General features: G+C 48.9%; 1 protein-coding gene across 1 annotated transcript; it reads right to left on the reverse strand.

The window, feature by feature from the left end:
- Positions 1 to 4,878: 4,878 nt before the first annotated feature.
- Positions 4,879 to 106,031, reverse strand: SARDH (sarcosine dehydrogenase). The gene is made up of 21 exons (XM_048823258.2): positions 105,893 to 106,031; positions 102,940 to 103,267; positions 101,756 to 101,934; positions 99,096 to 99,275; positions 97,799 to 97,922; positions 97,348 to 97,448; positions 92,117 to 92,221; positions 90,451 to 90,580; positions 83,597 to 83,683; positions 83,244 to 83,334; positions 71,730 to 71,871; positions 66,427 to 66,510; positions 65,871 to 65,984; positions 64,506 to 64,644; positions 63,151 to 63,264; positions 57,601 to 57,748; positions 52,030 to 52,123; positions 16,105 to 16,267; positions 13,083 to 13,251; positions 12,314 to 12,449; positions 4,879 to 5,303 (listed from the first exon to the last, which is right to left on the reverse strand). Exons 2-21 carry the CDS (start codon positions 103,259 to 103,261, stop codon positions 5,178 to 5,180), a joined length of 2,748 nt encoding a protein of 915 aa, XP_048679215.1. The 5' UTR covers positions 103,262 to 103,267; positions 105,893 to 106,031; the 3' UTR covers positions 4,879 to 5,177.
- Between the last annotated feature and the right edge of the window lie 673 nt (positions 106,032 to 106,704).

Consider the following 106,704-nt stretch of genomic DNA (forward strand, 5'->3'; position numbering starts at 1 on the left):
AGGCAAAGAGAGGGTATTTCTGATCATGCTGACACCAGCTAACTCATTCAGCACCTAGGCCTCTCTTGGCTTGACTGAGCTCTGATGAGGGGGAACAGGGAGGTGGTGCCAAAAGCACCTCCCCTCAAGCTGCTGTTTAGCTACCTTAATTAAGGTTGTGAGTCACCGCCAGGGGAGAAGGCAGCTTCTCCCTCTTCCTACTCCCAGAGAACATCTCCTCCCTGGAGGGAGGCTGAGGGTTTCTGAGAAGCCCAAGTGCAAGACGTGAGTATTTTCTCCCCTCTCTCTCTAGAAGTCTGGATTCACTTCAGTCAGCTGCATCCTGGGAGGACGTGAGGTGCTGGGAGGCCATACAGCTCTCTGGTCTTCCAGAAAGCTCCACACAACAGTGCCAGAAAGAGATGGAGCTTTAGCTCCTGGCCCCCTGGGTCAGGGTTTTACAAAAGGTTCCCCCCGTTAGACAGCTGCAGCAGCTACCATGACAATTGCCACTCATTTGGGGGTCAGGGGAGAGCCCATTCCCCACGCATGCTCTGCGACACACAGGTCAGGCTAATGCCCTCGCAAGCCACCACTGAGCCCCTAGCCCTCTCCAGCAACAGGTGTGGCTGGGCTGACTTCATGGCCTGCTGGCAGACTGGAATCACACCAGTTTTAAGGCCAGCCATGCATTGGTTTCAAGATGCACAAGGGCAGGAAGGTACAAGCACTAAGTCAAACACTTTGATCAGACCCTGTCATGGGGTCCACTCACCGCTAGCGGCATCTCCTACTGGCCATCCTGGGAATTAGCTCCGCCAGGTGCTGAGATCCCTCTCCAGCAGTGTCTTTCACCATGCCATCGAACACTGCGGCCTCTCTCGCTCCAGGGACTGCGGTCTCCTCTTTGTGGCTTGGCCCACCCCTTCCCGGGAATTCAAAGTCCTTCCAGACCTGCTGTGTGGCTGGCACCTACAACAGCCTTCCCACTTGCTGGTAGGAGAACCTGGGCCCACCCTTCACACTGGGTTACAGCCCAGGGACCCTATAACAAGCAGCCAAGACCTGTGTACAGTTCCAGCGTTTGCTGCTGTTCCCCTGGGTTTTTTCTACATATCTGACTTGCCCCCTCTCTGGATTTGCCAGCCTCCAATTCTCTCCACTCAGGGAGTAACTGCAGCCCCCTTGCTGCTCACTGTCCTGGGCTTTATACTGACTCCTGCCTGTTCTTGCCCAGCTGAGCCTACTTCTAATCAGTGGCCTACTCCCTGGCTCCTCCTCCAGGTGCACCTGATGAACGTAATTGGCCTGCCTCACCACCTTAATCCCTTTCAACCCTGTGTGAGGCGGACACCACATCATAGACCCTCCCCCCGCCTTTTTTAAAGCCATATGTTCCTCCTTTGCAAAGCAGGTGCAAACTGCAACTTTGACCAGGACAAAGTGGGGGGGGTGCATAAGTGAAGCCACTCCCAGCCTGGATGCTATGAGTGCAGGAAGAATGGGCTAGGCGGGCACCTGGCAAAAATCCCACTGGCTTCTGCGGGAGCAGAAATGGGTTCATGATGAGATGGCGAGTCACGAGAGGTCAATGCCTGGCAGTTCTAGCGCACGTTACATCTGAGGGTCTCAAAGCACTTTGCAATGGCCTGTCGATATCCGTATTCCCATTGAGGGAGGACAGGGAGTCAAAGAGAAAGGATGTGACTTGCCCAGGGTCACACAGCTCATTGTACCCAAGCCACAAGACCACAGCCACCCCCAGGAGACCACAGTTTGGATCATAAAGAGGAAAGGGGCCATTTGTAAAGGCGGGGTGGGACTTTCAAAGGAGACCAAGGGTGCAGCTAGGTACTCCGCTCCCACCAAAATGTAATAGTTTGCTGCCTGTTGCCCGTACGCTCCAAACCCCAGCCTCTGTGTTTCAAAAAACGGGGGTTAAATCTAAGGTCTTCACAAGTGGATCAGAAACGTGCTACTCTGAGCTGGGACTTAGAGCAAAACGTTCATTGTTTGGACAGTATGTGAGTCTGTGCAAAGGGCATGCAGCACACAATCAATAGCCTGTCTATGGCCAAGCTCAGAGCTGATCGGCACCTTATTCTGGGATGGTCTCGTTCACAGATCAAGAGTAGCACGAAGTGATGGTGTATGTTTTATGGGTTCTGCCATAGCACAGATCTTGCTGTGTGAACGTGGCAGGCGTCTGAAAGGCGCATTATTTATCCCATATGAAATGCATACAAAGCTAAATGGGGATTAAGCTCATATGAAGTTGCTTTGTAAATGAGTGAAGCTGTTAGGGAGAGAGGGCTGGACTCATCTAACCTTTCCCCTGAACAATAAACAATCCACCTGCTGTGCGTCTGCAATGAAAATTGTACCAGGTCGCTCCAAAATAAGCCCTGCGTTCCTGAAGTCTGCTCCTGCTGTTGTCTGTCATCTCGCGGGTTAGATGCCGGATGACTGACCATATTGGCTACTCATTGGGGGAAACAAAGGGAGACTTCAAAGTGATCTCCTAGAATGCTTCAGCAGAGAGACTGATAAAGATTATGTTTGTAAAATGGGTCCCAGACTTAAACTATCCCTGCATAGGTATTTGCAAAAAACAAGCTATCCCCAGCCTGCGTCCAGTTAAGAATTGAAGGCCTGACGCAAAGCCCACTGAAATCAATGGGAGTCTTCCCAGTGACTCCAGTGGGCTTTGTGCCCTGCGTATCCTGCTATGGCCTCGGAGAAGCCATTGGTATGGACAGTTTTGTGAGTGAACTCTCTTCTGAAGAGCTCTGTGAGCCACCCTCCTGGCATGTGGCTTTCTTTATTTTACAGTTGGGGTTCTGGCTCAAGCTGGCAGTTTGTAACTGTTTCTCCATTTCAGCAAATGCCTCTCCATTCCCAGAGTCCACCCCCTTCAAAGATGAAATGCAGCTCTTCTTTTGGTACCCCCGGCATTGCTAAGCCAGGCTACATGGTGGATGACCACCAGAACCTGCCGATGAAGGACGGTCCCCCACGGTCCTCTGGCTGGAGAAGGCTCCTCTAACAGGATTCTGCCCTCTGCTGGGACAAGAGCAGCAGCATTCCTTAGTAGCCAACACCCTGGTAATGGCCCCACGACTCTGCTGGAGACAGAAGAGATTCAGGTGCACGCCAAGCGAGAGGACTGGGCCTCCTCACAAGGACAAGGGAGGATGTTATTTTTACTGTCTGCCATCAACAGTGGAAGGAATGGGGAGTGTTTGCTCAGGCCCCCCACTCAGCAAACGCCTAACCACATGCTTAACCCCTGAATGACACTAATGGGAGTGAAGCATGTGCTCCAAGTTGAGCCGGTGGTTAAGTGCTGTGCTGATTTCGGGACCTGAAGACACTAGAGTGATTAGGGGTGGGAGGAGGGTGGCTAGACCAACAGATCCCCTTGAAACAAGTTTTCTAATGCAATCAATACAAGGTCCTACAAGGATTCCCTAAATGTATCCATGCTGCAAAACGCTCTGATAACTTCTCTGGTGCCGCGTGGACATTCAGAGCACATCTAGAACCAGAAAAGGGTGACACCATATGGCCCTGTGGGTATAAACAGAGCAGCCTCGTGGTCCAATGAAAATCCACAGCAAGCAACACATCAAAGCTCACAGCTCTACAAAGGGCTACAACATGCAACACTGAAGGAGTGAACTCTACACCGTTCTCTTGCTTTCTTTCAGCAGATTTGCCATTGCTTACCTGCCAAAACCTTTTCAAAGTAACGAGGGAAGATATACCCAAATCCCCGCTAGATGCACGAGAGCGCACCTTGGATAAATGTAACACAGATCCCGAGCTGTCAGCTCATCTTTCCCCAGCATATTTCCACCTGTCTATGTGAGGCACATCTGTGACTTTCTGGCAATTCGCTTAGGGCAGCGTGGGAGAGTCCAAGCTTCCAAGCCAGCCTTCTGCCTTTGTTACTTTCAGTGCGTGCTTTCCCTCGACATTTTTATATATACGATATCTTCTTGCCCTCGTAGTTTTGGAGACGGTAGATCATGTGTGTCCATCCCTAACTATCATCAAAGGAAAGGAGTACTTGTGGCACCTTAGAGACTAACCAATTTATTTGAGCATGAGCTTTCGTGAGCTACAGCTCACTTCATCGGATGCATACCGTGGAAACTGCAGCAGACTTTATATACACACAGAGATCATAAAACAATACCTCCTCCCACCCCACTGTCCTGCTGGTAATAGCTTATCTAAAGTGATCATCAAGTTGGGCCATTTCCAGCACAAATCCAGGTTTTCTCACCCTCCACCACCCCCCCCCCCACCCACAAACTCACTCTCCTCCTGGTAATAGCCCATCCCCTACATGGGCTATTACCAGGAGGAGAGTGAGTTTGTGGGTGGGGGGGGGGTGGTGGAGGGTGAGAAAACCTGGATTTGTGCTGGAAATGGCCCAACTTGATGATCACTTTAGATAAGCTATTACCAGCAGGACAGTGGGGTGGGAGGAGGTATTGTTTTATGATCTCTGTGTGTATATAAAGTCTGCTGCAGTTTCCACGGTATGCATCCGATGAAGTGAGCTGTAGCTCACGAAAGCTCATGCTCAAATAAATTGGTTAGTCTCTAAGGTGCCACAAGTACTCCTTTTCTTTTTGTGAATACAGACTAACATGGCTGTTACTCTGAAACCTATCATCAAAGGGAAAATGCTTACAAGAGCCCTGGGGGCTGTGAGGTGCATCGAGGGTTGGGGAGATGCTATAGATAAAAGGGTAAAGAAGGAGAGCAAAATCTTCTCCTCTCCATCAAAACCATTTATTTCCGTGGGTAGCGTATGTGGCCTAGGTATGCCATACGCGTCCCAGTAGAGGAGATCTGTAAATAGTTAGTCGAGTCCCCAATACCATGTTTTTCAGCACCCCATGAGCTTTATTGTTTCCAATACAATGAAAAGAGCTGAGTCCCCAGGACAGAGCCAGAGAGAACGTGCAGTATTCTTCAGGGTCTGAGCAGACACCATGGTGTGGTCCTATAGTGAAGATAGATTTTGGAGCTTTGGAAGATGCCAAGTCATCACTGTAGCAGGGAGGTTTTACCTTCATGAGTCTGGATAGTCAGCTGTTAATATCCACCTCTGTCCCTCAGCCTGTCACCAGCACAGGTGCATGGTTCACTCTCCAACCACAGTCCCGAGTGCTCACTCTCTCTCAATAGATCCCCTTCACTCTCTTGTTCTCTGGATCGAATGGTGACTTGGTATGGGCTGTGGCAGGATAGGTAGCTCCCATCCTCTCCAGCATGTATTCACCACTCTTCACAAACTCCAGGGAGACCTGCAGTGGGGACAGGACAGAGACATTGATATATGGGCTCCCCCACATTTCTCTCTCACTTAAACAAGCGAGGCAGCGTTTCACGGTCATGCCCCAGAACATTGCTGTGCTGCGATAGTGTGTTTGGAGGCTTGCTATCAACTCCTGTGTGGAAGGCCAGGAGTGCTAAGAGGATTGGGCTGTGCCATCTTTTGCTTCTAAGTTGCTGGTTCAACTCCAGTCTGGATTGATAATGTCCAAAAGCCATTATTGTCTCTCACCTGTTAGGTGGTAAGAGTTGGTGATCTCAACCCAGGTCTCCATGCCAGAACTGCTGGTTGTCTGCCTAGCAGTTACAGCAGAAGGGTCAGGGAGCCATGGGGAACGGACACTCCTCTCAAGGCATAGTGTGGAAGAAGCTGGAAGTGCCTAGGCTACGGACACAGGACTAGAGGAGTGATTTCTTTTGCCAGGTCCGGTGCTGCTCGCATTCCTTCCCAGAGAGCTCCAAAAGGGAAGGAATGTAGATTTTAAAAGCACCGGGTCTTTTTTCCCCACAGAATCTAAAGCAAAGTGAATTTACAACCAGGCAAAACAATGAAAGTCAAATTGAGTTCCACTCCAGAGCAGCTGGGTAACCACAGAGCATATTATGGGTATAACCTCCTGGAGACAAACCTATTAGAAAAGCAGGTTCCCCAGCTGCTCCCCACCTGGCTGGATTGCATTGAACACGAGGAGAGAACATGCATAACCCCCGCACTGGAGATCCTGGTGTGGACGAGGGCCACTCGCCTGGCCCGGCACTGGCTGATGTAACGAGACACTTGTGTTATGTTTGTTGTATCTGTTCGGAAGCATTTCCTGATGGGTTTGAAAATCCCTGGCGGTGGTGTGCACTAGCCAACCAAAGGGCAACAGACCCCGCAGTGCACATTACTTTACCTAGGGGCGCTTAGTCCTGCTAGCTCAGAGAACACTCCAGTGTTCGAGAGTTACAGCTGTAGTGCCTGGGCTGCGGCCTTGCCCTGCTGTTCACCTCCTCTGCCTCTGCAACCCCATCCGCAGTGGTGGGGTTGTCACATGAGGGTGCAGGGGGAGCCTTGATTCTCAGGTGAAGAGCTTCCGACACAAGGAAGGACACAGAGACACAGCCAGCCACTCACTGGGTTCCATTCCTAGCATTGCTGCAGGCTCATTGTGCCGCTATGAGCTGGTCATTTCCCCTCGCTGTGCCCCAGTTTACTCATCTGTAAGACGAAGGGAACAATACTCCCTGGCAGGGAGGTATTCACAAAGCACTTTGAGATCTTTGGATGAAAAGGTGCTATGGAGCTGCAAATTACAAATATTACATACAGACGTATAGCTGTAAATAAAGCTGGAAGATACTGGCTTGTGTGTGTACACCGCTGCCCTCCACTGGATAGAATCAGACCTGCTCCAATTTGTGTCATATGCCCTATACTGCTACAAGCTAATGGAGAGCTTGTGCTAATGGAATAGCTTGCCCATTTGGAGCCAGAAGATATGGATTGTATCCTCCCTTGCATCCATGGTGTGCAGCATTGTAGCCATCGTGAAAATTCAAAGAGGCTATGGGTTTATTCCAGTACACCCTGCAAATCACAGGTGCGCACAAGAGCCAGCAACACTGCCTTGTAAACTGGAACTGTTAGCACTATGCAATGCCTACAGGTTTAACAGCATCACTAGTAGGCTGAACGAGTGGCCAGGGCAGGATGGGGCTAATGGAGTCCTAGCGACAATGACCAAGAAAAGAGAGTTTCTAGTATACATTTCCAGCTCTCGATTGGCTGGGGCAGTGCTGGAGGGGTCTTAGGTTTGCCCGGTGATCTGGGGAGGACATTGGCACGGCAGGGCCAGGAGTTATTTTTTCTCTCCTGCAGATGCCAGTCTCTAGAGGGCACACTGAGAATGGGTGTGATGGCTGGGGCTGAGGAGATGAGGAGAGCTCGCATGCTATCAAGTCTGCAGTGCCTCCAGGAGGAAGAAACTTGGACCCAGCATAGAACGCACAGCCACACCTCGCTGGTCCCAGAGCTGCAGCATGGAAAGAATCCAGCTGAAAGGTCTCCTGCCGTCCTGCTTGAGGGCAGCTGATCTGCGCTGGCATCCATCAACGTGTCACACTGCACAGCGCGCACATGCAAAACTCCCCGCTTCCTCCTGCAGTGGCAATTACCATGGAAATCAGGCAGGAGTTATCCTACCGAGCAGAGGGATAAAAGCTATACGTTAACATCTGCTCAGTGAACTATGCCTTTCTGCAGGAGGCCTTCGAGCTGGTGCCCCCGACTGAAGTCAGCGCTTGCCGCACAATGGAAACTGACAAGGTTGGGGGCCTGTAAAGAGAGACCACCTGTATGAAGTGCCTTGCTGATTGCCAGGCCTGATCGCTTTAATTGGGGGTTAATGTCACCTGAAAAGGCCCTCGAGGAGAAGAGGGGGCAGGAGTCTTTTTGAAAATGACTTTGCTGGTGCTGCCAAATGAAACGATTCTTTATGGTGTGTGGTTGAATGGGGAGAGCGGACCAACCGGGTTGCCTGGTGGGTTCTAGCTCAATGCTTGTTTGTCTCTCCAGGTCTTTATGCACAGGAGGGGCCAGTCCTCTCCTCACATACACCCTGGCCACCTCGTGGGCTTCACTAAAGATCCCTACTTTAGTTTCAGGGAGGAATGAGAAGGCTCATGGTGATGGTGGGAAGAGAAGAGGAGTGAGAAGTTACAGGCAGGAGAAAACCAAATGAAAGAGGAAGAAAAGGAAGCCAAGTTAAGTGAACAGAGCATTTATTGTAGAGATGGGCCAAAGTGGAATCATTTATCAGAATCCCAGCGGCTGAATGCCGTCTGGATCCGAACCGTGGCTAGCTTAGATTCTGGCTGCATGTGCACTTCCCAAGGCGCTTGAGCGGTTAACTCAACAGCACTGGGCAAAGTGGCTCCGAGCTCTGGCATGCAGATGTACTCTGCTTTCTCTTCCACTCACTTTTCCCTGCACTAGGAGGAGAACTGGCTGTTAAAGGGAAAACAACTTGCCCAAAGACTAATTTCTCCCTACTGTTACTCACACCTTCTTGTCAACTGTGAGCTGTAGCTCACGAAAGCTCATGCTCAAATAAATTGGTTAGTCTCTAAGGTGCCACAAGTACTCCTTTTCTTTTTGTGAATACAGACTAACACGGCTGTTACTCTGAAACCTGTCTATAATGAGCCACTCTCTTACCACTTCAAAAGTTATTTTTCCTCCCTTGGTATCCTGCTGTTAATTGATTTATCTCGTTACACTGACCTCACACTTGGTAAAGCAACCTCCCATCCTTTCATGTATTTATACCTGCTCCTGTATTTTCACTCCTTGCATCTGGTGAAGTGGATTCTAACCCATGAAAGCTTATGTCCAAATAAATTTGTTAGTCTCTAAGGTGCTACAAGGACTCCTCGTTATTTTTGCTGACACAGACTAACACGGCTACCACTCTGAAACTTGCCCAAGGCAGCTCTCCTGGAAGCCTGCACAGTCTCAAGACCTGACAAAGAGGCAGCGATACATCACTTCTACGAGAAAAAAGCAGCTCCTGAGACTCTTACCAGCTTCAAACCTGAGGCTTAACTCACACCCACTTGAGAGTTTAGCACAAGCTTTATCGACTTTGGCCTCAGAAAACTGATATTTTCCTACGATGTTTATTGTTGGTGCTGTAATAATTTGCAACTTCTGCCTGGGGTGAAAAGTCCCCCCATTGCCAGCAGCAATGGTGAAAATTAGCACCAGACGAACTGATGAGTTTTTGCAAAAATTCTTGTATAGTCACCAGAGCCTATTTCTCAGGCTCCTTCCCCGCTGTACCAACAGCTGCTGCTAAGTGAGTTTGTTTGACCAGACATATTTAGGCATTGTGAGAGCTTGTCATAATATGATGTGTCGAAATATCACCGTGTGGCATCGAAGTGTCATCATGTCATGATGCCTGGAAGCAAGGAGAACGGGTTGGAGGCCTATTACTACATTTTCATTATAACAGGCTGAAAAGTAGAATGGCCCAGTGGGCAGATTGTTTGCTATGACTCAGGAGACATGGGTTCAATTCCCTTCTCCACCAAAGAATTGCTGTACGACCATAGGCAAGTTTACTAGCCTCTTTGTGTCTCAGGTTCCCATCTGTAAAATGGGGATAATAGCACTGCCATGCCTGACAGGGTGATGTGAGGATAACTGCATTAAAGGTGTGAGGTGTGAACTACAATAGCAGGGGCTGTATAAGCCTTTCCTTACATATATACTAACGAGAAAAAAAGGGGAGTCAAATTCTGTTCTCACCAACATAGCTAACACTGGCAAGTGATGACGCATTGTTGCAACTCACATTGTAGCTTGCACCTGACTTCAACAGGGTGCTGGAATGTAACGGAGAGCAGCTTGATATTTTTTAGAATAATTTTCATTTCACTAATGGGCCCCTTCTTGAAAAGTGCAAGTCTTTGGGAATCCTTTATCTCAACCGAGGCTTAGTTTGGCTTCCTTAAACACAACTCAAGCAGATGTTTTTGTTCCATATTTCTTCCACAGTCAGCTCTGTCCCTAAGTGCCTGGCTGGAATACCCAATGTGGCACTTTTCCCCATTCTCCACTACAGTTGCTCTGCCTGTCTGCCCAGAATTGTGCAATATGGTTTCACACCAACATTGCAGACTCCAATATAATGAGATAAAAAGCAAACAAACGCCTTCTGGGGCAGCTTTCTAATCTCTGATTCACCACTTCTGGTCCCTCTCTCTGTTGGAAGCATTCACACTCCTTTTAATGCTGCCTCTCTGTCAAGGTCAACAGTGTCTGGGTGGGAGGAAGGAGCAGACCTGAACAGCAGCAATGTGTATTAACTCTACACATCTCCCACCACTAAGCCACTCCCTCTGTTTGCCCCATCTACACTGTATTCATTTTAAAGCTACAGCCCAGGGCCTTTAAAATTCCACCTCTGCTACAGGGGATTTGGCTGGAGAACATTGAGTTCCTGTGTAAAAGAAACTTCCTTTCCACAGAATAGGTGGAATGCAAAGACTTGAGGAATGTATTTTTACTCTGGGCTTCTAGCAGGTACCTGGGACCATGTTCCTAAGTTTTTTCCCCCCCTACTTTCTCCTCTACTAGTGGCAACCCAGCAAAAGGCAATGCCTCATCAGGATCCCCCTCTAATTCACAGGGAACACAATGACTGCAAAGGGCAGAGCACACTGAGAGAACGGAGCTGTGATTTTTCCATAGAGATATGATCCCACATTATTTGCGCTCTCTCTCTCTCTCTCTCACACACACACACACACAGAGTCATCAGCCCGTGGGGCTCAACCATCAGGCATGAAGCAGAGTGTCAGAATTCTTTTCCCCTAACCCTTTTGATGTCAAGGCTCCATCTGCTCCAGGTGCCTGTCACATTATGAGATGCCGGGAGAGTGAATGGATGGGGCTGGAAAACTCCCTGTCATCAGCAACAGGAGTCTGTTCACTGCACCAGGCTGCCCTCTTCTAGGCTCAGGAGGGAAGGAAGGAAGGATACTCCTTGATGAGAAACAATAGGCAGGGGAAAGATATTGTTTTGGGAATAGGAAAGCAACTAACTGGACCATAAAAATCGCATGGCTCAGGAGCCCAGCACTGTTGTTGCCACAGGATGAAAAATCAAGGTGATCTAAAACCAACCAGCAATTTATGAGCTTTTTTTTTTTGCCTGCTCTGTGTATGAGGTTAAGTTGGTTCCTGGGGATTTTATTTTTAGTCCTCCCACCCCAAAACGCCCTCATATAAGTGTAATTATCTCTCTGTCTATAGCACATGGGTTAATTAGAGTCCCCCTCCCCCATGAGGCTATTCAGGTTAAGTGCCTGATGTGTTCCTATTAGACACAAGTTCCTAGGATCAAATTAGAGCGAATACATTGTTGCAGTTAACGTTCTAGCTTGCACCTGTGACTGAGTCTGGAGACGGAGCTGTGCAAAAGAACAGCATGGGAGTCACTAGAGAGAAAGCTGTTCGTTGCTAAACTGCTGCAATCTCTCACTCTTTGGAATCTCTTCGCTGTGGTTATACAAGATAAGAACTTTGTGAAGAGACAGAGGGGACCTTGCAATCCTTCAGTCCCCAGATTAGTGTTTGCGCTCTCTCTTTAAAGATTAGTGTGTGTGAGGTTTTAAATAAAATCAATGTTACGCTCTCTCCCCCTGCAAATCTTCTGACTCAGAGAATGAAACACAGCATTCTCCACACATGGATGTGAATTCTCCCTGCATAATTCTGCCCCTCTCTGTCGTTGTGTCTTTCTGCTTCTCCTCCCTGCATCCTGCACTCTTCCAGCACTGTCAACCTCAACACACCGTTTGTCCGAGTCTCAAGGACTCCTCCTTCCAAGCTGCTCCATACACCCAAAACATGTTTCTTGAGCTAGGTTACTACTCTCTCTCTATTCATGCGCCCCCTGAAGTCCCATCTCTCCCCAGACACTGAGAACTAGAGCAGTGCCAATAACAGATATTTTGGATCACTGACCCTTCCAAAAAATGTAAAATCATTTCAATTCAACCTGCCATGGACATTTTCTGTAATTTTCAGTGAACCAGAAAGGTTGGAAAAAAATAGTAATTCGGGTCAAATGAAACATTTTGTTTCTTTCTTTCTTTCTTTTAAACTTTAAACATGTTTTAAAAATAAAACTGAAGTAAACGTTGAAAAGAAAAGTGATTTCAAATCAAAATATTGAAATGTTTTGTTTTGAAATGGTCAGAATGATGCATTTAGATTTTTGGGAGGGGATTTATTTTCTAATGAGACAACTTGGTGACTTTGCAACTAATTCCTAGAGTCACAGAATCATAAGGCTAGAAGGGACTGCAAGCTCAGCCACCCTGCAGCCATTTGGATGTAGTTCTAGGTATAGCGATGTGTAATTTGGGGCTGCTAACACAGCTTGACATGACATGGGGGCCCGGGAGGCACCATGTTCCCTATACTCACTGGTCCTCCATCAGGGTTCCGGATGTACCCGTAGGCAATGGTTTTGTTGATGGCAAAGCCAAAATCTGCCCTCCGGATGTGCCCGACTACTTTGCCGTTTCTCCAGATGGCCTCCAGTCCAAACATAGGCACCTTCCTGCAGGACCAGAGCAGAGCAGACCTTTAGCAAACAGCAGCCCAGCAGGGCAGTTCCCTGCCACTCTTGGGGTTTTACCCAGCGGAGTTGCTAGAGAAAATCAAGGAGTTAAAGGTGCTGACCACAGGAACACATTGTGCAGGTAGGCAGGCTCTGTGCTAGCTTCCTAAACAGTACTCTGCCAATAATCTCCCACCCCCTGTTATTCCAGTCCTGGGCTTCCACACAAAGCCTTGCACCAGTCTCTAACCTCTGGCACTCCACTATTCCAGGCTGTAACCTACACAGCTCTGCCAGTGCATGTTAACCCTGACATGTTACCCCAAGGATTACATTCCTCGGCCACACACACAGCTCTGACAGTGTGCCTCAGTCCTGACTTGCAATATCCCCTGCTATTTTGGTTGGAACCAGATAACCCCACCCATTTTCACACGGTAGAAGTTTGATCAGATAAAACAAGAGCGGAGGAAATGGCAGAGGGAGTTTGTGGCTGAGCTCCGAGTTGGTGTGTGGGGCAGAATCTTCTTTCTGGTTAAAGTTGGATCACAAGGACCAGGGTGACTGTTGTATTTAATACACCCAGGCAGAGCTCACCGATGCACAGCCCAGCCCAGGGGCGGTCATACTTACTCATCAATGGTGAAGCAGACCAGGCGCCGGCGGACTCCCGATGCTTTCTGTGTCTCCAGAGCTTCCCGTCCAAGGAAGGGAATGCTGGACTTGAGTTTACAAGTGAAGGCCAGGCCTGCTTCTAGGGGGGTGTCGTCAGGACGCAGATCCGCATGCCAGTGCCTGTACCCTGCAGAGAAAGACAGACCCATCATGGGTCTCCCCGTCTGTTCCCGCCTTTCTCCCCAGATACAACAAGGCCTGGGAGAGCCAGGGTGAGGAGAACGAAGCACTTGAACCCCCAAGTGCTCGGTCCGGCCCTGCTCCACCCTTGGCTAGTTCAGGGCCAGTGAGATGAAAAGCAGCTCCTCTGTCACACTCCTCTCTTGCTGCAGCATTCCCCCCTGCAGCTTCAGGAGAAGGCAGCAGCCCGTCGGTCCCAATCCTCTGGTGCTCCATTCCTGCACTGGCCCTGGGAATGGAGGAGGAACAGCCAAAGGTGGCTTGAGACATCTCTGGCCTCACTGAATTCTTGGAGCCTGCCTGGACCCCGGAGTAAGTTAGAGCAACCACTGGGTTGCTCCAAGTTACAGTCACGCTGCTGATGGCTCCCTGATGGCTGTGAGCAGCTGGGAATAGCTGGAACTCAGTGTGCTCCAACCACGTTCTCACTTCTTCGAAGAGTGCCCCAGAACACCCCCCCATCCACCTCCACTCAGGAACTGCAGGGTTATTTACATGTGGTTATTTACACTCTTCTCCCCCATGAAAAACATCTCCCACCCACCACAAACCCTGCCTTCCCCCCCCACAGAGTACTTCCTAGACCCCACCTCCCTCTGGAGTATTTTACCCCCTCACATTCACCAGCCCCCCTCAGGAGTACCTCACCCCTCCTGTGGAGCACCTCGTCTCCATCAGCCCTAAAAGAAACACAAGGCTCTAGTAGAACTGGTTGAAATGTTTCCATCAAGAAGTGATGTGGGGGGGAGGGGGGTAGAAACATCTTTTTTGTCAAAATAGACATTTCCACAGGACATTGCCATTTTCCACAATTATTTTTATGGGGTGGGTGTTGATTTTCCAGCTCAAACCTGACATTTTTTAACAAGACAAAACTGTTTGGTTTTTTTTTTAACACAAAAACTAAACATGTGGGTAAATTCCCCATTTCTTGAGCACCTCTAGGCACTAGGTCACTCATCAAGGGCAATGGATGAATCTACAGGTTGGCAGGCCCAGGATGGAAAAGCCCTTGGAGCTCGACGTGTTTCTCTGAATTCTTTGGCCATCTGCAAAGCTGGGCCGGAAGTCTCCTAGGTGGGGGCTTGCTCTGGAGATTTTAGCTACTTACTGCTTTCCATTTGGCCAGAAAATGGCCTCTGGTGGGTATTTTGGTGCCTCTGGTCCGCGGCCTGGGGCAGAGGCAGAAAAACGATGCGGGATGGGGAAGGAAACTGGAACATCCCTCTGATTTTATTCAGATGGGCTCCTCCAACCCTACAGCCAGCCTTGGTTTTAGCTCTCGGAGTCAAGCAGGGACACTTTGTGCCACTCAAACAGCCACAGGAGAAATGAGCTGCAGGGGAGGACGTTGGGAACAAAACTGGAGCGCTCAGGGGAAAGCAGAGAAAACAACTCCATTCCAGTGGAGGGTCATGAATAAACACACCGAACAAACTGGCTATCAGGGACCAGCAAAGCAAGAAACATCAATATCCTCTGTGTGTGGGTGTAGGGTTGTGTGTGGGTGTGGGTGTTCACGTGCGTGAAGGGAGGCTGGAGGTTTGAGCCACCGAAAAGACACCTGAGCATGAGGTGGAAATACAGGATAGGCTTATTAGCCTGGGCGCCCTATTCCTCACTGCTGGCGGGATGTTGGAGGCGCTGAGGGGTAAGGTAGAGGTCTGGGACTCCGAAGAACGGAGTTCAATAGCTAGCTCTGCTACAGGTTGTGTGTGCGCCACCCTGGGTGCGACACTTCCTCTCTCTGCGCCTCTGCTCTGGGACATGGCGTGGCTCTCTCCCTCCCGGGCAAGGGGGCAGGGAGGCTAAATCCATCAACGTCTAGGAGGACTTGGGGACTGGGGCGAGGAGGGAGGTACAAGGAGCTGGAGATGAGTGACCCGTACAGAGTCAATGGGCGTTGCTTGTTTCCTGTGAGGGAAGAATGGCCCACTTGAGTTTTTCATGTTCCTTTTTCCTGGTGTAAATCCCCAAAGTCTAACAGGTTTTTAACCCATTTTGGAGGTGGCCAGGGAGCTAGAACTCTATGGAACTTAATCCTGACTCAGATTAAAGTTCTCCTGAAGGCAGATGACCCCTCCTCAGAGGTTTCCCCTTTCCCAAAGCCTCACTTTGTGCCAGGAGATTTTTAGTGGACTCACCTAAGGAGGGTTCAATCCATCTAGGAGCATCAATCTCTCAAAGTGACTCATTCTAACAATCCTTTCCCTCAGGCCCTTTCTGTTTTAACGGCTAAATGCTAAGAGAAGAGGCCACTGAAATAACCCCACACATCCCTCCTCCCTTTGTTTTTGGTTCTTAACTGATGACAGGCCAGTAAGCTTAGTTAAAACATACACCCTTAATACAAGACCAATGTTTAGGGAGAACTCAGTGAGGAGCTGGGTCACCCGAGCTGCATGGTCCACCCCTAGTTATCAACCCTTTACAGTGGGGTGCACTGCCCTGTCCCTGAAGCTGGAAAACCCCTGGCCATGGATGGGGGAATAAAGTTACCTGGCTTCTCCCTGGATCACTGTGCAAAGTGTTGGGGGCAGCTGGATCTCCCTGAAGGAGACGGGTGTGATGGGGTTGGGGAGTTTGGAAGGAGTTCCGGCTATGCATCTGAATTCCTGGGGGTGTTATTTGAACCAAGCCCAAACTCAAACTTTCCAAGACCTGCCCAAGACAAAGGCAGAGGGACAGATGGCAGGAAGTCCACCATCTTTCTTTGCTTGCCTCATGTGCATTGTCCCCACCAGGTGACAGCAGAGCAACACATGCTAGTACAGGTGAAAAGCAAGTTCGCCTGAGAAACCTTTCTCAATGCTGAGGGAGTCGATGGCTCTGTACCCGGCGTTGGTAATGCCGTGCCCGGCACCTGCCTTCATCACAGCCCGGTAAACCCGCACACAGTCCTGCTTGGGCACATGGAGCTCCCAGCCCATCTCACCCACAAACGACAGTCTCATGGCTCGTACCTGTGAAACACAAAAGATCAAAATCATTGGCCTTGTTGTTTCCTTTTATTCAAGGACTCTAGAGTGGGGCAGTGTGGTCCAGGGGATAGGTCCAGGGCTGGGAATCATAGAATCATAGAATCATAGAATATCAGGGTTGGAAGGGACCCCAGAAGGTCATCTAGTCCAACCCCCTGCTCGAAGCAGGACCAATTCCCAGTTAAATCATCCCAGCCAGGGCTTTGTCAAGCCTGACCTTAAAAACCTCTAAGGAAGGAGATTCTACCACCTCCCTAGGTAACGCATTCCAGTGTTTCACCACCCTCTTAGTGAAAAAGTTTTTCCTAATATCCAATCTAAACCTCCCCCACTGCAGCTTGAGACCATTACTCCTCGTTCTGTCATCTGCTACCATTGAGAACAGTCTAGAGCCATCCTCTTTGGAACCCCCTTTCAGGTAGTTGAAAGCAGCTATCAAATCCCCCCTCATTCTTCTCTTCTGCAGGCTAAACAATCCCAGCTCCCTCAGCCTCTCCTCATAACTCATGTGTTCCAGACCCCTAATCATTTTTGTTGCCCTTCGCTGGACTCTCTCCAATTTATCCACATCCTTCTTGAAGTGTGGGGCCCAAAACTGGACACAGTACTCCAGATGAGGCCTCACCAATGTCGAATAGAGGGGAACGATCACGTCCCTCGATCTGCTCGCTGTGCCCCTACTTATACATCCCAAAATGCCATTGGCCTTCTTGGCAACAAGGGCACACTGCTGACTCATATCCAGCTTCTCGTCCACTGTCACCCCTAGGTCCTTTTCCGCAGAACTGCTGCCTAGCCATTCGGTCCCTAGTCTGTAGCTGTGCATTGGGTTCTTCCGTCCTAAGTGCAGGACCCTTCACTTATCCTTATTGAACCTCATCAGATTTCTTTTGGCCCAATCCTCCAATTTGTCTAGGTCCTTCTGTATCCTATCCCTCCCCTCCAGCGTATCTACCACTCCTCCCAGTTTAGTATCATCCGCAAATTTGCTGAGGGTGCAATCCACACCATCCTCCAGATCATTTATGAAGATATTGAACAAAACCGGCCCCAGGACCGACCCTTGGGGCACTCCACTTGATACCGGCTGCCAACTAGACATGGAGCCATTGATAACTACCCGTTGAGCCCGACAATCTAGCCAGCTTTCTACCCACCTTGTAGTGCATTCATCCAGCCCATACTTCCTTAACTTGCTGACAAGAATACTGTGGGAGACCGTGTCAAAAGCTTTGCTAAAGTCAAGAAACAATACATCCACTGCTTTCCCTTCATCCACAGAACCAGTAATCTCATCATAAAAGGCGATTAGATTAGTCAGGCATGACCTTCCCTTGGTGAATCCATGCTGGCTGTTCCTGATCACTTTCCTCTCATGCAAGTGCTTCAGGATTGATTCTTTGAGGACCTGCTCCATGATTTTTCCAGGGACTGAAGTGAGGCTGACTGGCCTGTAGTTCCCAGGAATCAGAATACCTGGTTCTATTTGCAGCTCTGCCAGTGACCTGCTGTGTATGTGGATGAGTCATTTACTATTCTGTGCCTCAGTTGTCTCATCTGTGCAATGTCACTTACCCTCCTTTGAGATGGCCAGGTGAAAAGAGCTAAGTAGTGTACTGATCACTTCTTGTGAAAGTCTTTGGACAGCACTCTCTTGGGATCAGTCCTATTTATATAAAACCTGTTTCCTCTCATCTCTTTATTCTTCCTAGTTCTTTATTACTGGAGACATTTGGGTGAAACAGGTATCTTTCTTTCTATATCTTTTGTTCATCAGCTCCTAATGCTTATTGTTCCTGGAAGACACAATCTTTGGATCATGAGGCCACAACTGACCACTGAATAAATGATGAGCTCAGACCTTAAACCTTTCGTTGTATTCCCTCCAAACCAGTTAATCTACAACACACAAAGCATATTCATCAAATGACAGATTTGCTATTACAATCAAAACATTTTCTGCTGTATCACCTTTGGCTGTTGACCAAATCCTATTCTATAAGCTAAGCAAGGCTGGGTCTGTCCTGTTGGATAGGAATATTCATCAACAAACAGTTCTGTTGTAGCCTTCAGTGTGGGGCTTTGTGCCCATCTAATGGCTAATCTATATAACAAAAAAGAGCCTACTACAGCTGCCAGCTGAGGGAGTCACTCCTTAAATGCTAGAGCAGGGGTGGGCAAACTATGGCCCGGGGTCACATCCGGCCCCTCAGACGTTTTAATCAAGCCCTCAAGCTCCTGCTGGGGAGCAGGGTCAGGGGCTTGCCCCGCTCCGCGCAGCTCCTAGAATCAGCAACACATCCCCACTCTGGCTCCTACATGTGGGGGCAGCCAAAGGGCTCTGCACATTGCCCCCGCCCCAAGCACTGCCCCTGCAGCTCCCATTTGCCAGCAAATGGGACCAATGGGAGCTGCAGGGGCGACGCCTGGGGAAGGGGACAGTGTGCAGAGCTGCCTGGCCGCACCTCCGTGTAGGAGGCAGAGGGGGGGACTCATAGACTCATAGACATTAAGGTCAGAAGGGACCATTATGATCATCTAGTCTGACCTCCTGCACAAGACATGCTGCTGCTTCCAAAAGATGCTTGAAATAAGCGCTGCCTGGAGTCTGCACCCTTCACCCCTTCCCACGCCCCAACCCCTTGCCCCAGCCCTAATTCCCCTCCTGCCCTCCAAACCCCTTGGTCCCACCCTTCTTCATCCCAGAGCCCGCACCCCCAGCCAGAGCCCTCACCCGCCCCCACCCGCACCCCTGCCCCAGCCTGGAGCCCCCTCCTGCACTCTGAACTCCTCATTTCTGGCCCCACCCCAGAACCTGCACCCCCATCTGGAGCCCTCACCCACCACCTGTATCTCAACCTCCAATTTCACGAGCATTCATGGCCCACAATACAATTTCCATACCCAGATGTGGCCCTTGGGCCAAAAGGTTTGCCCACCCGTGCTAGAGGCTTATAGTGAAGTCCTAGTTTCAAATCCTACTGGTGTGCTGGCTATTCAGTATTGGAGGCACTTCTCCACACTGAGGAAGTCCTGAAGCAACCATCCAGCGAGGTCTTTGGGGAAGCCGTGCTTCTGGAGGAACCATGTAGCAGAGGAGCTGTAAAAGTAAAGTTCTCCTGGCCCCTACAAACTCCATGGCTCTCCATGCCAGATGAAACCAGAAGAAAGGTGCTGAGAAATGTAAGTCATATGCATGTGTCCAAACAGTCTGGACACGTTTTCGGTGCTACGAAACAAGGTTTATTTTGGTCCGGGATCTGTTGCTTTGCAGGCAGGATGGGGGAGTTTCCTTTCATCACTTTCAGCGCCACAAGCAATTTAGAGAGAAATGTCAGGCGGATCCTGGCACCAAGCCTTGCATGGAGAATCAATTTAACGTAAGATCGGTCACCTAACAGTGCTCCTTCTTGAGGAGGGAGTGTGCATTTGGTGCAGGGACTCAAGGGTAGCCAAGGTAATTCCCCCTGCAGGTCAGGAACACGGTAACCGAGGCAACCAAGATTATTCAGAAAGGTTAATTTTTAGGCCAGTTTTGCTGTCAAATTAGTTTGACTGCCTCTCCCTTTTTTTGGCTCATGCATTTCAAAGGGCATTTCTGTTATTTATGTGTAGCCCTGGGGACAGTGCATGGAAAGGGCAGCCTTTGAACAAGCCTTATCTTTTCTAACAGCTATTTGTTTTCCACATGTTCCCCACTCTGTACAAGCTCCTTAATCAGCCACCCAGAAAGAGATTAAAGCCTGATGCATGCAGCTGCATGACAACTAAGGTCTAGTGCACCAGGCACAGGGCTTTGAGTCAGAACCCTTAGGTTCAATTTGCCACTGGACAAGTTGTACCGCCTCTCCGTGCCTCAGTTTACCCATCTGTATAATTGGGCTGATTATTCCTTACTTACCAATTTGTAATGTGATTTGTGACCTGTGGCGGAAAAGCATTGGACAAGCATAAAGGGACCAGCAAATCGACAAAGCTCCATGCTACCCCCATTTTACAGATGGGTAAACTGAGGCATAGAGAACTGAACTGCTCTGCCCACGGACAAACAGTGAGCTTGTGGGACTGTGATGAATTGAACCCAGGAGTCCTGACTCCTAGCCCTATCCTTCTATGGACCTACATCCATTTACACTAGCTGATGATCAGTCTTGAAGCATTATTTTTGTTGCCAAAATTAGCTCGATGAGAGGAAATGCTGTGACTTCACCAGAACTATGCAAAGAAAAACAGCAAAGATGTTTACTAAGTTACACTGGTGAATGTAGGAGGTGGTTCGTCTTTTCCTTCCCCTTTCCTCCCGCCTCCTCCCCATTTTGTGCAAAACATGAAACAGGCAGATCCTGCTCTCTCCATATCCAGCTCACAGCCGGGGTTTATTAGCTTGGGTTCTCTCTGTCTCAGAGGTGCTGGAACTTGGTTCTACATGTGCAGGGCTGTAAGAACGGCCCCTGTCTCCAGCCCAGCTGCACTTCCCCCTTAGGACTGAGATGGGCTTGCATGTGACTCTCAACAATATCCCACTTACTGGCTGTTGAGCCCTCAGACAGCTTGTTAGGCTGTGTTCCCAAAACTTTCCAGGGTGGCTGTGGCCAGACCCAGCCTGGACACCTTCCCCCAGTCTTTCCCCTTTAATCTTAGCTGTGTTGCTCTTCAGTTACTAAATTTCGTTTCAATCCTTTCTTCCAGCAGGCATCCCACTATGTACTCCACCCCCACCTGCCCAGGAGGCTGAGCCAATGCAGATTCATTCTTTGTCCTGCATGGTCTTTGTTTCACCCAGCCATTCTAAGGGCACCTGACTAGCCCTAAAGCCCCTCTGCTGGGAGACCAGGCCTATGCATGGCCTGCCCTGCATGATGGCAGGCTGGCTAGTGTGCTCCCATAGGGCTGAGGCCAATGTCACCCCATCAGCTGGCCTCAAGGGGCCTGAACCAACTCCTATTAAAATCAACGGCAAGACCCCCTCTTGACTTCATCCTCCCCACTAATGCATCCTCACTGAATCTCCAGAGAGTCTATGGACCAGCTCTCCATTCTCTGCGGCGTTCTTTTATTCAACGGGACATGCCAGAGCTGTAAGATTTTGTCCCAGATCCAAACCGCACCAAAGTTCTGATGCATTTGGATCCATGGCTCATGCTCTTGTAACAAGTTGCCCATCGTACGAGTGGGCAGGCAGCCCTGTGCTCAGAACAGTGTGCTCCTTGCGTCTCCTCTAAGGGGCTGGGGATGGATAATGTGCTGATTTTGTTTTCCACCTTTCTGACCCACTTTGCAACCCTAATGGAAGTGAAAATGTATTATTCCATTTCAGAGACCTCAGCGAGCGAAAGGATCCCAGCAAAGACAGGGAGGGAGAAGCAAACAGAATGATGGTGGGGAAATGCAAACACAAAACCAAATGTGCTGCCAGAATGATGAGGGCTTGATTCCTTTAAGAAATACTCATTGACGGGGGCTAACTCAAAGGCCCCTGAAGTTAAGGATAAGTTCAAGGGCCTGTGTGCTTTAAAATGAGCTGGAGCCCTGTGGACTGCTCCCTAAGAACATCTTCTCTGTGGGAATCTCCAACTGCTTTGCAGCACCCCTGGGGAGTCAGGATGTGCTATCTCCATTGTGCAGATGAAAATACAGAGGTCAGGCGACTTCCCCAAAGTTACATGGTGACTAGCACTAGAATATGGAACTTCTAGGCACTAAGCAACCATAGATCATTGAAATGTAGGGCTAGAAGGGGCCACAAGAAGTCACCAAGTCCAGGCCCCTGCGCTGAGGCAGGACCAAGTATACCTAGACCATGCCTGACAGGTGTTTAGTTAACTTGGTCTTAAAAAGGATAGGGATTCCACAACCTGTTCCCATACTTAATGACCCTTAGAGTTAGAAAGTTTTTGCTAATATCCAACCTAACTCTCTCTTGCTGCAAAATAAGCAGCTCTGAGAGCAGACACCTGGTTTCCTTTCACTGGCCTCTGCTCCCATGCTCTTTCGTAAGGCTGGATACTGTTCCAATGGACACTTGTTTACCCTTGGTGCTTAGATACACCTGCAACCCTTAAACAGCATTTGCCAGCTGCCTAAGTTGATGGGAAAACATGACTTCAGCAGTTGCAGCAGAGGGAAGACTGAATGCTGAGGAAACGTCACCTAAATTTCTCGGGTGAGACTGGAATGTTTTGCGGCAATCACTGTCCCATGGTGACAGATGAATCCTAGAAATAGGATTATACAGACGGACATGCATGGGACTAGACCGACACACACACACACAGATGTGTATGAGGCCAGACAGGCACGCAGACGTGTCTGGGGCTAGACAGACAGACAACTTAAAGTAACCCTGGGAAAGTCAGCATCAAGGGAACACATCAGGATGCTAGGTTTCAGAGTAACAGCCGTGTTAGTCTGTATTCGCAAAAAGAAAAGGAGTACTTGTGGCACCTTAGAGACTAACCAATTTATTTGAGCATGAGCTTTCGTGAGCTACAGCTCACTTCATTAGGATGCTGCGTCAAGAACAACCAAGGGAGAACTGTACTGTACTTCTGCAGTGAAGCAAGCACAGCTATGCTGCATAGGGAGGGACTTGTAGACACTCAGAGCCTGATTGCAGGGAAAGCTTTGGGGCCTCACAGAAGACACTGATCTTGCCGTGGGTGCCACCCGGTGTTGCCCAGTCCTCTTAGCCTATCAGGCTCAGGACTAGCCTAGATCCCCTTTCAACTCCTTTTATTAAAACGCCTGGAATAAGCACACAGCTGCCTGATTTCTCTTTCATCTGCTGGGTATGAAACACTCACAGCCCTCCCTAGACGCTCCACAATGGTGCAGAGAAGTAAAGCTTTCTGGTGAGCAGTTCCTCTGCCCGCCCAGTCCCCTGGGTTCTACACCAGACCGCATCAGCACTCTGCAAACTTTACTGAAGTCTCCTTAATCATTAACAGCAGCATGAGCCTCTGGCTGTGCTCCAGCATCTGGATAGGTTTGGCCCACGGTGCAGACTTGAGCTAAAAGCATCTCAGGCCAAATGCAGGGAGAAGTTCATGCATTGGAAGGGAAGAGCCTGCCACAGAGGGGGTGAGGGTAGTTTTTGTAGTCATGCAGTGGATTTGGGGGAAAGGGAGTTCAAAAGCCCATGGGCACTAGAGGAAACTTGGATTTTGGACCAGGAGACTTAGCCATGCATAGGGACTGATTCTGCACTCACTGGGAGACTTACCATCCAATGTACTGGGAGGAAGAAAAGGCCCCTGAAAAGGACATTAAGGGTGAGTAGGGAGGTTGAGCCATATCTCTATCAGAATGCAGTGCCCGGCCGCTGTTTTCCTTATTGATTTTAAAGGAGAACAAGATAGAGCGAGGGGTTCTGTAGAGGTCAACCAGCAGGCTCCTGCCCTGTGAGCTGCCTCAGCTCCCCGAATACTCTGCTAGATCATGAAGGGAAGAGGTGGGGAGGGAGACTATGACAACAGAGACACACCTATGGAGGTGAAGGTCAGTGGGAGGGCAAACAGAGGAGATTTAGACAATTCCATCCACCCTTCAGTTTCATCAAGATAGGGGAGCCATCATCACTTCCTGTCATAAACAGCTGCATAATGTTGTGGCGAGCTCTTGCTTCCGCCCCAGAGATAAAGGTAATTGAAATGCAGCTATTTCCCCAGGGTCTGAACCTAAGAGGTTTCTAGATCTTGTTGACTTCAACGCCTGTCGACTTCAGCATGAGCTTAAGGCATTTGCTGAGCACCTCCCAGGGGAAGCTCAGCATCTGGCATGATCCATCCCAAAGCACATTGGGAACCTGCTGTATTAATGCAAGATATTATGAATACTACACAAAGTACATCAGAACAGCTGAAATCAGAGCGAATACCACTGGAAAGCCGCCTGGAGAGCAGAAAGGGCAGCGTCTTTAAAAAGCCATGTCTGTCTAGGCCCAAACTTTTGAATATAACAGACAAAGAGATGCAAAAATGGAGGCTGTGCAGAGACTCCTAAAAATCAGATGCATTGTAGCTAGACATTGTTTTAATTCACAGAGCTCCATAATACCGTTTGTAAATCACCCTGGATTAACTTAGAACTCTTCCAGCCTGCTTCCTTTTACAGACTCCGAAACACTCCACTGCCTGGGTACAGCACCTTCCAAAGAACTCCTAAAGCACCTGGTGGCATGTTGTGCCAAAGTAGATCTTGCACCCGAGCAGGAGAACAATTATTCATGGTCCAGCAGCTTCTGCTGTGTGCTCCGTTTCACACTTGTGTTCTTACTCACAGACTTTTACCTACTCAGTGTTGTCAACAGAACTTGTCTTAATAAGGAATTAAATGGATTAAACTCGACACAGGGCCCTGTATTCTTAGAAAAGTATGCTTCTCGAACTAAAATGGTACACCACCACTATGTAATTCACTAGCTAGTCAGCAGAGCATGGAGACCTGGGGTCAAATACAATTTAAATTCTTGAAGAGGAAAAATGATCTAGTGGTTAAGGTGATGGGTAGGACTCAGAAGATCTGGGTTCAAGTTTTAGTTAAGAACATAAGAACAGCCATAGTGGGTCAGACCAAAGGTCCATCTAGCCCAGTATCCTGTCTTCTGACAGTGGCCAATGCCAGGTGCCCCAGAGGGAATGAACAGAACAGAGGATCATTAAGTGATCCATCCCCTGCCACCCATTCCCAGCTTCTGGCAAACAGAGGCTAGGGACACCATTCCTGCCTATCCTAGCTAATAGCCATTGATAGTTCTTTTTTGAACCCTCCCTGTATGATCTTGGGCAAGTCACCCCAGCTCTCTGTGCCTCAGATCCCCAAACATAAATTGAGGACAGTTGTTCTGCAATGTAGACTGTAAGCTCTTTCAATCGCGGACCATCTCTTCCTATTTATATGTACAGCACCTAAAACAACAGGCCCTCAATCTTAGTTAGTGCCTCTACCTGCTATTGCAATAGAAATAATAATAAATTAAGGTTTCAGAGTAGCAGCCATGTTAGTCTGTATCCGCAAAAAGAAAAGGAGGACTTGTGGCACCTTAGAGACTAACAGATTTATTTGAGCATAAGCTTTCGTGAGCTTCATGCATCCGATGAAGTGAGCTGTAACTCACGAAAGCTTATGCTCAAATAAATTTGTTAGTCTCTAAGGGGCCACAAGTCCTCCTTTTCTTTTTATAATAAATTAAGTTACTGTGAGTTTTTCATCTTCTTAACCCAGTCCCTAGTGATCTCTTACTTACATCACAAAAGCACTGTGCAGTTGGACCCTACTCAGCCTAACCAGCAGGTGTCGCTCCAAACCAAGCTCAGGATCAGAACAGGATCAGAACAGTGGGAGGTGCAGTGCATCATGACAGAGGTGCATGGGCAGAGTTGGATGGGAAATCCAGGAGAAGGGTAGAAGTGCAGTGGAGAAGCAGAGCTGACTGGGAGCTCAGTACTGGGATAGTAGCGGTGTTTCCCTGGCCAGAGAGAAGGTCAACAGGCAGAGCTGTTGAGGGACCCAGGCCTGGTGGAACTGTCACAGGTCAAGATAGAGGACAATTTGGCACGTGTCCTGAGGTCCTTCAGGGTGCTCTGAAGGTCAAGATGAAGGCATGCTGGCATATCTGTGAAGGGTTGGAATGACAGCCTCCGCTGTGCCTGATCGCAGCTGGTGCTACTTGGTTGCATGAGCGCTAAAATTTACCATACAACACTGTGACACCCTGGCCCCCCAATATTCACCACTGCCATGAGGATATGTTTTGTAAAAAGGATGCCTTGTGAAGTACCATTCTAAAAGTCTTGATCTGCTAGACAGTCATATCTCGTGGAATTGTCGGTGCTATCATCATCTGTGAAGTTTGGCTCTGTGTGTGCTACTGAAACCTGTCATGAGGTTGAAAACACCCACAAGCAGCCTTTCAGGTAGAACAGTAAAAAGGCCAAACAATGTGAATGGCTCATTGAGGAAATGCACACAAGCACCAGGATTACCCCAGGAACTCTGTACAACAGAAACCTCTCAGAGATAGCACTACACCATGGGAACTGTTGGATTGGATCCAGGTCACAGTAAAAGAGAGGTCACAGCAAAAGAGCTTTCCAGCAAGTGGGAAGAAGATATAAAAGGGGGACAATGACATCATGATGGTACCTGACTCTCCCTCCAACTACACGCCTGGAAACACCTTTGGGGCAAGGATGGAACTGTGGGAAGTGATGGTCCCAGGCTAGAAGGATTTTTAACCTGTTTATGAAAACCTGGGAAAGCCAAGGCAACTTGTGCCTTAAGAATCTGCCAGCCTGTTTATCACTCAGAGTGAGAATTTGCTAATTCATATCCTGCCTATTTAGTGGGTTAAGCTCAGTTTGCGGGTTTGTTTATTTACTAAGGTAATCTGCTTTGATCTGTTTGCTATCACTTATAACCACTTAAAATCTATCTTTTGAACTTAATACACTTGTTTTGTTTTCTCTAAAACCAGTTTGTGGAATTCATAACTGCGCGGGGAGGGAGGGGCAAAAGCTGTGCATATCGTCCTCCATTTTGAGGGAGGGGGAGAATTTGATGAGCTTATGCTGTAGAGTTCCCTGTGCGGCGCAAGACAGTATAATTTTGGGGTTACACTACAGCGGGGAGTGCGTGCCTTAGCAACTGGGAGGTGCCTTAGCTGAGCCATCCCATGCAGAGTTGATCTCAGCAGCTGTGTGAAGCTGCAGCTGGGTGTGTCCCTATCGGTGTGTATGCTGGTGAAAGAGCAAGCTTGGAGAGCTTGGCAATTTCACATAGCACCACAGGGTGAAAGGGAGCCCAGGCTGGTGGGTCAGGCAGGCTCAGTGGTACCCCAGTTCCAAGTGGCACCCTGGGGGGAACCCATCACAAACACATTTAAAAAATACCAGGCAGAGGCCTTCTAAACTTCAGATTATTCACAGCCTCGAGTCCCATCAAACCTCTGGAATACGACACACTTACAATTAGCAACACAATGGGGCATTTTACTAATACATGCAGCATGACAACCCTTCATGATGGCTTCAAGGAAAGGAGCTGTCAGTGGCGCGCACCTGAGCTGGTTCTGGAGATGACAATTTAACATGACGCATGTGGTAATCTAGATTAAGATGATGAAATATTCATGGGTCGTAAGGGAGACCAATTATTCAAATGCAGCTTTTGAGGGGGGAAGCGATATCGAGGTGGGGAGAGGTGGTTACCAGCTTCCCCTGAATGATGTGCCCAACTACAGAGTCCCCAGGCACTGTATGGACGAACTGTAACAGTACTAATGACTTTAAAAACTAACTAACAATCCCCTAAAACTCCTCTCACGTTCCCCCAAATAACACTTCAACCAGCCAAAGCTCCAGCAAACACCTGGGATAAGCCAGACGTGAAAGAAGAAGAAGAGGCTCTGTGTAGCTCAAAAGCTTGTCTCTTTCACCAACAGAAGTTGGTCCAATAAATGATATTACTTCACCCGTCTTGTCCCATCAGGCTGTGCACCATGCCCTGAAAAGTCAACTGGGTCTGTCTACACTGCAACCAGAGGTGCGACTGCAGCCAATGTAGACACAGCTGAGCTAGCTTTGATCTAGCTAGCTCCAAAAACTGTAGCAGTGCAGCCAGGGCAGCATGCATTAGCCGCTTGAGTATATACCCGGGCGGGCGAGTATATGCAGTATATACATTGAGGGTCCCGGGTGGGCGAGTTTGTACGGCCCATGCTGCCGCAACTTCACTGCTCAAGTACCTGAGCTAGCCAGATCAAAGCTAACTCGGGTATGTCTATGAATCCCGCAGGCACATCTCCGATTGCAGTGTAGACACACCCGTTACGTTGGATCAGCAGAGAAAGGGAATTTGAGTCCCCTCTGCTGAGACCATTCTGGACCCCTGGCCTTCGGCATTTAAATCTAGATACTGTACTGTTTCCTCTTCTGCAACAATGGCCATGGGCCCGGCAGTATAGCCAGGAGTCAAGCCAAAGACTCTCTGGTAAGAATACTAAATGAAGGGCATCAGCATTAACAGGTTTTAACCAGCAAACTACGGCCATGTCTCTGCTGTTCGCACAGCTCCGGAGTGCCAAAAGCAAAGCACCACTTTCAAGAGATCCAGTGTTGTACGCATCTTGCTTCGCATTGACTCAGCCAAAATTAGCACAAAATTAAACATAGTGTGAGGAAGCCTTTTGTTATGCAGACCTGCTCCAGCCAGCAAAGGTGTCACGGTCACTGCCAAATGTGGCTTTTGAGGGCGGAAGCGATGTTGAGGCGGGGAAGCGATATTGATATCCGTTTACCAGCTGCATCATCACTCAGGAGGAGTGAAAATACCAGCTTTTCCTCTTGTGGTCCCCAATGAGACAAGTGAAATTTCCTAATTCTGCTCAGGCACAATGGTAGGATGCATGTTTGCACGGGATGAGCATTAACCAGACGCCTAAAGGAGCTTTCTGCTTTTCATTTTTTGCTTCCTCGTTTCAAACTAACTTCACTTTAGGAGGTTTGGAGTGTCAGTACCTTTGTAAAACGTTGGATACCTTTGTTACCTTAAGGGGAGGACTGACTGGAACAGAACCATCCCTGCAGCAGGGATGAATTTGGCATATTTTGCAAAGCTCTATTTTGTGAGTTTGATAGTGAGTTAAAGATGCCCTGGGATGCTGCGCTTTTAGTTTTTTGTTGAAAGCTTTTGTAGGAACAAAAAAAATCATTTCCCAACCAGCTCTACTTAAAAGAAATGAAGGAGAATCGATGCATTCATCCTGAATATATTCTGCCATTCCTCTAAGACTTACGCAGCAATTGGGAGCCGCCTTGCAGCAAAATCTATTGCAGGTGCAGATTTCATACAGGTTGGACACAGAGGTGAACTATAGGTACAAACTGTATCATTTTCATAAGAGATTAACTCACTTTCCTGCAAGATGGTGGGTCGCAGCTTTGAAAAAGAAACAAAACACTATTTCAGACAGGAGGATGTGTCTGCAACAGTGAGATCTGCTTGAAATGATTGAAGATTCTCTCACCCTTTGTGTCTTGTCTATGTAGATTATACCGGGCAGAGGCTGTCTCTTGCTGTGCGTTTGCACAGCACCTAGTACAATGGGGCCCTGATCTCAAATGGGGCCTTTACCCACTGCCGCAAAACAGTAATAATAGTTATCCAGAACAGGCGAGGATAAGCGAGTGAGACCTTGGGTCTTGAGCACTCTACATGCAGCATTACAATTCCAAGCATGACGTGGTTGAAAGGTCTCCTGACGACATGAAAGGGCATTTAGAAAAGAACTGGTCAACTTTGGGACATCCCCATTGGCTTGGGTGGAATGGCCCTAAAGGAAATGAAAGCAGAATTTGACCCACAGTCTATTATAAGAATACATTGTTGCCATTCCCCTAATTATGATGTTTACTCCTTCCTTAATTTTACATTCCCTGTGGCCACATCAGGGAAGGCAGGGAGAAGAGCAAAGGGTACCTGAATACCTACTGCACTTTTCCTGTTTTAACTCATAAACCTGTTGGCTAAATATTGTGATGAATCTATGCAATCTACAGAGAGTTTGCACCAGTGGGCTAGGTGGTGGGCAAAGCAAAGCATCTGGCTAGTCCTATAGAAATGCTGCAAAGGGGAATGAGTGTACTCTGCATCTCATTCGGGGCTCAGAGGACCCCCGGCTTTATACTCCTCAGCCCTGGTGCTTGGGTCACCCAGGGGAGAGTTAATCAGTTATCAGAATTTGCCAGGAAAACTGACTTCTCCTGCCCCTTAATTATGCCAATTAAGATCAATTGCATTTAGATCTTGATAAAAACCCGTTGATATTTTACTAATTCACCTCAGGACACTTAATTATTACTTCAAACACTACAGCCACTATTACTCGCTAAACCCAACACATTACGGCTGCCAAACTTCCACGGCTGCTGAATGGAGAAGACCCAAGTTTGAAGAACCTGGATGGCTGGACTGTTTAATGATGAAATCTAGGCGCAGTCCCACTTAAAGGAAACGTTCAGATTCCTTTACAGAGCCTGTCTGTTCTCTCCCCAGCTCACATATCCTGAGAGGGTAAGGCCTTGTCTACACTGGCAAGTTTCTGCAGTATAACTCCCAAGGTGTGCACACCGCCAAGCCACTTAGCGCACAGAAATTGCGCAGAGGTAGTGCTGTAAAAAAACCACCCCGATGAGAGATGTCGCTTTCTGAGCGCCGCGCTGCCAGTGTAGACACCCTGGTTGATTACAGCGCTGTGATTGGCCTCCGGGAGGTGTCCCACAATGCCCGTTCTCGCCTCTCTGGTCATCGGTTTGAACTCTACTACCCCGCCCTCAGGTGACCAACTGTCAGCCCCCACCCCGTAAATTCCTTGGGAATTTTGAAAGTCCCTGTCCTGTTTGCTCGGTGATGCGTGCAGTGGTCTCCGCGCATCTTTCCAGGTGGCCACGCCTGCTCCACGCACCAGGCGATCCCCCACTTAGAGCAATGCCGAGCTGCTGGACCTCATCAGCATTTCGGGAGAGGAGGCTGTCCAGTCCCAGCTGCGCTCCAGCCGTAGGAATTATGATACCTACAGACAGATTTCACAATGCATGACAGGAAGGGGCCATGACCGATTCAGACCAATCTCCTCAGTGCCATATTCCTTTATATTAGCTATCCACCAAAATCAATCAGTGAAAATGGATGCATCTCAAACCTGAATAGCAGCACATGTGGAGCCCCCTGAGAGAAAGAGAGACTGACTTTTTGTTCTATGTTTGTACAGCACCTAGCACATTAGGGTCCTGGCCTGTGACTTGGGCTCCTCGGTGCTACCTCAATACAAATAATAATCCTATCTCCTTATCCTTCTTTCAGGCAAGCTATTGACCTGAGCATATTGTTAGCTCTTAAACAAACAGCAATCATAATACTATATTCAAATGGCTCAGCACCTCCCCCTTCCCCCCCCACCTTTCCTGTGCGCTAAAGGCATGTCTAAAATAAAAACCCTACGAGTTTGAAAGTGGCATTTAATAATGCTTTTAGATGCCTTAACATGAGCAACAATAGAACTGGGGTGTGGGGGGGAAGAAACACAAAAGGTATTGTGAATTTATTTTGAGCTTCCTTACAATAGAACAACACTCACCAAGCCTGCCTGCCTTTAACAATTGTCTTGGAAGTGCAATGAAACATGAAGGTTGGAAATCTCTTTTGAGGCTTGGGAACACTCAGGCTATGGAAAAGCTTTTCGCTCCATACAAATGTGTCACCTAATTAGAGAACAGCAAGAGATCAAGGCACTGTAGCCAGCTGCAGTATTAATCACGGCAGGAGATGCTTTGGGTATTGACAGCCAACTCCATGGTTCATTTATCCTGCCTGGGGATGCTGTATTGCTGGCTTTGGGAACATGATATACTTTCCATACAAGAGCAACTTCCTCCTGAGAAAAGCTTAGCCCGTCCCGTCCCTTTAAATCACTTGGTATAACTACAGCTGGGGGAACATTCGGGTCCCTGCCTGAGTGCTGAAGCAATGTGTCATGCAGCCAGCCCAAAGGTCGGGGTGGCACTAATTGGTTTCAGACAGTCTGTGGATCTGACCAGCTGATATACATCCTTGGGCTGTATACATGCACACATGCCCGCAGCAAGAGCGTGTGCATGTGTGTAGGGCTATGTATCAGAGAAGCGGCGGCGGGGGGGACCGGTTTGAAGTCACCAGCACAGAGATACTGCAAGCAGCATTCATTAAATTTCCCCCCCAGATATCGCGACTTCAGCTGTCCCATTCTGCTGTTAGGTTATCTGACATCTCTGGCCAAATGCTCCTGGGAACGGATGTTCCCATGATATTTCACACAAAGCCATAAAGCAGCACCATGTCCTCCATCTGGGAACCACAAGCCAGACCCACGTTTTTTTAGTTGGGTGCACATCTGAGGATGAAAATCCACCCACCACTAAAATTCAAAAGGGTACAGATCTTGATATTATGCACAATTGATATGCTGTATATATATACACACACACTCAGTAACCAATCAGCTGTCTCCAGAAAGTCATTAACTCAGCTGGAATTCTCTCTGTGCATCCCCACTCCAGCTGATTTTGTTCAACAAATGAATTAATCTGTGACAACCATCACAATAGGTTGTTTTTTTTTAAGACACTGCATCCAGTTCATCCCATTGACAGTTGACGGAGTTACGTAAGGGAGGGAGTTAGCTCAGCCTCTCGGCTAACATTTCTACACTGGATTTTGGGTGTAATGAATTCCTCCATTGCTTATGGCCCTCAATAAAGCCCTATCAAATTCACTGTAAGAAGCAGAACTTCCATCACAGTTTATCACTGGCTGACAGGCGGTGCTTGCAGCAGTGAGGTCTACTGCTCAAGAGAGGTGGATTATTACCTGCAATGGAGGATATGCTTGGAAGGACTGCAAGCTTGGGGGAAGGAATTTTGCTAACAGCATCACTACCTACCCATAACATCGGGTTTCAGTACAGCAGCCTTGTTAGTCTGTATCCGCAAAAAGAAAAGGAGGACTTGTGGCACCTTAGAGACGAACAAATTTATTTGAGCATAAGCTTTCGTGAGCTACAGCTCACTTCATCAGATGCACTGTATTTTCCACTGAATGAATTCTTTTTACCCATAACATGTGGCTCTATCATTCCAGTCCAGGAAGTACTCCTCAAAAGAAAGGTTTCGTATGGCACCATGGCCCCTGATGGACAGGTGCTGTGAGATGGTACACAGTACTTATTAGCACAATCTCCACTTGCCTGGCAGGGGCTGTACCATGTAGCTTGCTGACAAACTGGGTATCCCAGAGGCATCAGCTATTTTCACTATTCCGCTGTAAAACACTTATCTCCAGTATTATGGGCCAAAGCCTCCAGTCCTTGACATCAGCAGGAACTAGGACTGGGTACAAACTGCAGGATTTGGCCCTGTGTAAGCAGAAGGCACAGTTGACCTGCTGTTTCAGAGAAGCCCTTTCGGTGTTAATGGACACACATTTTGTGGCTGAGAGGAGTCTGAGTCAGTTCTTTTCCTGTCTTTCCATTACGCTGTTAGATTACTCAGACCGGATGAAAAATGCTTGGTTAAGTCCTGAGTCAGGGACATCTTTGTGTTTGCAAAAACAGATCTCTAAGATACCAGGCTTTGCCTTTAGGGCCAGAGCACAGTTCTGCAAGTCACATACCTACCCCCAAAATACAAAAGCTGCTTGATGCTCTGATGGATCTGGACTTTGCACATGCACACACACTCTCTCTCTCCCTCCGCCCCCCTTCTTTTTGGATATACTATGCTGTGTGTTACCCCTGATACCGGAAGGAAAGGTGTTTAGATTACACGTCTGCTAAGTTGTTTGCTTAGACTTACCTGGTAAAATATTCCATTCAGATCCGAAATGTTCAGAACGTGCTGACTAATTGGAACACCTCATTTGGGGCCAGAAAATCTTGCCCATGTAACCATTTATATCTGTTATCTCAGCACTTAAGGCACGTGCCTGCACTGTGGAAGATGCCGGTTGGAATCCCCACTCTGCAACAGGGACTTGACTTCAGATTTTTTCCCCCCTCCTAGGTAAGCAGCCTACCCAGCTGGCTATCAGCTATTCTGGGTGTGATGGTCTCAGTCTCTCCTGTTAAAGCTGCTCCACTTTGTATAACTACTTAGCCATTCATTGTGCCAAAGAGAAATTTGAATCCACATCTCCTGCCTCCCAGGCAAGTGTTGAGTGTGGGTTTTGGATGCTCACCTGGCAATCTCTTTGCTATAACCACAAGAGATTAGATTTGCTAATACATGATCCTTTTGTTTTATTACTATTATTGTTTAATGTATAGAAATCAAGATGATGTATCAAGAATGGAGATCACAAAAGCTTATATTGTGCAAGGAACAGCCCCAGCTAATTAGTGTGTGTGAATGACCCCTGGCTGCTTAGTAACCCATGCTCAGATTTGCTACTGCCTTTAAAATCCACAGTCCACGTGCCCATAGAAAATTTTCTCAAATAATATTTTAACATTTAGACCCATTGCAAAGAAAAGGGCTGAAAAGCAGAAACACTCCTCTCACATTGAGGCCCCTTTACACTGCCAGAGGGCTACAAAGTGACCTCAAAGTACATGAGAATCAGGCTGAAAGAGTTACTTTTAATTCTACTATTAATACTACATGCAACTATAATAAGGCGCTCACCACCATGTTGTCTGGGGCAAAGGAGGAAATGCAGCCCCGGAACATCTGTCCAGCTCCAGATATCGAGTCACTAACTCCTGAACATTCTTGAGCACGAACCAGCTCTTGGAGACGGCGCTTCTTAAACTGAACCACCACCACTTTGCCCTTTTTTATCATTTGTTTCATGAGAGCATCTTAGGTCCTCAGCAAAGATCAGAGCCCTGTTGTGATAAGCACGGTGTACACGTATAGGGAGAGACAATCTCTTCTCCACAGAGCTTACACTTAAAACAGATAAGGCAGACAAAGTATGGGAGAAAAGGACAATTAACCCCATTTTATTGATGGGGAGACTGAGGCACAGAACAATGAAATGACTTCCCAAGGTCACACACAGCTTCCATGGCAAAGCCAGGAAATCAGATTTCTGGAGTCTTATTCCAGTGCCTTGACAACAAGATCATCCTAACTCTGGCACTTTACACACACTAATGGATTCAGCCTCACAACACCCCTGTTTCACTCCTGGTTACAGACACGGGTCAGTTATGTCACTTGCACAGGTCACCAAATGGCGGAGTCTGGAACTTAGGAGTTCTGACTTCCAGTGCTCTAACCATTAAATGCTGCTGCCTGACCCCATGGACGGGTGATGTATGAGCAGGGAATGAACCAAGAGGAACAACTCATGTGGCCCAAGACATTTATGTTTAGTCATTTTATGTATATTTAATCAATAAATCATCACCCCCGCCCTTTAAAATAAAATCAACTCTGTTTAAAAACTGGACCAGCCAGAATAACAGTGAGGAATTAACTCGCTTCCCAGCTGGGACAGCCCCAGGCAGACTGTCTTTTCCTAACAGACAGAGCTGCACCTGCACAGAAGAGGTGTCCACTATCTCCACAGGCCATCCATTTTTCACCAGTTCAGCTATATAAGAACATAAGAACGGCCCTACTGGGTCAGACCAAGGTCCATCTAGCCCAGTATCCTGTCTTCCGACAGTGGCCAGTGCCAGGTGCCCCAGAGGGAATGAACAGAACAGGTAATCATCAATTGATCCTTATCCCTGTCGCTCATTCCCAGCTTCTAGCAAACAGAGGCTAGGGACACCATTCCTGCCCATCCTGACTAAGAGCCATTGATGGACCTATCCTCTATGAATGTATCTAGTTCTTTTTGAACCCTGTTATGGTCTTGGCCTTCACAACATCCTCTGGCAAGGAATTCCACAGGCTGACTGTGCGTTGTGTGAAGAAATACTTCGTTTTATTTGTTTTAAACCTGCTGCCTATTAATTTCATTTGATGACGCCTAGTTCTTGTGTTATGAGAAGTAGTAAACAACACTTCCTTATCTACTTTCTCTATACCAGTCATGATTTTATAGACCTCAATCATACCTCCCCTTAGCTGTCTCTTTTCCAAGCTGAAAATCCCAGTCTTATTAATCTCTCCTCATATGGAAGCCGTTCCATACCCCTAATCATTTTTGTTGCCCTTTTCTGAACCTTTTCCAATTCCAATATATATTTTTTGAGATGGGGCGACCACATCTGCATGCAGTATTCAAGATGTGGGCATACCATGGATTTATATAGAGGCAACATGATATTTTCTGTCCTATTTTCTATCCCTTTCTTAATTGTTCCTAGCATTCTGTTTGCTTTTTTGATTGCCACTGCACATTGAGTGGATGTTTCTAGAGAACTATCCACAATGACTCCAAGATCTCTTTCTTGAGTGGTAACAGCTAATTTAGAGCCCATCATTTTATACGTATAGTTAGGATTATGCTTTTCAATGCATATTACTTCGCATTTATCAACATTAAATTTCATCTGCCATTTTGTTGCCCAGACACCCAATTTTGAGAGATCCTTTTGTAGCTCTTCGCAGTCTGCCTGGGTCTTAACTATCTTTAGTAATTTTGTATCATCTGCAAATTTTGCCACCTCACTGTTTACCCCTTTTTCCAGATCATTTATGAATATGTTGAATAGGACTGGTCCCGGAACAGACCCCTGGGGGACACCACTATTTACCTCTCTCCATTCTGAAAACTGACCATTTATACCTACCCTTTGTTTCCTATCTTTTAACCAGTTACCAATCCATGAGAGCACCGTACCTCTTATCCTGTGGCAGCTAACTTTGTGTAAGAGCCTTTGGTGAGGGACCTTGTCAAAGGCTTTCTGAAAATCTAAGTACACTATATCCACTGGATCCCCTTGGTCCACATACTTGTTGACCCCCTCAAAGAATTCTAGTAGATTGGTGAGGCATGATTTCCATTTACTAAAACCATGTTGACTCTTCCTCAACAAATTATGTTCATCTATATGTCTGACAATATTGTTCTTTATTATAGTTTCAACCAGTTTGCCCAGTACTGAAGTCGGGCTTACAGGCTTACAGTTGGATTCATTTATGATTTTTACTTCAATTGATTCTACGCTTTCTTTCACATATAATGCCACTCCCCCACCAGCACGACCTGTTCTGTCCTTCCGAAATATTTTGTACTCTGGTATTACGGTATCGTATTGATTATCCTCTTTCCACCAAGTTCCTGTGATGCCCATTATACCAATATCCTCATTTAATACGAGGCACTCTAGTTCACCCATTTTATTATTTAGACTTCTAGCATTGGTATATAAGCACTTTAAAAACTTGTCTCCTTTTAGCTGTCTGCCATTACACGATGTAATTGAATGGGACTCTTTTTTATATGATTATTTCTGATAGACCCTGCCTGTAATTTATCATACATAAGGAAACAGCTGCCCAAAGAGACTTCTACTGCATCGCTGAAGTACAGGGAACAGCTCTGTCGGGGGCTAACCAGACTCTGTCTGCAGGTGTCAAAAGCTGCCTAACGCTGGGGGGTGGGGCGAACACTGCTCGCCCCACCAGGAAATTTGGTTCAAAGAGATAAGTAGATCAATACACAGCCAGGCAGAGACAGAGACAGACACACAGCTAACCAGACGGATGCACAGGTAGATACACAGCAGTTGCCCTGACAGACACACAGATGGGTAGACAGATGCAAGCACAGACAGAGAGATGAACAGGTAGACACATGCCCAGTTACCCTTCACTCAAGGTAGCCTCATTTCAAAATGATTCACTTTTTCATGAAATGTCACCTCTTGAAAAACCCTGATTTCACAGCCCAGAGATTTTGCTTCAAAGGGGTTTTTTTTTTTTTTTTTTTTTTGGTTCATGCAGAATGGCCCATTTTGCACCAAGATGGGTGAAAAGTTCACCTTGATTTTCATCTGCATGACATTTCAAATTGTGAAATTCAAAAGTGCGTGTGTGTGCGTGTGTGTGTCGGGGGGGGGGGTGCTTGCTTGAAAGTCAGAGCATTTGGGCAGGAGCACGGTCACTCAAAAAAGCCACAATTTCCACAACATTCAGGAGGGCTTGTCCCCCAGAAAAAAAGGACCATTTTTACAAATTAGAAATGAAAGGCAAATATGGTTGCATTTTATATGACTGTACATTGATACATAGCTTATGAAGGGTTAATAGACAATTAATAGATGTTATGAGCATGTTACAGACATGAGTGGTGTGCTATAGAAGAAGGCTATGAGCTCATCAGTGGGAAGTGTAATAGACGGTTATAAGTAATTTATTGACCTGTTGGACAATCTGTACTAATTGGTTACTCATTTATTAAAACAGCTGTTAGTAATTTATTAACCCTTTATGAACTATGTATAAATGAACCCTTCGTATCAAGTGTGACCCCAGCACTGCACTTGCTGAGGGTTTCAGACTTCATTTCAAACACCTCAAGCTGCCTGTTTAGACCAATGCCTAGGGATGGTTTGGGCGATCAGCTGGTTTGTAAGTACATTCTGCAGCCCACGCATTCGCCAGCTGGCTTCCTGGCTAAGTGCCTGCCTTAATGGATCTGATACTTCCTGCCTCCCATGAGGCACCAAGCATCATCTAATGGCCTGCTCCGTCCTTATCCACTTGGATTAGTGCTACCCTGGCCCTTAGCAGAGATGGAGGAACCAGCGGGAAGGTGGAGAATCTCTTTCAGCCAGAGAAGCCAGGCAGTGTGCTGAGAGGCAGAGAACTGTGGGTCAGAGGGTGCTGCAAGGAACAGGACAATGCCTCCCCAGGAGCATATGGCAAGGAAAAGAAGGGAGTCAGCCATTAGTGATGGATGGGACTGGAGCACAGTCTGAGCGGCAGAGCTCAGATGCAGATATGACCTAGCCAGTGGGCCGGAGGTGTTTGGTTCTGGCAGGCTCACAGCACTCAGCACTGGCCTCCCTCTGCTCCCTTTGAAGTCAGCAGTAAAACAGCTATTGACTTCAATGGAAGCAGACAGGTCAGCCAATACTTTAAAAAAAAAAAACAGGCTTCGTCTCTAGGAAAGACCAACTCTATCCTCAAATCCGGCACCCTGCTAGGCAAGGATAGCGTCCGCCAACAGAGGATGAAAGTGGCCTCCCGTGAACATTGCATGTGATAATCCTCTCTCTTTTGGAGCTGCCTGTGGGAGTGGCCACGTCACCAGCTGTGCAGTGCCTGGCCATTCACAAGTTATCCTGTGGCTGCCTCTACCTCACATCAAAGATTCCTGCCAGGGCACTGCTGGTCTCTAAAGAGCACCTCTATCAAGAGATGCCGCTCTCCTGGCAAAAGGACGCTTTCCCCCAGCAGAGGCAGAAGGAGCTGTGCTAAGCTGTTCTTCGGCTACAAATGACCTTACATGCAACACAGCAGCTATGGAGCGTGGCATTGCTCTGCCCTACCACACAATACCTTTGACTTTGTGGATCCCACTGGAGCTGCCTTCATGCACCGCCAAGCGTTTCCTGATCCCAAATGACAGCAGCTCCAATGCCCTTGAGTTCTCAGGTGTCGTGATGGAGAGGGGAAGGGTACCCTCTGGAGCTATGTGTGGAAAGCAATGGAGCATTCATGCTGAGAAGCGTGTAGAGTTTCCCAGGCCAGGACACAAGTGCACCTGTATGCAGTATGCACTGTGCTATGGTGGGCCATGTCTTGTCTGAAGGGGAAGGATTAGATTACTCTGTGCTGCGGCTCTAGATTTGCTCTGCTCCCAGACTGTGATAATTTCTCCCCTCCTTTCCAAAAGCAACCAACCAACCAAGGACCCACTTATAGTAAGGCAGTGGGCACCAATCTGACCAGTGCAAGCCCCTGATGTAGACACCCTGCAGCAACGTAAAGCAGGATTTACATCAGTGTCCCTTACTCTGGTAACAAGCAGTGAGCCACACTGATGGAAGACCTGTTTTGTGCTGGGGCACCCTGTCTACATTAGGGGGCAGCTGCACTGATACAGTTACTTTAGGGTATATTTCCTTAATGTAGTCAGGGCCCACATGCCCCCCGCCCCACATTTTGCTGCCTTTGGATTGCTAAGAAGGTGTGGACATAGAGGAATCACAGCTAGTCTCTCCCCAGGAGGATGCACCAATTCCCATCAATCGCACGTTTTAAGGAGCTTACTAATGTTAAGGCACATCTCCATTCCCTTGTTTTCCTACCGAGGACGTGGCCATTACTAGGTTAACCAGGGTGCTTTCCTCCCTTTCAGTTCAGCCTCAGTCACGCCCTTCCTAAAGAGCGGTTCAAAAAGCTAAAACAATCTGTCTAAAACCCATGACCTCCTCTCCTGGGAGCAATTTCCCAAGTAGAGGAGATCTCTCTGTGCCACCTTTCCCCGCCTGCTAACCTGCTATCTGCCTTCCTCCTCCTGCAGCTGGAGAGGCGGCGAGTTCACTATTGCAGTCATGCATGCAAGGTGTAAAGAGCATTTCATTTACCCCTCATCATTATCCCCATTCCCAGCCCTTCCCAGGTGACCCCAGAGCTTCTGGGGTTCGGAGCCATTGTGGATTTCGCTTGGTTTCCCATTTCAGCATGTGCTGCTGATCATGGGCATTGTTCAGTTCTTCTAGGCAGTCTCTCCCCACACCAGCCCTGGAATTTGTCTGAGCAAATTACCCTAGTCATCTTAAATTATGTTTTTAGCTATTTTAGTTAATAGGATACCCAGAGCTTGTGTTGTGCACAAGCACCAAGGCAGTCAGACATATTTTTCAGTTTTTAATTAGAGATGAGACTGTAGCCAAAGCCCAGATCGGACATTTGGGGCAAGTGCATGTGTAGGGTCTGGAGCTTGAACCCTGATCTAAATTTTGCACCTGGCCTCTGGCTCTATACGGCACTGGATGAACAACCCAGATCCAGATAACTCCAAGCGATGGGATTGAGCCAAAATCTGGATCTTGCTTGTTTGTTTTTGTCATGCATGTCTTCAGGCAGAGAGTATTTCACACAGGGCACCGGGTGCTTATCCTATTTGACTTCAGTGGGCGCTCTGCCTGTGTAAAGAACGTGGTATCAGGGCCATGGGGAATAACCTGCCAACGGCAGCAATAGGAAACGGTTAGCAGGAATCATTTTAAAAGGGAGTTGGGCAAATATATGGAGGAAAACAAACATCATATGGATGGGGATGTGGGCCCAGATAGCGTTCCTGGCTTCTGCCAGGACGATAAACTTTAGAGTGCTCCTCTCCCATCAGACTGAAGGGATTGTGTAGATCCAAGAAGGACTCAAACAAAAGAAAACCCCACAAGGATCATCTCAACACATAGATCTGTATGTTATTTGCTGTTTCAGAAATGCATGTGGACATCTTTGCGAACAACTGTGTGTGTATCGCATACTGGACTGCTGAGGTCATGACTGACCCCCTACGCTCCTTCGAAGTTCTTTATCATTTTTGAATGAATTCAGTCTTCTTTGCCTGAGGTATGGCTAGTTTATTTCCCCACTTCCACATCTGCTTGGTTATGATCCAGTTTATTTTCTGCAAACATTTGGATGAATCTGTAAACCTCAGCTCTGGAGCCAGATTGCTTCCCGGGCTTTGCTCTTGCTGCTCTTGGAGGATGCAGAAAACTTTACCCGAGAGAGCCCCTGGCCCAGACAACGAAGCAGATTCTGTCTTCTGCTCCAGGTCCATACGCTGCTGACACATGGAGCCACAACTTGCTTGGGGTGAATTCTCAAGCTCCTGGCTCAAGCTCTGGTGTAGGGAGCATGTCAGGAGTGGGTGGAGAGGGGAGGGGACAGGCCCATAGAATATGGTGCTATAGAGATTTTTGGTTGCACCACAGCCCCTGGACAACCCAGGATGGGAGATATTCCAGCCCCTAGAGCATCCCAAGGCAAAAAGGTGGCATAAAACTTTTGTCCCCTCTTCTACCCAGGCTGCATATTCTGTGCTGCACCTCTAGGAGCCAATGACTTTAATCTGAGGGTGTCCTGTACAGTGAAGCACAGGAGCGGTAGGAGAGAGGATGGGAGAGATGGACCCACAGATTCTCTCACTGGCTGCTGCTGGTGGTGGTGGTGATGGGTGCCCTAAATGTCCTGTGGCATCCTAGGTCTCCATTGCCTTCCCCACACATGGAACTGCAAGGCAGCCACCAAGTACTAGAACCAAGGCAGTGCGTAGTCCCTGACCATTCCTTTGGAACTGGGCCCGTCTGGCTGACCCTGCAGGACACCAGCCAGGCCTCAAGGAACCTCACCATCCCATGGAGCTCCAAGATTGTGTGCCCCACTTCCGTCTCTCTTGTGGCAGTGCAAAGGTGGCTGGCAACCCCATGTAGTTGTTACCCAACAAAAAACACCCTCAAAGGGAGGAGCAGTGGGAGGGGGATGCCACCTGCTGTATGTTTGCCCTGAGCCAGGTCCTCAGCACATGGCTCAAAAATGTCTTGCATATTGCAGCTGTTCAGCTAGTCATTCCCCACCTTCCGGCCAGTGAGGAAGGGACAGGGACAGCGGGATAGACTGGGCACAGGAACAGGTACAAACAAGAACTGGAAAGGAGGCAGGCAGGAAGAGGGACAAGTGGAAAGAAGAAAGACAACTGGGAAAAGGACGGCTTATATTTTGGAGGCCAATGCCCCACACGGCAGTGCTGGGAAATGTAAGCCAAGGTGTGGAATATTCCCAGCTAACCAGAGTCCCCAGTAAAATGTTCTCGTCTCCTAGTGCAAATCTCCACTCAGAAGCTCCACACTTCCCTGCAAATCACCACTCCAAGCCCTCGCATCCCTCCTACAGAACCCTGGGGCCCCAATCCCTGCAGGAAAACTCCACCCGCTGCTCAGCAGCAACCTAAGCCGGCCTCTTGGTAACAGATTCAATGACAGCTGAAGGATCAGCACTTCGGTCTTAATTACATTAACTGCGCAGTCCCGGAAAGCTCCCTCGCTTTAATCTGCTGGCAACGGCTTTGATCTCCTTCGCAGTCAGATCTCGTCCTTAATTCTCCTGTCAGACAAGTTTCCTCACGTGCTCTGCCTGCATTTCAACACGTGCCCGAGCTGGCCGAAGGTATCATTCAGCCCATTTCCTACTCCTTCAGTGAAATCCATTCAGCATGACCCAGGAGTGTCCATTGAAAGACAAACAAAAGTCTATGAGTCGGGAGCATTAAATGAGCTGGGCTTGCAAGGGGAAGGAGAGAAATAATTGAATGGTGGCTCTGTGCCCAGCTGGGACATTATTTACCATTACAGTGTTAGACCCAGTCTACTTTCGAGTGCATCGGTCATGTAATTTACCAGATTACATTCTCACCAACCGAAGCTCCATTTTTACATTGTTTCTGGCTGTCTACATTAGGGGATTGCCCTGGTGTGAATACATTGTTCTGGCATACCAGTGCAAATTTCTCTGGATAGATGGGGCCTCTGAGAAGGTATCCAAATCAAAGCCCCAACTCCAAAGACTCCTGAACTCTGGGAAAGCCCAGATCTAGATTGGAACTCAGGGGCTTGGTCCCAGTTCCAGTAGAATATATTATTATGTATTGAGCACCAGCATCGTGTTAAGCGCTGTGCAAAGAGGCTGAAATAGTGCCAGCCTCAAGGAGCTCAATCCAACCGGATGTGACTGCAGCAGGAGGGAAAGATTCTAGTCTATAATAGATTCTTATACCTCACCATAGCATCTGGGTGCCAGGCATTAAGCTGTGTGATTAACATCTGTCTCAAATGGTTTGTTCTCTCTCCCCTGGGGAGAATTGTGTGTGCTGTGGAGTGTTTTGGAAGGGTTTTGTTTACGGGGTATTTATATTTTTAACATGACCTTGCTGCTCTGTGCTTTGTATCAGAGACAGCCAGTCACAGAAGGGCACCTGGCACTTGCGGGTAGCGGAGGGGGTGAGAAGGGGAGGTTTGTGATGGGCCTTAATCCCTGTGGGAATTCGGACCAGGGTCTGGGACTGGCCCTCGAGAAAGCTCTGTCTCCCGCACAGATGAGGGTTGAGGGAGCATTTTCCAGCCCATATACAGGAACAGTTTGTTCCTGTGACCCCAAACAACAACAGGCTCTGGGAACTCATCCCTAACACCATCAAACCAGCAAGACAAAGCGAGGCCTTGTGAGAACAAAGAGATGAAGCCAAAACGCAGCATCAAATGCATAAGAATTTAAAATAAATAAATAAAATAATGCACTGGTCAGAAGGCTACTCACGACCAAATCAGAGAGCTATCTAGCCGCCACGAGCTATGCCTTTGTAACTTCTGCCTCATCGGCTGCAATGACCTCTGGCTGAGAATGCCATACCTGGTCCCCAAGGCGGCAGCTATTCTGCTCACAAACACATCATCCCAATACACCAGCTGCCCCATAGACACAGAGCCTGGCTCGCTGTACTCATTTTCAAAGCCTTGAATAGCACTGGTCCATGCTACCCCACAGCCGCCTGGCCTTCCACAACAGTGACCTCCCACAGCAGCATCACTCCGTTGGAAAAAGAAACCTATAGACAAACAGGGGAAGACACACATCTGCTGAAGAGAGAACTTTCACAAGAGCTGGGCCATGTATGTGGAACTCTCTGCACCATGACAGAAGAATGACCTGCACCCTTTGCTGTACTTGGAACTAGATGAAAGCTTCCATCTTCGACAGCTTCCCAGCAATAACCCTCTCAAATACATCAGCCCCTTCACACTCTAAAAACAAATCCCAACAATAAGTTTAGATTGCTCCTTAGATATCAATGTGCAATGTTGGATGGACAGATGGACGGATGACTTTTCAACACATTGAAGTTATTCCAGAATATGGTAGGTTGTGAATTTAAAGTGGAGTAGCTAATCAGGAATAACTCCATATGTGGACATGCTTATTCCAAAATAAGAGTGCCTTTTACTGGCTTAGTTTACTCCATTTCCACTATTCAGGAATCATTGCTCTGGAACAGCTGTGTTCTTGAATAGTTAGTCCACAATAACGCCATATGTAGACAAGCCCAAAACCATGAATTTTTTCAAGAAACGAGAGCACAACTAATATCTTTCTGCCCCATTCTGACAAGGCCAAAGAAACCAACATGTTTTAAGGCAATTAAATCCCTTCACTGGGGCTGTGTGCAAGTCACGCAATGTAATAAATACCCCACATCAAGTCCCGACATCGATACTGGGTGTGGGGCTGCGCACGTCCCACTGTGATGGTTTCATTGAATACAAAGGAAACTCATGGTGTCTCATGAAATCTGTTCATTACTGTGCTCTAGGGTGTACTTGCGTCCGTTGTTACACATCACATTGTTCTATATCGCTAGGACTGGGTCAGCTCTTGTGTGTCTGCAAGTCTTTAGGAGGCAGTGGAACCAGGCCAGAGTGATGGATTTTTCTTCGTCATCCAAAGGGACATGTATTATGTTTCCTCAGACATACAGGAGCTTAGCCTTGGGTATTAGCATTAAGAATTACCATTCGCGCATTTCACATGCATAGCCAATCTCTTTAAATGTAAAGTCTTAGCAAATTCAAGACTGTCTGCACTTGTACAGAAAGCTTAAAGTTGTCAGGCTTCTCCTGTGATCAAATACACTGACTTCTCAGGGACCCCAGCCCTGAAATTTTAAAGGGAGAACATGACCTATTTTACATCTACTCAGTCACAGATTTTAAAAAGGGGGCTCCCATGTTGAGTGAATCTCTTTATCGCCTGCAGTAGTCCCTAGGCCGAAAGAGGACTCTTTTGTTCCTTTGACATAACTGTGGAAACACAAGTCAACATGCCCACATGAGGACTTATCACATCGGACAACTCCCAGCGTCTTCCCAGAGCTCAGTCCAAGCATTGCTAAGGAACAGCTGTGTGGGCTGGAAAGGAATGCTGGGTATTGGCATGCAAATGAGAATACTGAGCACTGTGGAAAAGCATGCTGGGTATTAGCATGCAAATGAGAACACTGAGCCACCCACTTTGCTCCTAGAACTTTTCTTTCCAGCAGAGCCAGAATAGAGGCCTTTGACATACACACGAGCGTCACTCCCTGTACATTGGAGGAACCACGTTCTACCATGGCAGAGGTGTCATGGCGCTAAAGTGGTGCAAGGAATACTAGTTATCATCATTAACAACAGTCCTGTATACTGTCCTGTAAATGCACACTGCACCTTAGGGACATAGGATAAGACATAGACAAGAGTCAACTTAGGGCCAGGTTCTACCACCCTGACTCACGATAAGTAACTCACTACTCTTACTTTACCATGGAGCAAGGTGCTACTCAACATGAGCTAGGGTGGCAGTATCCGGCCCTGACAACCTACAGTAGACAAGCAAACTCCAGACAAGACAGTTCAGAGAAGGAAGGGCCAGGAAAGACTACTAATGAGAAAGGAGGAAGCAAGGATTTCTGGAAGGGGCTGGTTTTCAGAAGGAGCTAAGAGAGGAGGCTTGAAGTGGGAGACAGCTCCAAGCACAGAAGGAAACAGAGTGCTGAAAGGTGATGAAGGGAACCATAAGGAAAGAGGACAGGGATGGGGAGAGAGCCGAGAGCAAGGAGGGAGATACATGCGGCAGGCAGCAGAATGGTGCGGGTGGGAGGGGTAGCTAGATTCCTCTAGTGAGGTGACAGCATCCTTGGCTCTGCTGTTTGCATTGCACCTTTTGCCGTCAGTTATGGGCACAGGAGCCCATTTTCACTCTTAATTTAGAAACAAGCGAGAGTTACGGGCAGTGAGTGCAGCTGTGTGTGAAGGCCCGCAGATGGGCACAGCCACCCCAAGCGTGCAGGGGGCCAGCCACGAAGACCTACCTATATCTGTCTACAGGTGTGGATGTGTGTCTCTCTCTCAAACAGACTGATAGCCACCTCCACGTGTAGACTGATATAGGGAGGTCTTCTTGGCTGGCTTCCTACACTCTTGGGGTTGCTATTTCTGTGCCAGTGTGCAGTTCTTCACTGAATACGTAATGGGTGGGGTGTGTGTCACTCACTCACACACACACACATTCTATACAGCGTATATATACATAGGAATGAATCACTTAGGGCCAGATTCAGATGTTCCTCTTCACATAGTCCCTTCCTTCCCAGGCAAGCCCGTTTCATGTCAATACAGAACAAGGTACTACATCCGAAGTCTGTCCCTTTTTGGGGAGCGGTTGGGGACACTGGAACACTGCATATATGTACACACATGCACAATGCTCATGTGCGTCTGGCCAGGCCGTTTGCTCATCCGGCAGCTCTAGCTGGGATTCAGGGCTCCCCACAAGTCCCTAGAGCGTGCAACAGTTCCCAGCTCCCACCCAAGCTTCAGTGCAGGTGAACAAGACAAACTGCAAACTTAGGCTCTGAGAATGACTCTTCCTGCCAGGCTTCAGGGTCATCCAGCAGGCTATGGCCAGAGGAGCTGAAAGGAGGGATGGGGGCGGGCTGCCAGTGGGACGGCGTGGGGAGGATGGGGAAGAGAAACGTCCAAAAGCAACACACACAGCTGCCATCCCTCAAGAACATTTTAATGCTCCCTTTACATCTGGTCGTCTCTTAGATGCAAAGCACACTCCCCCGCTTCCCTCCCCCACACACCTGCATTCCGTCCAGAACCGGAAACCAAAGCCAAGCTGCAGAAAAAACAAATCACATCCGAAGGCCTCGGTTCCAGAGCAGATTGGCTCAGCTGCCCCAGCGTCCAGGTTCATAGATCCCAAGGCCAGAAGGGACCATTGTGATCACCTAGTGTGACCTCCTGTAGAACACGGGCCAGAGAACTTCCCAAAAATAATTCCTGGAGCAGGGCTTTCCCAAACACATCCTATGTTGGTTTAAAAAGAGTCAGTGATGGAGAATCCACCACGACCCTTGGTAAATTGTTCCAGTGATTAATTACTCTCACCATTAAAAATGCACACCTTGTTTCCAGTCAGAATTGGTCTAGCTTCAACCTCCAGCCACTGGATCATGTTAGATCTTTCTCTCCCAGCCTGAAGAGCCCATTTTCACATCTTTGTTCCCCATCTAAGTTCTTATAGACTGTGATCAAGTCCCTCCTTAATCCCCTCTCACCTGTGTCTCAGGGAGCCATCCAGATGCCACAAGGACTGAAAAGTGACTGGGTCTTAGAGATGGAGAGGCATGGGAATCTGGGAGGCAGTGACCATGAGTTGGTTGAGTTCAGGATCCTGACACAGGGAAGAAAGGTAAGCAGCAGAATACGGACCCTGGACTTCAGGAAAACAGACTTCGACTCCCTCAGGGAACAGATGGGTAGGGTCCCCTGGGGGACTAACATGAAGGGGAAAGGAGTCCAGGAGAGCTGGCTGTATTTCAAGGAATCCCTGTTGAGGTTACAGGGACAAACCATCCCGATGAGTCAAAAGAATAGTAAATATGGCAGGGGACCAGCTTGGCTTAACAGTGAAATCCTAGCAGATCTTAAACATAAAAAAGAAGCTTACAAGAAGTGGAAGGTTGGACATATGACCAGGGAAGAGTATAAAAATATTGCTCGGGCATGTAGGAATGAAATCAGGAGGGCTAAATCGCACCTGGAGCTGCAGCTAGCAAGAGATGTCAAGAGTAACAAGAAGGGTTTCTTCAGGTATGTTGGCAACAAGAAGAAAGCCAAGGAAAACGTGGGCCCCTTACTGAATGAGGGAGGCAACCTAGTGACAGAGGATGTGGAAAAAGCTAATGTACTCAATGCTTTTTTTGCCTCTGTCTTCACTAACAAGGTAGGCTCCCAGACTGCTGCGCTGGGCATCACAGCATGGGGAGTAGATGGCCAGCCCTCTGTGGAGAAAGAGGTGGTTAGGGACTATTTAGAAAAGCTGGATGTGCACAAGTCCATGGGGCCGGACGAGTTGCATCCGAGAGTGCTAAAGGAATTGGCGGCTGTGATTGCAGAGCCATTGGCCATTATCTTTGAAAACTCGTGGCGAACGGGGGAAGTTCCAGATGACTGGAAAAAGGCTAATGTAGTGCCAATCTTTAAAAAAGGGAAGAAAGAGGATCCTGGAAACTACAGGCCAGTCAGCCTCACCTCAGTCCCCGGAAAAATCATGGAGCAGGTCCTCAAGGAATCAATCCTGAAGCACTTACATGAGAGGAAAGTGATCAGGAACAGTCAGCATGGATTCATCAAGGGAAGGTCATGCCTGACTAATCTAATCGCCTTCTATGATGAAATTACTGGTTCTGTGGATGAAGAGAAAGCAGTGGATGTATTGTTTCTTGACTTTAGCAAAGCTTTTGACACGGTCTCCCACAGTATTCTTGTCAGCAAGTTAAAGAAGTACGGGCTGGATGAATGCACTATAAGGTGGGTAGAAAGTTGGCTAGATTGTCGGGCTCAATGGGTAGTGATCAATGGCTCCATGTCTAGTTGGCAGCCAGTGTCAAGTGGAGTGCCCCAGGGGTCGGTCCTGGGGCCGGTTTTGTTCAATATCTTCATAAATGATCTGGAGGATGGTGTGGATTGCACTCTCAGCAAATTTGCGGATGATACTAAACTGGGAGGAGTGGTAGATACGCTGGAGGGCAGGGATAGGATACAGAGGGACCTGGACAAATTGGAGGATTGGGCCAAAAGAAATCTGATGAGGTTCAATAAGGATAAGTGCAGGGTCCTGCACTTAGGACGGAAGAACCCAATGCACAGCTGCAGACTAGGGACCGAATGGCTAGGCAGCAGTTCTGCGGAAAAGGACCTAGGGGTGACAGTGGACGAGAAGCTGGATATGAGTCAGCAGTGTGCCCTTGTTGCCAAGAAGGCCAATGACATTTTGGGATGTATAAGTAGGGGCATAGCGAGCAGATCGAGGGACGTGATCGTTCCCCTCTATTCGACATTGGTGAGGCCTCATCTGGAGTACTGTGTCCAGTTTTGGGCCCCACACTACAAGAAGGATGTGGATAAATTGGAGAGAGTCCAGCGAAGGGCAACAAAGATGATTAGGGGTCTGGAACACATGAGTTATGAGGAGAGGCTGAGGGAACTGGGATTGTTTAGTCTGCAGAAGAGAAGAATGAGGGGGGATTTGATAGCTGCTTTCAACTACCTGAGAGGTGGTTCCAGAGAGGATGGTTCTAGACTATTCTCAGTGGTAGAAGAGGACAGGACAAGGAGTAATAGTCTCAAGTTGCAGTGGGGGAGGTTTAGGTTGGATATATTTAAGGTCAGGCTTGACAAAGCCCTGGCTGGGATGATTTAATTGGGGATTGGTCCTGCTTTGAGCAGGGGGTTGGACTAGATCACCTCTTGAGGTCCCTTCCAACCCTGATATTCTATGATTAATGGTCTTCAAACTCCCTTTACCTTGTTACTGCGGGAGACTGTGGTTCCCCGTATTAAAGAAAAAGGGCTCTCGAGATTGGCCCTCCTGCTTTTCGATATCAGTACCCCAGGGCAGGAAGTAGCACAGCCCAAGAGCTCAGTCTTCACTCCATTCCCAGTGCAATAGCCCAGAATTCCATCCCCCTTTGCTATCAAACGTCCCCCATGCTGCCCGGAAAGGGCGTGGTGCCACCCAAGCCAAAGCCAGCTGGGTCAGCCGCGTCGGAAAGTCGTCACCCTCTGACGAGGCAGCACCCTGGTGAAATGAGCTAGTTCAGGTCAACATCGCTACCAATGCTGCCATGCCACCCCCACCCTCTCCCCCACATGCTGAGCAGCTTCAGCAGAGGCCAAGGACTAGTGGGCCATGAAGACAGGATTTCCTTCTCCCACCTCCCACGGCAGGGCAGAGGCATGTGGCTGGGGCAGCGTGTACATGTCTCTGGCTGGGCTCTGTAGGTGCTGGGGGTCGGGGCGCTTCTGCGGCCCCCGGACTGTCAATCCAGCACCTTCAGCAGGAAACACATTGACATGCACTCTCATTTTGTTTCCTCCGATCAGACTCTTTGGGGAGCAGTCTCTTCCCTTGATGTTTTAAACCAGGAAATGCACAGGGGCCGGCTGGACCTGGGATTGGCCCCAGGTACATGGGAATGAAGGACACACAGAGAATTGCATGATAAAGGAAATTTCAGCCTTCTTGAAAAATCTGGCAATGATCCCACATCACAGGCAAGTCCTCAGCAAGGCTGCCCGATGGGGGAGTGTCAGAAGGTCATGCTACACGAATGTTTGGGGAAGAGATGTCTGCAGAGATGCCAAGGAGCTGGGGATGGCAGGATTTTCACACACACAGCTCTTCCCTGCTGCTGTCTTCTTCTCTTTCCCATCCCTTGTTGGCCACTGACCTCCGTGCATCACTCAGCTCAGTTGAACCTGTCCAGAGTACAACCTGAAGAGACACCTTCCCTCTGCCGCCCTGCAAGGGGTAATGCTTCTTCTAGCAGGAGACAGAGAGCATGGCCTCGGTCAGAGAGCAGGCTAGAGCAGTCTTAGCCCTGTTCCTGGCCCCGTCCCTCCGGAGCACTGAAAGTCCCATAGGTGAGGCAGGATGGCATCTGACTGATCATCTCTGTCAGGGGCAGGTTTGGTTCCATTCAGAGGCTGCTGGGGCAGCTGCTTCAGGCCAGAATTGAGGGCTGCCAGTGCCTAGAGAGTGTTATCTTGCATGGCGTGGGTGGAACTACGTGGCGGGAGGAATCCCACTGCAGGACAGGCCTGCCAGCCAGAAGCAGCAGGAGCCCAGAGCACTCCAGGAGCCCATCATGAGGGCATGCTGTCTCCATTTGCCCATATGTAACAGCACGTGGCAGGCAGGGTGGATTAGTAGAATTTAAGGCCAGACGGAACTACCAAATCACCTAGCCCCCGCTTGCTAGTGGTGTAGAACTCTATATCCTGGCCCAGGTGACACTAGAGATCTCACACCTTCACCTCCCAACATCCTGATCCCCATCTTAGCTTCCTCCCCCTTACACACACGTACCACACACCTGGTTCCCGGGGCTGCTGGTCTGGGAGTCCCGGCTTCCCAGACCTGCACTGAGGTGGGTATACGCCTGCACTAATGTGGGGGTGGGAGTTACTTCGAGCATCAGCCTTTGTTTGTACAGCATCCTGATCTAGGAGGTCCTGCTCATGGGGCTGGGGCCGTGCGAGAGGCTCAGCCAATCAAAATGCTTTGTTGCCTTCATGTGAAAGTCCCTAGACACACACGGGAGTGCCACCCAAGCAAAAACTCTTGGGGCAGAACCTTCCTCATGCAAAGCGGTGGAAGGAGGAAGTGTTAGCTTAGGGCTTGGGCTCCTACCGTGCATCCTGCTGCCTTCACCAGCTTGTGGGAGGAGAAGGGGAAGGCCTCATTGCTGAGATCGGTGTCGAGAACCTCCTGAAGGACCATACGGCTGCAGGGAAAGAGCAGAAAACCCTGGTGAGAAGGATGCTACAACTAGGGGCCAGCAAGTCACTAGCTCACGCACTACACCCACCGTGCAAGCTCACATGGAAAGTTCTGCTTCTGGCATGACCTGAAAGGGCAGCTGGCTGTCTGCTTGGGAAGGACAATCTGCCCTATTTCTCCCCCGGCCTTCTTCTCACCTCTGTTCTGTAGCCCTCTCTAGGTTCTGTGGGAAAGGCACACCGCTGACGGCGTAGGGCTGCTATTTACAGCCAGTGTCTTATTGCTTATGACCTGCTCCTTCTCCTCATCACAACTCCAAGGGGACCAGAAAAATGAAACCCACTAATATCCTTTTCACTCATGCTCCATGGTGGTGTGTATGCTGGGAGAGAGCACAGTGTCAGTGAGCGTAAGTAGAAAATGCATATTTCTATATCCTTGTGGTCAGGGCATGGGGCTAGGATGCAGAGGAGCTAGGTTCTACTCTGGCTTCCACCACAGACTCCTTTAGTGACCCTGGGTCAGTCACGTAGCCTCTCTGTGCCTCAGTTCCTGCTCTGTACAATGGGGACAATAGCACTGCCCTGGCTCACAGGGGTGTTGCGAGGATAAATTCAATGACTTTGGTGAGTTGTTCAGATACTGCAGTGATAGGGGCCAGATAAGGACTTAGGGAGATGGAAAAGTTTATTAGAGAAGGGGTCTGGGGTTCAAGTCTCCTGGGGTTCTATTCTCAGCTCTGACACTGACTCGCTGTGTGACCACAGGCCTGTCACTTCACCTCGCTGCTTACCCATCCGTACAATGGTTCCCTGTCTCATAGTGGTGGGGTAACTTGTGAGACATACCCAACCAGGCTCTGAGATCCCGGGATGAAAGATGCCAGACAGGGGCAAAGTACTGCTAATGCCTGAGGCAGTTTCTCAGTGCGCGTCCCTCCCTAAACAGATTCCCTCCGTGCTCCCGCAGAGCTGCAGCTTTGGAATCCAAGGCCCCCCAGCCTCCCTTACTGTCCTTTGGGCTGCAGAGGTGCCAACGATTGCCAGGAGCTGAAATTCCTCCCAGTCTGTGGCTTTTCTCTGCCCAGACTGTGGCTGTGAAGAGGCCTGCCAGTAAGTGACTCCCCGTGAGTACCGCTCTCCATGGCCAGGGAGCCCCATGCATTGCGACAGCCCCTGGGACACAAGCATCCACTTCCCTCTCCTTTACGTAACTCTCCCTGGGGGAGCCCTGGGATGAGCTTGCTTTTGCCCAGTAAATGCAGCATCGTCTTGAGCTAGGCAGGCTCCTCGTCGCACCCTGTCAGGCTGATGCACCGACAGCGCTTGACCCGGGCGCCAGGAGCTGATATTTAAACAAGGCTTCCACCAATCCCATCCCAGCTCCACGGAGGGCTGCAGGGAAAAGAAAGAGCTTCTCCTCCTCCAGGCTGTCACAACCCACCCCACCCTCACCTCAGAGGAACATGTGCTCCAGGAGAGGGAGGACAGGGGCCGGAGAGCACTGACTGACACCAAAAGCTAACTCAACCCATATCTCTGCCCGCATCATGATGGCACTCCTCCAACCCCAAGGGCTAATTTATTAACTGAGACTGGTTACAAGATGTCCTACTGGCGAGGTCAGTCCGTAGAATACTCTCCCCACCAGTCCGTAGACCCATTGCATGGGAATTTTAGAAGCAAGCTTGGCAATGTGCCAGAGGGGACAAATCTTGTCTCAGCAGCTGGGTAGTCTGGATAAAATCGAATTATCCACACTAGGTTCAGGTCAGAAGGGCCCATTAGACCATCTAGTCTGACCTCCTGCACAACACAGGCCAGGGGATTTCACCAGCGATTCCTACGCCAGGCCCATAGGTCTTGCCCTTCTCCTTCTCCAGGATGGCTTTGGCAGGGGGAGGCGACTCATACTCAGATCTGAACTTAGTGCCATTAAGACTGGGCACTGCTTCCCCGTTTCTCACCTCCTCCCCCACAGGCCTGGAGGGTTCAGCGATGAAAGCCGAGCTCAACCCAAAGCGGTGAGGGCGTTTCATTTCTGTTTGAAACATGCAGCCCAGCAGAAGATCCCCATGAGGGTCCCGGGCCTACAAACACTTCCTAGGGCGTGTGGTGCTCGCTGGCACGAGTGAACCCCTGGAGGCTACTGGCAGCGCAGGCAGCTGATAGGGACCCACAGCGGTTGGACTGCCCCTATTATATCATTTCTGCTGGAGGGAAGTGGGGGGAAGAAGGGGCATGACCTCGAAGATACTCTCATAATCCGAGGCTTGGCTACAGAACAGCTCTTCCCAGCACGGCACTGGCCACACCACTGAACTCTGCAGAGAGGAATAAACGCACTCCCAGCATTGTGGAGGCTTTTCCTTCATTATCCTCTCCTCACTGCCTTTCGCTTTCAGGAGCCCCGGTGGCTGGGTACGTGTCAGCCACTTCCAAGCCTTGAACTGGTTTCTAATGAGCGTTGGCTTGTCACATATGACAGAGACAAATGTAAGGGCGGCTGTGACTTGCCGCTGTCTAATGCACATTTACAGCCCCGCCCACGCTCTTCAGGGCCTGCCGCTGTCTCCCCGGCTCCCGTCACCCCTCTGGGCTGTGTTACACTAAAACCTGCCTTCCTGGCACGATAAATAGGTCAGCCACTCCGGAATGGGGAGCCAAAACTACTTGTGGGTCAATAAATACATACAATTGTCCAGATTCTGATCCCAACGGGTAGGTCTACAGAGGGATAAAAGACCCGCAGCATGGCCGTGGGCGGCCCGGGTCAGCTGACTCAGGCTTGCGAGGCTCAGGCTGCAGGGCTAAAAATTGAGGCCATTCAGGCTTGCGCTCCAGGCCAAGCTCTGGGACCCGCCCCAAACGCAGGGACCCAGAGCTCAGGCTCCAGCCCCAGCCTGGAGGTCTGCACAGCTATATTTCAGTCTGGAGCTGTGCTGGACAGAGTCACGTGACCTCGGCCAGCGGTGGGTTTTTTATCCCTATGTAGACATACTCAATGACCTGAGCATACGTGCAGAGGGGAGCCAAAGGAGTTCCTCCCAGGGCACATCGATGCTTACGGCAGCGTGTAGCATACGGGCACTGCACGCCCAGCGAGTGTGGGTATCAACGGCAGTGTAGACAGTGAGGCATGGCTTAGGTGCGTAGTGTGTCCTACACGCCAGAACCTCCCGAGTATGAACCCTGCATGGCTCTCCACAGGCCCAAGTGGTGCCCCTCATGTCTACACAGTTATTTTTAGCAGCATAGCGTCCCGCTGCCTCAACCTTTCACCACAGCGTGAAGCTACATGCCGCAGCGACGAGGGTGGACGCAGCCCTGCCTTTCCCGGTGGCACATAGCGACACATGTAGGGCCTGTACCCGACACACCACCGTAAGTGTAGACATTTGCACCAGCGTCGCTGGGAACAGACTGGCCCTTGATTTCAATGCCAGTAAAACAGCCGGGGCCCCGAACGCCTGGGAATGAGTGCAAGGAAAAACTCCCGCATCCTCCACTCAGGAGGGCCCGGGGTGTGGCAGCAGTGGCACTGGGTGTAATTAACAGAGCCCAGCTAACGACGCCAAATCAGCCAGGCTCCCCAGCCCATGGTTCACTGTGGGACCTCCCTCCTGCAGGCTGCTCTGGGGAAGGAGGCTGATTCTCACAGACGGCATTTCAGGAACGGGGCAGTGGGCACGCGTCTGTATTCCTGTTCCTGGAAGGGGGGACGCTAGATAGAGGTGTCCTATTGCCCTGTTAAACAAGAGGGGGTGGGGATGTGGTGCAGCTACAAATGAGAGCGGTTCAGTCCGGAGCAGACTCCCTGGGAGTAGGAGGGCCCCCCACACAGAGCCCTCACTCAGTAGGAAGCAGTTTGTGTGGCTCACCTCAGGCGCTGGACACAGCATGCTAGGAAATGGGGCACTGAGCACTCTGCTGGAGCTAGCCCTGGCGACTGACAGGCCAGAGAGCACTGGTGAGGTGTAGCTTGGAAGCCAAATAAGGAGGGGGAGTAAGAAGACAGGAGGCCTGCCTGCCTGCCCCAGGTGGGCATTTCTAATGCCAGATCCTGACAAAGGACCCAACAGCTGTAACGATCAGACTCCACAGTCAGTCCCATGACTTCCTCAGGGCTACTCGTGCAGTACGGTGCAATGCTCACCATGAGCGAGAGGGATGAGACGGACCATGGGGCTGATCCGCTATGGCAATTCCTCTGTTCCTAAGTAAGGGTAACCCACCAGGGCCCACAGAGACCGACGTATGTAAGAGCGCACAGGATCCACACCCTGGGAAGGAGTGTCTTCCTCTCCTCCTCCTTCTCACATGTCCCACTGACTCTAGAATGTGCAAGTGAGCTCCACCGTGCAGCTAGGCTGGGGGTGGGGAGAGGGGGAAGCGGCACTGATCAAATTCGGGACATGGTAGCGTGGAGAGTAGGGGAAAGCAGGGAATGGGACTGGAAGGAAACCACCGCCCATGGAGCTGGGAATCCTAGCTGCCCGGGAAGCCACCTCTTTGGGCAACCCTGGGGTTGGTTTAGTTTTAAACACCGTTGTGCTCCTAGCCGGAGGGTGAATGGGAGGCACAGAACCCTGGCTGAGCAGGCCCAGTGCAAAGGGTCAGGGCTTGTGGGGCAGAGCATGCGCCGAGCAGCGCAGAAGAAAGGTCTAAATATTTGATGCTTTATGACATGGCTTAGCAGTACCAATAGCACAGAGGAGATGGGTGACGAGAGGAGAGGCAGGTGCCTGGAGAGACCTGATGAGATCTTTCCACTCCAGCACCGGGCAATGCACTGGCTCAGGTGCTCAGACAGGACTCCAGCAGGTGGGGCAGGCAGCATGCTGGGCTTCCTCCCCTCTCCTCCTCGGAAGGGGTCATTTCACTTTGCCCCTCCTGCACCCTAGCACAGCTAGGGAGGGGTCCTAGTACACACAGGCATGCGCCACTTACCGTGTCCCCCAGTTTGCTGTGGGATGGATTGTGCCAGGCCCTGCATGGGCGCACAAGGAGCAGGAGGAGACAGCCCCGCTGTGCAGGGGCTGGGAATAGCCCCAGTGCGAGCCCCCTGCTAGCCACCCAGGCCCCACCCCCACATACTACAGACTGCAGAGTACACGGGAAGCCCACCCTGCAGCCACTGAAAAGGGCTTGGAGCTGTCCTAGAAAAGGTGCTGGCCCAGTCAGGGTCCTGCTGCAGCGAGCTCCCCGTCATTTCTCAGTGCAGGCCACAATCCAGCCCAATATCATTCGCCCTTCTCATCCTGCCTTAGGGTAAGATAAGACCCCTTTCTCTGCATGCCACTTGGCTCCCCAGAGCCTTCCCTGGGGTTTAGGCAATCAGGATTACAAGGCATCAGTGCAGCCGCCTTTCACCTCCAGACCCCTGGCTTCGGTCAGAAGTGGTGAGGAATTTGGACAGTGTTCAATTCAGTGCCAGTGAAACAGGGGACCCTGGTCTCTTCTCCAGCCTCTCGGGGCTTACCTTGCCGGCCCCTGGATGCTGATCATTCCCAGCTCCTCGGAGCAGTCGACCAGCTTGCACTGCAACCTCATGTCCTGCAGCACCGTGGTGATGTGCGACCAGTTGTACTGTGCAACAGCTCCACCAACAGCCAGGTAATAGCCATCCCCTGCAAGGAACACCGCCAGCTACTGAGCCATGCAGACTCCACACGCAGGCACGGGGATCAGCTAAGCTCAACACTCAGCTTGGCCAAGCGCTCCAGAGGCCAGATGCTTCTCGGAGCTGCTTGTGTCTGCCAAACTGGGCTGGGAGCCTCCCACAAAGGGGCAAACCCTGCAGTCCTTACTCGGGCAAAACTCCCCTTGAAGCCAGTGGGCTCGATTCTGCAAGCAGCTAAACATAAGAACATAAGAATGGCCCTACTGGGTCAGACCAAAGGTCCATCTAGCCCAGTATCTTGTCTACCGACAGTGGCCAATGCCAGGTGCCCCAGAGGGAATGAACAGAACAGGTCATCATCAAGTGATCTGTCCCCTGTCGCCCATCCCAGATTCTGGCAATCAGAGGCTAGTGTTTGTTGGCTATTGCAGCATCAAACTTGGGCCTCATTTTGTTCGTCAATGTACCCAATTATTGTAATGATGATGGTTTTATAGTACACACGAGGGCACCCTCGATTCAAATTTAAGTCAGTGAGAGTTGAGGGCTCTGCAGCACCTGCTGGGATCAAGCCCAGCAGGAGTTTTTCCTCAGTAAGGCCGGGGTGAGGTCTGAGAAAGTTGAGGGCCAGAGGATCTCCAGGATCTTTCCTTTGTTCATCACTTCTGCTTTCTGCAGCACCAGAAAGGGTAGATCAACCAGCAAAATAGAACAACAACAATAATCAAACCTGATACTAAGTTGAAGTTTTGGACAAAGCTTTGGATTAGCTCCTTTTCCTCACCCTTTTAATGGTCTGACTTCACCCAATGGAGATAGACCCTGGACCTGATTGTCTCACCTCGTCCCATCTAGTTGCAGTCATACACACACTTTGCCCAGGTGTGAAAGCCTGACACGTGGTGCAGGTTGGGGAGAACCAGAAAATACCAAATACAAAATCTGCCTTCCATTCAGCTCCAAAAGCCCCCCACCTCCCTGTGGGGGGAAGGGTTACTACTCTGGTGTTCTGCAAGTCGCTCTAAGAGCTAGTGTCCAAGGGTAGCGTGATGCAAGCACGCAGGGCCTCTGACCCTAACCTCCGGGATGTCTGCACAGCAATTAAATGCCCGTGGCTGGCCCGGGTCAGCCGACTCACAGGGCTTGGGCTGTAAAACGGCTTTGTAGGCTTTGGGTCTGGAGCCTAAACTCTGGGAAGCCATGAGTGGGGAGGGTCCCAGAACTTGGGCTCCCGCCCGAGACAGAACGTCCCCACAGCCCAACCCCCCTGAGCCTGAGCCTGAGCCTGCTGATCTAGGCCAACCACGGCCGTGCCATGGGGCTTTTATTCCAGTGCAGATGTACCCTCAGCTACAGTGCTGTTTTCCTATGCAGACAGCTTCCTTGGCTTGGCTTAGGGGCACTATTATCTCCCCAATTGATCTTTTCTTTCTACAGTTGATCTTCAGAGTTCTCAGAGTACCAGGTACCAGCCATGCAATCCTTCAGCATGTGGCACTCCCATTCAATTCGACCGGGATTCTGTACCCAAGAGCTTATTGGGTAATTCCAAGCGGCAAGAGTTTTTGTCAAGGACCCTTGAAACAGCAAAATCTTCCGCTGAGGACCCTGGGAGCTGCCATGTTTTCACCCAGTTTGCCCTACTATAAGATGTAATATTCCACCCGACACCGAGATGTTCAGCGAGCGAGAAGTGCAAGCCTACAGTTACCCCGGGTACATGCTCACACCCCGGTTCCTGACATCCCCTCCACCAGATACATGGAGAGAGTGACAAATTGCCTTGTCCTCGCACGCATGTTTTCCACAGACAGTGACAGTGCTGGCTGTGTGCACGCAGTGGAAATGTAGCTGCATAGGTCCCCTGCGCTTTGTACCTTCAATCCAAAGGGATGCAAAGAGGGCAGGAATTGAAAGCTGCCTCTGGAAAAACTCAGCAAAACCATACTGTGATCAAACTCCCTAGGACAGCGAGGCGGGGTGTTGCCACAGTGCATTTCCCAGTCCTATTGCATGACCTTCACTTCTGGGAGATCACTAGAAAGGTCCAGATGGAAAAGGCAATCCTCAGTCAGGGTCACATCCTCAGCTGGAGTAAACTGACTAAGTCCATGGAATGATGCTGATTTACATCAGCTGAGGATCTGGCCTGTCAGCCTGGTTTCCATCACAAGATTTTGCCAGCACAGCAATGTCAGCTAGGAGTGTGAAAAAAAATAAATACATCACACCCACAATCTGAGACAGCTCTGCCGCCAAAACTCCCCGGTGTAGACACAACTCAGCCAGTGGAAAAGTGTTTCTGTCAGCAGAGCTAATGCTGTTCAGGGCGGTGGTGTAGCTATGCAGACAGAACTCCTCCTATCAGCTTACACTGCATCTCTCTTGGGGGCTCTGCTGACACAGCTATCCGGCTGTAGTGTAGACAAGCATGCACACACGGCTTCTCTGGCGTAGCTATACCAGCCCAGGCTCTGTAGTACAAGCCCTCTGCGTATAAGGTCATGGAAATGGTACTGAAAATTCTTACAGAGATACAGGCCTGGTTCTCCAGGGCCCTGAATTCGGTGCAGTATTTACGCCAGCGTAAGTGGGTATAAAATGCTACCAGAACAGAATGGTTGTGTTCTATACCCATCAATAGCCGCACAGGGCGCTGGTCCAACAGAGGCTCAAGCTCACATTCTCCGGGCTTCCTTCCGCACGGCCTTGGGCCTCGTGGGGCACTTGGATTCAGAGGGATGTGCCAGCTGACTGACCAGCATGAAGCAGGGACAATTTCTATGCTGATGGTGGGAGGGGAAATAAGAATGGTGGGGAAGGGGAGCTAAGAGGATTTCCCCATTCATCGCTGAGCAATTCCCCCTGACACCATGCCAGGGTTACAAGGTTAATGAGGCCAAGGAGTCAGTTGGGGCTGTTCCATAGGGCATGGGGATTATGCCATGGTCAACGTTTCTGCTGCATTCGTGGTAGTGGGAAATTGCACTTAGTCGGCAATACCGAGGGGGGAAATGCCCAACTCAGAGAAGGGATTTGGGACCTGATTAATGCTCCATAATCAATCCTGCCTCTACCGCTCTGCACACCAGTAATCTGTCATAACGCTAATAAGTGCAGCCACCTACAGTAATTGAAAAATAGATCTGCTTTTATTAAACTCCTCCATCACCTATCAAACACAGCAGCTCCCCGAGCGGCTTCCCTCCCTTCTTCAGGGGTGTGAGTGTCTGTGTTCAGTGCACCTCAAAGGGAGAGAGAAACAGCACCTGCTGGAGCCAGGTAAAGTGCGGGCAGGGGTTGTGTAGACGTTCTCCCTGCGAGCTCGGCAGACATCCCCTCCACCCCGCCTATAACGCTGCCATTGCACCTCGCTCACGACCTGCAGGGCCCCCCAGCTATTCTAGTCCCAGGCTTCTCCTAGGCCAAGCGAGCCCCACTATGTGGTGGGGTTTATGAGGAGGAGAAATGGGCTGTGACCCACCACCTTGTTTTCACGCAGGACCGAAGTCCAAGCTCTCCTTTTCCGGTGTGCGTGCCACCCCAAGGAGTGTCTGGTCTTCTGCTGAAGCAGCAGGATCATTACAAACAGACACCCGGGATTCTGAGGCAAAACCATTTGGCGGAGCCATTGTAGACGAGCAAGATGCCATCCGCCACGCAGCAGCCTCCTAATTCCATTTTGCACCTCGCCTCCCACCCACCCAGGCTAATTGCTCTGCTCCCTTCTAATTCCCCTTTATTGCAGCAGAGAAGGACTGCAGGAGAGGTCACCCTTGCTTGAGAGCCATTCAGAGCAGCAGCCTCCCAACGAAACCCAATAATGCCAATAAGCACCTGCTTGGTTTACAAGTGCCGGGGGGCAAAAGGGAGGGCTAATCCGGTTACACCAATTGATAGATGAAGAGGATGGGGGGAAGAAAAGCCAGGTGGCTAGTATTAAGTAATGCAATCACCCTCCGAACGCTCGCCAATAGAAACAAGATTCCCTTTCAGCTGTCGTGGAAATCGAAGAGATGCTGTCACCGTTGGCAGGCCTCAAACTGAACCTGCAGCGCCTCTTCCCCTTGTAATGCTGATATAAATCGACTGGCTTCCACGGGGCGGGTCGCAGCACTGTCATGCTCCCGGCTCCTCAGCAAGCTGGCCCACCAGCCACATGCAGGATCTGGGGGCTCCCCCTACAGTACCCCACAAACCCATCCCACCACCATCCACGTGGCTTGCACTGAAGAACCGGATGAGGCTGATTCAAGTCTTTGCTGATGGAGCCAGCTTGTGAAGGATAAGCTCAGCGTTCATGGAAAACAGAAGACCAGGCCTGATTCTGGGCTGCGGCCAAGCCAAACTCAGTGCAGCCAGGATGGAGGGTAAAGTGGCTGCTCACAAACTCCATGGCTCTTGTACACTGGTGGTGGAGAGGTACCAGAACAGCCCTGATATAAACTAGAGCAGCCCCAGGGCTGCTCTGACTCATGCTGCCTGCAGTGGTTCCCCTGGTGGAGCCAACTAGCACCACAGAGTAGCTAGAGGACAGTGAGCTTCCCCTCTTTTCCTGTCCCCCTCCACCGTTCTCCCAGCATTCATCTTGCACTGGGGCCGCCAGATGAGGTGGCATAGGGCTGTTCTAGCCCCAGGGAAGACTCCTCTTTATGCTGTGGTATTCCCCAGCAGGGAAAGCTGCTGTCTTTGTGACCCTTTATGGCCTCAGACCTGGCATCCAGGGGCTGCCGGAGGGCACAGAATCCAGGCCCCTGTGAAGAGCCATTAGAACATCAGGCCAGCATGACCCCTGGGAATGTCTGCCAGGCAGTGGACACAAGCCCTTTGTTGGAAGGTTGCCAGCACACCCCTAGTCTCCCCATTGCCCTGTTGTGTCCCGGCCTAACACGGGTTGAGGCCTGCAGCCTGATGCATTTATGACTTTCACGGGCCTGCAGCCAGCCTGGGGGACTCAGGCCTTGGTCATGCATTTCAGGAAGGGCAGGAAATCCAGCCCCGTTGTCTAGGTGGGTGGGTGGAGGTTGACTGAAAGCTGGGCCCAGCAACAAAGTGAGAGCAATGCAGCAAGACACCTAGGGGCAGGTCCACAGCTGGTGTCAATTATTATAGACTTCAAAGGAGTGAGGACCGTTTACACCATTGACGCCAACAGAGCTATGAGAATTTACAGCAGTGAAGATGTGCCCCTTAGAGGCGGATATGCCAGCTACTTAACAGAGCACAGCAACGCTGCACAAGAGTTTGGGACAGGAAGTGAAGGGGAACGCGAAATTGTACATGAAGCTGCACGGGGAATTTTAACTAAGCTGAAAGTGCCCATCAGCCCCTAATATTTACCAAGGGAACTTTTATGTCTACGGCAAGCAACAGATTATTTCTCTGCTTTTAAATGCTTGATGTTTTTACCTTCAAACGCTGGGGTCAGTGAAGAGACCTGGGTCCCAGGGCTGATTTGACTGACGGTCAGATCGCTCTCAATGCCACCATGTTTGTTTAACATGCACGTGTAAACGGTCAGTCCTAGAACCAGGAGGAAAGAGACACGCACTGGGGATCAAAACTTTCCAACGGCATTTTCACAAATGCCATGTTTGAAAAATACAAAAATCTAACCAGGCATTGGAATCCTTCTAATCACTAATCCATCCCCATGCAGCCCCTGATTGTGTAGCATCATTTAAGCTCACTCAGACCTCCCCCTCCCCACTCTACAGTTGATCTTGATAGGCAGCCCTCTCCATTATTCAGGAGTTAGGCCTCCCATGAGCAGAGACAGCTAATCACATTGAATTGCATGAAGAAGACAAAAGGAGAACAGAAAGGAGACCTCAGCAACTCAACTTTCCCTTCTGGTGTAGGCTGGGATTTGAAGCCATCTCTCTGGAAATGAAAAGGTTAATGAGCTAATTCACAGCCCCTTCAACTACCAAAGAATCAGCCAAACAAGTGTAGGTGCAAGTCTAAAGCAAACCACGAACCCAGGTGGGAAACCACTAGAATCAAGACTTCCAAAGGAAAGCAAGGGCTTTGAAAGTTAGCAAATGGCATTAGCCTTTTAGGTCCAAATTAGAGAGTAAAAAGGAATGCACAAGTTAAGGGTCAGACCCTCAGCTGATTTAACTCAGCATAGCTCCCCCAAAGTCCACCTAGCCATGCCAATTTATGCCATCTGAGGATCTGGCCCTGAATCCATCAATTGGTCACCTTCAAAGGTGAACTGCATTTGAACAAAGAATTACAGCTGAATGAGGTTGATTTTCCTGTCTCATCAGTGCTGTCTGATTGACTTCAGGGGCCATTCCCAGTTTACACAGGGGCAAGAGAGGACGGATTCAATCCCAAATGCATCATTCTTCCACTCAGATTATTAGCAAACTCCCCACTGACATCAGCCTATTTGTCCATTAGGTGTCACCACTGCTTATTCCACTGCATGCATTTGCCCAGCGGTGAATCTTAACTGGACTCCGAGGGTCAGATTCTAATCTTAACTGCACTTGATTCAGAAATCATGGGGTTTACACCAGTGTAAAGGAGATCTGAATGCAGCCCTGGGAGAGGGCAGGGAAAACCTTCACACTCAGCTGCTTTCCAGCATTTTCAGTGAAAGAAACAATTTTGAAAATTGACAGTTCAGGTCAAACAACGTATGTCTTGATCAAAGATATAATTTTGCAGGGGGGTGTTTTTTGTACCAAGCTCAGCAGAAACATCAATAAAACTGGCAACTTGTAGCTGAAATAACAAGGTTGAAGCAGTACCTGGTGACTTGCTAACATCAGCAGTAAACAGCCAGTCGGCCGCCTTCCTTGCTTCAGGACCAACCAGGTAGAATTTGCCAAAATAAGACATGTCAAAGACAGCCAGCACATTTCTGCAGGTTAAGCATTCATTCTTGATCTAAAAATTAAAGCACACCCAGGTGAAAGTAAGCCACCCTCTTCTTGCTCCACAAAGGGCGTCGTCAAGACAAATGAAAACCATTTATATAACGAGGCGGCAGAAACAAAACAAAAAAAGCGGGCATGTGACTCGTACCTGAGCTTCTGTAGCATTTTTAAATGTTCCTTTAAAAATAGATATTCAAATGGAGCATTCCTGATAACAACACAGTCCCACACACACGCTCGTACCCTGCTTCTTACATCAATAACTTGTCTTTTGAGTTGGTGTCATCTTGTCAAAGAATTCATCTCCCAATTGCACAGATTTTGATCACGTTCTGAATAGGGGGATCGTAGTGTTACAACAATAACACACTACAGATTGAGGGAGGGCTCTCCACTTTAAGTACCTGTTTTGTGGAGCTTACAAACTTGCTAGGAAAAAAAAAGTCAAGTCCTTTCCATGCACGTTCTCAACCCAAAAGCAACTCTTTCATTTAGGAAAGTAACAATAAAATTCCATTTGGCCATTTGTTTATTCTGAGGTTCCAATCATGCAATGAAGGTGTTTTTCATGCTTGGAGGCATTTTTCAGTAAAGATGGGGAAAGCGGGGATAGGATTCAGTTTTTCCAAACCTCACCAGCTGGGTTTTGCAAAACAAACACGAGCAATAATGGTGTGGCTCCCGGTCTCATTTCTCTAACCCCACCCCAGCTTACGTGGTACGTGCGTATGGTTTTAAGATCAATGGTTCTGCTCTCCTTCCGCAACGGGTTCTTCTCAAGACTCACCCTCCTGCTGCAGACTCATCTCTCAAAAAGGAAACGCAACGGGTGTGGTTGAAGAACGAGGGCTTAGACATAACCTGGTTGTAAGCGCCTTGAAAGTCATGCACTGGGCACATTGGCCCAAAACAACATTCCACTCCATTTTCACAATGCACCGAGCTGTAGAAATTCACCCCCTTTGCCCACCATAACGCCCAGCTACTCCTGAATCCAGGGGACTGGAGTGAATTCAAGCCTGAACAATTCTGATGTTTATTAAGCATTTACTACAGCTCTGCAGTTATCCTTGGTCCCTGGCCAAAGTTAGAGTCAGACAGTTAGAGTCCCTCTTCCCAATGCCTTACAGCCCCACAAGACCACAGCAAGCAGCTTAGTTTGTTCCCCACGATAGAATTATAGAGCAGAATGGTCCAGAGAAGGAGCCCATTGACTAGCAAGCATTTTCTACTCACAATGTTGTGATGAGGTGGGAAATCAAAGGTGTATTCATCCCCTAGCAGCTGGTTATAGAGGTAGGAGCCGTGGGGTTTTTGATGATAAGCACCATAGTAGTCGTAATCCAAAATCTGACAACAAAGAGGGGAGGAGAAAAGGACAATGGAGGAAATTAATCGACAGTGAAATATTAGGGAAAAGGCTGAGGGGGCGGGACCAGCAGGTGGGTTTGGGTTTGCAAACTATTCTGATGAGATTTCCGCCACGTTCAAACCACACCTGGAAACCAGCCCGTTTGCCGTGCTGGATCGGGCTGCAGATGCAAGTTCCAATCCGACCAGCAGATTTCAGATGTTCTATCTTCCCCCACCCCTTCCTGAAATAGGAAAAGGTTCAGATTTGAGGTTCGGGTGTTGGAGCATTTCACGCCCATTGCGTGTGCACGCACACGCACACGCACACACACACCAAACACGTTTCCTCGGGTCCCATCACAGGCCTTTGGATGCCATTTAACTGGTCTCCATGGCTTTACCCCATGGTTGGTAGCATGAGAAACACTGCTATGCTTACCGGAGCTGTGCCCCGCGGATTAAACCAGCCAGGTCTCTCCCAGCCATGCCTCTCCTGGTACACACAGCCTTGCTGGAGGAGCTCCTATGGACGTGGGGCATAAAAAGCTGTGTGTTAGAAACATCTGGGCATTGAACACCTAATTAAACCGGCCTCCTCCCGCAGGGTCACTTTCCATGCTGTATCCCTTGTAGCCCTGGCTACAGCTGAGCAGGGAATTTGTCAGGAAACCGGCTTTGGCTCCAGCCTTGGTGCGGGTTAGAGCAGCCTAAGGGGTGCTCTCTAACTAGCACCAGCTCAAAAATGGTTCTGTGTGCCGGCTGGGGATTGGTGGAGTACATTGCACTATGGTCACGCCCCCTGCTCACTCCTCTCTGCTCTGACACCTCTCTCCCTGCTCTGCACTGGGGCAGCAGAGAACGGGAGCCAGCTTTCTTAGCTCTACAGATGCTGAGGCCTGGGGGATCTCTAGCAGGGAACTAGGGGGAGGTTTCCACTCACTTTGCACCCTCAGAACGGCCCAAAAGGAGCAGCACAGGACAGATAGCACCCCCCTCTGATATCAGAGTATACCATGCACAGTGCCATCGCACACCAGCCCTCAAATCTCAACTCTCTGTGGAGCAAGAACTCCAGTAAAGATCTAACATGGGGCCTGATCAGGCTGGGGCAGGCTACAGAGGCATTGCCCTACTCCCAACCCCAGAGAGTCTGTGCCAGGGGTGACACCAAGATCAACCCTGGCATAGGTAACTGGCATGGCAGCCAGGTCAGCAATGCCACATGGCACCCCACCACGCTCTCTCTGTGCTCCGAGACAGGTTGGTCTGAGCAAAGAATTGAGAGCAAGGCTCTGCTGAGTTCTAATTCTGGCAACCTGATTTGATGGGTAACAAGCCTTGGGGATAGGGGAGAAGTGGTAGATGTAGCATATCTTGACTTTAGTAAAGCTTTTGATACGGTCTCGCATGACCTTCTCATAAACAAACTAGGGAAATGCAACCTAGATGGAGCTACGATAAGGTGGGTGCAAAACTGGTTGGAAAACCGTTCCTAGAGAGTAGTTATCAGTGGTTCAGTGTTGTGCTGGAAGGGCATAACAAGTGGGGTCCCGCAGGGATCAGTTCTGGGTCCGGTTCTGTTCAATATCTTTGTGCCATTATCTAAATCATTGATGGAGAGCACACGTATAAAGTTTGCGGACGACACCAAGCCGGGAGGGGTTGCAAGTGCTTTGGAGGACAGGATTAAAATTCAGAATGATCTGGACAAACTGGAGAAATGGTCTAACGTAAATAGGAAGAAATTCAGTAAGGACAAATGCAAAGTACTTCATTTACGAAGGAACAATCAGTTACACACATACTAAATGGGACATGACTGCCTAGGAAGGAGTGCTGCGGAAAGGGATCTGGGGGTCATAGTGGATCACAAGCTAAATATGAGTCAACAGTGTAACGCTGTTGCAAAAAAGCAAACAGCATTCTTGGCTGTATTAACAGGAGTGTTGTAAGCAAGACACGAAAAGTAATTCTTCCGCTCTACTCCGCACTGATTAGGCCTCAGCTGAAGTATTGTGTCCAGTTCTGGGTGCCACATTTCAGGAAAGATGTGGACAAATTGGAGAAAGTCCAGAGAAGAGCAACAATAATGATGAAAGGTCTAGAAAACATGGCCTATGAGGGAAGATTGAAAAAAATTGGATTTGTTTTGTCTGGAGAAGAGAAGACTGAGAGGACATGATAACAGTTTTCAAGTGTGTAAAAAGGTTGTTACAAGGAGGAGGGAGAAGAATCGTTCTTCTTTACCTCTGAGGACAGGACAAGAAGCAATGGGATTAAACTGCAGCAAGGGAGATTTTGGTTGGACATTAGGAAAAACTTCCTAACGATCAGGGTGGTGAAGCACTGGCATAAATTGCCTAGGGAGGTTGCGGAATCTCCATCATTGGAGATTTTTAAGAGCAAGTATTATCTAGACCATCCCTGAAACTTAGTCCTGCCACCAGTGCAGGGGACTGGACTAGATGACCTCTCGAGGTCCCTTCCAGTTCTGTGATTGTCACATTCCTTCCCTCTGTGGCGCTGGGCAAGTCACGAACCCCTCAGGGTGTCCCTGTTTGAAAAGCAGGAGTGGAAATATTTCTCTGCCACCCAGAAGAGGAGGAGGAGATTTTTTAGCTGACAGCTGGAAAACACTTGGAAAATTAAAAGCACAATGGAAGTGCTGAGTGTGATTGTTATTCGCAGTAGCAGGATTTGTGTTAGCACGGGTGTGATTGTCTGACCTTCCCTGTGGAATTACACAGATATGCAGAACAGCAGCTGGTGAGCCATTGATGTACTAGCCAGCCGATGTCTGGCTTTTCTGGGACCATGGCACTCATCTGCTGCGATGAAGTCAGGCCCCGGTGTGGATGGTCAGACATCTGACCAACCCGGCAGTCTGTTCTACCTGCTTTCCAGACCTGGCATTTCCATGCTGGCAGCTATTTGCCCATCTCTCTGTGCTGAGGGTTCAAGAAATCAATAGCGTAGGGACACAGAGCTAGAAAACCACAGAGCCCACGCTGTGGGTTTGGGATGGTGGCTTATCTCAGGGGAGTCTGCATGGCATAACCTGCATTTTCACTGCCCTGTGAAGCACCAGACACACCAGGAAAGCATTTGTGGAAACCACCCCAGGGTGACCCTTCCCAGACATTCCTGGTTTTATCAGCATTAATTAGATGGGGGCTACTCTGAGAGCAGAAGATGAAAGGAAGAGAAGGAACAAAAGACAGGAGCCTCACAAAACAATTCACTCTGTGCAGGCGACGAGCACAAGGACTTAGGTGGACATTAGCAATGCATTGGTCTGCACATGGGTGAATTCAAGCTTCTGTAAGCTATGCACCATAAGAATCAAAGGGGAAAGAATAGCGGGCTTCATTGAAAAATGCTTCTAACAAGCTAGTTAATAAACAACAATGATCAGACCTAGATGAATTTCTATGGCTTCTGTTATGCAGAATATCAGGTCCTTTCTGGCCTTAAAATCTATTAATTGGTGCAGACCAGAATTGGATTATTATAAAAGGGAATGGGATTGTAGGAAGTGGTGTTTGGGACCAACTCCATATAGTCCTTCCTCCAGCAGTAGCCAGTACAGAGTCTTATTTATTTAATTATTGGGCTGCGGGGGAGGACGGGGAGAGGGACTCAGGTGTTTGAGTAGCTGGGGGAATGAAATTTCTTCCAGCCACAGACAATTATGAGTTGGCTTAATGATCTGAAGGCAAACAATGTGTATTTTAATACAGTTACATCCCATTGTGCTAGGTGCGGTAAAAACACAGAACGAAAAGACAGCTCCTGCCCCCATAAGTTTGCAATCTAAATACCAGACAAGAGACAACAGAAGGATATAGACAGATGGGCAGGGTATAAGGAACAGAAACAATGAGACAGTATTGGTCAGGATGATAGGCAGTGATCTCTGCACACCAACAGCCTAACTGCAGTCAAGTAATAATATAATAAAATCTTGTAGCAAGGAGTTCCGCAGGCTCCATATGCACTGTGCCAAAGTTTGGGTTATTGGTTGATTGATAACTGACTGATGATAAGCACAAGGGCCAGATTTTCCCCAACATAAATTTCTAAAGTAGCAAAAATAATATTCTGATTTAATATTTATATGCCCCCTTTTTAATTTCTTCCCTGTTCCCCCCTCCAAAACAGTCTCTACTCATAGTAATAAAGTGAACCATCAGGATATTTTTGTTTTGTGTTTATGTTAAAAAAGAATATTTATTGTTGAATATTTTAGAAATTATTCACATCTATTTATAAAACACACCCATGTTTTGGTGCTTAATGTATAAATACCAAATTGTCACTCAAATGGGCACCATGTATTAGACATGCTATTAAAACAAAATTGCATTCTCAGTGACAGAAACCAGCTAAGCTGTTGACAGCAGAGTGGGATGTGCGTGTGAAGGAATTTCTGTATCGCTGCTCAAGGCTCTGCGCTACAGTGGGGGTAAATGGAGGGATCGGAATTAACAACCAGCTGAAACTGGCTCAGGAAACTTGGTTTCCAATTCTGACCTTGTTCACACTGGTGCAAAGGTAAATGGAGTCACTTCAGATTTACAGCAGTGTAAATGAGACCAGAACCTGGTCCCCTGGCTGCAAGCAGGTGGTTCTGGTGGTGCTGAGCCATGGTAATCGTGGGTGTTGCGTGTGCAAAGCACCTTTGAAAAATCAGGCCTCTTTTTTAAGACCCCAAATTTGAAAATTTTGGCCTGAAGGGATTGGTTCAAGATGACATAGGAGGTCAGCAGCAAAGGCAAGAAGAGAAGCCAGTGGTCTGGACTCTAACCACTCAGAGAGCTCGCCCCTCCAGAAAACCAAAGAGCAGTAGGCATCAGAGAGCAACCAGCTGCCAAGAGCACCTGCAAAACCTTTTCCAATGAGGCACGGACCTGGTGCAATCCCAGGAAAGCACTCACTGTTTAAAGGTCCGTCTCCACATTTCTAAGGTCCTGTGTCCCTTCTTCTCAGTCCCCCTCAAGTCTGCCTGGTAAGTGTCTCCGGGAACAGTCCGGCACCAGCCCAGTACCAGGCTTGGGACCGAGCAGAGAAACAGAGTCAGTGGCAGCTTTTGAGCTTCCCTTTTAGAAACCCTCCTTCCTGAGGTTTCCTGCCACAGAACAGTTTCGCTCTGGCCACGCCAGCCCGACCTTCCTGAGGGATTTGGAGTCAGGCAGTGACAGCTGGGCAACAGAGGCCTGGAAACTGACAGGCAGTAGTTGGCTATTAATACAGCGCCATCTGCTTGAAAGTGCCGGCCGCCCACACTGCCATCTCCACGCGTCACTCAGCCGGGCTGGCGAGACAGCCAGGGAGAGCAAGGGCTGGTTTTTAAAGAGACCCACCATCATGCAGGAGACCCCAGGGCCCAGTTCGCCACTGGTGTATTTGGGCACAGTGCCCTTGATTTCTTGGGAGCGGTGCCGGGTCACACCAGCAATGGGTCAGGTCCCTGGTTCGTCCCTGCCTCCAGTCTGTCACTTTCTGCCACAAGGGTAGCCTTTTGCATTGTGCAGTGGTTCCCCTTGCGACCAAATAAGCAGCTGCTTTTCTGGGTGCTAAAGGGCAGGCCTGGCCATTGCCCCCTCAAAGTTTGGTGAGTGGGCTGCGGCATGTTCTCATGGACAAGCCTTGCTTAGATTTGACATTGCTACCAGAGGCAGCTGGGTGCCTTGCTCCCCCATGCCCTCAAGCCAGCGTTTCCCGGGAGGGTTGGGCACTGACCTCGTGCAGGGGGTCCCTCCTCATGTTGCGCCCAGCCAGCGGCTCGTCGTAGGGGAAGACGACCGAATAGTTCTTGGCGTACGACTCGTGGCTTCGCTCCCGGATCCAGCGGTTGTTGGCGGTGAGAGAGCGGTGAAACCTCCTGAAAGGCAAAGAGAAGGCGACCTTCAGAGGCAAAGCTCCCCGCCCGTGCTCTGAGGGACATGCGACCTTACAACAAAGGGAGGAAGCCATTGTTACTTGGATTATAGGAGCCCCTGGAGTCTGCAGCTGAACTCACAGCCACCTTGTGCTAGGTGCTGTATGTACACATAGTGAAAGAGCCTGCCGCCTAAACAGAGAAGGCAGGCCCCTGAAAATACCCCTGGCCGGTGCAGAGCTGACATCAGGGCTCTGTGCTGGCCCTGCTCCCAACCCCCTGGGGTAGGGTGTCAGGGGCAGGCCGGGCAGAGGGAATGTGAGGGAAGGGATCAGGAGGGTGTGGGCGCAGAGCAGATTGTACCACAACTATTCTCCACTTCCCAGGGCCTGCATAGCTGATTGCCAGGCGGAGAGGTCGGGGTACCACGCAAGCTGCTCACACGCAGCTCTGCCACTCCCCTCAGCCTGCCGTGACATGTCGCATGCTAGCCCAGTGCTCACACAGCTCTAGTTCGGCCTGAAAGCTCCCTGCTTTTCCGTCCGCTCCCCCGCCCCCGCCCCACACACACACACGTCCTCAGCTCTGCCACTGCCCCTCGACTCTGCCTCATAGCACCCCTGTTATTTCAGTCCTGGCCTTCCCACAGTGCCCCCTCCTACTCCAGTCCTGCTCTCACCCCCCAGCTCTGCCAATGTACGGCGCCTGGCCTGTGCCTCCCAGACCCCCGCTACACCCATCCTGAAGCCCTTTCTACAGAGCTGCCAACTGATTACAAGTATGCCTGACTGTGTGTTTCTGGGAGGAAGGGGGGTGCGGGAGGGGCTGTAGAATCATATAGGAAGTGCTAGAGAGAGGCCAAACAACCCGTTTTCTCATGATGAGCTCGGACTAGTTATCTCAAGTCTCCTGAGGCGAGGGCCTAGGACACTAATCCCCTACTTCTGGTCACAGGTTGCCAGGCACATGGCCCCCTGGGCTCCCTACCTAACCAAGCCCTTTCCTCTCACTCAGCATTGTCAGAAGGGACCGAGAAGCGGGAAGGAGACAGTGAGGGAGCCTCATTTGGGGCAAGGAAGGCCGAAAGGTTAAGAGCAGGAAGGGATTTTTTTAAAGCTTTTCTTGTCCCTTTATGGGGTGACTGCACTGCAGAAAGGAAAACATCCCCATGCCTTGAACATCCCGCAAAGAACTGTGGGATCAGATGCTCACCTGGGGCCATGGGGCAGTTACCCCTGAGCCTATAACCCAGCCTGGCCCATCTGCACAGCATGAAGGAGCCATCTTCTTTCACTCTCTACCCACGCGGTGGGCTGTCTGTTCTTCTCCCGCAACAAGAAAACAAAAAATCTACCCAAATCCAGATGTGGAGGCAGCTGTTGTGGTTTAATCAAGCCTCTTAGGAGGAAACATGCTAAGCACCAAGTTGTAGATGCTGTTCTTTGCACACAAGGAGCCCTGCTGGTGTCCAGACCCTGGGAAGACGATGGAGGAAGAGTGCCTCTGACCGCCAGATGTTGGGACTGGGCGAAAGGGGATGAATCACTTGATGATTGCCCTGTTCCGTTCATTCCCTTTGAAGCATTTGGCATTGGCCACTGTCAGAAGCCAGGCTACTTGGGTAGTCGGACCACTGATCTGACCCAGGATGGCCGTTCTTATGCTAGGAAAAGGGATGAGTGTGCTCTTGAATTAGGGTGGGGCACACAATGGAGGAGGCATAGGGCCAATAGAAAGCAACGCTGACACCTCATTTTGACCCTGACAAGAAAATTTAAACTAACTCTCTCCCTCCCTGTGTAAATCCAGGACATAGATTCACAGACTATAAGGCTAGAAGGGACCATTACAATCTTCTCCACTGACACCCTGCATAACACAGGCCAGAGACTCTTGCCTAGTAATTTCTGCATCAAAAGGGCCTTTTCCATGCAGGATGGAGGGGAGAACCTAACTTCTGTGTTCTCCTCATGCAGGCGTTTCATGCCAGATAGACAAATAGGAGCGACGAGAACACTTTGCACTTAGGTAGTGCTGTGCAAAGATGGCTAAGCATGGGGAGATAGGCATGGAGGTTAACCAACATGCCCAAAGTCACGTAGTGAGTTAGTTGCAAAGCTAGGAATAGAATTCAGGCCTCCTAATTCACAAACCTTTGCTATGACCCCCCAGATAACACTGCTTCCCAGGGAAAGATAAAGCCATGAAGCCTCTGCTTTGCACACAGCTATCTATCTTGAGTTGAAACAGCCAGTCAGCCTTGGGGCTTGGCTTTGATCATTCTGATCATCTAGCAGCAGTTCCTTTGAGGAACCCTGATCTGTGTGGGCACCTTGGTCCACGTGGCAAGAAGGTTCATGAACCAGACTGTCATGCGTAGTGTTCTGAGCTGGCAGCCACTGCAGGTGCATGTGGTTCAATGGCATATTTATCGGTTAGCAGGAGACCCCATCTAGCTTCCTAGCTTCCATGACTGGGGCAGCGTCGATGTTGAGCTCTGCCGGGCCCAGCAGCAGAAGCAAGCTTTTTTCAGAAACTCTTCTGATAAGAGCGGCTACCTGTGAGACCGTGAGCGTCTTCTCAGCCAGATGAGTGCGGAAGAATCATAGAATATCAGGGTTGGAAGGGACCTCAGGAGGTCATCTAGTCCAACCCCCTGCTCAAAGCAGGACCAATCTCTAATTAAATCAGGGGCAGGATATCCCAATGGGTGCTGATAGGGCAGGGGAGGGGAACTGAGGCAGCAATAAAGTGAATGGATGAATCCAAATGTACTGTGATCTTAAAAATAATACTTAACCTCCCCACCCCCAACACACACAAAAGATCCTCAAGGAGAACAAGCAATGTAGGAAAAGCAAAAGAAAGCCATGCGGTGTTTGGGGAGTGGAATGCAAAGGGCAAAGAGATCTCTGCCCGGCTTTCTGAGCTCATAAAGGCCCCAGTGCAGGAAAGCAATCCAATCACCTTGATTTCAGTGGGACTAAAGCACATGCGAATGTGCTGTTCTGATTTGGGGCCTCAATTGTCAGTATCAGATCTTTAAAGCACAGCTCCCAGCCTCTGAACAGTTCAAGGGTCTGGGTTCCAGTTCCAAACCCTGGGAAATGTTTGGGGTTTTTTTCCCCCACAACCCCATTGCTTTTCCTTGGTGTAACGTTTGGTTTTTAGTTATTGCTGCTCAGGAGCTAAGGGGGTGTCAGGATCCTGAAAATTCACATCTCGTGTTATCATCAGAGATCATCTCAAGCTGCAAAAGTGAAGCCCAGGCCCTGAACTCCCACAAGCATGGGGGAGTGGTTTTGGGGGGAGGGAGGTTTGCATCTGGGTCCTTTATATAAAAAGTCATTTTGCAAAATGCTGGTCCAAGTTCAGATTTCAAACCTCCCTACTGCTTCAGGGTGTTTGGATCCACCCCACTTTCTAATTATCAGCCTGGAGAATAACTAACCACATTGGGTGCTCCATTGCGGGCTAGGGCACACATAAATGAATGGGAGTGGGGGCACAAGCCCAAAGACTCTTCCTTGGTGCATGAAGGGGCAGACTGGAGTAGCAGTGGGCGCGATCTGACTCTTACAGAGGATACTTCCACACTGGCCCTTCCTCACGGGATTTGCACAGGATGAGGGCCCAGATCCTCAAAGGTGTTTAGGCACCTAACTCCCTTTGATTTCAATTGGAATTAGGAGCCTAAATACTTTTGTAGAACTGGGCTGAAGAGCCTGGCTCCTAGCATGAACTAAGAAGGCCCAGTTTATCCAGTGGAATGGGGTGATTTTGGAAAGAGAGCTCCAGCATTTTCCTTCTCCCTCCTGTATGCTGCACCGTGAAGCCATTTTACCCTGGGGAAATGGCATTTGCTCTGGAAATGCAAAAGAACCTTCCCCCAAAAAAGAGAGATGGACTCTAAAAGAGACACCTCAGCTGTGTCCTCGCATTTCTCAACAGGCTAACGAGTCCTGAGCAGACAGCCCACGTGGGTGTAAATCTGAAAGAGGCTCATCAATGACGCTCAGACTTCTTGCCATGTCAGTGTCGCTAGGCAATTAAAGACATTCAGATTATTAAAAGGGGGTAATACCCCCTCTTCAAAAAAAACCACCCAACCCAACAGCAGCAGACTTATTTGATTACATCTCCCATGTGATGCACCCAAGCACTGGTTCTGATTTCTGATGTAACTCTTCATTCCAGACGGAAGGGTCAAGTATGAACAGGACCGTGATCCAAAGATGATCTGGGAAACTTGATGTGATTGTACCCACTCGCCAGCAGGACTTGACTGCATGCTCTGATTTGGGGGGATATATACTCTCTCTAGCAATCTGAACAACTCCTTCGCACATGGGCTGGCCACTGGAATGTCACTGCTGTAAAGAAAAATGGGAAACCCACTAACTTGGGGGGTCTCGTTTAAAGAAAATCGTCGAAAAGCTGCGAGACCAGTGCTTACAGCAATGGATTCTCTCTGTGCCCTTCAGAGCAGGCTGGCCCACATCCTGAACTGGTGTAAACCAAGGTAGCGCCACTCGATTCAAGGCCTATTTACATCAGCTGAGGATTCGACTCAGGTCTGAAAACCTCCTGAGCTTCACCAGCCTCCTCTTTGCACCTTGTGTGGTCATCTACCCCTGCACAGGGTGGGCCTGATTCTTCACAACCCTGCATGTTGTGCTGCCATTTGCACCAGGGCCAAAGGAGCACAAGATGCCACCACCCCCAGAGTGGCAACATTTCACACTCCCTTTGCACAGGTGCAGAGTGACTGGACTGGGTGCCTGGCAGTAATAAATTCAGTCTCCTCCCCTTCCCCCGCCCCCAAGCTGGGTACAAATGTATTCACCACGCATGCCTGTCCTCGCAGGTGCCACAATGCACTATTCGGGTGTCACCTCAGCTCAGAGCCAAGCTACCTCCTTCAAGAGACTGGGCCAATCTGAACACTTCCAAGCCATTCCCTGACACAGTTCTGCTGTCTTTCCTTCCATTTCGCCCTCATTATCATCAACTGTCAGATGCCATCAAAGCCCGAAGGCAGTGCCCGCCCAGAGTACTGCAAGCCGGGTATCAGCCTCAAACCAGCACCAAGAACGGGCTGTCGTTTCTGAGGGAGGATGCCTGGAACTAGTGACATGAAGCAGGAGCAGAGAGGGGGAAAATACAACTAACCCTGGAAGAAGACACTTTCTAGCTCTCCCTGATTACAAGGAAGACCCACCGCCACCACATCGCGCAGCCGGAACCATGCAGGATAAGTGAATGTGCATCAGCGCTCAGAGAAACCGGGGCGTAATGCGCTCTAACGCATCCGTGTCCGAGAGGCCTTGATGCTTCAGTGACGCGCTTGTAAAATGTGTGGTGTGTGCCTCTAATAGCTGGTTTTTTAAGGGCTCAGCTCCTCCTAGTCCTGTCAGCTAAAGGAATTCCTGCTTTAGCTGAAGTCTGTGCTCAGATACTGAAGGTCATAGGTTCTGACTCTACTCATGCAATAGGTTAAGTATGGTTTGTTTCAATCTTTTTTTATAGCCATATTTAACTCCATTACACTGGTCTAAATCCATAGCAGCGTTTAATATACAGCGCTTTGGATCCAGAGGTTTCAAAAGCACTCTACAAAAAATGGTAAATATCAGTATCTTAATTTTTCCAGAGAAGAAACTGAGGCATAGAGAGGAGACATGATTTGGCCTGAAGTCACTCAGCAGGGCAGTGACAGAGCTGGGAAAAGGACCCAGGTCTCCTAAGTCCCAATCCAATGCACCATCTACTGGGACACACTGCTTCCCATAGCAACACTACATTCATTAGATTAGCTGTGGATTTCTACTGGAGAAACCGAGATCCTGAATTTGGTTCTTTGCGTCTTTGCCTCCCTTGAAGGTCTCTGCAGATTAAAAGGTGAGATGGAGCCTAAGAATTCTCATCTGTTCTTTATCCAAGCAAATGTAAGAAATAGAGTATGTGAGACAATGGACCACAGCAGAACCGACTCACACCATATGCGACCAAGCTGTACTGTTCCCTGATCTCACTTCTGGGATGGATGCTTTTTATGCTGCATGGACCAAATTCTGCAGCCCTGATTTAAGCAGATTTATACCAGTGTAACTGGGGGCAGCATATGGTCTCATGGGGGCAGGATATTTCAGCCTAATTCTGTTCAGCCTTCAGCAAGTCAAGCTGGCCGGCAAGTGCCCCTCTCTGGTGCAACACTGCCTGAAAAAGGAAAGAGCCATGAATATTCTTTACACTTTTCATCCAGTTCTCTCCAGACTGAAATAGACATAAAACCCAAAGCATCTGAAATTTGTTGGACATAATTTTCATCTCTCAAACAGAAAAGCTCCTTGAAGGAATGTGCTACTTCAGCACATGCTCATATCATTAAATAATTTTTATTATTATTATTATTATTAACAGAGACCTATAATTCACCGACAATAGCCTCCTCCTCTCTTACCGATGGCACCTTTCCCATCCATTGACTTTGGCAAGCAGGGGAGCGTGTCTTGCAAAATTGCAGTGGCTCCCATCCATCCCACAGCTCTCAGGTCTGGAGAAGGGGGAGCCAGACATCAGGCAACAGGCAAGACAGAATATCATTTATAGGGCCTTTTCAAACAATACTTTCAGCTCCCCTCCCCTACCCCCACCCCCATTTTCTCCATGGACAGGAGATGGGGGGCGCTCAGAAAACAGCAGATCAGACCACAACATCAACAGAAAAAAGGCTTTGGGGTCTTTTTAAACAAGAGGTTTGAACTTCTCTTTCCCCCCACCCCCCATCTTGCCACTAATACAATTTTTTAACAAACTAATGGGGGATCCGTATCTCCCCAACACTCAGCTGAGGTTAATGCCAGGGTTTGCAGAGATTGTCATCCTGCTACAAGTCCTCTGGTATGGCGAGAGGGGTGGGGAAGGGGATTGCTAACATGTGCAGCCCTTTCATGTGATTTTTGAGAGTTAAAATTCTTCCACTCTACTTAGCGCTGATTAGGCCTCAGCTGGAGTATTGTGTCCAGTTCTGGGCACCACATTTCAGGAAGGATGTGGACAAATTGGAGAGAGTCCAGAGAAGAGCAACAAAAATGATGAAAGGTCTAGAAAACACGACCTATGAGAGAAGATTGAAAAAATGATGTTTGTTTAGTCTGGAGAAGAGAAGACTGAGAGGGGACATGAGAACAGTTTTCAAGTCCATAAAAGGTTGTTACAAGGAGGAGGGAGAAGAAATTGTTCTTCTTAACCTCTGAGGACAGGACAAGAAGCAATGGGATTAAATTGCAGCAAGTTTAGCAGTTTAGGTTGGACATTAGGATAAGCTTCCTAACTGTCAGAGTGGTTAAGCACTGACATAAATTGCTTAGGGAGGTAGTGGAATCCCCATCACTGGAGACTTTTAAGAGCACGTTAGACAAACACCTGCCAGGGATGGCCTAGATAATACTCAGTCCTGCCATGAGTGCAGGGGACTGGACTAGATGACCTCTCGATGTCCCTTCCAGTCCTATGATTACTGCTGGGGAACACCCCAGAGCTGAATTCCCCTGGATTTCAGGACAGTTGGGATCTGGATCAAATACTTTGCATCTGGCCTCTTGTCCTGCTGTGTAATGGACTAAACATCTTTGCATTTGGGGAAGTTCAGGTCTCGTTTTGTAGCTCATACTCATCACTACCCTCCACTTATCACCTGCATTAATCAGCGGTTAGACTCAGCACAGACACTTAGGCATGGGAGCCCCAGGGGCCATGCAGACCCGTAGACTGGAAAGGAAACCCACTGGCAAAGAGCCTTTTGGATAATAATCATGGGCATCAGGCAGGTCAGCTCTCTGGGACTTGGTCTTGCTTGGAGAACTGGGACTGGGGCCTCAAAAGCCACAGTTGTCTGGTATATCAGCATGCACCACTTCACGTATCATGGCTCACCCACCAGCCATCTTCCTGGAACCTCAGCCCATGTAGTAAGGCAGTGAACATTTGACAGAAGCAAGAGAAGCAACTGCCAGCAGATGAAATATTTACAAGTGAGCATTCGAAAGAATAAATATTTAAATATGTGGAAAAGAGAGCTATTTAAAGAGGAGTTTTAAAAAATATAATAAAAAACCCAGCAAGGTTGAACACTGGGTTCATAACTCCAGGAACCACAAACTAATAAACGGGCTGGGGTCCGACTTGCCATCTGGCAGAGACACAAACCAACCTGGGGGCTAGAAAATCCATCACGCACAGGAGCTATAAGAAGCTCCATACCAAGCCTTTGCCCTGCCCAGATCCCTGTTTGGAAAATTATGCTCTGCTCCCCTGGCAGTTTCAGCTGGTTCTGGTATTCTTCACGTGTTGTGAAATGTTCAGCAGCTGCCACATTCCAGCCAGAGGTGTCTGTCTGTCAGTGGTGGGTGAAGTGACAGATCCACATGTGCCTATGTATGTGAGGCAAATTCACCCTTGGTGTAACTCCATCAAAGCCAATGGAGTCACACAAAGTCACAAATTTTGATAGACTTGTTTTTAAAGGGCTTTCGGATCTGTCAAGCTGAAAGCTTCTGTACTCGACGCTGTGTGCATGCTAAGATTGCGGGATCATTATCAGACATGGAGGGGGAGATTGTCATAGCTGCCTGGACAACCCAAATCCCTTCATTAAATTTGAGAATCTCAGCTGCAGTTTACGGAGATGAGACAAAACAGCAAAGCTCAGATCTGGATGACAAACCCCACACGGCTTTTCGTAAGTGCCCAGCGCCCTTTCTAATATCGCAGCAGGTTCTTTCCCAGCATAATGATCTCCATGATCTGTAAGCAGCATACTTCCTAAAGAGGGACCGGCTGCAGGGCTAGGAGCAGGAAGGTCATACACTGTATTTTTCTGCTGTCCCCTGCTGACAGTAAGGTGAACTGTTCCTTTCCATGGTACTAGCCTGGCCCAGTGGATCTGTGCGGGGTCTGCCTTTTGTTGCGATGTGCCTTTTAAAGCTCACGTCTGACAGCTTTTTTTTTTCCTGTCATGCCTCTAAAACAACAAACCCAATAAAGTATAATTGAAAACGAAAAACCAATTACAGAGCCTGCATCTGCGCATTGAAAACCTCATGGCCCATGTCCTGCTGCGGGGGGAAGATAATCTTTCGCCAATTGAAATCGTCACCCCAATTATTAACTAAGAGGATGAGGCACTGCGCTAATTGACCAGCAACACCACCCAGATATAATTACCCTGTCTCCTCTCATCCTTGCAATCTCCTGGTGTCTGATGGAAGCTGTTTGCACGAAAAGGCAATGGAGGAAATGAGATAAACCCAACATGTAAATTCATTAAAGCGATCCAGTGTAATTAATTCCAACTCTTCAGAGAGATGGGGCAGCTGCCGAGAGACCGGTCCTGTGCACACAGGGAAATCAGAATTGTCGGCCTGCAGACACCCAGTTTTGACTACAAGCCAGCGTGAGCAAAACTACCTCGTAATAACTGGCCCAGCTTGGGCACCCAGCAACATCTAGGAAAACAGCTCCCATTCATTCACCCAGATGCATTGCCTCCATTTCCATTACACCTCAATCGAATGCAATAGGACCAGCATTTGAAAAGGGCTTCAATCATGTCTCTTACTTTGCCCCTGCAATTTTCCAGGTGCACTTGATGCCAGTCAGGCATCTAATTACCTGAACTGCCCAGCCCATCAGTTATGCTGTCTCGTGATGCGACGTGCGTAGCTGGGGCTTGAGCATGTTAAAGAGACCTTCTGGCTCCTGAGAGCGCTACATTCCTCCCCACCTTCTCCAAGCCAGACTGCTTATGCATTAGTAAGAGCCCAGAGCCCAGATCCATCAACTGATGCAGCCAGGGGAATTCAATCCACAGCCTCCTGGTCCACAAGCAAGTACAAGCCCAGCTGAGTCCTCAGACCCTCCCCCCCCCCAGCCCCATCTCTCTATTTATAGCTCTGGTAGGGAAGGTCTCTGCCTGACCTGCCATGTTGCTTTCCACCTGAATACGCATAGAGGGGATGGGAGGGAGCTGGGAAGAAACTGACTTGAAGCCAGACTGAGGAAATCACCTTGTGCAGGCTTTATCTTTCCAGAAACTCTTTCTTTACTTTGAGTAACTGAAAAGGAGTCCAATCCCCCCACACCCCCATTAGAAACCTTTGGCCAGAGGGAATGCAGCACTTTCAGCAATTACTGACACAACAGAAAGATCAGCAAATCCCTGACAGCCCATCCTCCCTTGCACAGTTAAATCCCTCCCCTCCCCCCAAGGTTGGGCGTGAGGTAAGAGTTTCTATCTCTCTGGAGGCAGAGCAGCACACAGCACGTTGCCTCTTGGGTGTGAGAGGATCACACTCCCTAAGGGCACCTGGTCACAGGTGTAACACTCCCGCTTGGCTAGACATGGGCTCAGGCCACCACCTTCAGAACAGGGGTTCCAAACACCCCCAGATTAGGTGGTGTTTGGGATGGGGGCTTTGGTTTGGTCCATTAAAAAGATATGAATGGGGCTATTTGCAAAAACTCGATCCAGTTAGGGGTGGGATTTCAGTGTTGCCAAGGCTTGTGATTGTTTTGAGAGTCTCATGACAAAGGGCGTCGTCATGAAAACCCCAGTTCCAGCAGCCACATAAACACATGAGAATCGGAGCTGTCTTTTTATTTAGAACACTTTCTGGTTCACTCATGTTTGCGGAGCAAAACTCGAAGACATGACCCCAGTGCACCCTCGAGGCTCGCAAACCAAGTGACAAAGGAAAAAAACCCTAAAAATCAGGATAGTTTACAAAAATCTCATAATTTTTGAAAGTTTGGGGACTGCCCATACTATTTCAAACACCCCTACTATGAATGGCTATCTGGATCTGAGCTTTTTGACTTTGGATCCCTCTCTAATAATGACCACCACTCATCTAAGTACTTCAGTGCTACGGCTCAAGGATGGCATTGTGGTTAAAGCCCTCAAGTTGGATTCAGAAGATGAGGGCTCAATTCCCTGCTCTGCCCCACCGGCTGTGTGCGATGTTGGGCAAATCACTTAAGATCCCTTTAACCTCTGGTTCCCCTCTGAGATCGATAGAGAGCTCGGTGGTGCAGGCACCCCTTCTCTTGATGTGCACATTCAGTGCCTGCCACAACAGAGCCTTCCTTTTGGTTGAGTGCTATTGTAAGATAAATAATAACGTGAACAATGTGCAATGTTTCCGCCCCAGCTCAATGGGGCTGGATATGCAGCCACCTCAGCACTCCCAGCTCCTGCCAAGGAGCAAAGCAGAACAAAATGCTCCTCCTACACGTGCAGTCTCCTTTAGAACTGACCTGTGATATCTAGCCAGAACAGGGGGGAAACATTCGGGGTTAGGGTAGATACTAGCCTGATATCATAGCCGTACATATCCTTTTCGGGACGCCCGTGAATTATCCAGTGGGCCAATTCCTTCCCACAGCCACCTCCGAGCATCATCCCTAAGCAAAAAGAAAAGGACGAGAGGACTGTAAGCGGAGTCCAGAAATCAATTTTGGTTGTTTTGAGCCTGATGTGCATTCAAAACGCCCACTGCTTGACCCAGGAAGTGTTTGTGGCACGAATGCAAGATGGGGAGCCCCTTACATCTCCAGCCGGGACAACCCTCTCCTGAGCCCAGTCTTCCCCCTCCATGAAGCTGATGGGGTTTTGTTCTGGCTAAAAGAAAGGAACTTTGACTTTTTTCCTTCGGTCTTGTCTTACCCGCACTATTGAAGCCACAGCCAAGGAAAAAGCCTCGGACTTCTGGCGCTTCCCCCATGAGGGGCTTATGGTCAGCAGTAAACGATTCTAGAATGCAGAAAAGATGACACAACCCATCAATACAGCCCTTACCAGCCACGAGTTCCCCACGCGTTTCAGAGATCGGTCACGCGGCTCCAGAGTGGGGCTTTCAAGTGTTCTCTGCGCCCGCTGGAGTCCGTGAGAACAGAGTTAGACCAACATGGCATGAACTTGAAAATATCACCTCAAGGGTCCCTCTTTCTCTGACATCTCGGGATGTAGAAGAAATTGCTGCTGCCCCTTGAACAGGGGCATGAATGAGCAGGGATCAAAGCCGAATAGTGCTCCGTTACCATGGTAATGAGCACATGCCATAAGGGCCTGATCCAAAGTCCATTCAGGTCAGTGGAAAGATTCCCATTGTCTGTGATTGGCTTTGGATCGGGACCTGTGAACAGAGACGAGGCATGATAATGATTGGTGGAAACAGACAGAGACTGATCGGTACCAGGAGAGACAGGGTCTCTTCCAGAATGTTCCTCCCCCACCCTTGGCGAACCCAGATACATTTTGATGCAATCAAAATAACTCTAGCTGGCGCGGCAGCAAGAAGCTAATGTTACAGCCTATTTCAGTGTTTGTCTGGGGGCAAAAGGGGGAAATATCAGGCCAGGAAACAACAGACCCTTTCTTTCAGTGAAAGGCCTGCCCCGAGCTAAAGCCAAACCTCCCCCGGAGCCATGCTAGAGTTTAGTGGGAGATTTCCTTACTCGAAGGCTATCTAGTGCATTTGGTCTTTGGGGAAGGTGCTAAGCCCCTGGGTTTGCCCAGAAAACCTTCCAGTTCACCTTTTCACCAGAAAAGTCAGCAGAACCCTGACATGCTTCTCCAAAGAGCCGGCAGGGGTGGGTGCAGAGGTGATCGCAGAAGGCAGAGATGGAGAAGACCATTTTGATCATTGGCCTACGGTTTAGATTAGACCACAGGCTCAATCCATGCCACTGCCGATGGAGGACTCTTTCCTCCTGGATATTTTCCCAGTACCTTGTCCGTCTAGTTCATATCCCAAGTGATGGAGGTTGCATTGCCTCAATGGGAGACCGCAATGGGCTAAGCCTCTGCAGAGTTTCCCTGATAGTTAGACTTCATTGTTCCCTTTCTTCACCGTATCCCATTGATTCTGGTTAATCCTCCCGTCTAGGGTAACCAGATGTCCCGATTTTACAGGGACAGTCCCAATTTTGGGGTCTTTTTCTTATATAGGCTCCTATTACCCCCCACCCCCATCCTAATTTTTCACATTTGTCTGGTCACCCCACCCCAGCCCCCCCTTGGTGGTTTCCTGAACAATTCTTCTTTCACATCATGTTCCTGGCACGGGGCTTTCGAAAGCAAGGCCATCGGCTGCACGGGCAGGGGAAGACCCTGAACAGGAATCTTTAAACATAAAAGGGCCCTTTGTGAAGTGAGATGACTCCTCTAACTAAATTGGCAAATGTGCCAGGAATTATTAATTCCTCCTAAATTATTATTTTAAACAGTCGTCGTTCTCTGAATCGCATCCAATGCAAGAGATCTGTGTTGCTCCATTAATCATCTTTCCGAGGGCCGGGCCAGGTTAATGTTATTGTTATTTTCTTTTTATCCTAATCTGTTGCTGCTGGTATGCTTCATGAATTTCAGATAAATACTTCTTTATTAACCTAATGGATTTCAGCTGAACAGATGCCCCGGGCTCCTGTGTTAATGATGTCTCATTCTGCCAATTCCCACTCCAGATAGGGCTGTCAGGGACAGTCATTGAAATCGACCCTGTTATGTGAACAGTTTCGCTTTCAATGAATTGACAATTTTGGCAAAAAGTGGTTCATCGAAAAATTCCTGGCCGGGTGCTGGGCCCCATACAACTCCAACGTAATGCGAGTTAAGTCCCGTGAATCTGCAGCATGAAAAGCTGAATTCTATCCTCACGGCTACTAGTAAGTCCCAGCTAGCCACAGTGATCGGCATGACAAGCATGAGGCCCTAGATGGCATGGATCTGTTCCTATGTGGAGCACAACCCTTGCAGTTGATAAAAAGTTTCTGGGACACAGAAGCCTGGTTAAGTGGACTATGCTTGTGCTCTCTGTTCTAAGAACATTTGGACAGTGCTCTCCCACTGAAACCAGTTCCCGACCCGCCCTGTCAAACCCAAGCCACCTTTTGCAAACTGGTTTGTTATGGCCTTGAACTCTATTTTTGCCATTAATGGGGATTTGTCCCCCTCACCCTCAGGAAGCAAAATGGGCTGCAAAACTATAAAGGGGACAAGCGTTTCTTCTATAAAAGATTTACTGCGCAGTGCAAACAACATGCTTTTGCCATGTGTTTGTGCTTTCCAAACCCACCGTGACTTGGCTTTCACAGACAGAATGCATGCAAGTTTAAATCCAGAGTGCACGGGGCGCGGGGGAAGGATCAGTGAGCCTTTAGAAATTACATTTATTGCGTTACAAATATTGTATATAAAAAAAGTTGGCTTCCTGCAAGAGACCTGGCTTCTCAGTGGAGACTGAGAGCTGCACTTACAGCCTGATTTAATCAAAGCTGCGCTTCCCAGGGCCAAGGCATCTACCTTGTAAATGTCATGTTTTATCTGGTTAGGAGCAAGAGATGTGTCCTACTTTCCCTTCGAGCAACTGTGCAGCTCTGTCCCTGTGGGGCTGGAGGGTTTTTCCTTTTAAATACTTCAGTGAAATGAGAGCAGGTCTTTATGGTGCAGGCTTCTCCAGTTAATGCAGAGCAGTCTTGAAATGGAACCTCATAAGCTATTCCTCAGACTCTCATATAGCACTGCACTGTATCTCATTTCAGACTCAATAACCTTTTATATAAGCCATGCAGGCGCCAGACCTAGAACTGCCAATGGTGCTGGATTTACAGATCTGGTAGATCTTTTCCATCCCTAATGTCTAAAGAATCCAGTCATGCTGCCAGTCATGGATATTTCCACAAAAAAGATCAGCAATAAAATAGCCATCAGTGTTGACATTTTTAAATGTTATCACTAGGTTTCAGAGTGAACATCAGGTAGCTATACTGCCCCTTTGAGCTATTGTTTCAGGGTGTCTGCACCCTAAGAAGGATAGTGCTTCATCTGGTTGCATACCCTTTCACCTAAAAAGGTTTGCAGCTGCCAGAGCTTTAAACTTTTTTTTCCCCCAAAAAAATAAAAGCTCAAATTCTGAAGAAACTGAGCAGACCCTCATCGTCATGTTCCCAAGGCAGAGCAATCTCCTTATGAAAGCAGATCTGCTATGAACTGGACCAAGAGCAAATTCATTTAAATCTGTATAAGGTTAGATTCAACCAAGGAGAGCAGAGGTGAAAGGTTGCCTAAGAGTCTGATATATGGAGAAGGGTAGGGCACGGGGTATATAGGTCTCCATTCAGGGCTTTGTAGGAAGATGGCTAGCTCTCTTGCTGACTAGAAGACAGACCACAGATGCATGCTGCAGGGATGACCAGGCAAGATGGGCTGGCCCAGCTGTGTTGAATTAAGTCATCCCCTTAGGACACTGTCAAAGTCTTCTGAAAAGTCACACTGCCTGAATCTTTGGGGAAAGAGGAGGATGCGATCAGGGAAAGTGCTCTTTGTGCAAGTCTCCAAACCTTGGTTGTGCAAAGCCTTTTCTAAAGCCTTCGTTTAAAACTCCCAACTTTGGGAAGTTGGTCCTGGTCTGGTCACCAGCCTAGATACATTATTTAGACTTCTAGGCACATGCATTTGGACCCTGGCTATTGGACCCATGCATAGCTCAACACCCATTTTCTGCAATGCAGACACCAGGGGTCTAATTTCCAGCCATCACAGTCCCTGCTGAGTATTTAGTATTGCCAGTCCATTCCCATGGATACAGCGATGCTCAGATAGCAGAAAGCTTCAATCCAAATCCCTCAATCTGTAGGGGCTGCTGTAGTCTAGTGCAAGGAGTTTGGGCCAAATGTTGGGAGAGCTCTGCGCTACCGCATGACTCTGCCATGGACTTGCTGTGTGACCCTTGGCAAGACACCGCAACTCTGTGCCTCAGTTTCCCCACCTCTAAAAATGGAGATAACAACACTGCTTTGTGATCTAGAGATGAAAAGCACTTAGGGTCTGATTTCCAAAGGCATTTAGGTACCTAAAGAAGCAGATAGGTGCTTAGAGGGATTTTCAAAAGCACCTAGGTGCCCAACTCCATTGATTTCTTATCTGCATCTTTAGGTGCCTTTGAAAAATCTGGCCCTAAGCATGATGATCATTTTCTCTCGGCCCCAGAGCATTAGAAGACCCCTGCTGGCACACCCGTGTAAAAAACTATCCCTGTGCAGAGTTGAGACGTGAAACGAGCAGCGAGGAAAGAGGTGTGTGCCTGGCGGTATCTACACTACAAGCCCGGGGGGTGATTCCCCTGCTCGTGGGCACACGCTCGGGGTAGCTCTCACTGAGATCGCGCGAGTGTAAATAGCAGTGTGGCCACAGCAGCGTGGGGAGCGACGGTGGAGGTACGGCTGAGCCGAGCCACCTACAGACCCACTGGCTTCAGGAGGATTTGCAGCCAGCACAGCTCAGCTGTGCCTGTTACCGTGGCTACACGGCTCGTCACACTTGCGCCAGCTCAGAGGGCGTTAGCATGAGCAGGGTGTACACGGCAGGGGAATCTCAACCCTAGCTCTTCGTGTCAACGTACCCTAAATGTTGAGCAGTTTCCCCCCTACATTCTTACTTTCCTTACTGAGGTTCTGGAGTCTCTTTTATCCCTTTACTCCTGTATGCCAGGTCCCAGGAAACGGGGATTTTTCCTTTATCCTCTCTGCTGATGACCCCCAATTGGGAATCTGTATTACCAGCTAGTGTTGTATCAGGGTATCCCTTAATCGCAGTGTGGCAAAGCGTTCCCCGACGCCGATCGAATCCAGCTGGGAGGTTGGATCTGTCTGACACCAGTGGTACGCTACCTCAGGCTTTGCTCCGAAACACTTGGAACGTTCCACCTTGGGGACCATTCTTCTAATGGGGCTGGAACTGAAATGTCTCAATACCCCCACCAATGGTTACCCTGCTTCCAGGTAAAGCATCCCAATTCACCTCTCCGTCTTACTCACACCCCTAGATTTGAAGGCATAAATAGGTCCCTCTTTTGCAGCTGCAATCTGGAAAGGTCATGCAAGGTGATGTGCAAAGGGAGTCAAAGCAGCTAGCCACCTCGCAGGATGTGTGTCCTAGATGACCTCTTTCCTAGTTTGTGCCCACAAATCAAAGACCTGGACTTCTATAGTAAGTTATCATAGCTGAGGGTGCAAAATAACTTCACACTTGCAAAAAACAGAGGCCAGTATCTGAAAATCTGGCCTTTAATGTTCAAATCCAGCCGCAGCAAAGTCAGTGGTAAACATGGGTGACATTATTGCACGGCCGCACCCACTTTCTCTGGGATTCGTTTGGCTGCAGACTTTTAGCACCAAAACCACTGAGCAGTGTTGCCCAGAGAATGAGGGGAAAAACCCCACTGAAGTGTAACAAAACTCGTGGGCTATTTTCCTCCCTACAGTAGGCTTCTGCCACCACCTTCAGGAATAGGATATCATTGCATCCAATCCTGTGACGTTCTCCCTTTGTATTCCAACAGGCTTATTTCCTTCGAAGAACAATCGGGTGCAAACAAGAGCCTCCAGGCAGAGGTCCCTTTGGTGTTCACATGTATTTGCCAGTTCTGCTTCACAAGTCGTGAAGCACTTCCCCACTCCACTGCATTTGTATCTCCAGAGGCTCAATGGGACTGGTGTGGCGTTTAGAAATGCTATACCTGTCACAGCCCGTCACAGGGCTTCTGAGAAATTCAACCAGCCTGAGATGCTGTGTGTACAGTGTAACAAAACCGCCTCAGCCAGGACAGAATCTTCAGTGGAAGCCTAGAGGGCGTGGGACAGCTGTCACGTCCTAGGGGCCCTCTGACAGAGATGCTGAGGGGATGGCCAGAACAAGACCAAATTGAAATTCTGGGGCTCCCCTGTCCCATTGCCCCATCCTCCTTGAGACTTACATCCCCCAAATCATTACAAGCCAATCTGTGAGCTTTCCAGATCAGACATGTGCGAGAAGCACACTATCCATCATGCCAGGACAGAGCCAGCTCAGCTTTGCTCCAGCTTTTAGTGCCAAGGCAGGTCAACCAAGTTGATATTTCCTCTAATTAGCACTCCCACAAGCTGTTTGAAGCTGAGCAGCTCCCAGGATGTGCCAAACTCTCGCCTGCCTTTGAGCATGTTGAAGGAAAGCTTTCCATTCCAGCCCTGGCAATCTAGAGCCCCACCGCTTGGTAAAAACATGCAGTACAGAGGGGAACTGGCTTTGGGGAAAAAAAAGATTTGATCAATGCACTGGATGATCATGGCAAGCAGTGATTTATAGAGCCATTTCCCACCCCTATCTCTGTGCGATCAGCACGTTTTCAGGCTTTCTGCTTATATACAGGGTCTGATCCAAAACCTACTGAAGTCAATGGGAGCCTTTCTGTTGATTTCCATGGGGGCTGGACCAGGTCCTCTTTCCATCTCTTTTGTGAGTGTGCGCGTGTGTGTCTTTAAGGAAAAACCAAGGAAGACAGACATTTTATCCATTCCCAATTTGTCTCCTTGCGTGGGTGGGAAGGAGAAAGCAAGAGAGACTGATTCATACTAACCCTGCATATAAATATAATCATTGCTAGCTCCAAACTAGGAGAATACATAGAAAAAAATAATCAGCACAGATTCACCAAGGAACAAAGCTGCATTGATGGCATGTGGAATGCACTGTCAAAATATTACCTGGTCCACAGACAGTGGATTTAATTCCGGTTTTCTCCAGCACTGGGACTCTGTTTATTGCACCTTCAATATGCTGCATGAACACATCCCAGTCCAGATCAAAGAGGCCAAAGGCAAATTTCTCAGATACCTGAGGGGAAACAGGAGCCGAGGTACACAGAAGTTAAGTGAGAGAAGATGTTTATTTTATAACAAACACCCCATTCTGACAGCCGCTTAGCGGCTGCTTCCTGTAAGGTGCTGAGTATCTTCATTGCCCAATGAAATCAGTAGGAACGGAGGGGGCTCAGCGCTTCTGGAAAACAGCCCCAAGGGGTGAACTCCTGGCCCTGTTGAAGTCAACGGGAGTTTTGACATTGATTATGGCTCCCAAAATTAGAAGCTGCTTTGGAAACTTTGGTTTCATAGGAACTTATCTGCTAAGCTGTCCAGCCAAGGAGAGGAACTGTGATGCCTAGCTAGCACCTTAACCACCTAAGCTATGAATGAGACATAGGACCCATCAGTTACAATCACTTTGCATATGGCCTTATTAAAGATCATTGTCCACTTTGTCTTAGGGTAAAACACAAGAAAGAATATCATTTTTCCTTGAAAGACAAGCCCATTAACTACTGTAGTAATTGACACATTAAACTCCCCATCCAGTTATTGTGAAAATGGAACACCCCATTCGCAGGATATAGGACAGAAGAGGGCTAAGAAGGTTGAAGAAAAAGTTCATCACAAGCCACAGTCATTTACTATCACCTTCAGCGTTAATCCCGGAAAGATTTTCATTCGTCCGTTTGGAAGCCTTTCTCCCATTGCAGAGAGGGAGCAAAATCTAATGAAGACTCATGTTACAGGACTACGTCATATCTGGGCAGTCAATTTCCAATCACTACAGCCAGTAAGGAACTCACTCGGCACCATTTGATCGAGGACAAAGGGTGGTAGGACTCAGGAACTCTAGGTTCAATTTCTGTCTCTTCCTCTGTGACCTCGGGCAAGTCACTGTATCTCTTTGAGCCTCAAATCCCACCCTGCAAAGCCGGCATAATAGTACTTTCTGTCACCAACCTTTGCCAGGTCTACTTGGCACACGAGCTCTTTGAGCAGCCACTATCCCATACTATTGGTGAACGGGGCAACGGGGCCCCGTTCTTAGCTGGGGCCTCTGGCTGCTATTGTGAAACAAACAACAAATAATTCGGCGATCTCCTTCTCAGACATGCCACTTTGTGGAGAGAAGGCAGAGGGGGCAGGAGGAGATGGTCGCATTTTTGTACTTTGAGAAGGATAGAAAAGGTCTTAGAGGCAACACCTGAGTAAGGGCCCAAGCTAATAAACTGAAGAGAAGACATGCCTCCTGTGGCTTGCCCAAGGTCAGAGACAAGGACCTATGGCAAAGCAGGGAATTGAACTGTGATCTCCCAAGTCCCAGGCTAGTGCCGTAACCACTAGACCATCCTTCTTCTCCCACCCAAATAGAAGAAGCTGTCAAATCCACTCTCCCTCCGAGTCCTGCTGAACCCAGCTCTGTCTTAATGCAAAGGGTCCTCATTTCATGCATGCTGGCACATAAGCAAGAGAGCTAAGGAGCTCATTTCAGCGCCGACTTTGTCAAAACGGCTTTCCTGGTAACATGCTTTATTTCCTATGAAAACCTCTCAGCACCGCTCACCTCCTCCCAGAATATTGGATTTGACTCATATCCGCCCACAGACAGGGCATCGCCTTGGAGACGGAGATACACCGAGGCGTCGTGATCGCGAACGTTCGGCATATTCTAAACAGAGGTAGAAAGGAACATCATCAAAGCGGGGCAGGAGGGGTAAAGCGCACAGGCTCACAGACACCTGGGATGCTTCTGCCCTTGTTCCAACAGTGCACCCCAAGCTGAATGCCCATCTTCTTCCCAGCAGCTGCCTTGCTAGATGGCCACTGTGGAGTGTCATTATAAACATAAGGGTGCAGGTTACCAGGCTGTTTATTCTCCATCCAGGAGAATCCAAGCCTGCTGGAATCACTAGCAGCTCCTCTGCGTTTCCTCCAGCACGGAAATCCCCTAGCACCTCCTCACCAAGAGGCACAGTGCACCCAGCTCCTCCCTGTGTGTCCCACTGCGAGACTTGCCAGCGGTCAGGCCTCAGAGCTTAGGGCTAGAGGAGGAAGGAAGAAGCCAGTCCTGGTGGTTCGCTATCTGCCCCACTTCTGGCTCCCCACTCCCGGTAATCCCACATTATTCCTAGCCCTCCCACCTGCTCACCATTCTATTGCCCTGTGTGGGGTTTATCCGGCTTCCTCTGCCCCCTGCTGCTGGCATCAGCACCCCGATGCTCCAGGCCCAAGGAAAATCTGCTCAGAATGGGTGACCAGTGACCAAATAGAGGCCCAAGAAGGCCAGTTAAGAATCCTCTGTCCAGCCCAGCTCTGTCCCTGAGCAAAAGCAGGGACGCTTTCTAGCTCTAAGAAAGCTTGGATCCAAATGTGGCTGGGGCTGTATTGAGGCTCACAAGGGCTGGGCAGGAAACAGCGATTTGTTTTAAAACATCTAAGCCTTTGTTTTTAACAGGACCCCACTGAGTCTGCAAACAAGCAGTGAAAAGAAAAGAACTGGCTGTAGCAGGTCACAGACAATTAGTTTCAGTGCTGGGCCCTTTCTAAGCTGCTGCTTTGCACGGGCTGGAAAACGTGGTTCTCCTGTGCCTCAGAGAAGTCAGAGCCCTGCTTGACAGCACGGCTCCAACACCAGCAGAACAAGACTAGCGGCGGACATGATACGAGCAATGCACCGAGACATCCTCCCCGCACACGCTGCCCACGGGCACAGGGGCCTCAACAGCTGCAGAAGAACTGGAGGTGCTAATATGTTTACATGGGCTGAGTTTAATTCACTAAACAGATCTGCTGTGCGTCCCAGCCCCAGACCAAGAGCACGAGCTAGGGGGCGCTGAAATGCAAGCTGATTTCCGTATGGGTCTGAACAAGACTGAAGTATAACCATCTCTGAATGCATCTGATGAAGTGAGCTGTAGCTCACAAAAGCTTATGCTCTAATAACTTTGTTAGTCTCTAAGGTGCCACACGTACTCCTTTTCTTTTTGCAGATACAGACTAACACGGCTGTTACTCTGAAATCTAAAAACCAAATTTACCCTACCTCCACAAAAGAGTGACTGTGGAAGCAGACAAGATTGCACTTGTGTAGTCATTTGAAGACAGTAATAATGCCTAGCTCTTATCCTCAGTAGATCTCAAAGCACGTGCAATGGAAGTCATAGTATCATTATTCCCATTTTATAACTGGGGAAACTGAGGCACAACGATTTGCCCAAGGTCACCCATCAGGCCAGAGTGAGGAACAGAACACAGGTCTACTGAATCCCAGTCCAGTGCTGTATTCCCTAGGTCACGCTGAGTTAACTGATGTGCTTGTATAGGGCCTAGTGCAAGGGGGTTCCAATCCTCTTGGGGCCACCATTCAGATAATAAGGCCTGAAATCAATAGGATGGAGCAGAGCTGCTACAGACATTCTCAGGAGGAGAACTGGCAGACTGGCAGGCCCGTGTGTTTTGATCCACGTTAAAAGGAAAAATGATTTCTCTCTTACCCCACCTACACAACAAGATGAAACAGCACAGCAGCCAAGACACTAATACATAGCTAAAGAATAATATTGACTTTAACAACATAGCATGAAAATATTTAAGTTACACAAATGGAATTATTGTAGGGTCTTACTGTATTTTTCACTGATAAATTAATAATCAGCATTTCAACAAGAGGCACTGTGGTTAGTGGATAGGCCTCTAGCCTAGCAGTCAGGAGACCTAGGTTCTATTATCCACTCTGCCACCGACTTGTTATACAACCTTGGGCAAGTCACTTGAGGTTTTTCCTCTTCTACTCATCTATTTAAGTTGCAAACTCTTCAGGGCAAGGATTGTCTCTTACTATATCTCTGTGCAGTGCCTAGCACAGTGGGGGCCCAGTTTTGGGTCAGGCTGGTAGATGCTACTGCAGTATAAAAAATAATATCGTTAAATGGCACTTTTCAAAATCAACTGTCAAAGAGTCAAGGTGTAGGGGGAAAACAGATGGGTTGCACAGAAAATTTATTACAAAATTACTCTAAAAATCTATAGGCCACAAATTAATATCACCTCCTTTTGTATGGTTTCAAACACCCTTATAGAATTCCAAAGCATAGAAATGTCTCTGAAATTTCGCAGGATGGTTCAAAAATATTTAGAAAACTGTATCATTTCCTTGTCAGGGCTGCAGGACTTTCCATAAAGGCTGTTTACTAAGATGAAACACAGTTACCTGGGGATATCTGGACTCCTTTATCAAACACAAAACACCAAAGCCCAGAGGGTAATTCTGCTATGAAAGGTGGGGGAAAAAAAGAAACAGCGTCCTGCGTTAAAATATTCGTAAATATTAAATAGAATGACAGTAATGTATTAAATTATTGAATATTAATTATTTGTATCTTCACAGTGCATAGGTGTCCCACTTATGGACCCTGACCCCAGTTTGCAAGAAGAGGCAGTCTGGCATAGCGCACAGGCCAGATTGGGACTCAGGACTGGGTGCTATTCCTGGCTCTACCAGTGGCCTGCTGGGTGACCCTGGGCAAGTCACGTCAACGGTCTGTGCCACAGTTTCCCCTTCATCATGAGAGCGATGTCCTCTGTAAAGTGCTTTAAGATCTCCTGGTGCAGAACCCTTGATAAAAGCATGGCATTCTTAACATTAAAAATATGTGAATAATGCAGCAGCATTTAGGCCCTGATTCAGCAAAGCATTTAAAAACATGCTTGGCTTTAAGCACGTGTTTAAATCAACCCCTGTTCAGCCTAGCACTTAGGCATGTGCTTAAATCCCACAGAAGCCAGAGGGAGAATGACTCTCCCCTTTCACACTTTGGGTCAAATTCTGTCCTAAACGACCCTTCTTGCAGATCCCATGAAATTGGTGGGATGCAGCATGGGGAAGGACTGGCCCGTTTCTTCTAGGCATGTACTGGCCCGTTTCTTCTAGGCATGTACGTGGTATGGAGGGGTCCCTCCTGCATGTCCTTACTTGAAGCCAGTTAACATTCAGGGATTCCATAAACTCTTCCTTTGAAATGCTCCCTTTGCTGCATAGTGCTCGTGCTGCCCAAGAGCATCATCTAGCTGCAGGCCAAGGAATTAAACTTTTCCAAGGCGACATTTGTTTCTGAAATGCTACAGGAAGATGTGCTGAGATGGGGCAGTGGGATCTCTGACAACAATTCCAGCGGCAAAGAACAGTAGGGTTCCTCTCCCGCAGCCCTGACCCGGGGCAGGGGAGGCGGGGTGTAGAAATAGGCAATGTGCTCTTTCAAGGCAAGGAGACGGCTCAGAGGGGCAGTGGCTTCATTAAGCTGAGCCAGGAGCAGTGAGAGAAGTACTCAGATGGCATCACAGAGGCAGGGGTGTTGAGCAGCACAAGTGGGGATGTCGGGCAAAACCACAACAGACCAGAACACAAGTGTGGATAGACTTACGCCTGTCTTGCCCGACCAGTTCAGTTACCAACAGCCCACTGGCTGGGGATGGGCATGGTGCAAGAACGGAGAGAATGCAACAGAATTTTCGGGTCCGGGCAGGCTCCCAAGAGCAGAGCTGATCAAACCGTGTAAGTTAGCTGACATATGTAGCCTTTTTGCCTCCAATCACAGATTACCCGCAAACAGGTAGAGCCTTTTATTAGCTTGTTCGTTACACACAACGGCGTCACAGCGCTGCTTTGCTCTAGAGAAAGTTTAGGGTGACCAGATCTCCAGATTTTATCGGGAAAGTTCCAATATGCGGGGCTTTGACTTATATAGGCACCTATTACCCCCCTTCCCCTGTCCCGATTTTTCACACTTGCTCTCTGGTCACCCTATGCGGGTTAGTACATTTTGCCAAAACCAGGGAAATAGTTTTCATGGATGTTTTTGCGTGTTTCCCCTAGTTTGTCACCAGTGCTATTCAGTGCAAGATCATTTTAACCGATAGATTATTTGTAAACCTGGTGCTATTTGGCACTAGACAGCCATGTGTTGTGTATCTGCTGCTCAGATTTGCTATTTCCATTGTACAGCCGGTCACCTAAAGTCACCTAATATTGTTCCCGTTTCAGATTGGTTGGTCTAAGCTTTATCAACCAGAGTCATCCCCCTTTCTGCCTGCAGATTATCTGTGAACATTCAGATTTGTTCAACGAAACTACTGTTTGACGACAACAGTGGGTGAAATAGCCCTTGGATGTACACACTGAGTATGTGTGTCCTGCAATCTGAGGTGTGACTGCAGCCCAGGGAGACATACCTGCACTCGCATGGCAAAATACAGCACGCCGGGGATCTCGGGTACATACTCCCATTGCTATCCTGCATTGAAGCCCCTGCAGTCACATCTACTCTGCTCCATTTAGGAGCACGAGCATGGGTGCGTCTACCCGAGCGGCAGTCACACCTCAGATTGCGATACAGCCATATCCAGTGATTCACAGCCCTTCTGCTTTCAGGGACTATTCCTGTGAGTAGGACCTCACTCCACCTGAATGTCCATGGCTAGCCAGATAAAAGGGGGCCAGGGATGCAAGCTAAGCCCAAGAGTAGGCTTCATTGGCAAGATTATTCACAGATGTTTTGTCACTGTATTCACCAAGGAGAGCGTCTCCTAGAGAAGATGGGACACACAAAGCCACCTCTAGGAAAGGAAAGCAGGTTGGATGTTATGGAGAAAAAAGTGTCCCAGATCATAGAAGCGTTTGTGAAAACCAGGAGACCCTCCCACAATTTCTGAATCAAGTCCCCTCCTGAAAGCGCCCCCAGCACATGCCCCTGTCTGATGACAAACCCTCCAGTTAGAGAAGAAGAGCAATGAACTGACCTGAATGCCCTCTATCCGCTCCGTCACCACGTATGCATGATGCATAGCCACCAGGGGCACGTTTACACCAGCCATCTGGCCCAGGGCTCGGGCCCACACTCCTGTCGTAAAAACAAACCACCGCTTGGTGAGTGACCACAGCCAATGCCTCTGGCCACTTCTGGAACCTATGAGGAGCTGTGCCAGACACCTGAAGCTCAGAGTCCAGAATGCTGCCTCCTGATGTGTGGAAACAGGGAGTTAACAAGGCCCTTTGGCTCAATGTTACACACAATCAAAACCTGCATTCATCTGGCATCTTTCCCCTCCCTGAGCACAGACATGGTGAACCAAAGAATGCCTCACTCAAAGATTGGACAAAATCTCCTAATTGTTGGGACAGGAAGGACTAGTATCCCTATCAGATTATGCCGAGTGGCAGGGCTGTAGCTATGTTACCTTGATTTCCTACCTGCACAGTTCACCACACAGGGAGTCTGGATGATCCCATAGTTTGTTTCCACCGCAGCTACCCTTTGCACACCCAAGTCATCGGCTCTGACCTGAATACCGGTCACTGGGCAATTCTCTATTACCTGGAGACAGCGAAAGAGAAGCACAGTGACATCCCCCTGGGGTTTGAATGTTAAGGGTTGGACTCATAATACCAAATGAGTAACCCAGCTCTCCTGAGAAGAGCACACACTGTGAGTTCATTGGCAATTCTGAAAAAACTCAAAACAAAAAGTTGTTTCAGGTCCGGCTGAAAACGAAAATTTTCAGCGAATCGAAAAAGCTGAAAACATTTACAGTTCAGATAGAATGAAAGAATTTGTTTCCGTTTTGACCATTTTTGAATTTTAAAAAATTAAATTAAAGGAAATTTTGAAGCAAAAAGTCATTTCAAGTTAAAAAAATCAAAATGTTGTGGTTCAAAAATGTTGAAACAAAAAGATTTGTGGTTTTTTTTTTTTGGGGGGGGGGAGGATTTGAAATGAACAATGAATTGAAACTGATATAAATTTGCAAAATGTTTTAGCTGAAAAATTTTGCTGAGCTCTACTCTGAAGATGCAGGCCAGTGGCTTCGGCCCAAGGCTCTCCTTCCCAGCAGGGGAAATGTTAATCCAAACATAGTGCTGTCATTTTTTTTTTTAAACTTTCATAAAAACCATTCCTATTACTGCAAGGGAATTAAATTCCCCTCTTTAATTTTGGGCTTAAACTGCCTCTCAGTGGCCTTTTAAGGTAATTTTAAATCTCAGAGAACCATAATTATCAATTTGTTTTGTAGTTAGCACGGAGGAGCCCCAGTCACAGACCAGGTGCTAGGTGCTGTACAAACACAGATCCAAATGTTGGTCCATGCCCCAACGAGCTTGCTGTATTTTACCCCTCACCAACAACTTGTTTTTCACGATGTAGCTGTTTTGGTCACATATCCTTTTCCCATTTTCCCCCCTCCTCTTTACTTCCCCAGCTCCTATGGCTCTATGCCAAAACCACCATCTCTGATGAGGCATGGCTGGGACTCCCTTCAAAGTCAGCCAGCGCCACACCCAATCTGCCAAAGGGGGGCGCTGTTAAACAGAACAAGGCAATTCTGAAACAGATCTGGCTTTGAGAATGGTGGAGGCTGGGAACAGCAGGAAGCCAAGGATCAAGGGGAGAGGAAGGAAAATGTACAGAGAGAACACGTCTGGCTGAATTTGAGAGTTGTGAAAAGCTACAATGCTCAGACACCCACCCAAATGTGCAATAGTCAATTACCAAAGCGCCTCTGGCAGTAGCTGCCCTGGTGAGGGTTGTACAGGTGCCAGCAGGATCCATTGTGCCATCCTTAGGAACATAAAGGGTGCCATAAAGATCATCCACGTTCATCAGTGGGTACAGGTCCTTGGTTTCTGCAGGGGACAGGACGTACGATTCTATGCCATAGACCTTACCCAGCTACAAACGAGACACGAGAACAGGTGTATTAATGCAGACAAGACAGCGTGGTTTGGCATCTCTGCAAAACAATCAACAATGTGAAGAAACCACAGGGGCACACCTGCGTCCCAAATAACTACATGCAAACATGCCAGGCCTAACTACATACGCACTGATAATCTAACCGGGTTCTGGTGGATTCCCAAAACACAGTACATGGTGATCAGCTTTAGTGGGCTCAAACTATTTAAAGGGACATTACCCTAGTCCTATACAAGTAGGCGGTGCAATTGGAAATATGATGCTGTACTTAATGGCAATGGGCAGTGGACAGGTTTCATTTTGCAAAGCCCAGATCAGGGATGCATTAGATCCGAGAACCTTTTTACCTGAGTCCCCAAAGCTGGGTATGGTGGAGAGAGGTTTAAAACCAACGATTCCACTTTCGATCCCTCTACCCCTCATGAGCGTTAAGTGTCTATTAGGCCATTGAATCAAAGAGTATTAAGATGGACACAGCTGTTTTCATAGTGTATATTTCACTAGAAGTGCAGCAGTTCAGAAGTTAGAGAAGAAACTAGTGTCATGTAACCGGTCTTTATTGTGACTTTTTGAAATCAAATGCTAATGTGTGTACTTCCCAGCAGAAAAAGGCAAGAGGACTGGCCGGGTCTGTGCATCTCTCTGCTGCTTTGGGAGGAGAATACAGCTAGGGTGACCAGACACCAAATGTGAAAAATCGGGACAGGGGGTGGGGGGTAATAGGAGCCTATATAAGAAAAAGACCCAAAAATCGGGACTGTCCCTATAAAACCGGGACATCTGGTCACCCTAGATACAGCATTATGATCAGCAGTGAAACCAGACTTCACGGCTAATCCTGCATGGAGAATCCCTTTCACTTTGTGAGTGAGACCAGTGTTCAGATTCAACTGAATCTCAAGGACCCCTCTACTAAGTGAGAGGCCATTATCATAAAGGCTGCAGTAGCCACCATGCATGGTTTACTGGCCAGGGCAATCCCTCAGCTAGAATCTCAGCACATGCCTGTATCACTTGGGACAATAAGGTTTGTGTGGGCTCTGCCACCAGGGATCACAAGGTGATCTATGGCCAACCTCCTCTCTCTGGGTCTCTTTTTGGGTACGTCTCCACTGCCGCTGGGCACTTCCCAACTGGGGTAGCTGGACCTGCACTCACTTTGCTCGAGCCAGCGTGTGAAAAAGAGCATTGTAGCTGAGGTAGCATGGGTGATGGCAGCTTGGGCCAGCGGCCCCAGTACAGACCTGCTGTCTGGTGAGTTTATATTCAGGCAGCTAGTCCAGCTACGCTGCTATTTTTAGCCCCCTCACTCAAGCAGAGCTAGCGCGTGTCTGTGTATCTGGGTTGGGAAGCATGTTTCCAGCGGCAGTGGAGACCTACCCTTTGATCCCCATTCCCACCTCCCTCCTTCCTGGCAGCTACTGACACTGCATTATCTTTCTTCTACAGGGGCAGGATCTACTGCATCCAAAGCCTGTTGAAATCAGGGGAGACACTCCTGGGCTTTGGATCAGGGTTTCAGAACCTGCCAGCAAGGCTGCTCCATGAATGATAAGTGAGGCCACATTTAACTTTCCAAGAGGGGTGGAAAAATGAGCTGTCTAAATAAACAGCAATCACCCCAATCAGGACTGATGGATAAAATTTCCCTCTGTGTCATAGGGGAGAACTGGGCTCTCCGTGCAGCAGAAGATAAATGGTTGGCTGATGACAGGTCAGTCCTGTTTTGATGCTGCAAGTCAAAGCAGCCGAGTTGAAGACTGACGCAGCGGGTTCCCTGTGACATGGTAGAAGACAGGATCCATCCCCTCCCTCACACTAGCCCGTTTTCTAAGGGGCATGGATTTTCTCCATAAGTATTGCACAGACATTTAAGCAGGTTGCTCTTTTTACTTTAGGGACTAAGGCCTTAGTCCTAATCTTCAAAGCAATCAATGGATCAGACCCAGTTGCATTCGAGGCTGCATTTCAGTCTATTAACTGCTCTTCTGGGACATAGGAGAACACAAAGCCCTGGCTAGCCTAGACCAATGCATGTTACAGCCAGGGATAAGGCATTCTCAGTAGAGTGGATAGGGCTATTGAACAAACATCCAGAGGAGATTAGAAGACTCCAGAGTCTGTCCATCCGTAGAACAACGCTTCCCCTTTTCCCCCATAACCAGAACAACTTTCACATCAACCACCTACAGCCACCATGTCCTGAAAAATAACTGTCCAAAGCAGAGCTTTCGATAACCCACTAAGAGCCAGAGATGCCAAGAAGTCCACTAGGGATTTCGCTACTGCCAATCTCTTTGCATGGAAGGTGTTCAGATACCATGGTGATGGGCAGCAGTACAAAATCCTTTGGCAACCAGACCCTCAAGTCTAGCTAATGGGTAGCACCAGCCCTGATTCAGTGATCTGTGAATAAGTAGAAGGAGAAGGAAGGAGATGAGGAGATTCCTGCTTACAGACATGAGTCTTTTGTACTCGTCCAGCCGCTGCTTGTTGGAGGCGATGAAGAGCCCGCCATTCTGAATCCATCCCGTGTGCAGACCTGTCTCCTCCTCCAGATCTTTGCTGACCACGTTGCGAGTATGAGCCAGCAGCTCCACTTCCACATCACTCGGACGCAGCTGCCACAGCAGACCTGGGAAAACCACAGAAGTTCCAGTGGACTCTGGCTTCCCCTCCCCATTCCAACCCTACCTTACAAGCCAAGCAAACAAACAGGCCAACTGTGAGAATAGCACAACAGGTGTTTTAGCAATAGCAGCATTCCTGGCCTAGACGTAACCCACGCTGTGGTTTGCTGGCTCCCTCTAGTAGCTAGACCACATAAAGGTCTCCAGCTACCACCACTTATGGATCTCTTAGCTCACACAGTAGAGGCTCACGCTTTCAGGTCCAGAGGTCGAGGGCTCAATTCTTATTGCTGACGACCCACTCAGTAGCCAGGTGTAACAAATGAGGGTCCATTTGGGCACTAAGCACACAAGCTAGGCTTTATCAGCACCGTGACATGAGCTCGGTGTCCCACTTCAAGGCAGGGGGTTCAGCAGCACCCCCAGCTTCCCTTGTTCCAGCACCTATGCAGAGTGGGGCAGCTGCCAGAGGGGCCAGGGACTATCGGAAGGAGGTTCCTCAGTAGTCTGGCATGGGCCTGCCCAAGGAAGGACCCAGAGGCCCGCCATGGGGAGTGGGGGTAAGACTGCTGGGCAATAGCAAAAGGGGTGTTTCTTTCCCCTCTACCCTACGAGGTGGGGAGGAGAAGGCCAGACTTCTGGAGGCCCACGTTGTCAGGCCTTGGCGATACTCCTATATAGGGTCAAGCAGTAGAGAGCTGAGGCCTGAGAGACTTGGCTCTTAAAGGGCCAAGGTACCATAATAACCCCTTAGCTGAGAGCTGAAGGAACAATTCCTTTCCCAGGTCCCCAAGGAGGGCTCATCCCCATCTATGCAGCAAGATCGAGAGAGTCACAAACATCCTAACCCGGAGAGGGGCTGAGCTCTCCCCACGTGGAACTGAGCAGCCGCAGGGAGCTGATGGCTGCTCAGCACCTGGCAGGATCAGGCTCCGAAAGCCTCCCTCTACAGTTCTAATTTGGAGCCTTTGCTCTGCTATAGAGGCTTACACACACACAGCTCTGCTCACCGGCCGTGTGCCAGGTGGTCCCCGACGTCAGACGGTCTCTTTCCAGTAGGACCGCGTTGCTCACCCCCATCCTAGCCAGGTGGTAGATGGTTTGACATCCCAAGCTGCCTCCACCCACCACCACGACATCGGCTGATTTCGGGAGCGGCCTGGTCGGCCCTTTGCCTTGAGGGCTCTCTTCCTTCAGAGTCTTGTGGTAAGGGACGCTCTTCTCTGCCGTTTGGCCTGCCCCGCTGCTGAAACACCTGAGGTGGATGTTTCTCCCAGAGGCTGACATCTGGCAGGAGGCAGCTCTTCGGACCACGGAGCTCAGGTAGGCCATGGTGACCTGGAATTCCAAAGACAAACCTTCAATGGACCGAGCAAAGATCTCACCACGCGCTAGCATACAAAAGTCCACACTGGAGTTATTATCATCATCATGGGTCAGGACCCATGGTGCTAGGCACTAAACAAACACAGAACAAACAAACAAAAAAAACGATCCCTGCCATATGGCCACAGCCTGGAATTTCAGGTCATAAATGGCTTTGGAGAAAGATAGGGTGCTGTGGAAGGGATGGGAAAGAGAATCACATGGCGTCTCCCTGACCTCAGCTCCTCAAAACTCTGACATCTACCTGCCACCCACCTTGTCTCTCTTAAACCAGGTGAACTATTACTGACCTTAAGCAAAAACTACAGAGGGTGGCTGTAAACTGAAATGCATTTGCAACAAAGGAAAGCATCCCATTAAATACAGACCTGCTAAAAACCAGCTGCTGCCCTGTGATGGAGTGGACTAGGTCCAAATGCCCCCTGCTGGTTCTGCCACACCAATCCCAGGGAAAGAGCAGTGGAGAGGTCCTCCAAGCAGGCTAGAGTGGCTGCAGAGGAAGCAGCCAATCAGGGCCCAGGAGGGCTATATAAAATGAGCTGCAGAGCAGCAGTCAATTGCTGCTTAGAGCAGGAGAAGAAATGACTGCAGGCCTGGCTGCCTGGAAAAGCAGCAGGGCCACGGACGGTTTGCTAGCAGGGACCAGGGGAGCACTGAGGGAGCTCCTGGCTGGTTGCTAGGACTGAGTAGGGACTGAGCCTGGGGAGGGCTGCAGGAAGATAGTATCTCCAGGGAGGAAGCCCTGGGGATACAGCCCCATACCTGGGTTGGACTACTTAAAAAGCAAAGCCCAGGGAGATCTAGAGAGAGCCACCATCAGAGGGGTACTGAGCTAGGCTCCGGTGGACCGTATACCATGGAAGGGGTTTGTGCTGGTTAACATGCAGACAGTGTGACTTGGCCCGAGCGCTGTTTCACTGACAAACCTACCTGAGAACCACCAAAAGGGGTCACCAGAACTAAAGAATGCAGACATGCCCAACCAGAAGGGGGCACTCATGAGAGGCGAGTGCCAACTCTATTACATGCCCAAAACGAACACTAAAGCAATAGCCTGAAGAATCAACTTTTTGTCTGACAGAGGTTTGCTAGTGGCACAGGACTAAAGGACTGAGAATTTCTAAAGCCAATGATTTAGTTTGCACACACAAGAGTAACCCCCATTAGCGTTTATGAGCTTGAAGACATTGCTACTCAAAGATAGTTGGTGCCTGTTGTATGCCAAGTCGATTAAAAGGGTTTTCAAATACAGTATTGCTAAATCTCATGATTTTAATGAGAGTCTTGTGATTCTTGGTGCTTTTCTTCAAGCCCCAGCTCCTGGAGTCAAGTGATTTCACAAGAATCTCAGCTTTCATTAAAAACAATTTTTATAGCCCTTGACATGGTGGAGAAAAGCTTGAAAACGTGATCTGAGTGCTCCCTGAAGGCTCAGAACCCAAAAGGCCAATGAATAGGACCCAAATTTTATTATATTTTGAAAATCTTGTGATTTTTAAGCCAGACTCATAATTTGGGGGGCCTGACTCCCCGTTTTTCACCACCTGAGCTTGGCAAGACTGCAAACGCATGCTTCAGAGTACTCAGAAGTGCTGTGCACGCAGCCTAGTGGAAAGCGCACTTCACATTTCAATTGTACGCTCTTGCGGGCGGGGGACAATCTTTCGGTTGTGTGTTTGTACAGCACTTAGAACATTGAGGCCCTCCTGACCTGAGCCCGGGGCTTCAAGGAACGAGGGTAATATAAACAAATAAGAATAAAGTTGTTGCAATCAGGGCCTCAGGGACACAATGAAGGGGGAAGGATTTGCCCCTATATACAAAACATGGCAATCCCTGCCCGTGGTCATAAAGGATAAGTGACATGTGGTGGAGACAGACCCAGGATTCACTGCTGGGTGAAACGTCGAATCCTCTCTCCTGCCCCCAGTGCAAGCATCTGCCCAGTCTGTCTGTTCAGGCTGGGTGCTGGCGTGAAGCTCTGGCCTTATACGCAGGTTTGGGTGTGTTATTTTACACAGCTGAAGTATGCAGCTCCTCCCCCTTTGTTTTAAGTCTTGCTCTGGGTAAATGTGTCTTCCCGGCTCTTGCAGAGTCAGCAGAGCTAAGGAATCTTGCCAGGGTATCTAGGGTCACTGTTCCTGCAGCAGAGACCGGAGACTTCAGCCAGCAGATCCCCGCTCCTTTTCTCATTAAGCGGAAAAGTTTCTCTATGTTGAACAAGCCAGACCCCAACCCTAATGGTTTTCAGGCTGATTCTTCCTATTACTCTGCCACAGGGGCAGGGGAAGGGTTGATATTCATGTCTCTGAGCGCCAAGAAAGTCTTCCCTCCGCAACCACGTTTCCTGAGATTTACCACAGTCCGGTCTCACCATGAACTTTACAGCCTGAAAGCTTTCCTGTCATTTAAGACACAATCTCATCTCTGAGCCAGTAAGGGACCTGTTGGCTGCTCAGACACAGCCCTCTCTGTTCAGATTTCCCCTCTGCATAGGCAAGCCTGGCTTTCCCTGCCAGCGACGGGAGCTGACCGCACACAACACACTACTGTCCAAAGGAGTTCAGTTCACTTTACCTGGGCAGACGGCCGTGAGGTTCTTGTTTCCTCTGACGCTCTCCTGCTGTCTCTCACACGCGCACCACTGCCCCCGAAACAGTAACTAGCACTTGAGAGAACCGCAGCCAGAGATCAGTCTTTGCCGCTGCTGGCCAGTTACAACTATTCCCAGAGTCTGGGAAGTGAGTACAGTGCAACGTGTGCACTGGCTTGCCTGATCGGAGAGATCTACGCAGCCGGCCCAGTCACCCAGACAAGATGGACAGTGCACTGTCATTCATGAGCAGAGACTGAAGGCTGCAAGGATCAGATATGTTAGAGATGGAAAAGCCCTATTAGTTTACCCAATCTCTCTTCCTTCTGACCAAGGCAGGGTACAAAACAAAGAGCCCAGATGGGAATTGAATGCACAGGCTCCAGCCTCAGAGCCTGATCGCTTTCCCCTGGGCTTGGCCAGAGCTATTTCAGCTGTATGCCATCTGTTAACTTACGGCCAGAAAGAGAATCCGGTAAATAAGCGGAACAGCTGAACGTTCAGCCCAATTTTCCTGCTGTTAAATTATCCTCCTGCCCTTAAAATGTCAGCAGAGTAAAATCAAACCTGGACTGGAGCTTTAACTGGAATTGAGCCTGGACTGCACTATCCAAAGCTGGGGTTTGGACCCCAAACTTGTTTTTTAAATATTTTATGCCAAACATTCTCCGCCACCAGAAAGACTATTATTATTTATATTACAGTAGTGCCCAGAGCTCCCAAATGAGATTGGGGCCCCGTAAGCAGACTGCAAACACATTGTAAGCTGCTTGGGGCAGCCTAGCAATGAACAAGA

Source organism: Caretta caretta, chromosome 16, assembly GCF_965140235.1.
Source record: "Caretta caretta isolate rCarCar2 chromosome 16, rCarCar1.hap1, whole genome shotgun sequence".
Classification (NCBI taxonomy): domain Eukaryota; kingdom Metazoa; phylum Chordata; order Testudines; family Cheloniidae; genus Caretta; species Caretta caretta.

Bases quoted from the DNA above. Each gene is read 5' to 3' on its own strand.
- SARDH (XM_048823258.2), bottom strand. From the start codon at position 103,261: ATGGCCTACCTGAGCTCCGTGGTCCGAAGAGCTGCCTCCTGCCAGATG. The intron at 66,511-71,729 runs GTCAGTGCCCAA...CCACGTCCATAG, and splicing joins GGAGGGACCCCCTGCACGAG to GAGCTCCTCCAGCAAGGCTG. The intron at 52,124-57,600 runs GTAAGCCCCGAG...CTTTCCCTGCAG, and splicing joins AGCATCCAGGGGCCGGCAAG to CCGTATGGTCCTTCAGGAGG.